The sequence below is a fragment of the Gobio gobio genome, assembly GCF_949357685.1.
Source record: "Gobio gobio genome assembly, chromosome: 17".
Taxonomy (NCBI): Eukaryota; Metazoa; Chordata; class Actinopteri; order Cypriniformes; family Gobionidae; genus Gobio; species Gobio gobio.
This window is the reverse complement of record NC_137110.1, coordinates 7,726,154-7,836,497: the sequence shown is the minus strand read 5'-3', so window position 1 is coordinate 7,836,497 and position 110,344 is coordinate 7,726,154. Positions and strand designations below refer to the sequence as shown.

Below are 110,344 nucleotides of genomic sequence, written 5' to 3'. Positions count from 1 at the left end.
TGATGGTGGGCAACAGCAAAATGATGATTACTGCAGTAATATGCAATGTCAAATTCTATTGTTCTTCCCCACAGAGCTGCAATGCCCTCTAGTGGCCTGACCAGAGACTATCAACTTTCCCCATTAAATCAAAATCAACCCTAATTTTGAGAATACATTGGCGTTATTGTGAACAGTTCCTCTGTGCATATAAGAAAATAGATGTGCATTTGTGTAACCTTTTATCAGAATGTAATAACTTGCTCCACCTCTGAAACATCTTTTCTTTGATAGGCCAAGCCAATTGTTTTTCAACCTTTTTCTGTTTTCAATCCCATCAATTCCCAATGGATAAAATCAAGTCCTGGGTTAAAAAAATTTTTTTCTCTCGTTGAGTTTCCTGATAACTTGGAATTGGGTGTTTCTTGAACCATTGTTCTTTTTTAGTATGTACCTTGATTTTTCTTTACCGAAATATCTTATACTTAATCTCAAGCATACGTCACAACAGCCCTGTTATCTTAGGTAACCAAGTACACTAACTTTTGATAAAGCTTTACTTTATCAAAGCAGTCATCATTTAATCTAAAAAGGATAAAAATCATTTTTACACAAATATTTCAGTGGTGTATTATATTATTCGTTGTTTAGTTCAGTGCATTTTAATGTAATAACATCCTTATGATGGATTTTCACGTTTTAAGATTTGTCTGGGTTTGGGACAAGAGTAAAACCTATAAAAAGGATAAACATAACTGATTAAAGTTAGAAAGTAAAAAAAAAAATAAAAAAAATAGAAATGCATCTTTGCTGAATAAAAGCATAACTTTCTTTGAAAAAAATCTTACTCCAAACTTTTGAATGGTAGCGTATATAAAAAAAAATGTGTGCAATAATATATTTTATTTCATTTATTTGTTTATTGTGCAGAATCTGACAGCTTGTGTTTCCAATTTTCATTCCCAGGTCCTATCAGCAGTATCCTGGTCAATAAGTATGGAAGTCGGTCTGTTATGATTTTTGGAGGCTGTCTCTCGGGAATAGGGCTCATCGCTGCCTCTTTCTGCAATACTATCGTGGGCTTGTACTTCTGTGTCGGTGTTTTGGGAGGTATATTTAAGATCAAATATTTTGTTTTTTTTAAATGGTCAAACTTTATATTAAGAGTTTTTCATTAAACTACTATGTAATTACATAAAAAATAAGTAAAATGTACTTATTGTATTGCAAAAGACTTTTGCTGCTATATTGAGGTGGGATACGGGAAAGGTTAGGGACAGATTTGGTGGTATGGTTAGGTAGATGTAATTACATGCAGGTATTTTTAAAGTAAAACATCTATGTACAGAATAAGTGTACTGTATCTAATTATTCATTTAAATGTAGGACTAGCATAGTATTCAAAGACACCTAATATAAAAAATGGGACCTTTTAAACATAAATCGCTGCTCTTATCCCATGCAATTTGTAGTAATGGCACTCCTGTTGATGGTACACGCTTGTGACACATTTTAATATCACCCAGGGGACCGTTTTTCTTCTCTAACTGTTTGTCATGATGTTTTCCAGGTCTGGGACTGGCATTCAATCTCAACCCAGCTCTTACAATGATCGGGAAATATTTCTACATGAGACGCCCGATAGCTAATGGTATCGCTATGGCTGGTAGCCCAGTCTTCTTGTCTACTCTGGCTCCTTTAAACACTTGGTTGTATGACCAGTTCGGCTGGAGAGGGAGCTTCTTGATTCTGGGCGGACTTCTGCTCAATTGTTGTGTAGCTGGATCACTGATGAGGCCCATTGGGCCAAAGCCCCAACCCGTTGTTAAAGCTGCTAACAGTAACAACAGAGCTAAAGAGCAAAAGACTGTGATAGAGATCATCAATGGTTTTATCGATCTGACACTCTTCAAGCATCGTGGCTTCTTGCTTTACCTTCTGGGTAATGTGATTGTTTTCTTCGGCCTCTTCACTCCTCTTGTGTACCTCAGTAATTACGCCAAGAGTAAAGAAATTCCCAAGGAGAAGGCCGCTTTTCTGCTCTCTATCCTGGCCTTTGTCGATATGGTGGCACGACCTTCAATGGGAATAGTCGCCAACATGAAATGGGTGAGACCAAGAGTGCAATACTTCTTCGCCGCAGCTATTCTCCTGAACGGTGTGTGCCACCTGCTTGCCCCTCTGTCTACAGACTACTTAGGGTTTGTGATTTACGCCATCTTCTTTGGGTTTGCCTACGGCTGGCTGAGCTCTGTGCTGTTTGAGACTCTCATGGATCTCGTGGGGGCTCAACGTTTCTCCAGTGCTGTAGGACTGGTGACGATTGTGGAATGTGGGCCAGTGTTACTGGGGCCTCCTTTACTTGGTGAGTATGGAGTGTGTTTATGACCTCATATTAATTGAGAGACTACGTGGCGTATTTGTACTCATACAAATTAATTTGTCACACAGCAGAAGCATTTAAAGTGCCCCATTATGCTTTTTCGGATAATGCCTTTCATGTAGTGTGTAATATAGCCGTTTGTGAATGTAAAAGGTCTGCAAAGTTTTAAAAGATCAAAGTGCATGACAAATGGAGTTATTGTCTGCCACAAGAAAGAGCTGTCTGAAACGAATCAGCAGTTATTCCAGCCATACTTCATGCTCGAATCTATGTAGGTTTGTACCACATTTGCATAATGCCTGCCTATGATCTTCATTGGCTGCCCGCGAATAATGACGCCATCGTTTCTTTTCATATCACTGTGTATAAAGTGCTGAGGAAGCCTCCTGGGCTGAAAGTCACATATGGTAATGGACGTTTCGTTTCTCACATCTGACCAGAGCAGAGTAGGCTCTCGGAAAGGTGGGGTTTAGAGAGACCGAATCCTTGATTGAACCATTTCACTGTGAGGTGATAATGTAATGTAGAATATTACGAGAGAACTCATTTTTACCGTGAATGCATGTACAACCTAAAATTTAACTGTCACCCCCTTCATATCATTTGAAACCTTAAAAACCCAAGATTCAGCCTGTGAAAACCATTTTGAAATCTGACTTTGTGTTACCATGGAAATGGTACTTTAAAATCTGTTAGCGGCCTCCTCCCCCTTAGTGGGTCAAGTGTCATATTATAAAATGTATTATACTTTATTATCAAAACTTTTTATAATCTTGACAAAATAATATCGTCTGAAAGGTCTGAGTCTCAAGATTCCATATTCCATATTTATTTTGTGATATAAGTAATATTGAAAAAGAAATGTATAAATTTGTGACAGGAAAATGCTTTAAAAAAATTCAATGGTGGCTGTTTTTAGTATAGCGCCGAAATAAAATCTCACAGGAACCTCAATTTTTATATATCAATTTCAAATTTGGAACATAACTTATTTAGAAATATGGCTTAATTGTATAATAATTTCAGAGTAAAACAGTACATTTTCTTTACACTAAACTTAAAGTTCTATAACTTTTTCATACTTTGAATTCACTTCAGCAATAATCTGCGGATTGTCTTCTTTAAAAAGAGACCAAATTCATTAATTTAAGTCCAGATAGTGCATTTTAATGTCTATTTTCAAAAAGAGGGGGTGACAGTTAAGGAGTTAAAATCGCATAATTGGGGCACTTTAAAATGAACCAGTGAAGGCAGAAGGTACTTAAAATGTTTTTGTTTATTTATTTTTTACTAAGAAATTACCAGTCACATGACCTAAGAAATACATTTTCCCTTATGCCTTCAGATAAATGTTCATTTAAACAAACTCAAAAAGTATTACCTAAATTTGAATCACTTTTATCACATTTTGTTAATAATGGGTTGATGGATCACTGACTTTTTTATATGACAATTGTCTACTCTCACAGGGAAGTTCAATGACATCTACCATGACTACAAGTATACTTACATGGCCTGTGGAGTTCTCCTGGTGGTTGGCAGTTTGTTTCTGTTCACCGGAATGGGCATTAACTACAGGCTCCTGCATAGAGAGACAAAAGAGGAATCCAAAAGAGCCAAACTGAAGGAGGAACCTGGCAAAGAGGTTGTAGAGGCATTGAAAGTACCCAATAACAATACTGCAGAGAATGCTGTGTGACACTGGCTGATTCACGTTATTCTACATGATCCTTCATGGCTCGACATTAACGCTTGTCCGGGACAAATGGATTTTTTGAAGGGACAAGTGAAAGAATTGTACTTGCCCGACCAGACAAGTAGCCTGATTAAAACTCCAATAACAAAAAATAACTAGGGAATCACCAAAATGCGAGAGTGATTCTGCATTCATTTAGTGTAAGTGGCGATCGATAGTGGATAATAATGTATAATGAACTGACGGTAACAAGGTTGCGCTGTTGACGCTTGCACAGTCTCTCGAGGAGAAATCAAAACAAATGAGTGCCTCTCACGCAAAGAAACTCAGTTAACACACTGCGGTAAAAATTCGAGTTTTTATATTTATATACATACATATGATGCAGTTAAGCAAGAGTTCTATTTTCCTGAATACCATCACGATTGAAAATGTGTCACTGATTTCATATGACAGTTCCATAAACAATTAATTAACATTTAGTTAATTACATTTTAGATGCAATATAGACTGTTTTTGTTCTAATTAAGCAGCAAAAATAGTTCCAAACAAAGATCACAGCAGAACCATAACGCATCTCACAGCAACAGTGTGTTACTGAAGGCAGCGGCTATTTGCACCGTGTAAATGGCAACTAGATTCTATTTACACTCAGTGAAAATAAAAAAAAATTCTTAGCGATAGATGATATTTACACATAGTATGTGTAACTATGTGCAAATGGCAGTAGATGCTATTTACTAAGTGAAAAAGGTGATATATTCAATTTACACCATGTAAAAGTAGTACTTTGCAATATGTGTAAATAGTAATTAGATGCTATTTATATTTATTTTGACAGATACTTGCTATTTGCACCTCAGTATTGTTGTACATTAACATGATGCAATAATAAAAGAGTGTAAATTATTATATTTATTAAAATTATTAAATGGATGCCGCCTTAATGGGACAATGAGAGCCCTCCCTACACCTTTCCCTAACCCTACCCAAAAAATGCTTTTATTATTATTAAACATTTCGTTAGGCACTTTATTTCCATTTTTAGAACATTTTCTTATTTTTATTGAAAGTAAATGCCTTTTCGATGTGATATGTGATAGGAAAAGAGAGAAGAGCGAGCTCTGCAAAAGGCCGATTCGAACCCGGGTTGATCGCTTCAAAACCTAGATCTTGAAGCCTTATGCTTTACTGGCTACGCCACTGAAAGCGTTGAAATACACCTGTTTTTTGTTTTTTTTAATCTTGTTTTTCCCAAACAGGCATTGTTAGGCAGAGCTTGTGCGAATAGCACTTACCATCAAGGCACGCTATTTGCTCTTGGTGTAAAAAGACACTCCGGTTACGGCATGCTTCAGCATTTTGAATGAATCGGTTGAATCAAAGATTCAATGACCTATTCGTGAATGACTGCCTCATTCCTGAATGAATCAGCCATTTCAACGAGTTGACTCAATGACTCACTCATTAAGACGGTCACCTGCCGCCACCTACTGGCAGTTTAGTAAACATTCTTTCCAACATTTATTATTTGTTTATTCAAAAAATATTTAAAACAATGTCATAACATTATTTAATGCAGTTTTAATTTTTCAGTGTTAATTATCTAATTTGATTGGTAACAGCCCTATAGTTTCTTATTCTAATTTAAGGATATAATATGAAAGCTGAAGCATAGCCTATATTTAATAAGATTAGGGGGAAAATGGCCTTTATAAAAGGTAAAAAATATCACAAATATGCACATTTTAATATGTCAAAGCTGATTGAACACTGGTGAGAATTTTGCTTCAGAATAAATTATATTTACAACACAATTTATTTTATTTTATTTTTTTTCCCAGACAAGCACATTTTTTTACAAGACAAGACAGATTTACTTGTCTGAAGGACAAGCACGTGAACAGGCTTAATGTCGAGCCCTGTCCTTACATTTATACGCTCTCCACATTGAGGATCTAGTTACTGACATGCAAATTATATTTTTGATTTTATTTAGCTTTAGTTTTTGCTGAACACGTTACTGTTGGACAAGAATTGTCTATTCTACGTCTATTTTGGGGCGTTTTATGTACGTAGTGAGTGAAAGATTAAATCAGTGATGAATATATAAGGAATTAATAAAACAAAAACAAATGTTGCCTTCTAACAAAAAAGACAGAGTAATAAAAAGCGGTAGACATGCAAATAGTGTCTGTTGTTATATGCACAAATTAATATATAACTTGAATTAATGGAATGTATAACTTGGTAAATATTTTCAGTTCATGCATTTTGTCAGTATCCATGCATACTCGCCAATGTCTGTTATTTTATGTATTATTATGCATGTGTATGCGTATGTGCATAGCCTAGCAATGTAGTAATAAAGATTGTTTACTTGTTTAAATCCAACCACTATTTGTGTATAGCCTTAAGGTAAATTGTTCTTGAAATGTAAAATAATTTACTATCAGAGACTGTTTAAATGTATATCATTTGTGTTTGCAAAACTGTTAAATAAAAATGATTTTCATTTAAATGAGAAGTTTCGTGCTTCATATCACCTTTCAAATGCTGGGTGTTAACCCTTGTGTTTTTTATTTTTTTACTTATTTTGCAACATGTTTATCTGACCTATAGTCAAAGCCCATTTGATATCAGTAAAGCTTTAACTCTTTGATGTAGGCTACCTTTCATAAATATGACAGGAGGTATCCACAATAAAATGTCCCGTTGTGCTTTTGGAAATAATTGTAACTTTAATTAAAATACAATTAAAGAAGAAATAAACAACTGGCAGGAGTTTATCTCTACACCTATCAGAAAATGTGAGAATTCAATACGTTTGGTCATGTTACGTTAGGTCTCTGAGGCGCATGCGCCAAGATTAATGTACTTTTAAAGCATGCTATTGTTTTATAATTAGTAATATTTTGAAATGTACGACTAATATGGGGCAAACGCGTTCATTACAGTTAATGCTACTGTTGCTGAATTGAATCAGCGCGTGCCTGGCGCGCAAACCATTCAAAATCTGCATCACGCGATCAAACAATTGACGTCAGGTAAAAACCGTTGGTTAGCGGAGTCGTAACGATCATAAAAACAGTTCAGAAGGAGCTCGTATGAATTGTTTGAAGGTAAAATGTTTTAAAATTAAGTTTAATTATGTAAACATAGTTTATAAGATTGGAATATTAATGAAAATCGGATCATTTGTGAGGATTAATATACCGTTTAACCGTCTGAACTTTTTCGACTTGCTTTCTCAGCTAGCAAGTATCTCAAAAGGGAAAAGCCCTGAACAATAAAACTACTCGGTATACAGTTCTGTGGATTTTTGAAGTGATATTTCGTTTAACTCCACAGCATGCAAAAACCATTCAATTTCAAACTGTTGGTGCCCCCAAGAGCTCATTTGAATCAAGTGTCTGCAGTGAAGCCTCAGGAAACAAGCTTGTTTGAAGAAAACACTGTTTTTTCTCCTTCGGATCAGGTTGGCAAACTTGTAAATTCTCTGTTTGTGCTATAAAGCTGCTATTTGACCCCTGGCTGCTAAAACTGCTTTGTGAACATATTATTGTAGAATGATACATAACGTTATGTATCGTGTGTAGAGTTGTAACAAGTATTCAGATATGGAGACGAGCCTGCCATTTCCATCCAAAATGGTGCTTCCTACGAAGAGTTCAAGACCAGGTAAACATCTATAGAGTCTAAAATGTATAGGTTTTGCCAGTCTTAAAAGCAGCATGATCATTAAACCTAATACTTTGTCATTAAAGAGGGTATGAAGAAGGCTGCAGTCATGCCAATGGAAAAGGAGGAGGTTAGATTCAATTTAATTTTGTATTGTAGTTTATTGCTTAAACAACCCATTATTCGTTTATTTGTATAATGGTTTAAGGTCCATGTTAGGATTCAGTACAATGCATAATGAAAATAAATCTAAGCAGTTTAATTACTATGGTGCTTTTTCATTATAGACATCATTAAGATCCAGTCAGCTGTACTCCAGATTGCTCGATGAAGCTGAGAAAATTAAAATGTGGAAGTTCAGAATGGATTCTGATATTTCACAAAAAGACAGGAAACTTCAGGAGAACAGAAAAACCATTGAGACGCAACGCAAAGCCATTCAAGAGCTTCAGGTAACGTTAAGTAATTTGTGGGTAGTACATTTGTTTTACTTTTTATTTTAATTTAATTTTTTGTCTGCTTTACTAAAGACAGAATTATAAATTATGTCTGTTGCAGTTTGCAAATGAAACTCTGAGCATGAAATTGGAGGATCAACTCAATGAGAATGAAGACCTTAGAAATAAGTATGTTCATCATGGGCAATATTTATATAACCACATACAGTATTATATATTATATCCTATTTAGTGCTGTCAAATCGATTAATCACATCTAACAAATGTTTTTGTTTACATAATGTGTATGTATATATTTATATATATTATTTGTGTGTGTGCATGTCCGTGTGTATATATACATATACACACATATGTATAAATACGTGTGTGTATACAGTATATATATATATATATATATATATATATATATATATATACACACACACACATATATTATGTAAACAAAAACTTTTCTTTTAGATGTGATTAATTGCAATTAATCAATTTGATAGCACATATTATATTATTATATTTTTATTATGCAGAAGTAATGCAACCAGAAATTTGTGTAACATACTAAAGGACACATTTGAGAGATCTGCTGAGAAAATGAATCTGTGTAAGTGTGAGAGCATGTTAAAAGATTTATGTCATATAACATAACATAATGTATCAATTCATTGCCAGATAACAATAATGTGTTTTTCATTTTTCCTGAAATAGTTGAGGCTGAACGGGAAGAAACTCATGATCTGTTTATACAGAACAGTGAGAATATTCAGGTAAATATATAATGAGTGTATTTTGGGGATGCACCGATATGCAAATTTTGTCCGATACCAATAAACGATAATTCTTTATATTTGAAAGCCTATAACTGATATATGGGCCGATTAATCTAAATTCAAATTTTTATATAATTTCTAAGAGCCTGATTACAAAAACAAAAGTCTCACCATTAAAATCCATGTCCCAAACACACAATAATAAAAAATAAAAAAAAATTATAATTGTATGTAGCCGATATGACAGACTTGTGCTGCACATGTTGCACTGAACTGTATTTTCTAGGGGTGTGACGAGACGCTTATCTCACGAGACGAGACATGAGATTGGGTTCACAAGAATGAGACGAGATTTCGAGATCTCGTCACACCCCTAGTATTTTCCTTTTTGAAGTAATTCCAATCATATTTTAAGCAATTCAAAACCATCATGGTGAACAGTGCGCCTCTGAAGTGTCTCAGAAGGAAATAATACAGTATTTATCTGGCCTATAACTTTATAAAAGAACATATCGGCCGATACCGTGTATTTACTTTTTTATTTAGTGTGAAGCGTGTGAAATTGGTCCACTAGATTGGTACAGTCCTTTTCATTACACTGTAACTTGTTCATTTGCAGAGGATGGTGGCAGCATTTGAAAGTCTTAGGAAGCAGGCAGAGGCAGATCAGCAGGAAATGTTGACATGTGATCATTTCTTTTTTAATTTATCTAATTATTTTAAAAATCTAATTAAGTAAGCATGTACTGTATTGGGCACAACCAAATGAAACATTTTAACATTGTTTTGTTAACATATCCTTCAGTAAGAGAATGCCTTACACAGTCTGAGGATCTTAAAGTGAAGTTCAAGAGTGAATGCCATGTGAAGGAGAAGGAGGTTAGTTGATTTTTGAATGATCTTGCATACATACAGTAGCACTCACCTGTTTTCGTGTTCATGTTGTGACTAAAATCCATATGTATTTTGTGTTCCTTGCTTTGACTTGTTGAGGTTACCACGCTTCAAGAAAAACTCCAAGAAAAAGAAAACAACCTCAAAGATGTTTCAGTAAAACTCCAAGAGGCAAGGCAAAGCTGCAGTCTGCTAGAGGCGTCTGCAAGTAAGAATGCAAAATTACTTCAGAGTGTTACACAGGACCGGGAAGCGCTTGAGGAAAAACTCAGGGTGATGGAGAAACTCAAATGGGAGATCGAGGTTTGTCCTTAAACAAGGTCTTACTCTTAAAACAATTGTTTTGGACTTGTAAGGGTAGTACATAAAGGTTAAAAGAATTCATGTTATTGTTTTGCGGTGTATTGTATTGTATCGCTTTCCCAAGGAAAATCTGAGAGCCTTAACTTACAAACTGGAGCAAAGCAAGGAGAACCATGAGAAGGTTCTTCAAAAGAAGGAAACTGAACTTGAGGAACTAAACAACATCAAAGAGCAACAGTCAAACCAACTTGCAGAGATGCAGCTGACAGTGGATTCTTTGCAGTCCTCACTAACATCTGAGATGCAGAGGTACATTTTAGTATATCAGTACAAAACCTAGCATAATGTTTTGTAAACCCAGCTTAAGCTGATAGCACAGATGATAATGATTAGCAATATTAAACCAAGAACTTTGATAATTAATATGAATCCATTATTGAATGATTCCTTTGTTTCCACAGGGTACAAGACCTCGAGACAAACATGACCTCAGTGATGAATAAACTCAGTGACAAAAGTGCAGAATTGGGTACGTTAAGTCTGTCAATGTTAATTAATAATGGCACAGTTGCATGCTTTGTAACATTCTAAGATCATTGGTTGTGTTATCTTCATGCAGAAGTTATCAAGGGGCAGAAAGAGGACCATTGCAAGCAAATACAGATACTCAGAGATGAGCTGGTATATATTTCCCCCCTCTGTTTAAGAATTTATATTCTGATTTATGCACTAAATCATAAATTCTGTTGCAGAATGAGAAGTCAAACTCACTCTGCTCTATAAAGGAGGAATTAAAGACAAGTGAGGTTCAGATGCAGCAGCTTATTGCTTCACTTGAAGAGAAACAAAGTGAGGCAAATAATTTGAAGGTGAGGAGAAAGTCATTAAGCATTCATCGGAATAGAAAAATGCATCCTCTATCATTCCAACGCTACATGTGCTTCATCATATCTAACATTCACCCCTCTTAGGATTCAGTGGAGAGTGTCACCGCAGAAAATAAAAACATGATAGAGGCTCTGACAAAAGCTAGACATGATAATGAAGCGCTGCACGAAGAAGATGTTTTAAAAGAGGTCAAGACATTCTTCTGTTTTTGTGGCATATTATGTTTCAGTTTTTCACTATATTACACATCATATATGTTTGTGTTGAGTAACATAATGGAACATGGACAAATATCTTGGATACTTGTATTGAATATGTGCATCTTTCATCAAGGCTAAATTGAAAGAGATGGAGGAACAATTGTCAGGAGCATTGGAGAGCTGTTGTAAATCATCTAAAGAGGTAGAAAGATTGGAGAGGGACATAAAGGAACAGAAGTAAGAGCAACCACAACCTGTCTGGTTTTACACCATTAATCTTTGAATCTCAAATTGAACCTGTAATTTATTGCTTACTGTTTCACATACTATACAGATAATCTTGGTATGGGTAGTAATGTAAGGGGGGTATATATCTTTGAATTCTTTTAGCATCAAAATGTTTTGCAAATGGATTTGTGCTGCGACTAATTGTTTGTTGAGACAGGGATGTACACAAAATTAGAGAAATGTACTAAAGAAAATTAGTTAAAAACGTAATGTTCATTTAAATCTCATTAAATGTAACATTTTGGCCATTTTTTCTATTGTATCATTGAGATGTGTTCAATATTTGATTAAACTTACTGAAGTTGTTTTCCCTTGAAGGAAGAATTACAAGGAGCTCTTGTTGAAGTTTAATGACCTGCAGATGCAGAAAGACATCATTCAACAGCAGGTTGATAGTGGTGCTTTAGAGAAGAAAGTCCTTCAGTCTCATCTAATGGTTTGTAAATTAAATCAAGCCTCTAAATGTTGCAAATTGACAAAAATGACCTCAGATGCTGCATGTGATGGTTTATGTTTTTTATAGGAAAGCAATGCACATGCGGAACGGGAGAAGACAGAGCTAGATAGACTTGAGAAAGAGAAGCAACAGCTTCAGTAAGACTAGAGGAGACTTTTGTCTTGCAACATTGCAAATTTGGTTTCATTTATAGTTTTATTTTGTCTTACATGTACAAATTAATATTCCAGGGAACAGGTGGATATTTTATCTGCAAAAATTGCTGGACAGGATGAAGAAAGAAAGAATGCTCAGGAGCAGTTGAGAGAGAGTGTGCGTTCACATTATTATACTGTTTATTCCTTTAGTTTGTTGAGGTATGCAATCTCATGTATCTAACAATAGTTCATATTTAATCACCCCAACAGGGCAAAGGTGCAAAGAGAGAACTTCTGATAAAAGAAAAGAAAATCAAAGCATTAGAGTCAAAGGTAAAGAAAAAAATCTGATTGTGTTGTAAATATACAGTATTGTGCACTTTACTCAAACGATTTTAAACAGAAAATGTTCATAAAAACCAAAACAAAAGCTCACAAGGAATGTTTAAAAGAGGTTTTACTGTTATTTAGCTAAATTATAATGTAATAAGAAGATTGTTAAAGTCAACATGAAAAGGTATTCGCAACCCATTTTGCTAAAAGGGTATTCAGGATTTTATTCAGCAGGTATAAAAAATAAGACGCTGGTGAAATTAATTTCATTCGTGACAAGTTTTCTTTAGAGGTTTTAGATTGCATACATCGCTTTTTCATACATTCGAATTATTAGGTAAAACAGTGGTCATGTTAAAGTGTTTGACATATTTCTCTTAGATGAGTAAACTGAAGGAAGATTCGGATAATTTAAAGAAGCATCACATAGAGGAGCTTCAGAAAATACGCTCTGACCTTGAAGACAAATCAACAGAAGAGGCACAACTCAACCTTGAGGTGATTTTTTCTCATTAAATGCAATAACTGGAAAGAAAAACAAGACTTAATGCAAATAATTGATCAGTTTTTCTTTTTTGTGTGTGTTTTTTAGGTGCAAAAACTGAAGCAAACAGCCATGGAGGCACTGCAGACTAAAGATGACACAGAAATGAAATGCCAGCAGAAGATATCAGACATGGTTGCTTTGATGGAGAGGCACAAGGTCATTATCATTCTTAATATTTTTCAGTGGTAATTCTACAATATTTTCTATAGTTTTTAAGCACTTTTTTTATTCATTTTAATGTTTTTCTTTTCTTGGCAGCATGAGTATGACAAAATGGTAGAAGAAAAAGATGCAGAGCTGAGTGAAAAACGGATGAAAGAAGCTGAAGTCAATGCAAGCAAAGCTTCACTGGTAATTAATTATTTGACTTTTGTATTGCTTAACTTGAAATCTGTTGTTTGCACTGAATATCATACTCAGCATAACAGAGTTGTCATTAGATGCCTGAGATGCTGATGCAAAAGTCCTAGGTCTTAAAGATTTTTGTTTGTAGAGTTACCATTGTGTTTGAGACTTTAGTATAGTATGTAAAATCTCTTAAAACCAAATAACCATTCAATTTAGGAACTGGAGCTGTCCCACTTGCAAGTGGAAAATGATGAGCTGAAACAACAACTTGAAAAGCTCAAAGGAGAAAAGGCGGCCTTCAGGACACCAGTTTCATCTCTTGATAAAGACACACTTTACCAGGTATTGTACCTGTTCAGTTGAGAGATACCATAAGTATACATGGCAATTTAAAGTGAACAGTGCAATACGAAAATCTTGTTTCAGATGACTGAAATCAAACCAAAGAAGGGAAGAAACAAGATCTCTAGAACTCAAAGAACTGGCAACACTAAGAAGTCTCTGTATGAGGAAGAAAATTACACTCCGCTAAGAAATGCATCTTGCACTCCTGCTGTAGGTTTTTTCCATTATCTTTGTGCATTTTGTACATTCATTCTTCACATCTATCAACTAACTATATATATTTTTTCATTATTATTATTGATGAAAGGGAGAAGTGAATGAAGCCCTTTATACCCCGTTATGGAGCCTGAGCAAAAAAACTGTAACATCACCTCAAATAAAGGTATGGGGGCAAACTAAACTGTTTTCACTAGTTTTTACTCATCTTCTTGAGCATTTATATCAGCCAGTTTATTTATTTACTCATTTCGCTTCAGTCATTCAGAATCCGCACACCACCCTCACCTGAGATTAAGGGGTCTTGGAAGAAAAACATTTTCTCCATGAAGCTGGACCCAAAGTCAGACAACTCCGACAGCAATGACATATTGGTAAATCATATCTACTGTCACTCTATTAGCATACCATTAGTATTGTGGTATAAACAGACTCTTTTCAGTGCTCTGCTTACTTATTTTGTGTTCAACTCGTGTAAATCCTTAGGCTTGTGGTTTGTTACTCTTTCTTGATCCTTATTTAATCTGGTGTGCAGAGTTTCTCCCCAAGACCTGTTAAATCAAAGAAACCTATGCAGCCAAAAGACCCAGACGCAGAGAGTTTGGACATGTTAACGAAGGTAAAAAAAATAACAGTTTTGTCAAAATTTGTCTGCTTTGTGTTCTTATGTTGACTGTCATCATGTGCAAATGGTGTGCAGGGTCCGAGTTCTTTCATGTGCAAGTCTCCAGGAACAGCGCTGAAACTGGCTGCAATGAAGAGAATGCGAGATGCTGGATGGACCACTGTTAGCAGTTCAGATAAGAAGAAGAAAAAAGCAACAGAAAAAATCTTTGCTTGAATTTATCCTCCTTCTTTTTTATTACAAAGTGCACATGATAGTCCTAAGACAAAAGCTTTTGATTGTTTAACATTTCTAATGGTGATTGAATAAGCAGAAATATTTATATTATTTATTCTAAGCTCTTAAGACACAATTTCACGTCATATGTTCAGTTAATATACAGTACCTTACAATGTTTATCAAAAGATCTAGTTCCTGGTACAGTTGTTGGTTGCAGTTACAAACCTTTGTATTTACATTTGTATTTGTGTTTTTCAGTAATGTTCAGTAATTTAACTAGTTCAAAGTTCAAAAATATTATTTAGCTGTTAAAAAAACAGCCTTTTTTCATAGGAGCTTCAAGTAAAAGTAATATTTTCAGCTCAAAAAGTTTTTTTTTTTTAAATAAAAAGACATTTGTTGCTGAGATCTTAAGGCTCTTGGTCATGTGCATGGAATGTCTGAAAGGTGGAGATCTCATTGTCAAATGCTCTGTCTTGATCCTCTCCCAGGAACTCCAAGCGGAACTGAGTAGGTCTGGAAGCAAATCCAGGTACATCTGTCTGATATTCTTCCTCGTTCTGCACCGTCATGGTGGGGTTGTAAATCTGAGGGCCGTCATAGAGTCCTCCTGAAATGACCAGCGTGTCTTCTGACACTGGAAACGGCTCACCTGTGAAAGAAATTTACAGCCAATACTTAAATACTATTCATCATTTTTAATCTTTATGATATTACTATAAATTTTATACTAGATCAGATGTGCTTGACTTGATAGCATGGCGTTAGAATTTGCCTTCCCAGACTATAACCCGTTTCTATGGTGTCATCAGCTGTGAGTAGTTGTTTGGATTTTTTTATTTATTATTATTATGAGGAAAAATAAATAAATCAACTCTACCTTGGTAAACACCACTAGTAAGATCATAAACAGAACAGATTCTCCTAACCTGTATCTTCATTCTGGAGACGGCGATGAGTATATTGGATGCTTCTCTCTTTGCTTCTGCCGTACTTGTACACGAAGTTCACCAGAATTACCAGAACTATCACACCAAGCAGAATGCTGAATAAAATGGTCATAGATTTCTCTGAATGATTCAGGCCACCATCTGCTTTAAAATAGAGGTAGGAATAGTTAAGCAGGATAAACACATTTCATTATTTGGTTTATATTATTAATGCTAGGATATGTTCAAACCTACCTTTCGATTCATTGGAAAAAGTTGTGTTGATTTGAGTTACAGTGGTAGAAGGAATCGCTGTTGGTTTGGTCAGTGGTTTAGTGCTTGGTGTAGCGGTTTCATTATTGCTATGAGTGCTGTTGTCTGTAGAAGTGACAGCTGTTGAATTGATGTTGATTGTTGAGGATGGGGCTGATTGGGTAGTCTGAGTGTTTACTGTCGAGTTTGGCTGCTCTGCCGATCCTGTGACTGTCACATTGATTTGGGTGGGTCCTGTAGTACTATTGAAGCCAATAGTAGTCGCCTGGGTTGTCAAGTTTTGAGCTGTGCTGCTGTCATTGAATGGACTGCTGGATGAATTTGAAGCATTGTTCTCTGTGAGGTTTCCTGTTGCATTCAGAGGTGGAGCTTTTGATGGTGAGTCACTGATCTGTGCATTGGTTATATTATTTACAACCAATGAAAACAATATTAGTTGGCCACATGCCAAAAGCCGAAGAGCTAACACACCCATAACTGTTGCAACTGCCTTTTCCTTAAAAAATTAAACAAACAAAAAAACAGCATAAGTCAGTCTTGGTCAAAAGATAAAGGCATACACTTTCATACAGCGCATGACCTATTTCAGTGTGTTTTGTCTGTATGTGTTGATGGCATGTGGTTTCCTGTTAGGCTTTCCTTGCATGTATTTCTGGTAAGATGGTATCATGACTTCCTTAGAATTTGTTATTGCTATAATCAGTTGATTATAGTCACTTGATTCAAACAAATACATTTTTCTTTTATTGTCCTAGACATGTGAATTATGTAGATTAAAAAAATTAAATGCATAGTGTTTATGTTTAGAACACAAAGAAATTTAGGAAAAGACGAGTCGTATCTAAAATGGCACTGAAATGAAACTGAAGGCAACAAAGAGCCACATGTTTTTTACAAAGGCTAAACAAACAATCATGAGGGACCCGTTTTATTAATGTCATCCGTCATACTTTCCTCAAATCATTTAACATTCTCAGACAATTTTGTTGAATTTACATTATGTTCATTATTATGAAAACAGCTGTATGTTCTGGATCTTAAGGAGTAGAGTTAGTTCTCTTTCGTTCACCCTCTTGTTTGCGTAATTGTTGTAGTTTATATATATGAAAAGTATTAATATATGACAACAAGAGCAGAACTTACCTGTTAGCTGAAACAAACCCTGGTTGTGAAACCAGGAAGTACCTCGCAGCCGTTAGCACTCCCCCACCTGCTGCAGGCTCAATGCTTTTTCCACTCCCTAAAGAAAACAGCTCCGCTCCACGTCAAACAAACAGGTAGAGTGGGCCGGCCTTGAATGACTGACTTCCTTTAACAGAGGAGGCGAGTGTTTGGCCCTTTTAACCCTTGTGTGTACTTCACTCTGAAGGGCTTGTTTGATTGGGTTTTTTCCTCTTCCTTTGTGTGTGTGAATGTTACGCAGTGAGTTTGACATGTAATCATTTGTCAAATTTTATTTAAAAAATAAAACTCAGATTTAAGATTAAACCTTTTATTAAATATAGCTGTGTAAATTATTCAAAACTTGATCATGAAAATGAATGTTTATATAGTCTGAGAACTGCCCATATAGAGTATAAAGTAGCCTACTGGCACTATTGCTATTGCTGCTTCTCTTATGGGCAGGTTTAAAAGAACTGAATTTCTCATCATCACTTAGCAATTTCAACATACAAAAATACAGTCATAATTTACTATTTACAACATATCCACATTTCACATCTAAAACTTTGTGATCTTCTCCTTGTGGTCTTTCTCTTTCAGTGCAATTTCATTGTCGTAGAAAACTGGACTGTCCAGACCCTGGATGTGGTTTGGCTCTTTCTCAATTAAGTCTGACACCTAAAAAGAAAAACAATGCAGTTGATAAATGTCTTTTACAAAGCAGTTTTACTCAATCTGAAGCAATGAAACAATCAGAATGATGCATGTAAGAGTGAATCTCATGGCTTACAAGCGAGAAATATTTTACAGCTAAGCATCTAGAAAATATATATATTTACTACAGACATTTCTAAAACTTTTGGTAACACTTTAGTTTAGGGTCCAATCCTCACTATTAGCCTAAGTTAACTAGCATGCATATTACTAGGGTATTGGCTGTTTACTAGTGCTTATGAAGCACATATTAATACATTATCATGTATGCCCATATTCAGCATCCTACCCCATACCTAACTTACCTTACTAATTATTAATAAACAGTAAATTAGGAGTTTATTGAGGCAAAAGTCTTAGTTAATAGTGAGAATTGGACCCTAATCTAAAGTGTGACCAAACGTTTTATATAAATATATATTTTTGCAATGCTACAATATTTTAACAATTATATATATATATATGGTTTAACTGAATCATCGAAGGTCAGCAGCAAGACTGAAGATTAAATGCATTCAAATATTAGTTTTATTTAACATTTAATTATTGGATGTTTGCATAGTATTCTGATTTTGCATTTGGCTGATTTTATTCATTTTGAGGAATACTAAATATTTTGATAACACTTTACAATAAGGTTGTAGTAGTTAATGCATTAGTTAACATGAACCAACCATGAACAACACCTCTGTTCAGCATTAGTTAATCTTTGTTAATGTTAGTTCATATAAATCCAGCTGTTCATGGTTTGTTCATGTTAGTTCACAGTGCATTAACTAATGTTAACAAGATTTATATAATGCATTAGTAAATGTTGAAATTAACATTAACAAAGATAAATAAATGCTTTATAAGTGCAGCTCTTTATTGGTTATTGTTAACTAATGAACCTTATTGTAAAGTGTTATCAATATTTTTTGTGCGAGTGATTAAATGCATCCTCACATTTATTCTAAAACTAAAATAACACCCGCCCACAACATTTGAATTCTGACTAGATTCTGAGGGATCGTTGTATGACGTTGTAGGGATAATAACCCTCACGATTACATACACTTATGATTTTTCTCAACATTGAGACAAATGAGCTGTCCGTCAATAAATTGAAAAAAAAAAAAAAAATTCCATTTACAATGCATAAAAAAGTGTCCATTGCAAACTGCCTTCATTTTAACATAATTAATAGTTGTATATATAAATGATGATCTTTAATCCTGCTCTATATTTGTGTAGCGTGTTTGTCACACTGCTAATGAAAGGTCTCACCTCTGAGTCTGACTTTCTGCATCCAAAGCAAATGAGATCTGACTTTCCGATAAAGAGCTCGGGTCGAGCTTTCTTCTGCTTACAGCCACCTAAAGTTAAAACAATCTGAGTTTAGGTTCAATCTTTGAGCGTTTGCCTCACCAACAAGAACATGAGAAAGAGTCACCTTACCTGTGACTGCACTAACTATTAGTCCTGTGATCATGGTCACCAGTATTCCTACAGGGCAGAAGTACAGGTAGGACAGAGAATACCAGCTGTCTGCCAAAGCTGGTCTTGGCCTGGAGGACAGCAGGAGACCGTTACAGCGGTATATATTCCAGAAATGGATATATATATTTTTTTATATTAAGCAATAAATACTTTTATTCATCAAGAATGCATTAAATTGATCAATAGTAATAGTAAAGATGTTAATAAAGTTACAATATATTTCAAATAAGTGCTGTTTTTTATTTCTATTCATCTAAGAATCTTGAAAATGATAAGGGTTTCCACAAAAAGTAATAAGAATTAAATAAGATCAGCTTATTAGAATGATTTCTGATGGATCATGTGACACTGAAGACTGGAGTAATGATGCTGAAAATTCAGCTTTACCATCACAGGAATAAATTACATTCTAAAATTAATGGTTTTACTGTATTTTTGATCAAATTAATGCAGCCTTGGTGAGCATAAGAGACTCCTTTCAACAACATTAAACAATCTAAACGTATTGGTTGTATGTATGTGTATATATGTCACTAACTGTGCAGTTGTGGTTTGTAGGACTGTGCTGAATGGTATCATAGTGGTGGTTTCATTCACGTCCTGTGCAATGCATTCTTGCACACTCAGAGGAAGGCGGAGCGTCTTCTCGGGTAAAGGAGGATACAACTGAGCTCCAATTCCCACCCATAACGTTATAACCAGGCCGGAAATCAAACCACTTAAACCTCCCTGTAGGAATACACAGATCATTTGTACAAAATGTTGTGTAGTGTTAAAAATGCAATTGGTACTTTCTGTTTATATGATAGTGGTCGGTGTGATGTAGCATGCTGTAAAAAGCAAATACTTTTGGTTATTAATGTAGATTTATCACATCAGTGGAAAAAGTGCACCTTTTTGGTTATTTGTTTAAAAATGGACAAGTTCTTACAGTGGAGTTCACACAGCGGAAGAACATGCCGAGCAAATAAAGGCCCAAGAGAGGTCCACTGATCATACCAAATATGGACAGAGCCGCCTGTGGAGGAAGGGATTCACAGCATGTCATTACAGGCTGTTGTCAGCAGAGGGTGCTTTTGATTCAGTGAAGAAATCTCATTATCGCAGTATTACATTCAAATTTGCTTTGTGCATAGAAGAGATTTACCTGCAGTATATTGCCCATCAAGGAGGCGACACCAGCCATTCCAATGCATACAGCGCCATAGAATACACCTGGAGATGAGCAGCACAGGGTTACACGTCACTCCATCATCCCCTCTTCTTGTCAACAGCTGTTGCACTGAAAAACTCACTCATGCCCATGTTGATCCAGGACAGCTGTTTCTCTGTCAGCCAGGGCCATGCTGGCTTCATGAAGTCCGCCACTGTGACGGCCACCAGAGCGTTGATACTCGATGACACCGTACTGGTGAAACACAACACATAACTAATGGTGTCTGATGTGTGACCTGATCTCAATGAAAATCACATCAAGTGTTCTATCAAGCCTTAAAAATCTGAGGATCCCATGCTTTTCTTCAGCTGGAGTCCTAATGACATCATTTTATTATTTAGTGTTTTAAGTACACCCTGATATTTCAAGTTATGTTTTATGCTTTAAATAAATATAATAATAAAAATATTGAAAAGTTTTATAGAGAAAACTCATTAAAAGAGGTCAGTAATTAAATATAATTATTGACAATGTCTATAATTTAAAAAGTTATAATTTCTAGAACATTTATAATGTATTTAAATGTATATCAACAATTACATATTTAGTATAGTTTTATATAGAAAACTATAATTAAAAGAATTAAGTATATCTAAATTGGTAATTGAAAATAATCATTACTATATATATAGTATAATTTTTAAAAAAAACTAACTGAATATAGTATGAAAATTAATAATTAAAGAAATCAAAAATACTAAATTATAATTCATTAAAATATTTTATATATTAATGAATTATAATTATTTTCTAATTATCCTAGAAATATAATATATATATATATAATGTTTTTTATGGTGAATAAAAATTCAATTATGACTTAATACATTGTGTGCTTTATTATACACGACAGATAGTTTTATATAGAAAACTAAATTAGTGATTGAAAAAATATATATAAATTAATTTGAGTTATTTATAATTATCCTAGTAATATATATATACACACATACTGTGATATATATATGTATATTTTGTGTCTGTGGGCATGTTTTTGTGAAATATCAGGACACAAATGTGTATAATGACATGGGTAAGACATAGGTATTAGAAAAAGAGGGTGAAATATGAAGACGTTACCCATGTCCTCGCTTTTAAAAATGCTTATAAATCATACATTATGAGTTTTTTTCACAGAAAGTAAACTGTGCAGGTTCCTGTGATGGGTAGGTTTAGGGGCAGGGGCAGTGTAAGGGGATAGAAAATACAGTTTGTACGGTATAAAAACCATTACGCCTATGGAATGTCCCCACATTTTACAACCCCCACCCCCCTGTGTGTGAATACAAATTTAATTGATGATTTAAGTAATACTTTGTGTGCTTTATTAGACAGTTACATTTGTTTGGCTGTTCCCCCCTAACAATGACCTTGTTTCAGGTCAGAAAACCTTTCCTAAAATGATCAGGATGGACTGATCTGACACACATTTAATTGTTGTTCACCTTAATGTTCCACTGTAAGCTGCAGCCACAAACAAGCCAGGCAGTCCTGGGAAATCTGCTAGTATGTCCATCACCAGATAAGGAAGGAGCTGGAAAACATTTCATTTGGTCAGATTAATTGTAAGCATTGTGAGTAAAGATCAAGAGGTCACTGCTAGGACTTGTATTACCTGGTCTGGAGCTCCTACGTCTTTATTGGTGAAAGGATCGCAGTCTTTATAGATGGAGTACATGGTGAGACCAGAGAACATGGCCAAACTCACTGTGACCCATAATCCCACCATATTTAAATACAGAGATCTGTGTGGGCAAATATTGACAGGACACCCGTGTTCACACTGAACATATGCAGTATTAGCTGTAGGAGCATGAGTGAAGTCTGATGTCTTGAGTGAATACTCACAGCTTGGCATGAGTTATTGTCCGACAGGAAATGTAGCGTTGCACCTGTGATTGGTTGATTGAGTACATGGATGCCCACATCAGACTGCCGCCAACAACGATTGTCCAAAAACTATGACGCCTCAAAGGATCAGGATCAAAACTGAGGAAACATTTGAGAGGAAAGTCTGTCTGTCTGTCTTTATTTACACTATACTTTCTAACTATACACTATGGATTTTTTTTTTTTTTTGTATTTTTTCATGTTATTATATTGTATAGAGCATAAGAAACTAAATAAAAAAAAATAAAAAAATTATATTTTATTCATATGTTATGCTATGCCCCCATAAGTGGACACCAGCACTCGGTTGTTTAAAAAATAAAAATGACATGTATTGGCAAAAACAATGGGAGGTTTTTTTTTCATTCACCAATACATTTTTAGGTTTCAAGATTTTTTTAACCAAACTTTGTTTAAAGATGATTCTCAACTATGTTATGAAAGATATAACGGAATTAATTGATATACCATTTCACTTTATGTAATATGTGGGTAAAATGGCCATACATGGGTTTTCCCATTCAATGCAATGTATCTATACACTGTACCTAATTTGCATATTAATGTGTAAAGTGTAATAATGGGAGTAATAGTTGGCAACATTTTCATAATAATATCTAATATTTTATAGGAATATTGATATGTAATTTATTTCCCTATTCACTTGTTGTCTCCCAAAAATGCCTGATAAACAAGATTTAAGGCCTGGTGTCCTCTACAGTGGATCAGTGCCCTGTTTTGTAACAGAAAGTCATATTTTGATTAGAAACGCCATAACATTTAAGTTGTAACAAACAATTGGAAAATAGGTCAGATTTAAAATATTATTATACAGTATTTCCATAAGAGTGCTAAATTTCATAATTCAGTCATTTTTAAAGACCAAGGAGAAGTTGTTGTCCTGATGAAACCTCAAAACAAATGGTCGATATATCGGACCGATATTTGCTTTTTTTACGTGTATCGGCATTGGCCGATACAAGGCAGCTGCGTTCGCCGATATTTTTTTCCCGGCATTATTTACAGACAGGCATCCACACAGGCAGCTCTGTGCCCCTGGAGATACTGCAGTTCATGTGCAGACCACTGACTTGGTTGAAATATTGCCATACACTTTGAAAGTGGAAAACGTGTTGCTCTATATGTGCTTGCAACTATAGCTAAGCAAGTTTGTGCCTCCAAATGGAAAACGCAAATGCTGAATGCTTTATCCCGCTAAAGCCTTATTTGATCGGTGAGTGATGAGACTGACTGTTGCGCTTATGACAGGTCGCATGTATTTCTGAGAGAGAACGAGCAGAGAGAGCCCCTCCTCCGGCCGCGCGCGCGCACACTCTCACTCTCACCGTCTTCAAACTGTCTTGCTCTCCCTCCCTCGCGCATATTAATCAAAATCAATTGAGAATTGACACAATGGAAAAAGTTTCACGTGGAGCATTGGTAGATTTTTTTCCTGAATTACCGCTGGTGTTGCTCTACAAGAGATTAAGGGCCCATCCACACGGAGACGCGTATCACTGTATACGTATAAATGTTTTATTGTATTGGCGTTTCGTCCACACGGATCCAGCGCTTTGGGAGACTGAAACCGCTATTTTTTGAAACCGGGTCCTAAAGTGTATAAATCTGAAAACGACACCCTTGCGGTTTCGTGTATACGGCCAATCCGTATATTTTGTGAAACGGTGATGTCATCACACCAAGTCCTGCGCGGGGAAGACTAGAGGAGATACAACTACGGGCACTGGGCATGTGCACATCAATACTGCGTTGTTTAATTACTGTATTAGCATTATTGTAAGGGTAGGTTTAGGGTTGGGGTAGGTGCATGCGTTAATAAAACACATCTGGTAAGTAGCAAATGTATTTATTGTTAACACTTCTTCTCCGTTTTTAGTGTATTTCTGTGGCAGAATTACAGCGCCACATACTGGCCTGGCATGTATACTACATTGTTTTGAGCCGTTTTCATGCTCTTGTGTGTACGCAGATATTTCTTGAAACGAGGAAAAAAAAAGATCGGATAGGGAAAGTTCTGGCTTCGTGTGGACGGGGCCTAAGTTAAGTGCACCTAAGCATTAAATGACTAGGTTGTAAATAGTTTTAAAATTAGGTATAGTACAGTCAGTGTGCACTTTATTATGCTGCTTGCTTGTTGCTACTGTGTGCAATAGTGCCATTATTTTATTTATGCTTAAATATTTATTTTCACCACTGAATTCTTTTTTTCCTTGTTCTACCTCACTTGTTTTACTATTTGTTAAATATAGTTTTTTTTAGTTCAATAAATGTTCCTTTTTTTTAAATTGAGACTTGTAAAAATTGTTATCATCATGATCATTGTGTCATTTTTATGATGTATATTGAGGAAGCAAAAGCAGTATCAACTCAAGAAAATCGGGAGCCTGTAAAGGCTGATGAAAAAAAAACGGTAGCGGCATCGGCACTAAAAAATCCATATAGGTCGATCCTAATGGTGTCAGATAAATTCACTCAAATATAATGCCCTTGTACATGGACAATGGTGAATATAACATGAAATGTTCCTTGTTTTTTCTATAATGGCAAAGCAGATTTTGTTTTAGCAGCCCTACAGTGTCATATGCTGATTTGGTGATCAAGAAACATTTCTTATTATTATCAGTATTAAAAACAGTTGTGCTGCTTAATATTTTTGTGGAAACCGTGATACATTAAATTTTTTGATGAGATGAATAGATTTTTTTTAACTTTTGTAACGTTATAAATGTCTTTACTGTCACTTTTGACCTATTTAATGCATCCTTGAACCTGAACAAAACTATACATATATTAGTAGTGTATGTATGTGAGCTAGTTTTCTAAACCAGATTTCTTTACCTGAATGTTTCCAAACGTCCTCCATAGTAGCTGTCATTCCAGATCTTCCCGAGTCCCCCCTGCAGGACAGCCCCACGAGCGATGACCGCCACAAACCCACCCAACATGATGATCATCTGGAACACATCTGTCCATATCACTGCCTTCAGCCCGCCCTGTTAACAAAAGCAAATTCGCATAGAATTTCATAAGCAATGCATCAGGATGCCCGTTTGTGCACACCATCGTTTAGATGAGCACCTGAAGACCAAGTGCAACACATAAAAATCACAGGGGCATTTCCTCCGAGGAGGCTCCAAAAAACTGAATTAAATAAAATGAACGAATATTACAAAATGGCATTAAACCGTGTAAAAGTCACTCGTTTTTATGTAGTAACAGTGTCCAACAGCGACACCTGCAGGTGAAGTTACAGCGTGACAGAGAGTCTCGTGAGAGGAGGCACCGTCTCAAGCCAAGCGCGCTATGATTGGATGTGATTGGTTCGTGCGATAAACCCCGCCTATTGTTCTCGTGCGCGTTCCCGTCGCACTGAATGATGGATGACTTTGAAGAAGTAAGTAAACAACTCAGCCATTTCACCGCTTTATGTTACATCAAAAGCAAACCTGAAATGACTGTGGGGGTTTTTATCGATTAGCTTGGGGAAATTAAATTAAATCTTCGTGTCTGTGACCAGTGTGTACAAGATTGATGACTGCTGAAAATTAGTTGACTATTAAAAAAACGATTAAAAATAAAATCTGAACGTTAGTTTACACATAATGTACATTGTTTAAATCGTTACTGCCTTTAGTTATTTTGGAATAAACGTAAAAATGCGTAAAAACACTAACTTGATTACATTTATTCTTGGTTTTAATAAATAGAAATGTACACAGCTATAGCAAAATACAAAATAGAATTGTATTGGGTCTCTCTTTTTTATTTAATGTTTATTTAACCAGGAAAATTAAGTGTAAAGGACACTGATATACAGTATATTTGATATAGCCTACAATAGGCCTATAAAAAAATGTGTTGGTGATTTACACTATTTTTTATTTTTTTTTATTTTTTTTAAGCTGGTTTTCACAACAATCAATGCAATATAAGAATCATTTATGATTCTCCAAATAATCTTCCGGTGGACAATTCTAAAAATAACAATTTTTCATCTTCTTACTGCGAAGAACATTTAGTAATCTAAAGAGCACTTTCACTGCAAATAACCTTTTGTGCATTGAAAACGATGTTCTTCTTAGAACCATGTACGGAAGTTCATGCAAAACTAGCAAATGAGTTAGGGGTGTATGGGTTGCAATCGCAAACAGTTTGTGAACTTGTGATTAAACTGAAGGATGTTACTGACCAGGGTGCAGTAGATGATGCAGACGGCCCCTGTTGCCACTAGCACTCCCCACAGATCCAGACCTGTGACTGCAACACAAGAGCTTATTTATAGACATTAATGTGTTTGTTTGTGGCCCTGTTTACACCTGCGTTTTGGTCGATTGGATCACAAGTAGATGACGCTAAATACAGGTGTAAACAGGGTCTAAAATGTTTTGTGCTTGCACTTTTGACCACTTCGCCCCTGTTTACACCTGGTATTAAGATGCGTTCTGGTCGATCGGATCACAAGTAGACGAGAGAGGCACATACCCATTTACACCTGGTGTTTAAATCCATCTCCTTTGTCCACTTTCAACCACTTCTGTCCTGATTTCTTTAAGAAGTGTGTGTGTGGGGGGGGGGGGGGGGGGTAAATTAATGTTTTATCTCACACCTTTCAATCTGGACAAACAACAATGGACAAAATAAGCTTGCACAATAATGAACGTGCCCAGAGACGATGGAAAATGACGGAGAGCACCTTTAGTTTCTGCTCTGACAGCAACAAGACCTCGCCGAACGCTTTGAGTGTGTGTTAGAAATCAGTAATGGTGAAAGAACATTGTGCTTGATACGTTTTTCATCTTCAAACCAAGCAGCAACCTCCCCCAGTTTCTCTTGAAGCCAATACGGAAGTGACTTAAACTGCAATTCATGGACTGGCCACTAGGGACAGGCTCCAGAAGGAGCAGAATCTCATTGAGCCCCATGTTAAAATGCCCAACTTTACAGCAGAAAAAAACATGTTTACAGCCTGGTATAAATTGTGGTTTTGGTCTATACGGCTAATTTTGCCCTTCATGACAACTGTGAAGGGGGTGAATTTTTTTTAAACTCATTCGTTTACATTTTATAAAGCCTTAAAGTTCTGCATAATTCACCCTTCACTGCAAGTTTGATTGACAGGCGATCTGACCAATCGCATCGCCGAATCTGCCGTTTTTGTCCAACAAAGCAGTCAGGAGAGTTAGTAGATTAACGTCGGTGGACTTGAACTTGGAGAAACAGTGTGTACTGACGTCTTTCCGCGGTTGAAACAACATTTATTTTAGTGTTCATTCATGTTTGTTTCATGCTTATCAATGAACTAGAAGGAAGAGATAATCGGTTCATGCGCAGCATTAACTGAGGAGGCGCTACAGCCATCACGACACATTAAAGAGCCACAAAACGGTATTAATTGTTTAAATTTCTTTTTTTTTAAATTACAATTTCAAAGTTGAGACTTTGTTTCATATCAAAAGTAACTTGCTCTGTTACTCGGCGTGTTGTCAGTGTCCTCTTTGCTCCGCGATGTATTTTCTCTATGTGAGAACATGTGTGTGGTGTGAGAGCGCCATGGCTTGTCGGACATAGCAACAGTAACTAAAGGGGGTGGGTCTTTGTGAACGGTCAATTAAGGGCATGGCCACTTTGAGTGACAGGTGGATAGCCATTTATCTGCTGTCTGTTGAGTCATCGCGTCACCTCAGCTCCACCCACGTCCCGCCTCTTTGCCCATTTTCTGTTATCCAGGAGTGACACGCTGCTAAGATGGCCACAGCCAGCTCAACCCTACTTTACACTTCAAAACTACTCTTCAGAATCCTATGGGTGACGCTACATCCATATTTTTTTACAGTCTATGCTTCAAATCAAACTTGGGTCTTCAGCCGACAAAGTTTAAATCCCATCTGGCTAGTGCACTTCCCGTAATGTGTATGCATTAGGTCAGTAGGCGGAGAGTAGCCAGTCTTTTGTGGCAGTTCAAACGCATTCGACCACATGAGTGTTTACACTACGAAAGCAATCCGGTCGAATACGTTTTTAACTACTTCTGGAAGTGGCCGCAAGTAGATAAGCTCAAAAGGTTTTAGACCCCGTTAAGGGATAGTTCACCCAAAAACGAAATTTTTATGTTTATCTGCTTACCCCCAGGGCATCCAAGATGTAGGAGGTGTCTTTGTTTCTTCAGGAGAACACAAATGAAGATTTTTAACTCCAACCGTTGCAGTGTGATAGTCGTATAATCCATGTCAATTGGGATATTTTACAGTAGGAGAGCAATGAGAGTAAAAACACATAGACATACGAATCCTTATTAAACCATGCGGCTCGTGGCGACACATTGATGTCTTAAGACAAGAAACTATCGGTTTCTGAGAGAAACCGAACAGTATTTATGTTATTTTTTTACCACTTATCAGACGAATGTCATCTAGTATTCCCAGCGCCATAACTTCCGGCAAATAAAGTTAAAATACTGGCGCGATCAAATATATAAATACATAGATGCCTCATTCGACAGATCCGCGCAGGCACTAATGAGGAATCTATGTATATATCTATGATCGGGCCGGTATTTTGACCTTATTCGCCGGAAGTGATGGCGCGGGGACGGCTGATGCAGAGCCATAGAAAAAAAATTAAAAAATGTTTGAATATGGATATTTTTCTAACATCAACGCATCGATTCGCTTCAGAAGGCCTTTATTAACACCCCCGAGCTGCGTGGAGCACGTTATTTGACGGACAGATGCATTTTTTATGGACTTCAAAAACAGAGCAACTATTACTGCTATTATAATGCTTGGATTAGCCAGAACATTTTTTATTTAACTCAGATTTTATTCGTCTGAAATAAGAATGTCATATACAGCTCGGATGACTTTAGGGTGAGTAAACCATGGGCTAATTTTAATTTTTGGGTGAACTAACCCTTTAACACCTGAATTTAGCGTCATCCACTTCTGATCCGATTGACCAAAATGCAAACCAGGTGTAAACGGGGCCATAGTGTAGACACTCATTTATCGAATGCATTCAAACAGCCAGAAAAGTCGCCTACTCTCTGCCTACTGACCTAATGCATAGTGTGCTAACAAGACGAGATATAAACTGTCGGCTGGAGACCCAAGTTTGGTTTGAAGATGAAAAACGCACCAAGCACAATGTTCTCTCACCATTCCTGATTTCTAACACACACTCACAGTGTTCGGCATGGCCTTGCTTGCACTCTGTATGTTTTTCCATCGTCTCCGGTCATTCATACGTAAATTGTGCAAGCTTAATTTGTCCATTTGATTGAAAGATCTGAAAAGCCCACACATTTACCTGCAAACATAGACCCGTCACCCTCCCCTCGAAGAAATGAAGTGGACAAAAGAGACGGATTAAAACACCAGGTGTGAACGAGACTGTCTCTCCTCCGTCTACTTGTGATCAGATCGACCAGAACGCATCTTAATTTCAGGTGTATGGGTGTTTCATCAATTGGGGACACTTTTGACTATCAATGTGAATGATAGTTGGTAATGTATTGCTTTATTGAGGACAAATATTTTTGGTTATTACATTTATTTTTAATTTTACATAAAAGCTAAATAACAATTTCTGTAAGCATTTCTTTCTCTAAAAGCGTCCGGTGATAGAAACATTTCTCTAATTGAAGATTCACCCTTATGCATTTACATGCCAGCATTATTTGATTTAATCTACATGTGTACATTTCTTCTTGCAGGCTTTGTTAAATGCTTTTTGACATTAATAAATGAAAGATGTTTTTTACTTACTCTGATTAAGTGCAAGTGCTGGGGCGTAGATAACCATGCCTGTGTATAAAGCCTATGAGAGATAACACCACCCATTAGATGATTGAACAAAAATCTATTCAGTTTATTCAACACTTATGACGTGGAAAAGGCATGTACACAACAGACAGTGTTTTTCCAAAGCGTCACACGATGGCACAACCGCTCATTAGGCCCATGTTTGGTTATGTATAAAGTCATGCAAGAAGCTAAAATACAACTTACAGTTTGAGCAATATACATGCTGGTTCCAATCACTCGTATGAGCTTGTTGAAACGCATTTCCAAGTACTGCAAAAACAAGTGACCAATTCAATTAATTATTAGCAAACGAAATCACAAATTTACATTCTATCATTTACATCATTACACAAAACTCAGATTGTACGATGAACGATTACAGACCGTTTTTCTCCGATTAACATCATTGTTGTTTTAAAGGTTAAGAATTGTGCGCTGATAAGTCGCATCGTCTGAACCCTTTAGTTAAGTTAGTCGAAATACACTCGTCTAACTAAAAATGTATGCATTTTGACTTATTTTACATTTTTGTATTCATTTCAACTAGTCTTTTTCACATGAACAGTGACCAAGAATAGCTTTTGCACTTTGGATTATACAATAAACCACTTGTCACTATGAAAATATAAAATCCAATACAATGTCAGAGGTGATAAATCTGTCAATAAACTATCCTGACATTCCTTTTAATCCTCCCATCCTCTCGTCCTCATTTCATTTCCATCTATTGATTCTTTATCAAGCGCAGGCCATTTCCAGTTCTCTGTCCTCATGCAAACCCATTGTTCCCAGTGTCGCCCTCTTACCTCGTATGTGCTGGTGATGCCCAGGCGGTAAAACAGAGGCACGAAGATTTCAGCGCTGATGATGGACATGATGGCATAAGAGAAGACAAAGAGCCAGAACGGTGTGCCGTACATGTACGCCTCTGCAGGGGTCCCAATAACAGTGATACCTGACATGAAACTAGCCGTCAGGGACAAAGCCACAGGCACTGCGGTCATCTGACGGCCACCCAGTAGAAACTCTTCACTGCTGGCCTCCTTGCGTCCACGGATGGCTTGGAACAAGCCGATGCCCGCAGCGAAGAGGATCAAGCCGGCAAACACCACATAGTCCCAGACTGAGAACGTCGCAACTGGACCACCGCCCGGCATGATTTGGAAAGTGCTCTTTGAGAGACCCTAAAAAGATATATACCCGGTGTCCCGCCGGTCAGACGTGATGTTCTGCTGGAAATTCCTCCGAAGCGTTTGCCAACAGGAGGACGAAACCAAGTAGCTCCGGTCAGTGCCGATAACTGATAAGAATTCAAGTCTTCTGTAATCTTGGACCAGCAACAAAAAAAACTTGAGTTAATGATCCCTCAAGGCCAGAAGATATATCAAGTTACATTGTAAAAGGAAGTGAATGTTTTTTCTTTTATCCCTAATCTTGCCGGAACACTTAGTCACTTTAAGTTGCTAAATGAATTTTAGGATGTCTTGTGCTGATTTCATCCTCGGTTTGCTAACCCCCTGATAATGTACAAGGTAAACCGAAAGATGACCTAGGCTCTTTTAAGATCATTTTTTAACTAGATCAGAGGACCTTCCAGAATATGACTAACATACCACTTCATTGTGTGCCAATAGCAGGTCATGTCAAAGGTCCTGGTTCCTGGTACTCCTGGTTTACTTGAAATAAGACTTTTGTTTTTAGCTTAAAAAGTTTCCCATATCGTGTTGAATCATTATCTACCGACGGTTCCAGGTACATCAGAAATAGTGAGCGGTTTCTAATCAGCTGCGGCGTGACAAATACATTACATGCGATAAGATGAAGCAATTATTAACAGCATATGAAATGTTTATACAAGCAAGCAAAAGAGCTGTAAAATCATAGATAGACATTCAATGCACAGGTGTACCGTGAACGTGAACCTTATAGCTCACGCCACTAAAACAACACAAGTAATGGCGCTGTGACGGTCGAGGAAGTTAATCTGTGACACTGTCAAAACATCTTGACGTTGTGATGCGGTTACAGGTTCTCCAATCTGCAAAAGCGCTTTTTAATGGCATTCTTTCTCCTCTTTGAGCGCTGGAGATGCGTATCGCTCAGGTGGAAAGAATCGCACTTGCATTTACTTTTCCTTTTTCATTACTTTGAACTTTGCACAAACGATAAGGCCTGACAGGTTTATATGATGAGAGCTTGGTAAATTGACTGAACTGACAGCGTGTATCTTTATTAAAGATCTGCTAAGGCGAAATGACTAAATGAAGCTCATTTGTTGCCATGTTTTGTTATACTGCGGCTTGATTTGTGTACATTACCCACATAGGATATATTTCAACACTGAGTATCTTAGAAACACCAAAAAAGTATTAAATTAATCCTGTAATTATTGTGGAAAAGAAGGGAAATTATATATGTGTTTTTATACCAAAGCTATCATGCAGTGGCAACGTTGATACTGGATCAGACCCAGAAAGCTACTGTAGGAAAGGAAAATCCCAAATTATTTTCTCAATTATTTCTCCTATTCTGCAAAAGTAGCTGTGGATTATCATCATAGGCTCTAATAATCATAAATGTGTTCATTAGGGTAATTGACATTTCAACATGTATCTTGAGCAACAAAGTTGCAAACAAAGGTCAGAGATTTTAATATTAAGTATTATAGCTTAAAAGCTCTGGGACCATTTTTTGGGATTTCCGCCTGGATTTGGCCTACCCAAATTGATAAGCTTCCCATACCCACTCACAGTGGTCTCTAAATACACAATTCTGGTGTCAGTGTACAGGAAACCCCTTGAAGTTAAATAAACCACTGCTAAAAGTGATACATACACATGTAAGTATGTTGTCTGAGCTGTAACGCTTTTTGCTTTTTTGGTTATAAATTCAGTTTTGAAAGTGTGTAACTCAGGCCCTGACAGTTTGGGCTGTTTCCACTAGATTCCAGAAGATACTGGAAAAAATAATTTTGTCTTTATCATTTTGATGCAAGATTTATTCAAATGGTTCTGAAGGGAGGACCCCCAACCCCATACCAATATACAATGGTATAAATGCAATATCCCAGTAAAAAAAAATTCAGTGTTTGCTGACATATACTGGAAACAGCCAAAACTGTCTGTAGGGGGCTAGAACAAACAGGGCCTGAGATATACACTTTCGCCTATTTTGTTTGTCTATTTTTATTTGATATGTTTATTATATCACACACAACATATACTATAATATTTATCACTTTCAGAAGTGTTTTAAGTAATTTCAGGGTTTTCTGTAAAATGACAGGGTATTGCATTTATACCACTGTAAATGGGTATGGGGGGCGATTATTACATACATTTGTACATGTCATTTTTTTAATTGTATAATAAGGTCATATTCCTCCATTTAGATTAATTTGAATAAATCTATTCTATCTAGACAAAAAATCTTTTTTCCAGTATTTTCTGGAATCTAGTGAAAACTAGTGGATCAATTCTTCCAAGACCAAAATTAACTTTAATAATTAAAAACAAATAGTTTAAACAAAATGTATATTTTGTGTCTATTAATTAGTTGTTTTTTTTTACTTGTTTTATTTATTTTTTGACTTTTTTATTTTTAAATGTTTATTTCACAAGTCATTTGAGGAGAAACATCTGACTCTTAAAGGATTAGTTCACTTTAAAATGAAAATGACCCCATGGTTTACTCACCCTCAAGCCACCCTAGGTGTATAAGTGACTTTCTGATGAACACAATCAGAGTTATTAATAAATATCCTGGCGCTTCCAAGCTTTATAATGGCAGTGACGGCGTCCACAAGTTTGAAGCTCAAAAAAGTGCATCCATCCATCCATCATAAACATACTCCACACAGCTCCGGGGGTTAATAAAAGCCTTATGAAGCAAACCTATGGGTTTTATATGAAAAAAAAATCCATATTTAAAACTTTATAAAGTAAATATAGCTTTCGCCAGACCGCCTTCGGTATTCATCTTACGAATAAATGGTAACGCCTTTCTCAGTTCAAAACTTACGCTACGTCTGACGTCATACATCACATCAGTTAAACTTTTTTCATAAGTTTGGAAGCTAGATATTTTACATTTATAACGTGTTAAATATGGATATTTTTCTTACACATCACTACAAGGAGATAGTTTTGAACACTGTATGGCTGGTTATGTACTTGCTCAAAAATGGATTTGGGTTTTTAAAAAGTTACAGACTGCAGCTTTAGGTTGATATTAAAATGCAACAGACCTGAGGACATGAAAATCAGAAACCTCTCCTCTAGTTAGAAAAAATAAATGAGATGCAGTGTGAATATTTAGAGGCCCTTAGAGCCCTGGTTAGAAAAGAGTCATTTTTATGCATGCTGCACAGTTGATGATGGAGATGATAGAGACAGATGGAGATCAGCTTCTGTCTGTATAAGAGCCGCAGTCTTTCAACACAAGCAGGCTTAACCAGATCCTCCAGGTAAGTAGTCCTTTTACTATTTTTAAAATGTACTATAATGCTGCTGAGGAAAGCTCAGAAAGACACATGAAAAGATAATTATTATCAGTATGTATTTTTGCGTTATCGTCCAAAAAGGGACTGTCTTGGCTGACTCTTTTTCATCATATATGAAAAAAATAAAAAAAATGTGTTGCTAAACCCTGCTGATCCAGACCAGTGTGCATGGAATGCTGTCTTTTTTTCTATGTAAACATGCTAGACCAGGGGTTCTCAACTCTGGCCACTTTCATGCAGTGTTTACCTTAACACACCTGAACATCTAATCAAAATCTTCAAAAAGCTACAGGCAGATGAGTTTAATCAACGTTGAAGCTAAGCGATGATCTCGGAGCCCTGGTTTGGGAGTTCTCGCAGCTCGTTCTCGACACATCGTCTGAGCAGAACTTTTTTCTTGTGGGTGTCCGAGAACTATTGTGTGATTGATCAGAATTTTAAAGTGAGCGGGGTTAATGCGGAGAAACGGGGATGTTCGGCACCTGCTTTTCTCGTGAAATATGGAATGTCCTGGCCAGAACGAACTTTGTTCTTGCCACCTCGAGAAAACGAACAAATGTCTTTGTTCTTGCAGAGTAGCCTATGTTCCAAGCTTGTTCACAATAAGAGTTAGGCTAATCTACTGTGCCCTTCAAGCCCTTCAAGTTCTGAGCACATGAATGACCGAGCACAGTGGAAATTTACGGGTGATACATGAGTTGCCAAGTTGTGATGTTGGAAGGAGCATGTTGATTTGAAAGATAGATAATATGTATAATCTATATATAGAGATCAGTGGGCGGAAAGCATGTGTAGCAAATGATCTTAATCGCTCGACTTTTACAGTTTGCTTTACATTTAGTTGTGATACCATGTAAAAATAAGTGATAGAGAAGAATGTTTCCATCCTTTTAAATTCAGTTGTGGTTATTTGGGTTTATTGTTCACAGAATATTTCAACATGTTTCGCATGTGCACTTGAAGGCAGCATAACAAAACAACCTGGAAAGCTTGCACAATTTGCCACTGTGTGATTTACACAGTGGCAAATTGTGCAAGCACCACTTTCTCAATGACATTTCTCAATAAACGTCAAGTCTGACTTGTAAATCATGTTGCCTATATGTCTATATTTGTGTTTTGAGTACATTTTCCCACTATATTCACTGTGGTTCTCCATATCCCACTAACAGACATCCTGATACACTGCCAGATAATGTCTCCTCTGTATGTGGTGGTCATGCTGGGACTTTTGATGAAGATAGCAGCGCCTATGTGTGCCCCCACTGAGTACACCATTTACATCGAGAGACAGGAGTGCAATTACTGTGTGGCTGTCAACACCACCATCTGCATGGGCTTCTGTTTCTCCAGGGTAAGCAGACACAGTTTATGTGGGGAAAAGTCGGGAGGTGTTGTAGAGAACTGGATCCAAGGAGAGACGTTCCAGCATGCAGTGTGATGAGCTGATTTTAACAAAAGATTATATTTGTCACCGTTTACTCTCACCCATGTCAAACATGTGACTTCTGTTCTTCTGTGGAACACAAACGAGACTTTTCCATTTCATTTAATTTCATTTTGTCTTCCAGAACAACAAAGATCATACCCTCTTAAAAGCAAATGTTTATGGTTCACGAAGAAACTTTAACCTCTATGGAACCAGGTTCTTTATAGTAAAAAGGGTTCAGGGCGTGTTTTCGTTTAAAAATGACTGAGAAATTTGCATTTAAAATACAATAATAATATTCAACCAAAAAAATTAATTTTAGTATTATCATATGTTATCCCCTTTAGCCAATAAAAATAAAATCTATGTTCCATTTGCTTGACATTTTTGGCAACAAGGAAGTGAAGGAGACAGGAGCTAGGGCCCTGTCCCAAATGGCACCCTAAACCCTCGCGGTCTTCCTCTGAGTCCGCACTTTCACAACGTAATGTCGCTTTGACTGCCTGGAAGAAGTCCGCGACTCGGCAGAAGTGCGCATCGAGGGCACATATCGACCTCAAAGGGGGCGCCCTTCTGAGACCTAAAATTACAAATGGGACACCCTGCGGTCTCGTGAACTTAACGGACACGCGCACGCAGCAGCCATTGTAAGTCCACAAGACCTACAGTGCACATGAAGTGTGCCATTTGGGACAGGGCCTATGTCCCAATTCATGCATCCACACGACGAAGGTGTTCCCAATTCAAGTCTGAACCCTGCAAAGGTCGCATTCCAAGGCCGATTGCATCACCGCCGCGCCGACGAAGGCTGTCCCAATTCAAGTCTTGACCCTACACAGGCCGCATTCCAAGGCCGATTGTGTCACCGAAGGCTGTCCCAATTCAAGTCTGGACCCTGCAAAGACCGCATTCCAAGGCCGATTGCGTCACCGCAGCATGTCGAAGGCTGTCCCAATTCAAGGGTGTTTCTCAAACGGAAGGCTGCATATCTTGGCTGCCACGTCATTAAAACGTCGCTAAAGGCCATCTAAATTTGAAGGATCCTCGGAAGGTAGCCTTTGTTTCACGTCCTTTATTCCTTTATTGAAAAATGCACCCTCCTTTTCTGTCGGGCAATGGAGGATACAACTGATGGATCCTTCGCGGCCTACCCTACCCCAGAATTCATTGTGAGCCGGTGACGATAAACTGGTCTATCGACTGGTCTGCATTCCCGCGGTACCCGATCCGATCTCTTGCGGTGCAGGATTAAATTTCCCAGTGAAAGACGGTAACGGTCGGTGTAACTCTGGTGTACTTTAGACTGGAGCGGCCGAGACAACATGTAGTGAACAAAACTTTCTGTACTGGTGCATTCACACAATTCCCAGTTCCCTGAGCAACCTGGCAATATAATGTTTCATTTAACAATTTTAACTTGCACACATTTTATTTCTGCATTTTCCTTAAATAGAAATTAGAGGTTTGCGCGAGACTGTTTTTTCCATCTCTCTCTCGCTATAGGTTCTATTCCGCACCCTCCCGCTTAAAATTCACTCCGTGTTCACCCGCTATCCATTTAGATTGTCTTCCCGACCCGACCGATCCCGCTAAATTTAGATTTAATTTCCAGAATCTCACATTTAAATTTCCCCTACATGAAGAGAGAGAGACTGGGATAACAAATATAAAATGTTGGCTATACAATATGTTTTATTTATTTAAAATAGGCTAAATGGTGGTTCTCAAACATGTCCTGGGGACCCTCCACCAGTGCACATTTTGTATGTCTCCCTCATCTAACTCATCAGCTCATTAGCAGAGCCTGCAAGACTTGAACTGGGTGTGTCTGATGAGGGAGACATGCAAAATGTGCACTGGTGCTAAATCAAATAGATAATGGATTTCCCTGATTGGAAATGCTTTCACGGATATTGTATCCATTTTTCGTTAATTGTTAATAATTTTCATGTTGTTATTTTTGTATGTTCAGTTAAGTGTGCTGCCTGCCTAGGTGAAAAATACGTACTATTAAATGCATTTAAAACGTACTTGAGTAATACTATAATGCATTTTTAATACATTTAATAATACGTCTTTTTCACCTGGGTGTCTTGGCCAGGACCTTCTTGTAAAAGAGATTCATTTTATTTTCATGTAAATTACAACGTGTAGGCTAAATGAAAATAAATTTTTCTTTTTACAACTATTTACAAAACAACTTCATTTTAACATCAGAAACAACAAAAATTTAAAATAACAGTTAAAACATTTCATTGAGCTGAGCGGGAGATGCTGCATGCTGGACCGGGATGGGCTGCAAAATACAGACCCTGGTAAGGTCTGCTATTGGGACATCATCTGGGATGGCTGCATATTTCCACAGTCCACTGCGCTGTCTAACAGGTTTGCAGGGCTGACTCATTCGACGGCTGCCATGTCATAAAGTACAAGGCTTTGACGCATGTCCAAAATTCAATAAAAACTAAAAATCATAAAAAGCTCATTTAAAAAAATCTAATTTTCTGCCTCCGTTTGATAAATTTTTCAGTAGTCACACAGCTGCTAGGTGCTATTTAACAACACTCGGTTCAGTGCTGCTGTGGGTTATATAGTCCGTGGGTTTAAGTTGTCTTTAGTTTATCAATATTTCTCCCGCACTCCCCCGCGTTTGGCTGCGTTTTGGGCTGTGATTCCACTACTTTTGATTAGCAATTGGACAGATTTTGTTGTGCAGACCTGGCAACCCTGTCCCTCAGTTCGGCCTTCGTTGCCTTCAAATTGGGACACAGCTACAGCTACAATTCAGAGGCTGCATCCTTTCAAGGCAAGTCAGATTTGCAGTCTAATATGATCAGAAGTTAGACAGTAGTTCGGACCAAGTGTTGTTAAATGAGGATTTGTCTTGTCGCCTAGCAACTGTAACAGCTGCCGTTGATGAGTGGCAGTATTGGACGAGTTACATTAAACCGTCGAAAACAAAACAGGTTTCACAAAATGTCTATGGAAACTGTGTAGGAGACTGACACAGTTTGAATAAAGTCTTTATTTTAATTTGTTTTTGCGCACAAAAATGTTCTTCTCACTTCATAAAATTAAGGTTGAAGCACTGGAGTCACATGGACTACTTTAACAACGTCTTTACTACCTTTCTGGGCCTTGAAAGTGTTAAAGAGCACCTATCATGGCATTTAAAATGTTCCAAATATTGTTTTAGAAGTCCCCAACAACAGTTTTGCATGCATGCAAAGACAAAAAAGACTTTAGTTTTCTTATAATATGCATTTATTTTTACCTGTTTTGACAGCGGTTCTCAAATGATTCCTTTAGTGATTCACTTTTCAAAACTCCGCCTTTACGGGACGCTAATCTGCGGTGATTGGTCCGATGACCCAGTCAGTTGTGATTGGTATAGTCTGTGCAGATATTTTCGGAAACGGAACGCCCATCAAAGTCTTATAGTGACAGTAATTTGTTAATATGTGCCAGGAGTTATGAATATGAAAACCGCGTTGGTACCGTTTGATTGTAATATGAGCCTCAGCTGATCTCATTCATAAAAAAACTCCTCTATTCTCCTCACGAAGACTCGCGACAAATCAACATCCCTCAGGGCTTTTAGTTCAAAAGTGTGCAGATGAGGAGACATATTGATAGATTCTCATATGTCTGTGTCAAATTTCTAAACAGAGGAGTATTTTTTATTCAATACTTCCTCAAAATGCGCAGATGTCTCTTATGTGTTGTTTTCAATTCATACTGGCAGCCGGAGGGCGCTCTGTGCACATGTAGTCCATATATGGCACAGACAGACGCAGAAGATACCATGTGCCATAATAGAAGTCCAAAAGCTTCCTGAGATCGCGAAACATGCAAATAGAGACATTTGACGACTAATAAACACTCAATCGCGACGATGTATGGTTTGTCTTCAAGCCACTTAGTCTTCAAATGCTCATCCTTGGGCAGATGAAAAAAGTTTGCTTTTGAGTCGCACTTCAGAACACAGCGTCTCGTCGCCATGATGTTTTCTAGTTTTCACTGGCGTCTTGGAGCGCAAAAAGTGGGCGTATCGTATTCAAATAACTTGACAAGTTGACGTCATCTAGTCAGAGAAAAAGCTTCGGTCTTCTAACGATTCTTAAAAATGACTCAGAGTCGACTCTTACTTTTGAAAGAAAATAACTTTATATACGGTGCACTGTCATATTTCAAACTTTGCAGGATGTTTTTGTTCACTTAGATCTATGTTACACACTACATGAAAGGTAAATTTCAAAATTCCATGATAGGTGCTCTTTAATTAAATTGCTGTCTATGGAGAGGTCAGAAAGCTCTCGGATTTCATCAAAAATATCTTCATTTGTCTTCCGAAAATTAACAAAGGTCTTACGGGTTGGGAACGACATGAGGGTGAGGAATTAATGACAGAATTGTCCTTTTTGGGCGAACTATCGCGAATAATGCGAATAATGGACGTAGCGTCTGTGACGTCACCTATAGGATTCTGTAGAGCAGTTTTGAAGCGTAAAGTAGGGACGAGCTGTCACGCATTGCGCGTCATTCTCGGATAACAGAAAACGGGCACAAAGGCGGGACGTGGGTGGAGCAGAGGTGACGCAATGACTAACAGACAGCAGATAAATGGCTATCCACCTGTCACTCAAAGTGGCCACGCCCTTAATTATGCAAAACTTAAAGGGGCTATATGCGTTTTTCTGAAATTTAAACTCGTGACTGACACCTGTGGCCAAAAAACAGAACTGCTCTTCCTTTCTGCTCGCTCTCGCAGCGCGCGCTCGTATGTGGCCACTTGTCAGGGGTTTCACTTTTTTAGTCTTCTGTGGAGTTATTGTTGGTGTCCGAGTTGTCCTGGGTCTCTTCTGTGTATTCACTAAATCCATTGCACTGCTTGCAAGTGTAGGCTACTTGCTGACTAGCGGTGGTGGCAGAGTGATCTGAAACATTTAACATGAACGTGCTTGACGTCACATCCGCAGACAGCACGGGAAAAATCCGACCCGACAGAAAATAGGAAAAATAGGATACAGGCTTATAGGTGCACCCACTGTTAGCGGACAAGGTGTCAGTATGCTCATCAGGAGATGTTTGAGTCATAAATGGTAAAATAAAAAGGCTATTGTTACGTTTATTTTGGGGAAAAAGTTGCATATAGCCCCTTTAAGGCTTTATATAATGTAAACGAATGAGTTATAAAAAAAACTCACCCCCCTCACAGTTGTCATGAAGAGCAAAATTAGATTTATAGACCAAAACCACAATTTGTCCCAGACTGTAAACATGTTTTTTCTGCTGTAAAGTTGGGCATTTTAACATGGAGCTCAATGAGATTCTGCTCCCTTCTGGAGCCTGTCCCTAGTGGCCAGTCGATGAATTGCAGTTTAAATTACTTCTGTATTGGCTTCAAGAGAAACTGGGGGAGGATGTTTTTTATTTATTGTAATTTGGCTATTTTTCTCTCAAAAAAAAATCATGTTGTCACTGGTACACAATGACAGGATCCATCTGTTGTATCCTTCATTTCAATGGAAACCAAGGACGCGTTTGGAGACTGCATTTGAAGGAGCCTTCAAATTCATACAGCCTTCATCGCACCTCTGTAACGCAATCACCCTTGGCACATGTTGGATCACATGCTGTCAAGGCTCCATTGTGAGTTCATTTTGAACAAGGAATTACGTTAAATTAAGAAAAAATATATAATTGTACATACACATTTTTTGGTCATTTTTAATGCACATTTTGTCAAATCAATAACATTAAAAAAATCTGTGCGTTACAGGGCCATAACCAGGCTTTGAGGGTGACAAGCACTATTGTTCATTACTGGCAGACAGTAGCCTTTTGCCTGTTTTAGGTTGATGTTAGTAAGTTTTATAAAAGGCAGAGAGGAAAAGCTGTACCTTTTCCAGAAAGTATTGATGACAGTGACAGCAGTGCATCAGAAAATAAGGTCATAGAAAGTAATAAGTTGAAGATAGAGTAGGACAGAAGCAATGAGGGTGATAGTAGAGATGAAGAATATAATCCATAGATTGTTGTGTGAAGTCAGCCATTTGGCATTATCAGGCATTATCCTATGCCAGTTTGGAAGATGTGAGCCATACTACAACCAGAGGTCAGGAAAGATGCCGCTGCCCATTGGCCTCACTATGACAAGCAAATGCTCCAAAAATGAGGACTAAAAAGGTCAAAATACAGTTACGTGTGGAAAGTGTGAGCTACACTGAAATAGAAGAGTCTTGTTGATTTTTCACTTGTGCTACAGTTGGTTTGGAATTCCAAAAAAGAAACAATGTTAAAGTTTTTTTATGAGAAAAAATACTTAAGAAATAAACTGGGATATTCTGGATCATAACCTCAAATGTTTTCTGAAATGATTTAGTGGCAATTTGGCTAAATATGCATCACTACATTCGTCCTATAGGACAGTAATGTGAAGGAGTTGGTGGGACCTCGTTTCCTGGTTCAGAGGGTCTGCACCTATCAGGAAGTCGAGTACCGGACGGCCATCTTGCCTGGCTGTCCTTCATATGCAGATCCTCACTTCACCTATCCAGTAGCTCTTAGTTGCCACTGCAGCTCCTGTAACACCCACAGTGATGAATGTGCCAACAAAAACAGCAACGCTGCGAGGAAATGCTCCAAACCTGTCCGTCATCTGTATCCCGACTACGAGGAGAACAGCTACATCCGGCCATACTGGGAACAGTATGAGTAATGTTTGATATTTTCTGAAATTAAATTAAAACAAAGTGTTTATGTTGTAGCAGTTGACTGGCGACAGTTGTTTGTTATAATCATTGAGTAAACCTTATGTCACAAAGTTACCTGACTCCTTACGTTTGCTGTATTTTATATCAAGCATCTGACATCTTTAAAAAAAGGTGTGGGTTTTAATGAGGTTCAAATACTTATGCTTTTACGGATAATAGACATACTGTGAACTTTAATGATGCTAGTGTTTGATTGGCAGTGTCTCTATATATATATAAAAAAAAGCCTTCCATAAAAATGAGTTTTTATCATTATTGTTATAGTTTATGGTTTAACAATGGGTGTTTATGAACTTATTCATACTCTATAGTGGTTTCCGTTTGGTTGTAAATACAACGGCTAGTCATGCAATGGATTAAAGAATAATTTGTGTCACAGAACTCTCATGGCGATTTGCATCTATTTTATATGTTTTGGCAAATTCAATTCAATTCGCATTTATTTGTATAGCGCTTTTCACAATGCATATCGTTTCAAAGCAGCTTCACAGAAAATGCATGCGTCTACATTACAATTGATTTGTTATCAGAGGTGACTGATGTGTCCAAGTTATGGATTTCAGAAACATATGCAAATCACACAGTTTGCTAACAATGTATTAATATTCATTTAAAGGATTAGTTCACCCCAAAATGAAAATTTCCTGATAATTTACTCACCCCCATCTCATCCAAGATGTTCATGTCATTCTTTCTAAAGTCGAAAATAAATGAATGTATTAATGTATTACATAATATAATGGTTTTTCAATTGCAACCAAAATGCTGAAGGTCCAATGCAGTTTCAAAGGGCTTTGAAGTGCTTCAAATGGTACTGCGCGATCCCAGCTGAGGAATAGTCTTATCTAGCGAAACTATCGGTGACTTTAAAAATAAAAATAAAAATGAATATTCTTTTTAACCTAAATTGTCATTCTTGCGCAGCTCTGGGACATGCTAAGAATGATGTAATCACATAGGAAAGGTCACGCTAGACATAGGCAGAAATCCCGCCCCGTGTTTACAAAGCGCTCGTGTAAAGACTAATACAAACGCCCTTTACCAAAAACACTCAATTTTCAACTTCAAAATGGTCCGATATTGTTGTTTTACCTTTTTTTTTGCTAAAGGGCATTTGTATTAAGGTTAATTTATACTTCTGCGTCGAGTGTACGCTGTAGCTATGACGTAGGCTGTGTGATGCGCGCGTACCCTACGACGTACCCTGACGCGCACCTCTCCAAAAATGTAACAACGCGTCAATTCTACGCGGACCGCGAGCGCTGTGATTGGTCTGCCAGAATAGCTACTGCCAGAACCCTCCTTCAGGTCAATAAATAAATTTAAAAATCTGCGATAGGAGTGTGTGTGTCCAGAAATGGGATGGTAGTTTCATCCTTACATCAGCTATAACACAATATTTTGTAGTGCAGAGATTGTTTATGTTAGTTAATAAAAACATAGATCCGCCGTGTATAGTTTATTTATTTTCTCATTAAAACCAAAGATGTTAATCAGTGATTGTATATCAAGAACCGGGACACATCACAATTGGTGCATTTCGTTTTCTGATTTCAACGGAACGAATAAAGTCTCCGCAATAGCAATCGATTGAAGCGCTAGTCTGTGTGCACGAGCCCTCTGCATGATTTCAAAAACACATTCCAGCACCAGATCGCCTCTTATGTAACTCTACTAATCAACTAGAGTTGCTTAATTTGTATTAGATACAACAACTCAAGCTGCAAGAAAAGCCGCCATCACTGCAGCTGATACTTCGGGTGCGTCTCAATCAGCTCCCTAGTTCAATAGTCAGGGCACTGTTCAGGGAGTCAGCCCATTGACTTATGTCCTGATCAGTGCCCTGACTATTGAACTAGGGAGCTGATTGAGACCATAGACTGTAAAAAAATATGGACGTAGTGTCCGTGACGTCACCCATAGGATTCTGATGAGCAGTTTTGAAGCGTAAAGTATGGTCGAGCTGGCCGTTGCCATCTTGGCAGCGCGTCATCCCGCGTCACTCCCGGATAACAGAAAATGGGCAAAAAGGCGGGACGTGGGCGGAGCTGAAGTGAGGCAGTGACTAACAGACAGCAGATAAATGGCTATCCACCTGTCACTCGAAGTGGCCACGCCCTTAATTATGCAGAACTTTAATGCTTTATATACTGTAAACGAATGACTTTCACCCCCCTCACAGCTGTCATGAAGGGCAAAATTAGCCGTATACACCAAAACCACAATTTGTACCAGGCTGTAAACATGTTTTAATCTGCAGTAAAGTTTGGCATTTTAACATGGAGCTCAATGAGATTCTGCTCCTTCTGGAGCCTGTCCCTAGTGGCCAGTCGATGAATTGCAGTTTAAGTCACTTCCGTATTGGCTTCAAGAGAAACTGCGGGAGGTTGCCGCTTGATTGAGACGCATGCAATGACAATGTAAACAAGCCGCATCTTATTCGGCTTTTGCCTTGATACTGTGGGTTACCATCAACATGCCCGTGGACACTGCCTCCTAGCGGTATGCATGTGTAATTGCACATTGATGCGGACAACAACGCAAAAGTATAAATGAAAACCAAAGCGTAACTTGCGGCGTAGAGGATACAGTGTAGGTCCGACGCAGAAGTATAAATCAGCATGATAAATCTTCACATGAGTGCTTTGTAAACACGGGGGCGGGACTTCTGCCTACGCTTTCCTACGTCATCCTTAGCACCTCGCAGAGCTGCGCAAGATGAACAATTTAGGTTAAAAAGTATATTCATTCATACATATACTTATACATATACATATACATTCATACATATACATTCATATTCATTTATTTTTTTAAATGACTGATCGTTTCGCTAGATAAGACCCTATTCCTCGGCTGGGATCACGCAGTACCATTTGAAGCATTTTGGGTGAACTAATCCTTTAAGGCAGAAACAATGAGCTCATTGAAGTAAAGAATACATGTTAACAAATGTTTAGGATATATAGAAAAAGAAATTTAGCATTGGTGCCAATGGGCTAATTCATATGAATTTCTACAATCTCTCTTGTACGTTTTCGTACAATCTACTAAGGTTTAGGGTGGAACCTTCATGCCTAATTTGTCTAAAAAAGCGTTTCCATACGAATCACATCATACACATTCATACAAAGTTGCTGCCTCATAAAATAGTTGTTTTCCTATCAGATCAAGTAGGCCAGAACTGCAAAACTATGACTAAATGATGGTAGACAGGTTCCCCAAACATATCCCGTCTGCCATTGGTCATCTAACAGGAAGTCCCGCCTTAAACACACGGCATTGGCTGAACCGATGTTGCTTTGCTGAGAGAACCGTTTGAATACTAATTCTGAGATTGTGGTAAAACATTGTTTTGCTGTTCACTACAAGATCTGCTTTGTATTGAATCACCATACAGTGTCATTGACTTTTAATTGTCTCAGAAGTAGCCATCAATGGGATGTGTTTGTGTGTAGTAAATGAGCAATCATTGCTGCATAATGCGTATTTAGAGAGGCAAACAGCTGCGGGTTATTTATATTACGAACTCAGAACCCAAGTTTGCATTCATAGTCCTTTTGTTTCTGTCTTTATAGGTCATATTGTATTTTATGGGTATTGTAACCACCCCTATGTCTTTCTTTTATGGTTGTCACGCAATAGTATACATTTCTTTTTTGTACGTGTCAGAAAGGGTTACAGGGGAGGGTGGGGAGAGGATTGCCTAGAGGTGGATCAAGAACTGACACCATGGTTACATGCTTGGGGTTCATAACAGTACAGCAAATGAAATACGTCATGTCCAGTCACGCCTTTCAGTCTGTGTCTCATCAACCAGAATAAACATAAAGGTGCTACATGTCCTATAATTATGATAAAACATATGTTCCTTTTGTTCCTGTCCAAATATGTTACATTTAATGTGTAAGGGTTACAAGATAGCATAATGTAACGTTGTTATTTCATTATTCCTCCTTGGTAATTTTCCTTTAATGTTCATTCACATGTAGAGATGGACATTCCATGTGATCCCCTTTATTATTCGAGGATTCCTGTCGGCTTGGTCACAATCTGGCCAATCAAATTAGAATGGCGCAGAGGCTTTCTTGACAATAGCGCATGAGTCTGTGTTGTGATAATCCAATGCCCTGATATAATAATACATCAAACAATAAACCTGGTGGAATCTGGCTGCTCAGCAGTCTTTTACAGGGTCGTGGGACTAGAATACCTTGCCCATGTGTCCGGTGGAATTTTTCTGCTACATTCCTCCCGCTAAAACTGGCTGGACTTGAAACATAAACCAAAGGTTGAGAAACCAAAGGCAGATTTTCTGTGTGGTCGTTGTTGCTGCAGTCAATAGCGCGTTCAAAACTGAGTGTATAAGATCCATTCCAGTCAGGTCTTTGATGTTGACCTAAATAACTTTAAGAGTCTCAACAAGTCACTCAGGTCTCAACAAGATCTGAAAAAAAAGATTCTGAGCAGCTTGACAGAAGAATGTTTGCTTTTTTGTATATCAGTATCTAAATTAGATCCGGCAATGCTTCTTGATCTGCTTAGGTTTATGATGCTTTTGGGAAATGCATCCCTGATAAATAACTGGAAGCTATGAGTCAATGAGCTATAAAGCTGACTGATAACCACCAGCTGCAAGCCTGATCATTTTAATATAATACCTGTAAGTTCATTGTCTGTTATTTTAAGCATATCGGACAACTGTTTGCTTAATTTAGAACTGGATTTAAGCCTCAACCAGAGAAACAAAGATTAACATGCACATCACTGATCTTTCTGGAGTTTCACTTAATCTCACTGAGGAGAAGTGGTTGGCAGTGTTACACATCTCTTAATCACAGGCTATTTACTACAAACACGAGAGCTTCTAGAAGCTTGTTTTCATGTTGGCCTTCACACAATGTTTTCCATTTCAACACAAGTATTCTAATGTTGATCAGGGCAATCAAGAGAACTTGATCTGTGAAAGTGTCTGTGAAAGGGTCATTTTAGTAGTTTCAGTGATAAAACAATAGAACACTTTTATACTCTGGAAAACAAAGGCTACAATGATTTGTTTATGTTTTGGTTAACTGTTATGATATGTTTACGTTTTTATGGTTATTCATGATAGATAGATAGATGAACTAAAACGCCCGTAACTTTCCATATGGCCGCTGTAATTTGACACCGTGTTCACATGCACCCCCTCGGCCTTGACTCATAGGAGGAGGTCCTTAGAACTGAATGTGGCTATGCAAATATACCGAGGCATGATTGGACAAGTAGGACATTTACACCCGGCCAAAATGGCCCGCCTCCTCTTTTAAAACTGAAAGGAATTTTCCATTCAAACATTCATTCAAATTTCTTCGTCGTGGAAGGTTCTGGTACTGAAACTCATTAAACTATTTGAACGATTTCTGAGGTGAGTGTTTATTTTGGAAAAAGCGTAAACCAGCTTTACGGTCTAGTAGTAAAGTAGAAGTGAAAATATAATGTAGTAGAAATAGAAATGTTATGCAGCGAGCGAGCTCTCGGCCCAAACGTTTAACGTTACCAGTAATATTTACGTAACGTTAAGTCTATTGACTCACTATCTTAATATCTTCAGGGGTGGAGGTGTGTTCTCTTAAGTGTTTTACTTATTTAAACCGGTTTTACTTTGCAACTAACCAGCAGTTTAACTTACACCGTTAGCTGAAGCCGGGTAACGTTAATACATTTCCGCTTTTCTCGAAATGTCCTTAACCGCCTTGCAGTTTTGAATTTCCGCTTTTTCATTCATTCATTGCATTAACGTTAGAAACTTAATTGTCTTGTTACCACTGTATTTGTCTTTATCTTGCAACAGCCACAAAAATACATTGAGTTAGAGAATATTAATTATTAAAATATTAAGAATAGAGAACCGCATTTGTTGTGAATCGCAGACGAAATAACACGCAGAGACTTCGGTTTGTTAGCAAGCCTGAAGCGATGTCCGTGTGTTAGAGGAATGTCACTGAAACATGCCAGGTCTTGAGTGGTAATCTTGTTAAATGCCTGTGAAGGTTCGGCTCTTTTGGGTCGACTCTTTTCGAACCAGTTCGCAAAACTAGTTTGAATGAGTGGTTCGCGAATCCTTCGTGTATCGAGTCAACAACATGTGCCCTTTAAAAACTTTATTAAACGTAATAAACTGCACGTATATGGCTTTATTTGAACGTTTTTAGAGCATTTATTCCGCGAGGTGTTGGGACAACGCGATGACGTCAGGACGTAAAAGATTTGCCCGCCTTTTGAAACAAACCGTTCGAAAGAACCGATTCGCGGAAATGAGTCGGACTTCCCATCACCGACTACCGCCATCTCTTCTTAATTATTTTTTTTGTATTGGTTTTAAAGAGATACAAATACAGGCAGGGGTACATAGAATAAACAGGCTACGACATAAGTACAATAATAAAATAAAACGGTGACAAACGTAAAAGTGAAATAAAAATATGAAAATGTTTACAAGTAGAAAGACATTTTACAGCTTTTTTATTTTTTACACATACCATTGTGTTTACTCAGCAGAGCATTGATCCAATTTCACGCCACAAAGACAAACCCCTGCCCTGACTGAACACATGCGCACAGGCGTACTAATATATGCGCGCGCAGTGCACTTGCACATTAGCCGGAAGTGAGTCAGTGAGTCATTTGACCTTTATGGTCAGTGTTTTGATTCGTGGATTAAAGCGTCATGAGGTGCGTAGCAAGAGATTGATGATCGTGAGGTGCAAGTTATCTGTCCGGTTATAGAGTACGCGTAGACGGGCTTATATCAGTCAGTTAACGGTCATCTCTGTGTCTTTACTTCCAGGTGTCAGCGCTCGTGGTCTGTTACTTCCTTCACTGATCACTACAAGAAGCTCTCATCAAACTCTCAATCTTCACACGTCGCTGAAATTTCATAATGTCTCAACAGATCAGGTACTATTACTTTTTTTTTTAATGATAATTATTTTGTTGAATGTCTATTTGATGCAAGTAAATTGACAGACGCCACCTTGAATTTACTTATTTAGTAATTTTAATTCAAAATAATGGTTTTCTATTTGACTATGCTTTGATATATAATTTATTTATGTGATGCAAAGCTGAATTTTCATCATTACTCCAGTCTTCCGTCATTCTAATATGCTGATTTATTATCAATGTTGGAAACCTTTGTGCTTCTTAATATGCTAAAACCTGTTATACTTTTTTTCTTTTCTTGTAAGGATATGATTCTTTGAATAAAAAGTTAAAGAATAGTATTTATTTCAAATGGAAATCTTTTGTATCAATATATACTACCATTTAAAAAAATTGGGGTCAGTAATTCTATTTTTGTGTGAAAGAAATTGATAATAGTTTCAGCAAGGATAAAGACAAAAGCCCCCTTGAATGGTCTTATTTTATAGTATACTATATTATATTTTAGGAATTTAGCATTTTAGTTGTATATTTTATATTTGTGTGTGATGTTTATTTTTTTTTAACTTGGACATGCTTTCATTCTTTTTCTGTTGTTTATCTAGCCTTCCCGCCAAGCTGATTAATGGTGGCATTGCTGGCATTGTTGGGGTCACTTGCGTGTTTCCCATCGATTTGGCTAAGACCAGACTTCAGAACCAGAGGCCAGGCCAGCAAGTCTACAAGAGCATGTAAGGGCCCGCACACATTCTGTATCTTTACATTTCTATTTCAATTCACAAACACAATATAAGTGGTATTCTAAGACACCCCTGAATGTCATGGTTGTGCGTCAGCCCTCACTTTGATTTGGTAAGCTGCCTTGCATGGGTAGCTAATCCTAGTGGAATGTGTGATGCATGGTCTGGCGTTAGTTCCCGCCTGACATGATGGTCCAGCCGCTATGGTCACTGCAAAGCCTTTTAAGGATTAAGGCCAGACCATGTCCCATGCATGATGTAAACGCACACATAGTGTACCGAAAGCACATGGCTTTTGTTGTTAATAAAGGTTAATTTGTGGAAACTGGTCCATTTTAACACCTCTTTATTTGTCTTTCAGGATTGACTGCCTTATCAAAACGGTACGATCTGAGGGATACTTTGGCATGTATAGAGGTAAGATTCACTCATTTATTTATTCACAAGTGCCTTATAATATTTAGCATGCTTTTTTAGATCATTATAGTTTCTTATATGGCATGATGGGTACACCTGACTAGACTTGAGGAATCCAGTCCATATGACTTTAGAGAATTAACTAGAATAGGTAGACTTTTTTTGTGCTGTTTGTAGCACTTATAGCAATATTTAAACATTTCCCCAACGTCTAAAGTATTGACTTTTAGGTCAACCCTTTGAGTGTTGTTTTTTTTTTTTTAACTATGTTCAGAGTATACTTGGGTGGGTAAAATGGACGCACCATCTACCTAGAGCATTACATATCTTTTATTTTAACCCCCTGATGCATGGTGTCCACTATAGTGGCATTTTAACCTTTCAGGGTCTGATGTTATGTCCAAAACACAATGGTGTGATTTTTATATTGACCCTTAGCCATAATTCTACATGACTGTCCTTATTCATGACCACATATACTAAACACAGCTCTCAGAAGTGGTCAAGTACATCTGCAATGTTTACCTGTTTTAATTTTAAAATGCAGATTTTATTTTACATTCAAGAAAATTGTATATTTATGATTCAATTCTGTTTAAAAATGCTGTGTTTTTAATATTGACTGCATCAGAGGGTTCATTTTTAAATGAAGCAAATCAAACATGTTTTAATTTATGCTTGGTAGATTGGTTGTTTGGCTTCAGTTATTCAATTGAGCAATATAAGAATCCTATATAAGAAGAGTGTTATCTGTAGAGTTTGGAGGAGATTGGAGTCGGTGTTTTGTGCCGCGTCTCCATGTCTGTGAGGAATGCTGTTGTTTGCATCTGTGTTTTTCATGTTACAGACATGGGTCCCCGCTGGGATAGTGAAGGCTAGCCGATAAGGCGCAGCCACGCTGGAGGCAAATCATTTATCATGGTTCTTACCCACTCTGCTCTATTACAATTAGGCACCAATTTTTTTTATTATTTTATTTATTTATAGATAATTGTTGAATCATTTTGATGTTTACTTCTCCCCCCCCCCCCACCCACTTTCTTCACTGTCCTTGCTCTCGTCTCATTCAGTACTAACCCATCTTGCCATGTTCTGTTAACATCTAGAATGTTTTGTTTGATATCATCATCACTTGCGCTCATCATCTGCTCTCTTTTTAAGATCAGCCTGGTCATACGAACAACTGTTTCTTTTAAACGCAGTGGTATCTTAAAATAATATAGTCCTAGTTTAGGGGTGGGCAGTATGAACAAATTCTCACATTACTGTAAATGTGTATATATCTCTTATTTTTGCCTGAATTCAAGTAATTTTTTTTATATATTAAATGATCAAATACAGGCATGATTATGTAGTGAATTAAATACTTTACAATTGAATGTTACTTAATCTTTTCTTTTATATGAATTGTTTAATATTTAAACTTGATAGAAAACAAAGTTCACACATTCACAAGTCTGGCATCAGTGTAAAACTGATTCTTTACTTTATTTAATGCTTCAAAACAAAAGACTCAAAACAGCTGTACATTATGAATGTAATTGTTTGCGCAATATTTGAAGCTGTTGTAAAATAGCCGTGACGGCGCATCATTTGATTTTTACTTTATTAATGCTACAGTTTGCACATTTAACTTGAAAAAACCCCCACACATTTAAAAACCACACATCAACAAGGTTCATTCATTGTTTGTTTGCAGATGTAACGCTGCATACACAGCATGGCAAAATCTCACATTTCTACGGTTGCACGATATATACACACCGTCATACTGCACAACCCTAATGTCAGTCTCTTTCTGAAATGTGCCTGCCTTCTTGTCTCACTATATTGAATCTTCTATTCTATATTTCTATCCTCCCTGTTTGTTTATATAGTTATTATTAATTTTTTTTTTTTTCATTTTGTTCACATTATGTAAAATCCCCCTCCATCATCTCACAGTTTTCTCATAAGCTTTGTTTATATTCTTAGTCTGTTAGTGGCATTTAAAAAAAAAATCTTATCTGCTTTAATAATACTTGATAAGGTCATGTTGTAAACTTATATCTGATTTGATGGTGGTGGGGAATGTGTTTGCTCATCTGTGATCAGGTGTGGTGTGGCTTTCCTCAACCCTCTGTTTGTCTGTCTTTTAGGTGCTGCAGTTAATCTTACACTGGTCACTCCTGAGAAGGCCATCAAACTGGCAGCCAATGATTTCTTCCGGCACCACCTCTCTAAAGATGGGTATGTTTGCTACAGCTGCACTTGGTGCTTATTCAACATAGTATTTATTAGGTAAAAAGTAGGGGTGTAACGATTCGTTTTAACAACGATTCGATTCGTATCACGATTTGAGGTTGTCGATACGATTCAAGGACGATTTTGGTTCATTTAGAACGATACGATCCGAAACGATTCAGTGACCTGAAATCGATTCAGTAACTTTTTAGCCAAAAATTGTGTGACTGAAATAAATATCTGGATACTGGTCAGTGCAGGTGAAGTTTCCTAGATTCCAGTTGTTTCTTGTAAGGGAATCAGGTATCAATTAATTATGGATATAAACAAACAAGTAAACAACAATTAATGGCAAATGCATTCAAATTTTATTTGAATAAAGTGCAACCAACAGTTTAGGTTGAATTAACAGGAAGTTAACCTTTTCTGCTCTCATTTTCAATATTCAATACATATTCAATAAAAGCACAGTAAGTGCAACCAACATTTCAACAGTAGGTTAACCTGCTACTTCTGCTTTTGTTATCCAACATAATAATATTACAATATTAATATCAAAAATAAAGTGCAACTAACTTCTCTTCAGGTTTAATTAATAGTAGGTGTACCTGTTACTTTTGCTGTTGTTTTTCAACATTAAAATAATACAAATACAATATTAATATCAAAAATAAAGTGCAACCAACATTTCTTCAGTTTGAATAAACTGGCTGAACCTGCTACTACTCTCAGTTTAATAAACAAACAATATTTAACAAAAGATAAAATGTAACCAACTACTCTTCAATGACTACATATTTCTTTTTCAAAAATATCAACATGATCTGACCGCAGAACTCTTCTCTGTGTGTTCACTATATCACCAGCAGTACTAAAACTCGCGCTGCTGGCACACTGGTCCCAGGAATGCACAGGTAACATTTAGCAAGGGTTGAAAGTACAGGTAACACGTTACTAACTTAGCTCTTTCTCCTGGTGACTTGATAATTTCTCGCTCGTTGGCTTCTCCTCTGCCATCCGCCATGCTGTTTTGTTTTCTTAGCGCTGCTGCTGGTGCGTGCGTGGCGATGATGTCACAGATAGGCAGACTGAATCGAGTAACGTTTAACGCCTTTATCATTAAAAGTGCTAAGAAAAAACATCCATTTAAAGTCTGACGTGCTTAAATCCAATGCGTTATTTCCTATGATCGATACAATCGATTGATTACCTTTTAAAACGATGTTAGATCGATATATGTCGTCCGGAAGGCCAACTTGCCGAGCACAGATCGATGTAGTTAGATCGTAGGAAAATAAATCGATACATCGATGTAGTAGATGAATCGTTACACCCCTAGTAAAAAGGATAACATCTGTGTTCTATAATTTCCTTGTTTGTTACAGGAGAGGGCTGTCTGTATATAAAGAGATGTTGGCTGGATGTGCTGCTGGCATGTGCCAGGTTATCGTCACTACTCCAATGGAGATGCTGAAAATTCAAATGCAGGATGCTGGGAGACTAGGTAAGATTTTTTTTTTTTGGTGCTTATTGAAGCAGTGAAATCTAGTAGGGCTACTTGATTATGGCAAAAATCATCATCACGATTATTTTGGTAAATATTGAAATCACAAATATTTAACACGGCTATTGGCGTGCGACATAATCAAAGTCTTATTTCATGAGGAGTCATTTAAAATATCAGTGAAATTTCACAATTATCAGTACTTCCGCTAAAACTAGGATAACTAATGTAAGAAAAAGGTCCTCAAAATAATTACACAAGACCAGTAAACAATAAGAACAAAGAAACTAATTGCAAACAAAATGGAGAACAGAACAAATGCGTTTTAAAGGGTTAGTTCACCCAAAAATGAGGGTGAGTATTTAATGACAGAACTTTCATTTTTGGGTGAACTAGCCCTTTAAGTTTTTCCGGAGGAAGTGCCAAAAGTGGTATTCAAAAAAGTAATAGCCTACAACAAAACATTTTGAATAATCAAATTTAAAATAATACTGTATACAACACTACATAGTCTTACTGTACATGAAATATAGATTTGCTTATCCGTGCTTGGCTCCGAGTTGGAGCGCACACACAGAAAGCCGCCTGGGGAACTGAGTTATTAAAAGAGCATTAAGCTGCAAAAGAGACAGTTTAATATCAAACATGTCCCGCAGTTTAGCAACAGTACACTGCATTTTACAACACTCACTTATTTGGCTGTTAAGTTGGACTTTTAGGGAGGAACGAAAACAGTTTTCCCCCCGATTATCTTATCATAATCGCTGGAATATGAAATTGAAAATCAATTGATTAATTGCGCAACCCTAAATTCTAGCATGTGCAGTACTTGCTTATTAGTTGCATCAATTTCTTGTCCATATATTTTGCTGTGATAATGCTGAAGTTTTTGCAATAATGACCAACATTATCCCTTTATATACTCCATATGCAAATACTTTAGCATTGTATTACTCACTCAGAACCATTTTTCCGATCATCTTCACAGCTGCACAGCAGAGAAAACCAGGCATTATCCCTCCCAATAGACTGGCGACCCCAAACACGGTGCTGAGTCGCTCCTACAACGTGGTACCCAACGCCTCACCCAGGGCCACATCCGCCACCCAGATCGCAAGAGAGTTACTGCACACGCAAGGCATTCAGGGGCTCTACAAAGGCCTTGGAGCAACTCTCCTGAGGTAATACATTGTAAAATCTTTACTGTGACGGTGCTAAATGCAAACATTCACAATGAGACCATTAATGCAACTTTTTTTTCTTCTCTTATTTAGAGACGTACCTTTCTCGATCGTTTACTTCCCTCTCTTTGCAAATTTGAATAAGTTGGGTAAGCCCTCGCCTGAAGATGCCGCACCATTTTATTGGTCATTCATCTCTGGATGTGGTGCTGGCTCCATAGCTGCTGTTGCTGTTAACCCATGTGATGGTAAGGTGTTTTGTCCTCTCAAGACCCATCTTGTTAGTGCACATGTAAAAGGAAATGCACATGCTCATCTTTGCCTTGTTTTGTTGTAATAGTGGTTAAGACCAGGCTGCAGTCTCTGAACAAAGGAGCCAATGAGGAAACCTACAGTGGCATAATTGACTGTTTCAGGTGATGCATCAGTCCTATAACTTGTTTTAAACGTTACAATTTAACTGCTTTGTAATTCTGGAATGTGAGTGTATCATCTACTGTGTGTGTGACCTTTGATTTGTTTCTTTGTTCCTACAGCAAGATCCTGAAGCGAGAAGGGCCATCTGCTTTCCTGAAGGGTGCGGCCTGCAGGGCTCTAGTCATCGCACCGCTCTTCGGCATTGTCCAGGTCATGTACTTCGTCGGCGTCGGAGAGTTTATCATGAGCCAGTCCCCACTAAAGCTAATCTCTGACTGAACAGACCCCAGTACCTCTGAGTCGACCAAGACTGTGGCAGCTACACAACCAACTGTACATTTACAAGAACAGATAAACATTAATCCAGATGGTAAAGTTGTCGAGAGAACGATAACTTCTACTCTGGTTACGTTCCTGTGAGTTTATCCAGCCTTACCGCACTTCCTCTATGGTTTACAGGCTTATTTGATGGGCTGTAGCCAGCATTTTGCACTTGTTGGTAAGGATCTGTCTGGAGGAGAGCGCTTAACATGCTTACATTTTCTTGAAGCATATGCGAGTTTCCCCTCAATGAGGGAGACTGGTGTCGCTGTAATGACACTAAAGATTTCTTGACTTTTCTTTCCTCCTCATTTATCCACTTTGTACAATTCTTTTTGTATTAATACTTGGTTTGTCTCAACTCAATTCATTTCTGTTCCTGTCACTGTTTTCAGTGTCTAACAATTAGGTTATGTAATGCTTTTGAAGCCTTCAGACCAGTAACCCTAAATTGTTAATAGTTTTAGGGAATGCTTTTTATTCCATCGGATGCACATGTCCTCCGTCTTGCTCAATTTTGGTTTTTGAATCGATTTTTGGGGAAAGTATGTGAGGTGCAGTCTAAAATTCAGCATTATCTTGATGATTACCTAAAACAGACCAACATTTGATGCATATCGTATTTATGCAATTGTTTTGCAATTTTGTAGACATGCATTTGTTTCCTTCCTTTACATGGACCATCACCTGTTACAACTGTAGCTTCCTGAGATTTCTGATCCCAAAGTGTAGGTCATTATTTTCAGGTTGTGTGTTTGCCCTAAATGAACACAATGGACAAACTGCTCAACGTTTGAGGGACCCAGTCTTGAACACAAGGCTGTATATTTAAGTGCTATGGCATACAGTATTAACACCTACAGACAATGACACTTCAATGCAACACATTCATTTCTGTTCAATGGAAATGGTTTTATTCAACATTGCAAAAATAAAAAAGCAAATGTTTACTTGTGAGCTGTGTTTTAATGTTGTTCAGGGTTTTGTGCCCTGTGACCATATTTTCTCATTTCAAAGCCATTTACATGCAACACAATGCTATAAAAGAGTAAAAAAAAAAACTACTACAAACTACATTTACAATGGGGCTTTGTCAGTTATAAAGGCACATCGATCAATAAAACTAGTGGGTCATATTCTTGAACAGAAGACACAAAGAAGCAATGGTTGAAGAGTTTAGATATGATTTTGATTTGGCTGCTTTTGTGCAATTTTTACAGTAATTGTAAATGACATTTGTTGATCTCCCTAAAAGCTGGTGTTTGAACATTACAGATTCAAAATCAGCCACGTGAAGAAGGTAAGATGTGCATTAACCACTTAAACAAGTGACACTTCTTAAAGTCAACATGAATCAAAACCATTATGAAGAGCGGAACATGGAGTCAGAAGGCTTCCTCTCAGCAGTAACACCATTTTTACTGATATACATATTTGCTATTATTGCTGTAATGTTTACTACATTACAATTAATCAACATTAATATTGGCAAGATTTGAAAAAAGGTAGGCGCCTAATTAGGTATTTACTGGTTAACATTTAACCAATGGCCTACAAAACGGTAGCAAACTCAAAAGGCTCTAGAAAAAGAGCAATCATTACATTCTTTGGAATATCATGCGCTCGTGAATGTTTGAAACAAAATTTGATTTAGTAATGTTCCTGGTTCTGAGTTCACGCTTGACTTTAAGGTCTTTACTCACACTGATCCACTCCTTGGCTTCATTCAGTATCTATATGGAGGTGGCAAAATTACAATAACCAAATATTCATAACCAGCAAAACACATGACCCATTATCTATTAGCACAGAAAACCTGGTCTACTTCACACAATAAATAACATTAAAAATAACACGGAAATAAGTTGATCAGTAAGAGGCATCAGAGAGCTTATTTACATCAGTAAGTAAATGCCCAATTCACTGTGAGAGTCTGGACCGAAGTGCAAGTTTGAAAAAGAGAGAGATGTACACTTATGCACCCCTTGTGATGATTCAGTAATAAATAACTGTAGACAAAATTAAGGTTAAAAGTAAAGGTTAATGGGGTTACAGTAGCAGTCCATGCAGTGGAGGTCATCTTCAAACAAAAGCAAGGAACAGAAAAGACAGAAACGATCAGAGACACAATGCTGTTCACAAAACAGTACCACAAGACCCACGCTGCCTCATGGGAGTTCCTCCACCCTGCTCCCAAGCCTGAATGTGATGGTCCGATGAGGTCAAAGAAGGTGGGCTTCGAAACAGTCCAGCTGGACGAGAGGGGAACTGAGCGGTGCCTAAATAACTTCTCTGCTGTTTCGAATGGCACAGCAAAGAACCATGCTGAAGATCATGCCAATGATCTGTTAAAACAGTGTTATACATGATAAATACAGGCGACATTTGGGCCCGGTTTCACAGACAGGGCTTAGATGAAGTCAGGATTAGGCCTTAGTTCAATCAGGACATTTAAGTAGCTTTTATAAATGTGCCTTAGAAAAAAACATTGCCATTGTTTCGTCTCAAGATACACAGCAGTAGTGACATATTTTAAGATATTTCTGTGCAAGTTGCTTTCAGTTAAAACAGCTCAAACATGCATTTTAGTCTGGGACTATAGGCTTAAGCCTGGTCTGTGACACCGGAGGTTGAACACTTAAGCCACACTTAAATGTAAGAAGGTCAATGCCTTACATAATGTCAAAACAAGTGTCGTTTTCTATACTATAAAGCACATCTTAAATGCATCAAACGCAAAATTAAGCGATAGCTCTATATATAAAGTTGCATATATAAGTGTCCAACTTTATCTGCACACATACAGTATACTTGTGTAGGGTGATATACACTATATAACAGGGGTGTGACGAGACACTATCTCACGAGACGAGACACGAGATTGTGTTCACGAGAATGAGACAAGACTTGCACAGTATTTTTAAGAGATCCTCAATGATGAAATACATGACTAGAAAAATAGTCTGCAGGTGCATTTGATGTTTTAATGTTTTAACTCATCCTGTATTGAATGTCATTTTAGTTCTACTTTCTGAGTATAATTTTGCCGTCATATGCAATAAAAGACAACAATACTGTGAAAAGGTTTGCACAAACTCTTTTCCATTTTTGATTGTCTCTTCAGACCTTAGAACTGCACAAGATTTATGAGCTTCTACAACTTTTGACCTCCTAACTGAACTCCTTCCCACAAATTGATCACAGGTCAAGTGCAAACTATATTCAAACTGCAAATAGAGACCAATTTTTTCTTCAAGCATGAAACAGAGCTAAGAGATGGTTACAACTACACAGATAGCTTTCATATTGAGAGAGATGCGCATGCCTCAGGGAGCCGCTTTCAAACAGCTTGTAAAGTAACAAATTACAAATACTCTTGTTGCTGTAATTGAGTAGTTTTTCTCAGGAATTGTACTTTATTAAGTAGTTTAAAAACAGTGTACTTTTACTTTTACTTGAGTACATTTTAAGTGCTGTATCGGTACTTTTACTGCGCTATTTTCCCTAAACCTGCAGTCGCTACATTATGTTTATTTTTGTCCTGTCAACGTGATTGGCCAAGGCGAATAATAAGTCATGTCTCCCATGACGGGAGTCACACAACCATAGTGTTAGGGAGCCGTGACCAGCCTAGAGTGAGAGGCACGTGCGCTTTATGAAAGGGGGTTGTTGCTGGTTACTGTATGATGAATTAAATCGTGAAATTGCTCCGTGAGCCAACATACATCCTCATCTCAGCGTAGTTTATCAACTGAGCGAGGAGAGAACGCATCCAAAGTTAAGTGTTTCTTAAAGGGGCGGTACACTTCATTACAAATCATATATAAAACTCCAAAAATATACATACCACTACCAGCATAATTAAATCAAAAGACAATCCAATGAAAATCTAAAAATATATTCAAAATAAGAGAATCAGAGTTTTTAATAATAAAGAAAAGATTTTGAGTGAAAATTATAATGTAGATTTTACACTCATTACAAGTGCATATTTTAATGTAATGTGTTCTCATGGCGATTTAAAATTGTAGTCCATGTATATAGCAAATAACTTTCATAAAACATCAGATTCATATTTAAATCAGGTTTATGTTTTTAAATACAAGCAAAAATAATCAGTGGTGAAAATTGTGAGTTACTCGACTCTGATTTCTGAAGTGTATTCTTTTAACAGAGAAAACATCCATTGAAATTAAAGCAGTACAATGAATGTGTCTTGAAAAGAAATAACTGCTTTTTTAACATAAAATTGTTAATGTACAACGCTTTGCAACCTTTTTTAATGAACCGCAAGAAAACCTCTACAGACAGGTTGTCATAAATGTTACCAGATTATTGGTTGCCTTCTCAAATATTACATGGCTGTATTTTTAGTGCTAGAAGTCAAAAATAAAACTCAGAGAAATATTGAAATACTGTTGATGATCTCATGTTTTTTTGTTCTTACTGAGAATCATAAAAGAGTAAGCTACATTTTGAATTTGCAGGGTATAAGGTGGAATAACATTCATAGCATAATACCACTACTCACTACTCTTGAGTACTTTTAAACGGGCTACTTCTTACTCCTACTTTGAGTAGTATTAAGGACAGGTACTTTTACTCTACTTGCACTACATTTTTTGACAAGTAACAGTACTTTTACTTGAGTATGCTTTTTCAGTACTCTTTCCACCACTGGCAGTAACACATTGAAATCGCGCTCGGGTTTACTTTACTTTTTTGGTGCTGAACGCGCATTTTAAAATAGACATTTGTCTGATGCTTCTGTTGCGTAACGAATCCTCCGCCACGGTCCTGTCGGTCTTCTCGTGATCAGTGCTGCGAACTATGTCCGGCTCGAACAGCTCGTGTTGGATGAGCTGATGGAATTGAAGCGACCGTTATCCACCTGAATTAAATTGTTTTTATTTTTCTGTAAAAAGCAAAACTACAGTGGAGGCGTAATGTAAACGTAGCGGTGACATATTCTATCCTAACTTCACCCTCACACTCCGTCATGATAATATGACGTGATACAGCTTTTCACCTCGACGAGAAATCTCCTCACATTAATCTCGCGGCACGAGATCTCGTCACACCCCTACTATATAGCATATCTTCAATAGCTCGATGGCTTGTATCTATATTATTTCCTAGCTCTAAGTGCTAAATGCAACTATAAGGCCCATTTTCACAAACAGAGCCTCTGCTTTTAGTGTATTCTTTTTTTATCAACACTTAAATGTTGGCACGTTTCATAAAAGCAATATTTCGAGCAAAAAGTTGAGAAAATCAAGCTTTTATCAAAGATTCAGAACGACGATCAAAACACAGATGGAGTAGATCGAGAACACGAAAACACGGACCGGCAGAAATTTCCGTCAATGGCGGGGAAAGAGTTAACATATTATAAATATTCACATCATGTTTATTTGTAATGACAAGTTGAAACATTGTGAAAAGTGCAAGACAAATAAATTTGACTTGACTTTAAGCATAACATTTCACAAAAAGAAGTCTGTTAGTGTCATATTCTTACCATTACTCCAGCAATGCCAATCCCAACGTATCCAATTATGAAGAGTTTTTCATTGAAGAATTCTTCGATAGCTTTGACACAATCCTTGAAAACCTTTAAAAGGAAAATTAGATGAGTGTGGAAAACTAATGTAGTGCATAAAACAATAAATACACAAGTTTGAGCTCTTATAAAACGAATAGCTCAAGCTCTGAAATCTGATTGGACGAGCCACCAAAGCTGTTGTAAAATAGCAGAGATATGCAAACCCTTTAACTGACAATTAATGATTAATTATTTATTGCTTATGAGTGTTTTATATCACATCTTTGTAGCATGAAAACACCCCTAAACTATGCTGCAAAAGACCTAAACTTGCTAGAGAGCGTGGAGTTGAGAAAAATTACTTTAAAGATTTTTTTCCCCAGCCAAATGAATTATAGGACACTGGAAATCTGGCAATTAGATGTTTCAGTGCAAATTATCTACATAAAAAAAAACTTGAGCTCAAACTTGACTTTTGACCCCTCTTTTGAAGTTACTATACTCTGCCTTTGTATTGTCTGCAAAAAGTGATGAAGGCAGAAACTTACACATTATCAAATTTGGTTGCTGATCACCATTTACAAAATCATTATAGTAACACCTGTATAAAATCTAGTGATCGTGGCATTTCTTTTGGATGATTTACAATTGCCTTGATGTCTGCGTTTCAAAGCCATCTCAACCATCCTTAAACGCTATTAGTAAAAACAACCACTCAACTATTTGCTTTACCTACACTTTTATTCAGGTATTGTGTGTGTCAGAAGTGCTTCCGTGACAGATGTATGACACAGGCTCTACTGTAATTTAAACGTAGCAAACTTAATGGGCAGAAAACCGTAACTCCAGGCAGACACAGTAACTTCTAAACAACGGGTAAACAATAGCAGAGTATCCCAACTCAATTTGAGCGTTCTAAAACAAAGGCCAAGAACAGCATGCAGTGAAAGAAAGAGTATACAGTGTTCTGTCTTGGTTTCTCCTGGGCTTTTGGAAGTTACTGTTAAGACAACCCATTATTTTCTTGATAAAACAACGGAACTGACTCAAGATACTTTTCCACATGATAAATGAGGTCTTGAATGTCCCAAAAAATATCAATAACTAATTTTCGACCAACAATGAAGTTACTGAGCACTGACTACTTCATGGTTGTGTTTAAATCAAATAGAAACAGAACATACTGAGTGATCTGACTGCAATCTGAATACCACATTGTTTGTAGGTTCATTTTTGCATGCAGTCAGTAAAAATGATACATCCCAACGTTATGTTGATTATTTAATGTCTACTCTAATGTTTAAAAAACACCAGCATCCCAATGCGACAGTGTTTATTGCATTTCGTCAGCGCTATGAGTAGCAAATCATTCATGATGTAGGATAAAAGAGCCACAGTGGCTTCACCGATTGCAGCAACTTGCTTTTTTTGCAGATATTTTGCACCATTTTCTCAGGAAGTGATGATTTTGTTCTCTTAAACACGTGGCATGGAAACTGATTTATTTGCACATTTTTTATGCAATATTCCAATTTTGTGTACAACTGAAATGTACAACTTTGGATGGAAACATAGCTATTGATAACAATAAGAAGAGTTTCTTGAGCAGCAAATCAGCATATTAGAATAATTTCTGAAGGATCATGCGACACTGAAGACTGGAATATTCAGCTTTGCCAACACAGGAAAAAAATTACATTTTAAAATATATTTAAATAGAAAACAATAAATTTTTCACATTGCAATACTATTTCACAAAATAACTGTTTTATTAGACTAGGTAAAACCTGCCTGATCTGTCTGCGATTTGATTTCACCCTGCAGCTCAGTCTGGAAACCTGTACATTTATTTCTACTGCTTCTGTTACACTTTTTCGGGAACCAATCACAGACCGGCTTATCCACCTGCCGCACTATTGGAGGGTTTGACACAATGACTCATAGTGACGGATAGAGAAGCGATGGGTCGTTGCCCGTTTATCACGCCTCTTGTGCAGTAGAAAATACAGAGCAGACTCCCCAGACCAATGTTCAATCTTAAAAGGAGCTTGGTCTGGTGATAGCCTGACAACTGTTTTTACAGCATTTTTTTTTATCAAATGTAGCCTTGGTGAGCAGAAGGGGCTTCTTTAAACTCTTTCCCTGCCAGCATTTTTGATCATTTTCACAAAAATGTCAGGGCCCCCAGAATATTTTGTTACATGAATATCTGCACATGCAATATATCAAAAGAAAGAACAGAGCCTCTGCTTTTAAACCAAAAACCTGTTTTATTCTAGCTTCATGCTTTCTTTTTCTATCAACACTTGAATGTGGGTAAGCTTATAAAAAAAAAAAACATTTTGAGCAAAAAGCTAAGAATTTTTTTTTTTTTTCAAAGACTAGATCCAGATCGGATTCAGAAAGATGATCAAAACACAGATGGAGTAGATGGAGTCCATCAACACTTCAAAGCTTCAGTTTCACTCAGTAACATTAGGCAGTTTTGATTTATATGCTGTTTGATTACATATCGCTTGATTCTGCTTCTTCTTCTTCTCCTCATGTGTTTTGATCAGGAGATTCAGTACTCTTTCAGAAGCACGATAGCGCATCCTATCGTATAACAGTGAAAACACGGAAAGCTGGAAATTTCCATCAATGGTGGGGAAAGAGTTAAAAACAGTAAAATATTTCTCACACACACACACACACACACACACACACACACACACACACACACACACACACACACACACACACACACACACACACACACACACACACACACACACACACACACACACACACACACACACACACACACACACACACACACGCTATCCTTCTGGGGACTCACCATAGGCGTAATGGTTTTTATACCGTACAAACCGTATTTTCTATCCCCTTACACTGCCCCTGCCCCTAAACCTAACCCTCACAGGAGACATTCTGCATTTTTACATTTTCATAAAAACTCATTCTGAATGATTTATAAGCTTTTGTGCCCGTGGAGACCTCAATTTAGGTCCCCACGGTGACACGAGTCCCCATGAGTCTGTCTACAGTCAGGTTGAAGTCCCCACCAGGCTAGAAAAACATGTACACACACACACACACACACACACAAGGGGCTGCAGCTGATTTTATAGGCTACATCCACTGTAAACACTGTTAACAGGCTGTCTGCGGTATCTCTTTTCTAATGTGCTTTGCTGATTGGGATCAACTGACAGTATGAACTTGACAACTGAAGCACAATGTGACATCATGTTTCTCAGCCGATCAATGTGCCTTCGTGTCTGCTATAAATAAAATACTGGCGCCTTTGTGCCCCCGTGGGCTTATCGGATCAAGTGACTCATGGGACATCTTGCCGCTGTCTGCTTCATTTCTCTCTCTAAGCCCCTCTTACCTTCTCACTCCACTGGTCTGCGCCCCTCCCTCCCTTTACACCGTACAGAGCAACATGGCTGCCACCTAAGGGCCTGTGTCAGAACTGCTCATCATTTGAGTACCAAATGTGTCCTTCCTGCGAGTCTAAGAGTGTTATTTATGCCAACAAGCTTGGTGACACACACAATAACATAAAAGGATGATAAGCTTGTTTAAAGTAAAATAAAGAGAAAAACTAAGAAAAGCTTAGGGAGAGTAAATAAAGTTGTGAACCAGGTGTGAACTTTTGACACGTTTTTCCCAGCAATCCGTGTTTTCACTGTTATAAGATACACGGTTACACAACTTCTGAAAGAGTACAGCATCTCTGGATCCAAAACAAGTGAAGATGATCTGTGTTAAAAGGTTAGTTCACCCAAAAATGAATTCTGTCATTAGTTCCTCACCCTCATGTCGTTCTAAACCCGCAAGACTTTCATTCATCTTCCGAGCACAAGTGAAGCTCTGTTTGATGAAATCTGAGAGCTCTCTGTCCCTCCATTGACAGCTACGTAACTGACACTTTGAAACTTCGAAAAGTTCATAAAGAGATTGTAAAACGAATCCATATGATTTGAGCGGTTTAGTCCAAATTTTCTGAAGAGACTCGATCTCTTAATATGATGAACAGATTACATTTTTCATTTGGAACAACATCAGGCTGAGTAATTAATAGGGGATTTCGCAACGGAGGTACCTTCTCATAGTTAATGGCAGAAGTATCTGCTTTTTTGGTGTGTTCGCACCCCAGGAACTGGGAACGATTTAGTCCCTGCCTTTTGGGGGGACTAAATTAGTTCCTACTTCAGTGTAGGGTCTAACCCAGCACAATAGGAACTACCAGTGACGTCAGTGTACATTGATTGGTTGAAAACATGCGAAACACCAGCTACACATAGTATAGCCTATATATTTACTCCACAAACTAACTCTATGAACATGGAAAACAGTTATAGATAGACCTCGCAATCTTTACGCTAAAGAGAAAATCCAACGCAACTTTGAGGGGACCCTATATAACAAGTGTTTCCAAACTCGGTCCTGGAGGGCCACTGTCCTGCAGAGTTTAGCCCCAAATAAACACACCTGAACCAGCTAAACAGTGTCTTACTAGGGCCTAACAAGACACTGTTTAGCTGGTTCAGGTGTGTTTAATTGGGGTTGGAACTAAACTCTGCAGGACAGTGGCCCTCCAGTACTGAGTTTGGAGACCCCTGGTAGTAGTTCCTAGAACTACCCAGTGCAAAAGGGGCTAATGACAATTTTCATTTTTGGGTGAACTATCCCTTTAACTAAAAGGCATGGATAGAAGACTGCTTACACACAAGTAAGCTAACGTGATCATCAAACATTCAACAGCATATAAATTAAAACTGCCTAAAGGCCTGAACACACCGGGACGAATATCGCGCACGCTTATCGCCAGCGTTTTTCGGCGCGTCTTGAGTTTTCACACCCGAGCGATTTTCACTGGCGATGCGCCGAGTGAACGTGCACATTCAGTAGATGCGCTCCCGGTACACACGGTGGTGCTGCGGTAGGGATGAAACGGTATGGAAATTTAACATCACGATTATAGTGACCCAAATTATCACGGTTATCAATATTATCACGGTTTTGTTCAAACGAGATGAAAGTGTTCAAAAAGAACAGATGCACACACTTAAAACATTTCAACAAGTTTTATATTTGAAATTCAACAAACAACAAATAACTAAAGCAGCTCTATGCACTTTTTTAAGATAGATTCTGTGGGATTTCCTTCCTTAATGGCCGTCGTCAATAGCAACGCATAATGCATAAATAATAATAATTTGTCGTAAATATAATCTCTAATATTATCTCTGTAAATATATTCTCAAGCAATATTCGCATCAGTGTTCAGCAATGATGCATTTAAATCTAGCATGTTTTGTGTTAGAGCCCAAACAGTATCCTAGTGAAATAATGCATATCCATATTTCCATATGATTTGACAGTTTATTTTATTAAATATCAAAATGTGTGCATCATACCTGACACCTAAATGATCACTTTACAGTCAGTTTTATGACTGTTATTCTCTTCAAATGCTATTGAAGTTTGAAACGTGTATAACGTTACCAATGTTGTCTGTAACTTTAGAGACGGTCCCTAAATTCGCCAGCGTTATGCCAGTCATATCAGATGCGATGATGTGGTTCTGCTGTGTTCGTTTGAAACTATTTTCGCTGCTGAAATAGAACAAAAACAGTCGATCACTGTATGATGAGTGAATCTCCTGCATACGTTTATCTCTGCTTTGAGTGCAGATTTCAGCGAGTGAGTGCGGCGCGCCGCGCGCTCTGAACGCCTCTGATTATGAGACACTGCATTCATAAAGTCAATAGAAACACGTGTGAGTGGTTATAATGCGCAACGCGATTATAACAGATGGCTTTTGAGAAGACTATAATAAGTTCAACAGCCAGAGTGACTAGTGTGCAGCCGAAATAACGTTAACGTTACCCGCAATTGGCGGTTGTTAATGTCGAGCCCTGAATATTATCCCTTAAATGTCACCCTAGTCTTGTCTGAATTTGTTCGTTAGCTTCACGTTATTATTTCCCAGATGTAGTTTTGGTATTGAGGTCAAAGTCCACTTGCCTTGCGTTCGTAGTTTTGAAGTGTTCCCCCTATTACAGTGACTTTCTTCTGGCATGTTCTGCAGACGGGGTGACCATCTTAGATTAAGTTTCCCTCAGGACTTAAAGCCAAAATATGACAACACCTCAGATTTGGTCCTTTTAGAGGCTGAACAATCTCCCAGTGCTGTCACTGCCTTCTTCCATTTCTTCTCAATCAAAAACAGCGGTGCGCTGCGTCAGACTGACGCTGACTGGACATGATTTACCGCGAGTTTTCTCAATCGTGATAATCACACGCGGTTTTAATGATAATTAAATTTTCTACGATATTACTAACCGTCACTAAATTTTATCGTGGTTTATCGTGAAACCGGTAATCGTTTCATCCCTATGCTGCGGCACTTTACGCTTCAGACACTCGCTTGTCACACAGAAGAAGAAGAAGAAGAAGAAGAGAGACAGTATTTACATGCTTGCCAAAACCATAGACATATTATGTCTATGGCCAAAACCATTCACACACTTTTTGCTAACTGGCAGGCAGCATTATCAGCTCATCTTCTTCTTTGTCTACTTACTACTTCTTCGTCGTATCAATGTGTGCTCGGCAAGACCGTTTTGTGCTTGAGAGCCACCAAGTGGTGTTTTACTCAGGGCTCCGAACCGGTTCAAGGAACAAAAACGAAAACCGGAAACAAACCAAATTTTAAGAGGAACAAAAACGAAAACGAAATCAAAATCAATTTGAATCGTTCTGAACAGAAACGTTAATTTGAAATGACCATTAACCAGTTAATAACGTTATTTTATCGTTCTCTTTAATATTTTAATACAGTGACCAATCATGAATTGAGTAGTACGGCATGTGACGTTGACGGATCAAGCGTGAGTGAAATGCCCGCGCACCACCAGTCATCTATGAATCTACCGTCAGTATAGAGCCCGCTTTTTCATGCCTCAAGTACATTTCTTTCCCAGCTGAGGTCTACTATGAATGTGCAGGTATTGGAGGACATTCTTTTCGAATGTTTAAATAAACAGTACGGACTTTAAGCTCAAAAAGACTGATTTAGGCTAGTTTATGGATTCCGTTTAAGCCTATCCAAGTAGGCTATAGCATCTATCAAACATTTTTCCTATAGTCTTTCAGATTGCCAATACAGGACAGGTCAATGTTTTCTATATAGACGGTTGATGCTTCGTATTAAATGGTATGTTATATTGCATTAAATGATCAAGCTTTATTAGCTGACTGAATTTGATTGTGATGCAAGGACGTGTTGAGCAGTGTTTGCTTTGAAATTAGCAGTTGACGGTGCATTAATGGTTATCCAGTTTATTTATTCTTTATTCATGCAATTTTTAAAACAAGTCGTGTTGAAAAAAAGATATGTAACGTTACAAAGAATGTTATCACTCTTCTGAAAAGAATTAGGCATAAGAGGCCACTTTTGATTGTCTAACGCTCCATTAAAACAGGTCCGCTGTTTATGCTTTGTAATTAATGCATGTATTTCTGTTGTGGTTTTAAAAATGTTATGACATAAATATTCAAGTTTAATTACCATGCGTTATATTATTATTGATTGAAAATAAGTCTATTTATACATATTTGTTTAAAGTATAGGCTAAATTAAAATAACGTTATTAACCGGTATGTTTTCAAATCAAGCCGTTTTCGGAACAGTAATGTTTATTGAGGAACGCAAAAACGGAAACGCTATAATATCGATTCTGCTCGGAGTGAACCGATTGATATTTTTTTCCGTTTTTAAGCCCTGGTTTTACTGTCACTTCAGCAGCTCCAGGCACGTGAACAAAAGCGCTGATCTCATTGGTCGACCATTTTTTAATGCGCCGTGTCAAAACAAAAAAATGAACCCGAGGCGTTTTTTCAAAAATGGCGCTTTTACGCCTGCCGTTTTGTGCGTCGGTGTGCACACTCACATTGGTGCCCATTGTTTAGTCACGAGGCGTTAAACGTCAGCGATAAACGCACGCGAAAATCGTACCGGTGTGAACAGGCCTTAACTTTACCAAATGAAATGTCGAGCCCAAAACACGAAAACGCAATTTTCTCAGCTTTTTGTTCTAAAGGCATTTTTTTTATACCTACATTCAAGTTTTGAAAATAATAATAAATGAAGCTAGAATAAAAATGTTTTTTTGTTCTTTCTTTAGATATATCAACTTTTTAGTCATACAACAAAATATCCTGTGAGCCATGGAGGTTTTGTGAATATGATAATAAAAATTATGCTGCTGGCTGGCAACTTTTGTAGAAAATACTGGCAGAGAAAAAGTTAAAGCAATGCAGAGACACACAACACATTCTCAGCGAATCAGAACACATCTGATACTTAATAAACATGTGGAGTGGAATTTTGGAACAATGTGATTTAACTGTGGGCGGGGCTTCCACTGAAATTAAAAAACTATCCAAAATGTCCCGTTGCAGATGAAGTGGCAGACGTGAAATATTGAGCCCTCTATCACGTGCAGTAAAATTTTTTAACATACCATGTCAGGACTGCCTCCAGTACACAGTTCATTAGGGCGAAAGGATTCAGTCCCACAGCACTCCAGCTGTGAAATAAGAACAGACATTACAGTCACACAGACACTATGGCCACAGATCATTCACTAACAGTGTGTTTATAAATCAAATGCTTGACTGACCACTTTGTGATACATGGAGGCAGTAGAAGTCCCGTTTTCATTTCGCATAGCAGACTCGTAGTAGTTCTGTACATCTTTAATGATCTAGAAACACAGCTGATCATTAGAGGACAGTTCATTTCATATTAATACTCAATAAAATGATTGACACTATGCATGAAATACTGTACCTGTTCCTTATGCAAAAGGCCAAAGACTCCGGCAGCGACCTCTGCACCAAAGATCAGCAGAAGGCAAGCAAAAAACTAGCCAGGACAAAAGAGACTTCACTTTAGTTTTTCAATACTAACTGCAATTCAACAGGATATCATCTAACCCAAATTAAATCACAGAAGAATCATTTAAAGTCAATATAAAGTCAACATGAAATTGTACTTACGATACATTTTAAATTATGCAAACATTTGACTTGATTTAACCTGTGCACTGGGTCATGCATAATGAGACCAGAAACATGCATTAAGAAAGTAAAAAAGGTCCATTTTTATTTCATGTTGACTTTAAAAAGTGCTCAAGGCAGTGTTGGGTATAACTCATTACTGTAATTCTTTGAAAAAGTAAAGGGATTACTCTTAATAGTATTGTAATTGAATTACATGCACTTATTATGTAATTGCATTAAATACTATATAGACTATAGAACAATTATATACAAAATAACATCAATATTTAACATCTAATAATAAAATGTATGTTTTTAATGTAACCTTTTAAATATACGAGTCAAGAACAATTCAGTTCAAGAACAATTTATGCAATTTTATATGATTTATTTGACAGAATTAAAGAGCAGTTTCATGCTTATCCTTGTATTGTTCAATGTGGGATTTAAAAAAAAAATAGTAATAAGTAATGCAATACTTTTTAAAGAGTAATTAGTATAGTAATCTAATTACACGGTTGAAGATATAATTAGTAGCTAGTAATTCATTCATTTTTTTCGAGTAAGCTAAAAGGCCAGCAGATGGGGATTGTGAAACAGTGTCTCAGTGCATTGCTTCATTTATTGTTGTGTAGTTCTTCACTAGAGGTCTTCACGGGTCCACTTTGATCTGAAAACCCGAGGACTGACCCTAAACCTGAGCCGGTTCGAGTCCAAGCTTTGACCAGTCTGGTCAAGCCTCTGGTCTTGGGAACTTTTAAATAAATGTGCTTTCACAGATAGAACCTGAGAAGACCCAAACTCTTTCAAAATATGCCAACTTATTCGTTTTAGGCATTCAACAATATTTTATTATTTAAAACATAATCATTCTACATTATTCCAGGCTTATATGGTACAACGGGGCTAAAGGGTAAATTTCCCTCTAAGCCACTAGATGGCACAAAAACTTGCCTCAGCACTTTCCAAAACATCCACTTTTCAAGATGCAAATGGAAATTTGTCTGATCTTTGACTCCATTACAGGCAGCAGTGCAAAGTTGATAACAGAAGAACATGCCAATGTATGGTATTTGGGGTAAAAGGGACCGCTGCTGTTAATTAACATAATTAACAATAATTAACATGATAAACAGCTGGCTGACTTTTCCATTTGTTGACATGACATGGTTAGATTCAGATGGTAAATATCATATATTAAGTTGGGTGTCCACCTTAGAGATAAATCACCTTTATAATGAAACCATCATATTCATCATATCATAAAATATCATATTTATTGTTACTGTAAAGCTATATTACATTATTATGGGATCTCCTTCAATGCTTTCTTAAAATAATGTTGTTTTTGTATTTTTAAAATTAATTTTTTTATTTTAAAATATTTTAATGACAAAAATTTATTATTTTATTTATTAAAGTACACAGAAAATAGTTAAAACTTTGCTAAAAACACCATTATTAATTATTAATTAAAACATTATTTTAGCTGAAGTATTTATATGAATACTGTGTTTGGGGTAAAAGGCTCCCCTCGCCACCTCATACATTTATAAGATTTATAAACAGAATAAACTACTTTTATGATTTATTTTCACACAAAATCTGCTGTTCCATCAATGCTCAATAAAAACTTTTTCTGCAATCATACACTATGTGGGTAGTGAAAAGCACATTTTTCTTAAGGTGTGCCTTTAGCCCTGTTGTACCCTATGTGTAGATAACCAAACCCTCCTGAATATTGTGTTCTGCAATAGCCGAGGCATTCGAGAGAAGGATTAATATTAACATTTCCTTGTCATTTGTGGTGATGCTCGCTCAGAAACATTTACTGTCGCAGACATCAATTACAGAAAACCATCTATATGCAGTACTAAATCAAATTAACAAAATGTTACAAATTATTTGTGAAAATCCACGGAAAACGTATTTTCACACATTTTAGACATACTCAAAGAAGCTATTATTTGGCAACATGGCTTAAAGCTACACTATGTAACTTTTCCGTCCACTAGAGGTCGCCTGTTCAAAACAAAGGCGTAGTTTGATGACGCCACGTTTGAGCGCAGAATCTCAGGACATGTGGTCTTCACCTCACAGCCGGTGGAAAACAGTCAGGATAGGACTCGGGCAGAAATCATGTTCATGGATGCGATTATTAACATTACTGTAGTCTGAAGCAGAGCAGGACCGAGTGTTGTGGAGCTGAGCAAGGCCGCAGGAGCGATTGAAGAGCGGGACTGTTATTATGGCATAGTCGCTGGCGGGACTTTTATTATGACACGGTTGCCGGCGGCACTTCCTCTTCTCCAGTGCTGAGTGTGAGGTAACGCAGCTCTGTTTATCGTATTAGATATATCTGAGTGTGTTGAAAAGGAAGTTATAACGTTCGCTCAGCGGCTGCTATGACACTTGTTCACAATGCAGTGAGAGTAAAGCGTTTCACTGAATAAAACCGGAGACCGAGGGTGACGCAGATATGACGCAATCGACAGGCGACTCCCTCACACGCATAGCTCACACGTCCCGGTTCCTTGGTTAAAATAGCAATTTTCTCACGATTTACAAATAGTTGAAAACATTTGGGATATTCTAAGTACTCAACTAAACAAAATATATAACACTGGCCTAGTGGTTTCTGGATGTTTTACTGCAAAAATCCTACATAGTTCACCTTTAACAACAGCTAATATAATTGTTTGTAAACTACAAATAAGCTAGGACGATGGCATATTTTTAAATCTACACCTGTCATGGTGGTTTTTATTCGTGGTCTGTGTCATACCGGGCTGAAAAAGTCTCCACTGGACTGCAGGCATGTGCAGACATTGCAGGCTCTTTTACATTCGAGTAGAGTCGGGTTTGAAAACAATTGCCACCGGGTCAGACTCTGGTCTTATTTTATCGGATCTGTCTAGGGTCGGGTTTTTCTTATTTAAAAGTGAATTTATGCTCGTCGGGTTTGGGTAAAGAAATGATTGGGGTCGGGTACAGATCTCAGGACCCGAGAAGACCTCTAGCTCTTACCCACCGATCCCAGAAGACACTGTGACTCCCTCACGGCCCCAAAGCAACCGAAGAACCCCACCAACATCATGACACCTCCTGCTCCGATCAAGATGTACACCGCTGCGGGGAGAACAGAGTACAGTGTCACGCGCAAAGTTAGCTCATTTTCAGTTGAACTTGAAATCTAGAATATCCCAGCATGCAGTTCATTATATCACCAGATGATGGCAGAACATGAATAGGTAATACAATCCTTTATTAATTTTCAAAGTGCTCATATACTGTAAATACAGTGGTTTTTAACCAGATCAAATAATTGAAAATGATGTGGACCCTGGTACTTTTAGATGACTGAGAGTGAAAGCAACTGATTCTAATTTTATAAAGGTTCTGTGGGCATTTCCTGACAGATGGTCAAAATCAAAATCTTACACGTTAGGTACTTTCCCACTCATTGTAAGCAACAATCCCACAAAAAAACCCCACAATTCTTGTGTTTTGCGTCTTCTATGCAGGAAAGTGAGAAGTGTGATATGCTCCTCCTCACGTATCTCCAACAACCAGAGTGTCAAAGGCCTCGGCTCAACAGAAACAAACAGTCTTTGTGTGCACAACACATACAGACACCACAAGCTCAACCGTTGCCCTGAGGCCCTAATCGTATTTACCGGCATGATTTCGTTTCTCAAAACAGTCAAGCGCAAACCTTGCCCTGCAGCCGTTTTCATTGGTCATCTCGATCACACAGTCAACTGTGAAGAAAGGTTCAGATTTATGGATTCGGTTCAGTGTTCAGAAACATCATGGGCGGATTTGACTAAGATCGGGCCGTTTGCATTTAACTGGTTTGTCCACTTGATGCTCTAAGAAAAGATGCATTATGCATCAATGCTATACGTTTAGGGAACAAAATCTAAGATCTGGAATGTGAACAAAACAGCCTGTTTTTAGAACAATATTGCTGTTGTTGCCATTATATTTATGCATGAAAATAAAATTGTTTTAGGATATAAATAATATAATATAAACAGAGCAGATGTTATAATTTTTGTATGCTTTCTGATTAAATGATCAGTAGGAGTTATAAAACAATGTACATTATAAATATTGTATTATTAATAATAAATAATAATCTAACCAACAGATTACTTGACTGCAAAACAACTAATAATATATTTATTATTATTAATTATACTTGTGTAAACTTTTCACAAAAAAGTTTAGAATATATAACAACAATATTTCACAATATAATAATAGTAATAATTGAAAATAACAATATAGTATTGCTAGATTGCAAAACAACTTTGCACAAGTATAACATAATAAAATAAGAATATTATTATTAATTATTACATCACATTTGTGCAAAGTTGCTAACAATATAAGTTTAATAATTATAATCATAATATTACGACATTATTATGAATATTTTCTTTTTATAATCTAACCAATTGATTATTGGACTTCAAAACAGCATACTTTATTATTATTATTATTATTATTATTAATTAAACTTATGTAAACTTTTCATCAAAACATTTATAATATATTACAATAATATTTCACAATATAATAATAATAGTAATAATTGAAAATGGCTATATTATATTATTATTAGATTGCAAAACAACTTTGCACAAATATAACATAGTAAAATAATAATAATTATTATTATTAATGTATTACATTACACTTGTGAAAAGTTGCTAAAACATTTATAATCTTAAATTTATAATTAATAATAAGTATAATAATTATAATTATTATTATTATGCCATTATAGTTGTGTTATTGTATGTGTGTGTGTGTGTGTGTGTATTATTTGCAATCAAAATGGTTACACGTTTCATACATAAAATGGTTCATATTTTCATAAATAAACTGATAAACCAGCAGCTAAAACACCCTAGCAAAGCACAACAGTGGCAGCAGGTTTTGCACTCTAATTTTCTTCAGAAAATGTGAAACTGTAGTTAAAGACATAACATTTCAGGTCTATTTTGGACATTCATGATTACGGGATCTTCATGATCTTGTTGTGATTCTCCTCTTCTTGCCAATTATCTCACCATAGCAACAATTCAGCCACCCCAGACGCAGGGCGCCGACACGTCTGCTGTGCCACACTCACTTGAGACTGCCGTTGCTAGGATGGCGCAGTCTCCCTCGCGAACAACTGCTTTCCCTTGCCACTTTAGACAAGCTAGAGCCATACTAATTAATGGAAGAAGATAAACTACAGCAAAACTGGAGGGCCTGGGGAAGCTAAACGCAGCTAAATATGCTACAATCCCTGTTGTCTAATGCCAGTCTGTGAATTAAGAGCCAAACCTTCAAACATGTTTCCACTCTTAAACACACTCTTTACATTTCAGATATGACTCCACTGACATTTCCATCCTCGAAGGAGTCAAGAAGGCTTGCCAGAAAGCTTTGGCTAGGTAAAGGAAGACAAGTATCTCAACCCACAATAATTAATCCCCAAGGGAGAAAATAATGTTGTTTTCCGAGGACAGCACAAAGGAGATTTGACATGAGTCCTCTGTGAGTTCAGCAAGCTAAAAACACCAAGCCCCCACTACTCTGGACTTCCTAATTGCCAAATGGATGGAAAACATGCTGGCATTTCATATAAACAGCCCTCCTGCTTCCCTTATACTATAAACACTAAACGGGCAGAGAGCTCTCTCTTCAACATGCCAGGACTTCAGGTGGTCATTAGAGCACGGAAAATGGCCAATTGTTGTTTACCAATGATGCAAAAACATGAACAGAAAAAAAGATGAGCAAATGGAAAGCCTTGAGTCTTCTGCAAAGATGTTTACTGGAAGATCACATGCTGCGTCAGCTGGAATTATAAAATGGATTGTTACAGGATGCTAAAATGCTAAATAAAGCAAAAGCTATGATGCAAAAAAAGCTTACTGAAGATAACTAAACTGATAAAGAAAGAGCAAAGAAAACAAACTACAATAGAACAAAGACACAACCTACCCGAAAAACTTCAAGCACTAGAAATACTACATAAAATGTATAAACTAATCAAATGTATAAAAAAAACTATGCATAATCTTAACTGTGTAAATTAAATATACATTTATTCTTATTAAAGGTACAAAAGTGATTCAGTCAAGAGTCAGATTAGCTGGTACATTTGGATGCTGTCACTAAGTCTGACTGCACAGATCCATTAACTGTTAGTGTTCACTCAAGACATAAATGACTGTTTACGTGCAAATACATGGTCACTTTGACACATACTGTAGGTATGTGTATTTAACCGTTCAAGCCTAATTAGGCGGCGAAAAGCACTCAGTTCAGTTCTTACACACTCTATTAGCAGCGGCTTCATGTCACGCATCTCTCAGACAGCGCTGGCAGTGAGCACATTTACTTAAATGAGTTGTGTTTCTCTGCTAATTGTGTTTCAATGGTTTAAAAATCACCTGTTTATAACCTGCAATGCTTAAAAACGCATGCAAACGATAAGCTTTCGTGACCAAGCAGCACAGCAATGTCACATGAGTGTACATCCAACACGCTCATGGTACAAAACCCATAAAACTATTAACCTTAGATAGAGTTATATAAAAACTTAGAACTTCTGGCACTTATTTGTTTTTCACTTATTTGTTTTTCACTTTTTCACATTTGATTTCATTCTCTCTTTACATTATTAATACAATTATAATAAAACAAAAAGTAATACATATGTGCATAAATTAATTTTTAAAAATGTGACATGATTTTCACATACAGTATGAAGTAAATTTCACAGAACCATTTCACCAGTAACTCTTAACTTAGACAGTTTTAATATATAAATATATGAAAAAGCTTTTTTTCTGTAATTAATCGCGATTAATCTCAAGTTTTTAATATTTTACGTTTTTAATATTTTGATATTGTAATAATTTCAGTTATTCTCCAAATTAATGTAGAAACAATTTTAAAGACTTAAAAGACTTATATTTTAAATATTTGTTGTAATGGCATCTTTTTATGAATGAAGGCCAGTATCACTGACACTGATGTCTCTATGAAACATTAATGACGTTACATTACAGTATAACTGAAAGCTCCCAATTTCAACATTTATTAGGCTTTAAAAAAACTACTTTTAATTTAAGTGACCTTAAAACAATCTTTACATAAACCCATTATAATAAATGTTATTTTTACCTGTGGCCTTCCCTGTTAGACATATACAGAAATGTAATAGTTATCAAACACCTTTCTTAACTGCATAAATAATAAATGAAATAAAGATTATTCATCATTAAAGCAACAATTTTCTCTGTTCCCGTTGTTCTTTGATGAACATTAATGACATCATCATCAGTGCTCCTGTCACTTTAAGAATGGCCGCTGACGAACATGACGCGGATCTCACGCGCTGTCCCGCACATCTCATTTCCTCACAACTCTTTAAGTTCATTTAAGACGTTATTTAACAAATTTAAGACTCCTAATATGAGAATACTCAAAATTCTCTGTGTTGTTGTTATTGTTTGTTCAAGAGCAAAAGAGAACTCGATGTGAGCAGGAGACTGATGTGATTCTGTCACACACACACACACACACACACACACACACACACACACACACACACGACATTGACATACAGCGCGTTCTATTGTGTCTTGTCGCGCTTGTAAGGAGCGTGATCATGTAACGCTGGGCAAAAATGGATATAAAAACGGACGCTGCGTTATTTGCGTTAAATATTTTGAATGCGTTAAGCTGAAAAAATTAATCGCCCGCGTTAACGCGTTAATTTGCCCAGCCCTAATATATAAATATATATATATATATATATATATATATATATATATATATATATATATATATAAGTGAACATTTTGAAGAAGGCAATCCGGCAGAGGCAGTGTGATTTTTTTTGGCCAATGTTCTGCTGGGAAACCTTGGGTCCTGCCATCCATGTGGATGTTACTTTGAAATGTACCGCCTACCTAAGCATTGCAGACCATGTACACCCTTTCATGGAAACGGTATTCCCTGGTGGCTGTGGCTCTTTCAGCAGATAATGCGCCGCCACAAAGCAAAAATGGTTCAGGAATGTTTTGAGGAGCACAACGAGTTTGAGGTGTTGACTTGGCCTCCAAATTCCCCAGATCTCAATCCAATCGAGCATCTGTGGGATGTGCTGAACAAACAAGTCTTATCCATGGAGGCCCCACCTCACAACTTATAGGACTTAAAGGATCTGCTGCTAACATCTTGGTGCCAGATACCACAGCACACCTTCAGGGGTCAAGTGGAGTCCATGCCTCGACGGGTCAGGGCTGTTTTGACTGCAAAATTGGGACCAACACAATATTAGGATGTCATAATGTTATGCCTGATCGGTGTATATATAACTATGTATTTTTGCTTAATTCTTCATCTTGCTTCCTGTTTTTGTCTCACGCATCTGCTACATTAGCTTCATAGCACATAGTTGTTTGCCAAGTGATATTCATCTGTTACTGGGTAGAAACTGTTTGTTCCAAGAATGAGCATATTGCCAGGAAATCCTTGTTATTTTATGATGCATCTCTCACTTCTTCTTTTTCGTATACACTCTGTCGCCGAGACATCATTGAAACATTTCTGCCTTAGGTTATACTAACTAGTGCTGATCAGACTCAGTGTCAGGATATCTCAGTATATATGATGTCAATTATTGTAATTTGTTCAATAATCATTGAGGTTAGCACTTGCAAAGTAGTTGTTTGTCCATTATGAGAGCTTAAATGTAGTCAAAGACCGCAGTTAGCAGTCCAATATAGAACATCTCATTGCTGCCACAGGTGGAAAAACAGCAGGAAGCAGAGTTATCAATAGGGGTGCACCGATCCGACTTTTTCAGTCCCGATACCGATACCGATGCCTGGGCTTTGTGTATCTGTCGATACCCGATACCGATCCGATACTATTGTTGAATTAATAATAAACTGTATATCTTCCACCTTATACCTTCCTTGAAGAGACTAAGGCACCAGACTTTACTAACTAAAAATAACTAAGACAAAATAACAGATGTATGTAAAGTGCTGAATTCTTATTTATTTAAAAAACAATTGTGCATTCAAATCTAAAATAGAATGTAATCAAACTTCTTTAAATAAATAAAATGTAGCAGTGGAAACAAAAAACAGTGTATTGGTCAAACATACAATAGTAATCTGACAGTTACCAAACATTTTTTACACTACAGATAATTGTTTTGGTAAATAATCATATCAATATTAAAAAGTAGCATTCCAAATTAACAAATAGTCTTAATTTTCTGCCATATGCAATTTAATAAAAATGATCAGCTAGCTAATAACAACTTTGTTCTGGTTTCACCTCACTCCAGTCTAAATGATTGTAGGCTATGGCCTATTTATTTTACTACACATTGTCAACAGAAATAAGCTGAAATAGGCTACTGTTGATAATTAAAAATAATTCTTACTACCCACTCTTGCTTAATTGGGTAAGCACACTTGTGTTCTCATTTCAGATGCGTTCTGAGTAAATTAATAAACTGATTCATGAGTTCAGTGTTGGACAGATCAGTTGTTCTAATCTAACCAGTCGTTAAAATGATTCGGTTCAAAGGAGTCATTAGGTCGCGAATCGGACATTAGCAGACGCGTTGTGTGCGAATCCCGTCTGTTAGAACATCGCGAAAGATGTCAACACACAGAAAACACTTCATAACTGAATATGATTTGTCTCCCGTTTATTGAAAGTATGCTTTATGTCAGCTGGTCAGAGAAGAGTGAACATTTTTGAGCGCAATGCACACCCAGCGGTAATTCAAGGACACAATTGTCCGAATGTGTCACGTGCAACATGGTTTCGGTCTTCCGACCTTTAGATTTGGAATTGGATTAATATGTGAAATATGAGAGAGCTAACGCTGATTATTTTGAAGACCCAGAGAGCGCGCGCGGGGGAGGAGCTCTCTGGTCGGTCTCTCTCAGTCACAAGCGCAGCATCTATTCCACATACAATAACTCGTCAAATTAGGCTTTGGCGGCCATCAAAAAATGTTCAATGCAGGAAAGACCCTGACTTTGCAGTAATACCACCTCCCCTCGAAACATTTAAGTTACTTTGCAGACATTGCAAACAGCCGACGAACTAGTTGGCGTGGCAAGCGTGAAATATCTCCTCCACACCGACTCTCTGGCTCGCTCCATGTTGCTTCTAGCATGCGACACACACGTGAAGCTGACGAATGACGTAGGTTCTGCTGCGACGGAAAAAAAACACCTGGATCGGCTTGTGGATCTGTTCATTTTTCCGATCCCCGATCCAGCTATTTTGTCAGTATCGCGGCCGATATCCGATCCTAATATCGGATCGGTGCACCCCTAGTTATCAATGAGCAAATAAATGCCCTCAAACACTGTGACACCTATCAACATCCTAACCACTCTAAATAAAGGAATTACTGCACCACTCCTCTACAAGACCAATGAGGAATATGGAGAGACAAGCAATTCAGACCAACAGCAGCTCACCAAGCGGCAGCTCTGGGGACTAAACTAGAGCTAAAGCGGAAATTACGTTTTTATAATTCACCGACACCAGTTACACGCCTTACCCTATGAGAAATTAGGTTTAGCTAGTAGCAAGAGCTATCAGTGTCCCTGCTCATTCATCACAGCTAAAACCAATATCAGATACGCCATTACAGAGGCCATTAGGGCTCCATGACGCAGATGGGAAATTTCAGGCTGAAATTGCCGTTGGAGCCCAGTGCTTTGTAAATAGGTATTGGTGTTGTGCTTATTGATGAAACTCTGAGGTATGGGTTTCTTTATGACAGTTTCTGTACTTTGTGATTGATAATATAGATTATGGTAGAATTAATGCTGCCTTCACAACACATGCTGTCAGAATTATCGTAAATATGAGTTTCTTTCCTAGTTAAAAATTGGACATGAACACCCTCATGTCCAAAGTTTTTTTCGTATTTACGTATTTTTTTTCAGTCGTATTTACCACTGGGAAGTAGGGCTGTAGCGATACACTAATCTCACCATACGATACGATATTCAGCTCACAATACGATATATATCACGATATTCAGCCAACGATACAATTCGATATATTGTTCGATACACTTACATCATTTTCTGAAAGATTTAAAGGGGACAGAGTGATTTTGGTGACATCTTTTGAGTGTTTCATTTACTTGGATTGAATTAACTGAACTGAAAACTAAAAATATCAATTACACAATATATGTCTCTGACTGGACGGAGAGTCTACAGCTTGCGAATGCTGGACAAAATGAATCAAAGATGTGTTGAGAAAATTAGTTCCATTTCTTGAAACAGTGCAAACTGTAGCTTACAAGCCTTTGAAAAGTAAATAAAGTGCAGTATTGCAATTAACAATGGAGTTTTAAAAACTGCAGCAAGTGGCCTGTTCTGAACAGTTTCTTTGACAGCTTTTTTAGCTTGACAATGACACTTTTGACAGCATTTCACGTTTGTGTCACACAGCTTGCAAACCAACCGCAATGCTTTTGTCTAAGTCAAGGGTCTCCAACCTTTTTTCATTTGAGAGCTACTTTTAAAAAATGAAAGTCACAGAGAGCTACTCATGTTATATAATACTTAAAACTCTTAAATAATGCATCATAATTCTCATATTAACAACTATCCAAACTGTTTTACACCTGAAAGAGTATAGTAGTAGTTCCAGTAGTCGGTACAATACCACTATTTTTTTTTTTAAATCAATGTTTATTATTTATGATGATAATCATAAGTAAATAATACATAAACATGTAAAGGCTGTATGCTGTTTAAAAGTAAACATTGTTTATAAATGAAAGATCAAGTGAAAAATAAGCAACCATTAAAAGTAGGGTGCCACATGATCATAACAACACATACTTTTTATACCATGATCTAATGGCATACTGTACATACAGCACAGCATGTCCAACTACAAGAAGCATTTCATGACCATTCACTGTGTCTGATCTATATAGCACACACATTTTTTTTAATCTTGTGAGATCTAATCTGATTGGCTGGCTTTATACAACAAGAGTCAGGGTGCAAAGTCTGACTTTAACATGTTTACAAAGTATTTCGTACTGGGATAAAAGTTTATGTGTATGAACATTGATGTCTAGCGATCAAAATAGAGCAAATCATCTTTTACAAGTGCAGTCATCGCTTATTAAACCGGGACTGTTTAAAAAGTGTTTGTCATTGAATCATTCATTCAAGAGATTCATTCACAAACGCTGATTCATCCAATAATGAAACAAGTCTTTATGAATGAGACATGACTCCTTCATTCAAATTATTTTCTTAATTATTTCCTTCAAATTAATGTATTTTTTAAATAGACTGTCACTGAAGCCATGAGCATTTTGTCAGAACCTCTAGTCAATTGTGATTTTGTTTAGTTGTCTAATGTTTTTTCTTCAGAATCGTGGGAGAATCGTGATCTCAATTTTAAACAAAAAATGTGGACTCTCAATTTATCCAGAAACGTGCAGCTCTATATAAACCCAAAATGGAACAGAAAAAGAAAGGAAACTGTTGTAGGTCATTTTATACATAGGTCACATGGCCACTTTTAACAGTTTCCTCTCCTAAAAAACCCTAAGTCTGCTTTCATGACACTATATTTTGGGTTAGGTTTATGAAACCTGATATGTAAACATTTGCTGTGGGCTTCAAAGTTTGTTTTTTTTTGCAACTCACCAATGAAGAAGTTTTCAGGGGCATCATCTTCGGCTAAGAGATTGGCCGTGTCTGGGTCAAACCTCAACCATAATCCCACAGCCAGCACCAGTGAGCCCGACATCTGGAAACAAGAGTGAAACAAATCAGGAACATGTACGGAAAAAATTCACTTCACGCTGTTTCTGTGACCTTTTCTGGTCCTTACTTCATGTCTTTGATTTCAAATTCTGCACTAGGGGTGCACCGATCCGACTTTTTCAGTCCCGATACCGATACCGATGCCTGGGCTTTGTGTATCTGTCGATACCCGATACCGATCCGATATATTGTTGAATTAATAATAAACTGTATATCTTCCACCTTATACCTTCCTTGAAGAGACTAAAGGCACCAGACTTTACTAACTAAACATAACTAAGACAAAATAACAGATGTATGTAAGGTGTTGAATTCTTATTTATTTAAAAAACAATTGTGCATTCAAATCTAAAATAGAATGTAATCTAACTTCTTTAAATAAATAAAATGTAGCAGTGGAAACAAAAAACAGTGTATTGGTCAAACATACAATAGTAATCTGACAGTTACCAAACATTTTTTACACTACAGATAATTGTTTTGGTATATAATCATATCAATATTAAAAAGTAGCATTACAAATTAACAAATAGTCTAATTTTCTACTATATGCAATTTAATAAAAATTTTCAGCTAGCTAATAACAACTTTGTTCTGGTTTCACCTCACTCCAGATTAAATGATTGTAGGCTAGGCCTATTTATTTTACTACACATTGTCAACAGAAATAAGATGAAATACTGTTGATAATTAAAAATAATTCTTACTACCCACTCTTGCTAAAATGGGTAAGCACTTGTGTTCTCATTTCAGTTGCGTTCTGAGTAAATTAATAAACTGAGTTCATGAGTTCAGTGTTGGACAGATCAGTTGTTCTGGCCAGTCGTTAAAATGATTCGGTTCAAAGGAGTCATTAGGTCACGAATCGGACATTAGCAGACGCGTTGTGTGCGAATCCCGTCTGTTAGAACATCGCGAAAGATGTCAACACACAGAAAACACTTCATAACTGGATATAATTTGTCTCCCGCTTATTGAAAGTATGCTTTATGTCAGCTGGTCAGAGAAGAGTCAATGTTTTTTGAGCGCAATTCACACCCAGTGATAATTCAAGGACAAAATTGTCCGAATGTGTCACGTGCAACATGGTTTCGGTCTTCCGAGCTTTTGATTTGGATTAACATGTGAAATATGAGAGCGAACACTGATTATTTTGAAGACCCAGAGAGCGCGCGCGGGGGAGGAGCTCTCAGATCGGTCTCTGTCACTCAGTCACAAGCGCAGCATCTGTTCTACATCACTCGTAAATCACAATAACTCATCAAATTAGGCTTTGGCCGTCAAAAAAATGTCAATGCAGGAAAGACCCTTACTTTGCAGTAATACCCTCGAAACAGCGACGAACTAGTTGGCGTGGCAAGCGTGAAATATCTCCTCCACACAGCCGAATCTCTGGCTCGCTCCCTTCTAGCATGCGACACACGTGAAGCTGACGAATGACGTAGGTTCTGCTGCGACGGAAAAAAACACCTGGATCGGCTTGTGGATCTGTTAATTTTTCCGATCCCCGATCCAGCTATTTTGTCAGTATCGCGGCCGATATCCGATCCTAATATCGGATCGGTGCACCCCTATTCTGCACTGGTCTATTTAGTTACAAACACATGAATGCAGGGTTTGACTTTGAGAACAGGATACTTTGTATTTTGCCCATCAACATAACTGGAAGGATAACCTTGACTAAAATAGAGCATTGATTGTAATTCTGTAAGATAAAGTGCTTTATTGTGATACTGGAAACAACCTTTTGTTGATCTGTAAGGTCACCAGAGAAAGTCTGTTGTCTCCTTGTTATCAAGTCAAAGTGAAACCTACTAGACATTCAGATTTGCAAACTTTAGTAGTGTTGTAGAAGAGACCACCTACACTTAGACCAAGACCAGTTTGTGGTAGGAGTAAGACTAGACTAGACCAAGGCAAACCGAGAGCGAGTCAAGAGCAAGAAAGACCCGACTAGCACTCCTCAAATTCATCTGAAATATCCACATTTACTGCCTGAGAAATGTCTTATTTTGAATCAATAATTACGTTAGAATAATACAACACTATACAGAGCGGTTACAATCAGATGAAATCACTAACAACAAAATGTATCTATTCACTGCAGAGGTGGCACAGAAGTTGCATCTGAATTGAATTTGAAGATTTTGCTTATTAAACACATTTATATAAAATCAATGTCACATTTGCAATTATGCTGATATTTGTGAAAACAGCCCTCTTGCTTGACGATATAAATAAGTTACAACACATATTATAAAGAAGAAAACTGGGGTTGGTAATTTTATCCGTTTGTCACATGAACCAGGTTTCCTCTCCTAATAACCAGTATGGGGAAGTCCCAGAGCCAGTGGGGAAATGAATTAAATATAAGAGAAATATAAATTACTCTGAAATATTTTTACCAGATGAGAAGTCAATCTTTTTATTCCTTTTATAACTGTAATATCTTTGTATCTCTCGGTTGTAATTCCCTTTTCTGTGTAAAGCACTTTGAATTACCATAGTGTCTGAAATGTGCTATATAAATAAACTTGCCTTGCCTAAAGACCTTATACAAGTATTTTTCTGAAATTATATATTGAATTTTATAATAATTTTGGTGACGTCTTTGACACAATCCCTTGTTGATTTCTGACCCGGCACAACAGAAACAAAATAAATGAAATTAGAAATAAGTTATTGATTGCATTTGAAGCAGGAAGTTTTGCATCCAATCACATTAATGCGACGAAAATACTTTTTGAGCGGAAAAACAACAAAAATAACGACTTTATCACACTATTATTGTTGTGCAATTTGAGCCTCTGACGAGAGTTCGCGGCAGTGCCACGACGCATGCGAGAGAACTGAGATTACGGCGTTCTTCTTCTACTACTACTTGACTGGCTGCTCACTCTTTCGGAGTAGGGTTAATCTCAGTTCTCGCGCATGCGTCGTGACACTCCCGCGAACTCTCGTCAGAGGCTCAAATTGAACAACAATAATAGTGTGATAAAGTCGTTATTTTTGTTGTTTTTCCGCTCAAAAAGTATTTTCGTCGCATGATAGACTTAATACAGAGCCACTGTAGTCATTTGGACTCCTTAAATGACGTTTTTACTTACTATTCTGGGCCATCAAGTTTCAGTCCCTCTGAAAGCCTATGGAGGAGTGAGACAGCTCTCAGATTTCATCAAAAATATACTAAATTATGTTCCGAAGATGAACGAATGTCTTACATGGTTGGAACAACATGAGGGTGAGTAATTACTGACAGAATTTTAATTTTTGGGTGAACTAACCCTTTAAGACCAAGACTGATCTTTACAAAACTAAATTTTAGATTTACCCTTTCCAGCAAGTCAACTGTTAATATTTGTTCAGTTAAATCAGCCTCAATCTGCTATTTTTAAATTGTGAAATACTAAGCCATAATTATGACAAAAAATCAAGTTGATATTTAAAGTCAAATTATTAGATACATTTTATCTCATCATTTTGATCGCTAATACCAACTGATTTCCAGTTTTTATGACTTTTTTTTTTCTTGTGGTGGAAACGGGCTTCCATTGAAATGACTGCATGATCTTCGTGGACCAGATGATTAGTGCAAAGGCAACTCAGAAAAGCACATTTTAACATCATGAATGTTATTTGTGTGCAATTCCATTTTTAAGTGTAACTTGAGTATGTAAATAGTTTTTAAGGCCACTGTGGTCTACTTTGGTGCCCATCTCTATGATCAACAGGCAGGCTGTGCCAGTCTGACAGGCTTGTCCTGCTGGCGTCCACCATCCCCCGGTGCCATCCCCTGCCCCCTCATACCCACCCTATGCAACACCAGGACATAAAACTGCACAGGACAACGACCCACTTCTTTTTTTGCCTGCCCTCTCAAAGACAAAGGCCTTGCTGTCCAGCGCAGTGAAACCACTCTACAGATAATGACTGACGCCACTGTGCCCTACATTACATCTTACACTAACCGCTTAAGCCAATCTAATGTGACCATTAGCGCAGTAACAAAATCACAGTGTGATGTGGTCTTTGAATGGTCCCTATTACTTTTGTGTGGTTTTGAGCAACAGTAACCAAGACTAAAGAACGAAGAGAGGCTTTAAAAGAACTTCATTTAAACCCTTCATTAAAATAAAGCCGAAATCAAAACCTTAACCTTAAAAATCTTAAATGAAAATTAGAAATGTGGCATTTTCAATTAACTGAAATAAAATCAGTTTTTGTTGAAGTACTAAAATTACTAAAGCTAAATTAAAGCTAAATAGAAAAACGTTTAAAAACATATTAAAACAACAACTGCACATAACAAAATTATTAAAACTGAAACTAAAGTTAAAATAACTATATAAATACTACTCATATAACACTAATCTAATTATACAATCTTTTGGCTTATGCTTTAAACATTTTATATTTGTATTTAAAAAGTTAAAGTATTAATAAGTAGTATTAACAGATAATAATTTAGGCGAATTTTTATTTTTTATTATTATTTTTATTTTATTTTATCTCATTCCATTTCCAACCCTGTATCACAAAACTAGCAAAACCTAGGTCATATGCATGACCAGATAAAATATTAACCTTCTAAGTCGCTTTGGATAAAAGTATCTGGAAAATGCAAATCATATTTCTTAACCACAAAAAAACTAAAGTATTGAGTGTTTGAGGCGGAGCTTAATTTTTCCATTCAACAAAACAGGTTGCATTATTTATACTAAAAGGATAAAAAAGCATCATAAACGTATAAAATACTGACTACTAATAATAACCTTTCCTTTATGATTTTCTTAGATTAACTTGCGGCCTAACTGGTGACGTGTTACATGAAAACCAATGGCATTTATGTCAGTGACGTGACGTGAAGGCACATTTTTTTATTTGAACATAAACACAAATTAGGAGGTGAAGATTATGAGCGAATAACGGCCTTTTCTCACAAAAAGCTATCGTCTGACTTCAGAAGACTTGGAATATAATTAGGGCTGCAACTAACGAGTATTTCGATTTTTTTTTACTGACAAACACACTATTCCACATCCTGCCCAATGCTGTCCTTCAAGCAAACGTGTCAGCTCTGAACACATACATGGTGAATATACCTTAAAAAATTAACCATGGTTTTACAACGAAAATAAAAAATAAATAAAAAAATATTAAATAAATAAATAAAACAGGGTTATTGTAGTTATTCCATGGTAACCACAAATTAACACAAATTTGCTTCAATCTATTGTTAAACTATGGTATTTGTGTGGTTATAGAAATGGTAATCAATACGCCAAAAAACAACAACATGGTTTATAAAAAAAGCATGGTTTTACTATCTAACAGAACTAGACATGTGCCGGTAAACGGTAATACAATATACCGCAATAATGAATATGCACAATATAGTTATCGTGGGCACTTCAAAATACCGTGAATAATTATTTATTACGAATTATTCAGATTTTTAGAATGAATTTTAAGAATACTTTACCCATCAACCGTTTAAAATGAACAACACGTCAAAGAGGAACGCGCACTGATGTAAATAGACCAAGAGGAACGTGCAATGATATAAATAGACCGTGCATGAGCCGAGCACATGGCGGAATGAGGAGACGCGCTGAAGTGCACATTCATTCTTTGACAGCAGAGGGCGCTGACGGAACAGCAGAAATGCAGTCGTTTCCCCAGTAATCACATAACCTAATACATAATACTTAAAGACTTAAGGCTTTTCATTTGCATTTTATATTTTAATCTGGACTAAATTACATGCCCTAGATATTGTTTGAATATGTTCTGACTGTTGTTCAATCACACACTTTACAAGGCTCCAGTATTTAACATTAGTTCCTTCATTAACAAGCTGACAATGAAAAATACTTCTAAAGCATGTATTAATCTATGTTAAATGTACATTTCAGCATACCTATTGTTCTTTATAATTCTTTTGCACTTTAATCTGTTTTAAATATTTCTTTACTTTATACATTTTTGTGTATTGCTTTATTGTATTTAAATGTTTGGTTCTTTTGTTATAAGAAAGTGATTTAACCTGTTGTAGTATGACAACACTTTTTTTGCAACTTATTTCAATATCGTGATAATACCGTATACCGTGATAAAAGCTTCAGCAATTAATCGCAACATGAAAATTTGATACCGGCACATGCCTAAACAGAACCATGGTTAATTTTCGTTAGCCACAACTTTCCCGAACTCCGACCTTTCCCATGATCGCTATGGCAACGTAGAACAAGCCGGTATCGAACTTCCGGTTTACGTTAGTCTGTAGATACTGCTATCAGCGATACGCTTGGTAGGGTTCAGGAGTAGATTTTAACAACAACGCCTCTGGCAAAATTAAAGTGTTCTCCGAATGCTAAAGAGGAGCCTCGTCTAGCCTCTGAAGGAAGTGACTTGGAAGGACCAGTCCTGCAGAGGAAGGATCCTTGACATTGAGAAACACCTACTGTTATCGCTGTGTGCTAAACCAGAACTGAGATACCGTCAACAGGAAGTATCGAGTGTCATGGCGACGCCCAATAAGACTTGCAGGAAAGTTGTGGATACATTATGTGCAAAAAAAGTCACCAAGCAAAAGGACAGTTTAAATCCAATTATTAAAGAAAAAAAAAAAACACAAACTCAGTGTTACCAGATAAGAGGAATGTTCTGCATGCAGGAACACACACACATTTGCTATGGACAAAGTAACCTGTGTTAGCCTACTGTCATTTCTTTATCCGGTAGAAACGTCTTACATAAATATTTAATTACCTGCTGTTATTTATCCCTTTACAGTTACTCCTCTCATAAAATACGTGAATTACACGATGACTTTTAAAACTAAATTTAGCATCCAACCGCAGCTATTTCAGCAAAATAGGGCTCGGGCGCTGCGTTGCATTCTGGGACGTGGTGGCCATGTTGATGGCCTCGCGAATGTAAACATACAGCAAATCGAACGAGGAGAAACAGAGTTGGGAGAAAGAAAAACTATGTTAAAATCCCGAAAAGGATGTGGAATTTACCGGGATACGTTAAATAGGGAAGCCAGGGACCGGTATATGGACAAAATTGGAACTATTAACGGTTTGGATTCATATGAAATTTGCAGTTCACAAATGGATGGGTTCACGAGCTGCAGATCATGAAGCCTATGTAACGTTAACCTTTTACCTTGAAGCATTCTGCACCGTTCTGTGTTCTCAGGATGCACTACTTGCAAATAAACACTGAAAAATATCTGATAGTGTGACACTTCATGCTTTTGCACATTATACGGTTATTGCGATTGTGTGACACTTCTTGCTTTTGCACATTATACGGTTATTGCGATTGTGTGACACTTCTTGCTTTTGCACCTTATACTGATTTAAGTATATTTATTGAGAAGATTGTGGGTATGGATGCAACAGACACTTATGGCTGTATTTAATGCACATTTATTTCAGCACAACACTAGAGCTCATGTTTGTCAGAGCACAACATACAGACACAATCTTATAGAGGAATGTCATGTCATGTTTTTGCGCTGAATATTAATGGTCTCCCACTCAACTGTGTTCTGTCTGTTTGATGCGCATGCGCGCTCCCACCGGTTGTGATTTTAATATGCAAATGACACATTTCTGAGCGTGACTTAAAGAGAATGACACATTTAATATTTTAAAAATGATTTTATTTACAACACGGAAACGCCTGGAACTCAAGGAAGTGTTGTGACGAATGACACAAAAATAAAAGACTGACAGTAGGGGTGTAACGGTACACAAAACTGATGGTTCGGTACGTACCTCGGTTTTGAAATTATGGTTCGGTACGAGTTCGGTACAGCAGTTTTACAAAATTACTTTTTGTTTATTTTTTATATTTAACAGTGGTTTACTGAAGAAGAAAAAAAGTGTCTGTCCTTGAATTAATTAAATTATATATAAAAGTTTATTGAAGATATTTCTGTAAATTATATAGGGAGCCCTCCCTTACTTGCACATTAATATTAAAGGTTAACAACAGAGCCCAAACTATTAGCCTAAATTCAGTTGCTTTTTTTTTTAGGTATAATAATCAACACTCAAATAACACATTGTATGCAAACATGTAAACTTCACATAAGGCAGTTTTTGCAATAACTTTTTTTTCTCCAATTCGTTGTTGAAATATAATCATTTATACACAGTGTCTGTCATTTTTATGACAGTTTTATTTAACATGCATGAAATAATCAAGACATCCCTAACAGGTTAAGTAGAATATAATGAATATATAGGCTAAGATAGAGCATATATTTAGTGAAAGAGTTGATTTCTCTAGTGAATAAAATTCTGTGGACACTGAAGGACTGCCTGAGGTAAATGTGATGCTAACGTTACATGACATTGTTTAGTTTACAGCAGTTAAATTGACGTCTTTCCACCGTTGAAACACTGATTTAGCGATTACACCACATATATACATGACAGTAAGTTGTAATGTATCCTCAGCATACCTTCAGATGGTCATTCATGTTTATTCTTTAGTAAGAGATGATCGATCTCCTTCACAGATGACGTCGCGCGGCCGCTTGAACTATGATCAGTGATCAGTCACACCACGTAGAGCGTCAAAACGGCATTTATCGTTTGAATTTCATGATAAAATGGACTGAATACTTAATATGTTCGTGTGGGAACTCGGATTGAAGTGTGTTCCGCGCTTAAAACAAGCAGACTGTGAACTGTTAAAGGTCCCCTTCTTCGCGATTCCATTGTTCAAACTTTAGTTAGTGTGTACTGTTGCTGTTAGAGCATAAATAATACCTGTAAAATTATAAAGCTCAAAGTTCAATGCCAAGCGAGATATTTTATTTAACAGAAGTTCCCTTTCAAAGCCTACAGCGAACGGCTGGCTTGGACTACATCCTGGTACTTCCTTCTTTAATTACGTCAGTAGAGCAGTGGAACAGACTAACCTCCGCCCACAAAGAAACGCGAAAAAGGGGGCGCGGTCTTGTTGCTGTCCCACGTGGAGAAGCGGACGGTCGCGTGGAGAAAAGGAACTGTTGCGTTGAGTGTGTTTATCGCCATGTCATCGAGACGCTGTTATTTTCATCCAGGAGTCAAATCACCTTTGTTTGGCTTTCCCAGGGACGCTGTAGAGATTATTGAACGCATACATCTCTCCGTTAAGAGGCGTGACCTTTCCAACGTGCGCTAAGCTGCTGTCGAATCACAACACAGGAACCGCTTTCACGTGCGCTAAGCTGTGGTCGAATCACAGCACAGGAACCGCTTGCACAATCAGAACTCGTTACGTGTTTCTGAAGGAGGGACTTTATAGAACAAGGAAATCACCAGCCGTTTTTAGGACAGTGGAAACAGCGGTATACAGATAAGTAAATAGTGTGAAAAATACTGTGTTTTTTTACACGCGAAACATGAACACGTGTTATATTGCACACTGTAAACACAATCAAAGCTTCAAAAAAACACGAAGAACGGGACCTTTTTGCACTCGGAAACCGTTCGGTAACGTTACAGGCGTGCACCAGTTCTACGCAATTCACGTAAATGACCCAATTGACCAAGAAAACGGTGATTGTCGCCGAAAAGCGACAAGTTTGCAGGTGTGATGTTTTGGGCACTTGGATCATGTACCTTTACTGCAGCAGCTCACACTGTTTACACTCCAATATTTTTAGATGCAGTTTGTCCATAGAAATGCGTTATTCAGTGCTGTCATTTGGCGTGACTGGTGGAAGTTGTCGGCAGACCCGACTAATTGATAATGTGAATCGATTAGTTGCTGCAGCCCTAAATATAATGCACTAATCGCATGGGGTCAGAAAAACGTGGGTGTGTCTCATTTATGGGTAATATCCAAGCGGCAACCTCCCGCAGTTTCTCTTGAAGCCAATACGGAAGTGCCTCAAACTGCAATTCATCGACTGGCCGCTAGGGACAGGATCCAGAAGGGAGCAGAATCTCATTGAGCCCCATGTTAAAATGGTCAACTTTAGAGCAGAATAAAACATGTTTACAGCCTGGTACAAATTGTGCTTTTGGTCTATACGGCTCATTTTGCCCTTCATGACAACTGTGAGGGGGGTGAATTTTTTTATAGCTCATTCGTTTACATTATATAAAGCCTTAAAGTTCTGCATAATTAAGGGCGTGGCCACTTCGAGTGACTGGTGGATAGCCATTTATCTGCTGTCTGTTAGTCATCGCGTCACTTAAGCTCCGCCCACGTCCCGCCTTTTTGCCCATTTTCTGTTATCCGGGAGTGACGCGCGATGACGCGCTGCCAAGATGGCTCGTCCCTACTTTGCGCTTCAGAACGGCTCATCAGAATCCTATGGGTGACGTCACGGACACTACGTCCATATTTTTTTACAGTCTATGGTAATATCTATCCCTTTAAGTAGGAGAAGCATGCAAGAAAAACCAAGGATACAATTCATTTATACGGTGATACATTTATGAGCTTATAGCACAAGGCTGGATTGTACTTTTATCGAATGATAAAACGAAGTGGAAAAAGCAACCGAGTCCATAAAATGATAAAACACTAACCTTAGTTACACCTCATGGGACATGCTGTAAATGTATTATCTGAGGACACTCAGTCTATAATTACTTATCTCTCCGCTTTGCATGTGACAAAAATGTGGCCTTGTCTTTGAAGAAATGACAACAGCATTATATATATAAAAAGTTGTTTCGGTTTGAATGCACCCTTGAGAATGAAATGCAGCCCAGTGAATAAAGGAGTGTTGAATGCAGCACAAGTGGGTGGCACACTTTAAAAAACTTTGCATAGTAACCCGATCTTTGAGAACTAGCTTTGAAGGTTTGCCCATTCAGCATGTGAAACTTGCATCTTAAAAACTGTTTGCACAGCAAGAGGAATTTCAGACAAAGCCACTTATGATGGATTATGTATGTTATTTTCTTCTTACGTACTTTAAGTATCAAGGTAAAAAGGACACTGTTAATAAAAGTATCACATTCATATGGAATGATAATTAATAAACTTACATACGAGTCATTCTATAAATTAGGGTACATTTCACATCAGCAAAAAAAGTATTTCTTAATAAAACAACTATTGGTTCCAGTTTATATATTTTATCAGTGTAACTTGTCTGCTACAGTTGCCAAGCGTAATCACTAAACACCATTTGGATATTACAAATAAAAAGTTGTTTCCCTGGTGAGTTTGCCAACTACGTTATGGACAAACTGTATGCCGCTACATACACACACTTATTACGTGCTACACTTTAAGTGACTCAAATATTCAATGTTTCTTTGGTCTATTCTGCCATATGTGTGATTATTTTAAGACTTCTGAGAATTTTATTTTTTGCAGATATTTCTGTAAAATTCTCAGCACAATCACTAAGGACAAGAACATTTACCTTAAAGATCCTTTTGATAGTTTACCTTGAAAGACAATCAGAAGCAGCATATTTAAATGTAAAAAAAGAAAAAACAACATAGTAACATGGTTGACTGGACACATTTTTACAATGACACGTCATTTATATGTAAATATCTCGTTTTCAATTGCAAATAAACAATATATAGGCCTAGTTAATTTAGTACAGTTAGTGAAATATCCATTCATCCTTCCTCATCTTGATTCACCATCATGCATGTACACATTTCACATAAACACTCAGTCTCCTCTGAGACATATAGGGTTAAATTATGATAAAAAACAAATCCATGACAAATAACCCATCATCAGAGGACACAGTCACACCATAGAGCCATAACAACTATTTCATTCAAGAGTTGGGTAACTTAGTTGACAATTTTACCATTTTCACTTATAATTATTTTCTTGATCAGGTTAACCTAAAATCTGAATATTTATTTGAATTAAAATCATAAAATATTACAAACCGTAACAATGTACCAAACAGAGTTGACGGGCAATTAGTATACTCCTTGACAAAAGGTCATTCGGGATAAAATAAAAGATTTAGAGGATATTTACCATAATGTCTTCAAAATATCTGTCATAGAAGAAAATTACATCACATGATGCTGATCATATGATTTTGCGATAAACCTTTTTTTTTGGGGGTGGGTTCATAACATACAGTATAGCTGACAGAATTAGTAAAACATTTTCTTATTTGAAAGAAAATTACATTTAAACTATCTATTTTCATAGGGTATTTAGATTTATTAAAATTCAATTTCTTTTTTTCTTCATTATTTTAAACTCAAGACCCACTCACTTCAAAGTGCGGAAAATGCAAAAACTGAATTAAGGGGCAAAATGAAAAACAGGGTTCACAAAATGTGTGTGAGATTATAGTATGCATTCTCTTAATGGATAAAATATGATATTTCTGAAGAGTTGTTAGTAAAAATATAATCATCTTCAATGGACATGAAATGTACCCTAAATTATAGAATGACACAAATTCAGCTTTACACACATATATATATATATATATATACATATACACACACACACACACACGTACATATATATATATATATATATATATATATATATATATATATATATATATATATATATATACTGGGCCTGTTCTCTAGAAGTGTGGTTTTTGTATGTTGGTTTCAAACTCCTAGTTAAAACTGTCCTAAACTAGAATAAAATCTAAGTTTCAAATGCAAATGCAAAACCAACAACAACAACAACAACAAAAAACACAAATGATTCAATCCAGAGTCAACTAATAATGTTTTTACTATTTGCATTTTGTTTAAAAGCCAATAAATAATACATGAATTAACTAATATCCTACATAAATATTATATTTAATTATAATAAATATGAATGAAATAAATACAGATATATTGTGTTAAATGGCTTTTTCCAAAAATAAGGTACTCTTTTAAAATCAGTGTCAATAAACAACAAGTTCCCATTGTGACAACCTGCTGTCACAAATCCACACTATAAAACACATTCACTGGAGAAGAAGGAGTGCAACTTGCCCAAATTCATCCCTATAATAGACCATGGATAGTATAAACATAAAAAAAACATATAGCTTAGCTTTCCTTTAAAACAGAGGCACATGGTGGCTTTAGCTACTCCGTCTATCTTGCAGACAGCATTTTAGGGCATCAGAGGCGCTTAGTGCACATAAATTGATGCTCAAAATGTCTGCACGTGTCTGTGAGGCTCATAAGTGTTGTTCAGATAGTGTTGGCTCACTCGGTATTGAGACAGAGCCGACATCTGTCACATGCTTGTAGTTTACAAAAACATCGTCATCCTAAACGAGTCGCTGGAGTCCAAAGAAACCTGCACCATGCGAAATAAACACAGAAAATCATCCCACAGATGTTGAGCAACTCCAAGAAACCCAGGCGTACATTCGCGTTCGTGCATTTCATCATTATAGATCAAAGCATGCGCGCGTGACATCATCATCACGCAGATATCATCAGTACTTCGCACTTACCCAGAATATGAAGTTGAAGACGAACAGCAGGTATTTGACACATTTCATGCCGCCCTGTACTTTGCTCATCCTGCCTGCCGTTTCGTTTCGCGCGCTCGCCGTTTCGACCAAAATGTTTGCGCAAATGTGCGGGCCTGTGTCGGAGATGTAGGTCAGTAAAATTATTCGAGCAGAATCCACTCGCGGACCGTCAACACCAACGCTCTCGTGTGCACTTCGCCACTGAGAGAGCGCGCGCGCGCGGATCAGCACCGCCCATTGGTCCAGCAGGACATGTGGGGCGAGGGCAATGTTTCTTTCCCGCGTTTTCCTCAGACCTGAATGTTGTATAGATAGATAGATAGATAGATAGATAGATAGATAGATAGATAGATAGATAGATAGATAGATAGATAGATAGATAGATAGATAGATAGATAGATAGATAGATAGATAGATAGATAGATAGATAGATAGATAGATAGATAGATAGATAGATAGATAGATAGATAGATAGATAGATAGATAGATGGATCGGTGGGTGGATGAATGATGGATAGATGATGGGTGGGTGGATGAATGGATGGACGGACGGATGGATGGACGAGTGGACGGATAGATATATAGATAGATGGATGGATAGATAGATAGATAGATAGATAGATAGATAGATAGATAGATAGATAGATAGATAGATAGATAGATGGATAGATGGATGGATCGGTGGGTGGATGAATGGATGGACGGACGGATGGATGGACGAGTGGATGGATAGATATATAGATAGATAGATAGATAGATGGATCGGTGGGTGGATGAATGGATGGATGGACGGACGGATGGATGGACGAGTGGACGGATAGATATATATATAGATAGATGGATAGATAGATTAGATAGATAGATAGATAGATAGATAGATAGATAGATAGATAGATAGATAGATAGATAGATAGATAGATAGATAGATAGATAGATAGATAGATAGATAGATAGATAGATAGATAGATAGATAGATAGATGGATGGATCGGTGGGTGGATGAATGGATGGATGGACGGACGGATGGATGGACGAGTGGACGGATAGATATATAGATAGATAGATGGATGGATGGACAGATAGATAGATAGATAGATAGATAGATAGATAGATAGATAGATAGATAGATAGATAGATAGATAGATAGATAGATAGATAGATAGATAGATAGATAGATAGATAGATAGATAGATAGATAGGTGGGTGGATGAATGGATGGACGGACGGATGGATGGACGAGTGGACGGATAGATAGATAGATAGATAGATAGATAGATAGATAGATAGATAGATAGATAGATAGATAGATAGATAGATAGATAGATAGATAGATAGATAGATAGATAGATAGATAGATAGATAGATAGATAGATAGGTGGGTGGATGAATGGATGGACGGACGGATGGATGGACGAGTGGACGGATAGATATATGGATAGATAGATGGATGGATGGATGGATGGATGGATGGATGGATGGATGGATGGATGGATGGATGGATGGATAGATAGATAGATAGATAGATAGATAGATAGATAGATAGATAGATAGATAGATAGATAGATAGATAGATAGATAGATAGATAGATAGATAGATAGATAGATAGATAGATAGATAGATATACACTCTCTCTCTCTCTCTCTCTCTCTCTCTCTCTCTCTCACACACACACACACACACACAAAATCCAGTGATCTGCAGTTTTGAATGGCTTTAGGCTATGTTTGGACCTACGGTGTAATTCCCAACGCCTTCATGATGTGGTCAGACACTCAGGGTTTTCATTATTGAGTCTCTTCATAAGGTTTGTCTCACTACACACCACATCAGTCACAATCACTGTCATCTCATCGGTGAGAGGAGGCCATTGTCTGCTGTCTGAGGTCAAACTCAGGACACGCTGAGATCATCTTCAGATAATCTTTCTCACATTTTCATTAGAGACTGTCAAATTTATTGTTTGTGTATTTATAGGCATACACAGCAATGTTAAAAAAAATCAGGCTTTATGTATAAATGATATACTTACTCACATTTAGTTTTGTATAGGGTCTTTGACCTTCCCTGTTTGGGTATCAACTAACGCTTTAATACAATGATGCCAAAACACAAGCTCAATCAACAAAGAGCAGATCAACCTTGTTGCATTTTTATGATGAGCTTGGGTTTATACAACATTATTAAGCTTGAGCTAACCCTATAGGCTTTGACTGTTATCTGAGTTCATCATACAGCTATAGCAAAATATGAGATATATATTCATAATCATAATATATGTGAAGCATTGAGTTATGGTCTGAGGACAAATGGTTTAATGTGTGATAATTTTAATGCCCTAATTTAATAAAATAATATGAAAATAGAATGTGTTAAATTTGTATTAAGGGCACTTTTTTGGTCATCTCTGATTGATTTCAAAGTGGAAATGTTGCTATTTTCAAAGATTCATAATTGTTATCTCCGGTTTAGTCAGGACATGGTTTCCCATGAATCAAGCACAACCTTAAATGATCGAGCAAACAGCATATTGAGCTGCAATACAATCATGGCATTGGGATATTTTGTGTATGATCAATAAATAAAGTTACATTCATTTAAACAACACATAAATCTGTTCTGTAAGTGCAGTGCTCCCTCTTGTGATGAAATGTGTATAGTACAGACATGTGTACTTTCAGTATTGGACAACAATAGAAAGTAACTGAAAGTAAAATTGAGTGAAATAACATTTAAAATAGAATTGCGGCATAAACTTCTCACTATTACAGCAAACAGTCATCACCCGGGAAAGCGTAGAGTAGCGAGTGAACCACTAGAGGGCGACAGTAGTTTGTTTTTGAATCGCTCCGTCCAGCAGCGCACCGTATCACTTTAGTTTACAGTCATATCTCGATTAAGACTTTCAGACGTTTATGTGAATGTAATCAGGGAATCATTAACCTTCCTGAAGACGATAAATCCTACATTGTAGTAGGCTACGCATGCTGAGGGGTGGCCGTAGCCTTGTTTGAAATCTCCGGTGTGTTAGTCTACCATCCACAGTTCATTAATCTCATTAATATTCTTTGTGAATTAAACAAAAGGGATTCTCTTGGATTTGTCACAGCAGACTCTCCATAGGGAGCTGTCCTACAAACAATCAGAGACGTACAGGCTTGTTTGTTCCATTTACATGAGCGTGAGGGAAATTCTCGCATTCTTCATCCAAGTACACAACTGTCGAAATAGCCGACGACCACAAAACATCATCTAATGAGAGCAAATGAGTGTGTGAAAGTGATTTTGTTTGAAAAGACGACCCCTTTAGCACTGCTTGACCCGCACTATATCGCTAAACAAACACGTGCTGATGAAGGACTCGCTTGTGGGTGATGTGATATATAAACCGTACAATCCTGTTGAATATTCCAGACGAACTTTGACGCCTGACCTTAAGCCCGTGGCTTTCAGGCTTCCAGACATGACCTCATCATTTGGCCATGCACCTGACCTTTGGCATGTGGTCTCCTTCTGTTTACACAATCAAACCTGAGGTGGGTATCCCATCTGTTTTTTTTTTAAGACTTCCACATGCTGCTTAAACAAATGTATTCAAAGTCTGATTGGAGTGACACACCTGTTTGTGGTTGTTAGAATTGCTTTTTAACGATTTTCCCTCTCAAGGCCAGTTGCATCATGTGGAAGCCTCTGGAAGGAGAACAACATTTCCATGTGTGAGCACATCTGTTGAGACTTGAGGTCGGCCCCACCAACGCGTTCAACAACTACTCAAAAGCGTCTGACAAAATGTGCCCTAACCGTTTAGTTTTTCTGCCACATGGCTGAAGGTCATGTCTGAGTCACAGGTTTTTTTAGTTTTTTTTTTCACCAAAACCAGAAAAAACCTCAGCTAACTCCTGAAAGCTTAAACTGAGGCCGTTCCGGAAAGTTCAATGTTTTTTTTGGGGTGGGGACGACTTCAAGCACAATGGAAAATATGTAAGGGAATATGCTAGATTAGGCTCTGTCAACGGCCACAGAAAATATCCTAAATGTTCAAAAATAATGTAAAATATTTATAGTACAATGGAAGTCTAATGGGTCAACATTTAAGAAACAAAAAGATGAAGGTCATTTATGTTTGTGTTTGATCTGTAAAATAGTCAAAATCCACCAATTTGAGGTGGAACTACTTTTGTTTTTAACCCAGCATTCTTTAGAGTGTATCCTGGCTCTTTCATGCTTTATAATGGGAGTGAATGGTGGATTTTAGAAGCCGAAAAAAGAGCATCCCTCCATCATAAAAGTAATCCATACGGCTCCAGGGGGTTAATTAATAAAACGTTATAAACTATAATCTCTGGTTTCCGGTAACGGTCGTACGCGAGGCTAGTGCGCTAGTTCTCGTACGCTACCTCTGACCCAACACATGACATAGGATGTAGAGTAAGCTTAGGTAAGAGAGTAGGCAGCTCCTGCAGTTCAAACAAATATGGCTGGGCAACAAACTCCCAAAAATTCTAATTTTAATTTGTGAACTGTGTTTTGTTTTGCTTTATCGTCTGTGCTTCCACATTTATCAATACGTCGGATCAGAGATCACTCTTTCGCCAGAACTAGAATCATGTATGGACGTTAGTGGAAGCCAGTGATTATAGTTTTCAATATGGATATTTTTCTTACAAAAATACATCACTTCACTTCAGAAGGCCTTTATTAACCCCCTGGAGCCGTATGGATTACTTTAATTTTGGATGGGTGCACTTTTTTTGGGCTTCAAAATCTAAGTTACCATTCACTCCCATTATAAAGCCTTGGAAGAGCCAGGATTAATATAACTCCATTTGTGTTTGGCTGAAAGAAGAAAGTCATATACACCTAGAATAGTTTGAGGGTGAGTAAAATATGGGATGATTTTCATATTTTTGGGCGAACTAACCTTTTAACTTTTTAAGCTGGTTGATAAGCAATTCGATCAAACCAGTGTCACGCTAACGTGTACTGTTTGAGTGTTATGATTATACTACCAACATAATTGTGCAGGATGTTCGCTAGATAATAAATTACATTTGTGTTTTTCACTAAACCCTATCATATGCCCTCAGAACACTTTAAATTATGGCATGAGTCGTACACTGTAAAATCTCATTAGTTCAAAAAAATTTAAAAGCATGCAAACCAATTACTTTGAAAAAAACAAGTAAAGTGAATAGGAATACCATGACAAATGCTTAGTTATAGTAGTTCACTTACACAAGAGTTCTAGTAACTAAAAAAGAACTGAGTACTTGATAATTAGCTTTAGATTTGCTCTTGATTTAGTATCGCTACCATTGGTGTGTTTTGTATGCTCAATGTTGAAGTCTGTGTCTCAAGCATGATCACAAACAGTAGTCACAAACAGAGGGATTATATCAACACAAAAGTTACACTCTGTGTTTTAGGGCATAAGAGTTAGCAATAGAACTGTTAAAGATCATTATTTGACATAAAGGGAAGTAATAAGTAGATTTTACGATTTAGTTAGAAGTGGAGGACTGAGAGCTAAGCTAAGGCTAAAGCTAAGGCTAACCCCACATCGGCTCTCTTTACCCAGTATTTTCCTTGCCAATGTACGGTCGCTAGTGAACAAAATGGAGGAGATTCGACTCAGCATCACACACAGCAAGAAACTTTTGAACTGTAACGTCCTAATCTTCACGGAAACCTGGCTAAACGGCGGAATACCGGACACCACTATTGAGCTAGCGGGATGCCACACGCTCCGGGCGGATAGAACATTAGATGGCTCCGGTAAGACCAGAGGTGGTGGATTGTGCATTTACATTAACAAAGCCTGGTGCACAAACTCTGCTATTGTTGGAAGTCATTGTTCAGCTAACCTCGAGTTTCTCATGGTTAAATGTCGACCGTTTTATCTACCGCGGGAGTTCACTTCCACCATTATAACTGCAGCCTATATTCCCCCGGATGCTGATGCCAAGCTTGCTATGAAAGAACTTCATGCAGCCATCAGTAAACAACAGACTGATCACCTGGAAGCTGCTTTTATTGTTGCAGGTGACTTTAATCATTCAAACTTAAAGTCAGTGCTACCCAAGTTTCACCAGCATGTTTCCTGCCACACCAGAGGAAACAAAACCTTAGACCATGTTTACACAAACATGGCTGGTGCTTACGTTGCGACACCCCTCCCCCACTTGGGACAGTCAGATCACCTTTCTTTGTTCCTCATCCCCAAATATGCACCCCTCATCAACCGTGTGAAGCCATCAGTGAAGACCATCAAGGTGTGGCCTGCGGGGGTTGATTCCACACTCCAGGAAAGGTTTCTACACACAGACTGGAGTGTGTCTGCTTCTCAAGCCACCAGTGGTGCTCACACAGACATTGACTTCTACACCTCCTCTGTATTGGATCATATCAATACCACCATTGACAGTGTTACAACCCAGAAACAGATCACCACATACCCAAATCAGAAGCCATGGATGAACAGGGAAGTGCGACTCCTGCTGAAGTCACGCAATACTGCCTTCAGATCAGGAGATGCACAAGCCTACAGTACGTCCAGGGCAAACCTGAAGAGGGGGATCAAAAAGGCCAAACACTGCTACAAGCTAAAGATAGAGGGACACTTTTCCAACTCTGACCCTCGACGCATGTGGCAGGGCATTCAGGCCATCAGTGACTACAAACCTACCCACTCCACCCCCGCAGCCACTGATGTCACCTTCCTGAACGAGCTAAATTACTTTTATGCTCGCTTTGAAAGAGACAACAGAGAAACTGCCACCAAGCTCAAACCCTCAGCTGACCCACCAATCACACTCTCCTCCACAGATGTCTGCAAGTCACTGAGCCGGATCAGCGCGCACAAGGCTGTTGGACCAGACAACATCCCTGGTTGTGTTCTCAGGGCATGTGCGGAGCAGCTCGCTGGGGTTTTTACAGACATTTTCAACCTGTCTCTTGCCCAAGCAGCTGTACCGACATGCTTTAAACGCACTTCCATTGTGCCAGTGCCAAAACACTCTAACCCGAGGTGCCCTAATGACTACCGCCCTGTAGCACTCACACCCATCGTCATGAAGTGCTTTGAGCGGCTGGTCCTGGAACACCTAAAAGACTCTCTACCATCCACATTGGACTCACACCAGTTTGCCTACCGCAGCAATAGGAGCACAGAGGATGCAGTTTCCATGGCACTGCACTCTGTGCTCACTCACCTGGACAATAAAAACACTTACGCACGCATGCTGTTTGTTGACTTCAGCTCAGCATTCAACACTGTCATCCCAACCAAGTTAATAGCCAAACTTGGAGACCTGGGCATCAACACTTCAATGTGTAATTGGATTTTGGACTTCCTAACTGACAGACCCCAGAATGTTCGTTCAGGATTCACCTGCTCCACATCCATCACTCTTAACACTGGTGTACCACAGGGCTGTGTGCTAAGCCCGTTTCTCTACTCCCTCTTCACCGCCGACTTCAAGCCTGTGTATGGATCTAATTCTATTGTCAAGTTTGCGGATGACACAACGGTGATTGGACTCATCAGCAACAACGATGAGACTGCCTATAGGGAGGAGATCCAGCACCTGGCCACATGGTGCACCGAAAATAACCTGCTCCTCAACACCACCAAAACGAAGGAGCTCATCGTGGACTTCAGGAAGGAGTCAAGAGGCACACACGACACCATCCACATCAATGGAATGGCTGTTGAACGTGTCTCCAGTTTCAAGTTCCTGGGGATCCACATCTCGGCGGACATGTCGTGGACGACCAACACCTCCAGCCTGGTCAAGAAGGCTCACCAGCGCCTCTTCTTCCTGAGGACACTGAGGAAGAATCAGCTCTCCTCGGCTATCCTGGTGAACTTCTATCGCTGCGCAATAGAAAGCATCCTGACCAACTGTGTGGCAGTGTGGTATGGGAGCTGCTCTGTTGCGGAGCGCAAGGCACTGCAGCGGGTGGTGAAAACTGCCCAGCGCATCACAGGGACTCCGCTGCCTGCCATCGAGCACATCCAGAGGAAACGCTGCCTGCATCGAGCTCGCAGCATCCTCAAGGACTCCTCTCACCCAGCCCACAGACTGTTTTCTCTCTTGCCCTCCGGCAGGCGTTTCAGGATCCACCGGACCAGGACCAGCAGACTAAAGAACAGTTTTTTCCCCAGAGCTGTCTCTTTACTGAACTCAAACCCCCGTTGATCCACTCCCCTCATATACTGATAACTCTCCTACCTCACATCCGCCTTCACTTTGTTATTTGCACTACCGACTGTTTATTACAGTAACAACTGTTTACTTATGCATCTTGCACTGCCATATCTTAACTGGATTATGCTCATTTGCACTGCCGACTGTTATTTACAGTACCTACTGTTTACATTTGCATTTTGCACCGTACTTCTAACCGTAATATGCAATCACTTTCCACTGCACTTTTACACTTTTTTTCGGATAGCTTCTGTCCATAATTTATTGCACTACCTTAATCCACTGCCATATTCCTTATTTTAGCCTAACATATCATTGTATACCTCTCTCTGTAAAATTCTGTTTATAGTAATAGCCATCTGTATGTTATATTACATATCCACCTGTAAATTCTGTTTATAGTAATAACCATCTGTATATTATTCACTGTACATATTTACCTGTAAATTCTGTTTATAGTAATAACCATCTCTCTATTTATAGATATATTTACAGGGAGTGCAGAATTATTAGGCACGTTGATTTTCTGATCACATTTTTTTTCCAGGCACATTTGACCAATTCCAAACCACAGTAATCCTAATAACTACTATTGATGTAGTATTTAATAATGTATAAGTGATATATAATTGTTCATGAAGGCTGGAAATGAAAATCACCTTTTATTCAGGTGTGCAGAATTATTAGGCATGTTTTCTTTTACAGATAAATTGATCCAAAAAAGAGATTTAACTCAGACTGAAAAGTCAAAAAGTATTAAATGCCCATGAGAAGGATGCAATACTAATGCAATACTAGACATTGCAGTTAAGGCATGACCATTGGACAGTGAAATGCTCGTTGGGTCAGCAGGATCTGACAAAAACAGGTGGTGAAGAAAAGACACCTGTTAACTGCAAAAGAATTAAGAATTAAGGTGAAGAATTAAGGGTGAAACCATCAGGAACCCTTTAGTCTCCAGCGCCACCATTTTCCAGAGCTGCAACCTACCTGGAGTCTCCAGAAGTGCAAGGTGTCAGGATCTCAGAGACTTCAGTTAGGTAAAGAATCCTAAAAAATGACCCCCACTAGATAAGAATCACAAGCTGAAGTGTTGTAAAATACATGAAGAAGGTTTTTTTATAGGCTTTATGGACAGATAGGTTGAGAGTGACTATTGAAGGACCAGCACCACATCCTCTAGTACCACTGTTTGAAGAATTCATCTTCCAGAATCTGGCAGTACGTTTTGGGAGTTCATTTTTAGTCCATCTCTGCAAAACGGACTTCAGGATGGACTAAAATGAACTCCCAAAACGTACTGCCAGATTCTGGAAGATGAATTCTTCAAACAGTGGTACTGGAGGATGTGGTGCTGGTCCTTCAAGAGTCACTCTCAACCTATCTGTCCATAAAGCCTATAAAAAAAACCTTCTTCATGTATTTTACAACACTTCAGCTTGTGATTCTTATCTAGTGGGGGTCATTTTTTAGGATTCTTTACCTAACTGAAGTCTCTGAGATCCTGACACCTTGCACTTCTGGAGACTCCAGGTAGGTTGCAGCTTTGGAAAATGGTGGCGCTGGAGACTAAAGGGTTCCTGATGGTTTCACCCTTAATTCTTCACCTTAATTCTTAATTCTTTTGCAGTTAACAGGTGTCTTTTCTTCACCACCTGTTTTTGTCAGATCCTGCTGACCCAACGAGCATTTCACTGTCCAATGGTCACGCCTTAACTGCAATGTCTAGTATTGCATTAGTATTGCATCCTTCTCATGGGCATTTAATACTTTTTGACTTTTCAGTCTCTTTTTTGGTTCAATTTATCTGTAAAAGAAAACATGCCTAATAATTCTGCACACCTGAATATAAGGTGTTTTTCATTTCCAGCCTTCATGAACAATTATATATCACTTATACAATATTAAATACTAAATTAATAGTAGTTATTAGGATTACTGTGGTTTGGAATTGGTCAAATGTGCCTGGAAAAAAAATATGATCAGAAAATCAACGTGCCTAATAATTCTGCACTCCCTGTATATATACTCAGTACATATCCATGTCCTGCACTTATGCAAATGTTGTATATCCTGCACTTGCTGCTATTGCACTTCTGGTTAGACCTAAACTGCATTTCGTTGCCTTGTACTTGTACTTGTGTAATGACAATAAAGTTGAATCTAATCTAATCTAAAGTGAGGTCACCTTTTAAAAGCAACCCATTTATTACTTCCCTTCCTTTGAAACCAAATAACTGATTTATTGTTGCCTCGCTGCATCATTAGAAAGAGAATTACAATGATATAAATGAAGTTCAAAGTGCCCAATCAAAGGGAACACTGAACATCAAACAAAAACATCAATTATGTGACGTTCTCTCAAATTTTTCAGTTGTATTGACAATTCAACATTTAAGATGACTTGTAGTGAATTAGTGAAAGATAACTGCAGAAGTGGAGGAAATTAGTGAAAAGCCTATTAAGAATTGCCCCCCCCCCCCCCCCTTTTTTGTTGAAAGCTGATGGCTGACAAAGGCCTCCATTGGCATTCAGTACATTTACACTCACAAGACCCATAAAAGGCACTTAAAATGTTGTTACAAAGTCCATCTCACCACAGTGACTCTACAATAATTTAACGAAGCGACGACAATAGTTTTTGTGCGCAAAAAAAAAATCTAAATAACGACTTTATTCAACCTCTTCTTGTCTTCCGTGTGTGCCTCCGTGACGCATGCGCGAGAATATGACGTAGCGCCGGCGTTCGGGAATCCATGAAATGCACACTTTAGCCCCATTTTGAGAACTACGCCGAGACCTAAAGCACGATCAATGTAGAATCCAACAGCTTAGACGCGCGTCTTCCTCTGCTTGTAAACAAATTGCTTCTGGGTCATGTGTCCGAACGCCGGATCTGCGTCATATTCTCGCGCATGCGTCGTGGAGGCATACACGGAAATCGAGAACAAGTTGGATAAAGGTGTTATTTTTATTCTTTTTTTGCGCACAAAAACTATTGTCGTCGCATCGTAAAATTATTGTAGAGTCACTGTGGTGAGATGGACTTTGTAACGACGTTTTAAGTGCCTTTTCTGGGTCTTGGGATTATAAATGTACTGAATGCCAATGGAGGCCTATCTGAAGCCTTTCTCAGCCATCAGCTTTCAACAAAAATATCTTCATTTGTGTTCAGTAGATGAACGGAGGTCTTACGGGTGTCGAACGACATGAGGGTGAGTAATTAATGACAGAATTTTCATTTTTGGGTGAACTAACCCGTTAACTTTGGTTTTCTCATAGACAGTAAAAGAAATGGACACAGCGACCCCATAGACTTCCACGGAGAAAAGTGAAGTCAATTAGAAGCACTCACTTCCTGATGGCTGAGCTTGACGACGTAGATGTGACGTGAGCAACCTGTCTGACAGTTGTAAGCCTTCTAGTAGTTGTGCAAAGTGAAATCTGAAGCACAGAATCTTGCAGAAACGGAGAGCGTGAGCAGGGGCAACTTTTGGTAAGTATTCTGATTGATTGTTTTGTCATTTTGCATAGTATTTATTTTAATACATTTCCTCATAGACAGTAAAAGATTGCCTGCAAGCTTCTCCTCCTGTCTATACGGTAATTTCTCTACTGTGCGCCGGTTGTCGCGTGGTTATGACTCAATTGTTAGCCTATTTTTACAAAAACGCCTTCTACGGGGCGATAGTGTAACATACAAGGTAATGGAGCCTTTTATACATTGTCGTGTTTCTTTAGAAATAAACAATGGACAAATGGAGTCTTTAAATGCCTCAGATGTAAAGTTATGTGCTGTCAAAGTGACGCCAAAATGAATGGGAGTCAATGGAACGCTAACAGCAGAGGTGGACAGTACATTTACTTGAGTACTGTACTTTAGTACACTTTTTGAATATCTGTACTTTACTTGAGTATTATTTTTTCTGGAAACGTATTACTTTAACTTCACTACATTTGAAAGACAAATATTGTACTTTTTACTCCACTACATTTCTATCAAGGTCCTCAAAGTCGAAAGTCGTTTCTGTAGCAGCTTTGCAAGTCAGTGGATGATATTTTTTCTTCTTTAAAAGGTTTTTGTTTTGTTTTTTGCAGACAGCCTAGCAGTAATCACTCTTGTAGGGTCATGTGAAGTTTCCCAACATTTTTTGAACACTGATCAGTTTATAGCAAAATGGAAGAAGACGGTTCCTCGGCACAGTGTGTGCACACATTTCCATACTTAAGTGTGTTTCAGTTTTCTCAAAAGATTAAAGATTAGTTTAGTTGGCATACACTTGATGCATGTCTCATAAAATGTTCAAAAATGTAAAAGTCTGGGAGAAAGAGAAGAGTAAACAGTTGGGAGAATATCGGATGTGTATCAGAGTATAGGGTCCATGCATTCAGTTTTAAAGTGACAGCAGCTTTGTAAAGAGCTTTGTAACTTTTATACAAGTATTGAAATGAGTTTAAGTAAGTCGTTTGCTAGCATGTTGGATGGAGCATCACTGACTGGCTTAAACCA

The 110,344-nt window shown here is 37.5% G+C and overlaps 7 protein-coding genes across 10 annotated transcripts in view; 4 read left to right on the top strand and 3 right to left on the bottom strand.

Annotated features, from left to right (window-relative positions):
* The window catches only part of slc16a1a (solute carrier family 16 member 1a), a 19,029-nt gene extending 12,453 nt beyond the window's left edge, over window positions 1-6,576 (top strand). The window contains exons 3-5 of the mRNA XM_079840255.1: window positions 946-1,089; window positions 1,550-2,344; window positions 3,832-6,576. Coding sequence (XP_079696381.1) covers window positions 946-1,089; window positions 1,550-2,344; window positions 3,832-4,061 — 1,169 coding nt within the window. The 3' untranslated portion in view covers window positions 4,062-6,576. The remainder of the gene's footprint in view (window positions 1-945; window positions 1,090-1,549; window positions 2,345-3,831) is intronic.
* An 834-nt stretch (window positions 6,577-7,410) lies between these two features.
* sycp1 (synaptonemal complex protein 1) lies at window positions 7,411-15,171 on the top strand (the record flags this gene model as incomplete). Its single annotated transcript, XM_079841315.1, has 29 exons — window positions 7,411-7,536; window positions 7,658-7,739; window positions 7,826-7,869; window positions 8,027-8,191; window positions 8,298-8,365; window positions 8,725-8,798; window positions 8,903-8,961; window positions 9,584-9,650; window positions 9,770-9,843; window positions 9,958-10,161; window positions 10,286-10,470; window positions 10,623-10,690; window positions 10,781-10,842; window positions 10,914-11,030; window positions 11,133-11,237; window positions 11,383-11,486; window positions 11,856-11,973; window positions 12,061-12,131; window positions 12,225-12,306; window positions 12,402-12,464; window positions 12,846-12,962; window positions 13,057-13,167; window positions 13,270-13,362; window positions 13,576-13,701; window positions 13,786-13,914; window positions 14,012-14,086; window positions 14,181-14,294; window positions 14,456-14,539; window positions 14,621-15,171. The coding sequence occupies 29 exons, from the start codon at window positions 7,411-7,413 to the stop codon at window positions 14,759-14,761; spliced, it is 2,928 nt and encodes a 975-aa protein (XP_079697441.1). The 3' UTR covers window positions 14,762-15,171.
* Window positions 13,265-17,403, bottom strand: LOC307140632 (uncharacterized protein). Of its 2 annotated transcripts, none has more exons than XM_079840252.1 (4): window positions 17,110-17,403; window positions 15,949-16,462; window positions 15,694-15,855; window positions 13,265-15,416 (listed from the first exon to the last, which is right to left on the bottom strand). In XM_079840252.1, the coding sequence occupies exons 2-4, from the start codon at window positions 16,439-16,441 to the stop codon at window positions 15,175-15,177; spliced, it is 897 nt and encodes a 298-aa protein (XP_079696378.1). In that variant the 5' UTR covers window positions 16,442-16,462; window positions 17,110-17,403; the 3' UTR covers window positions 13,265-15,174. The 2 variants fall into 2 exon arrangements, with proteins under 2 accessions (XP_079696378.1, XP_079696377.1); XM_079840251.1 differs by having other exon boundaries at window positions 15,694-15,858; window positions 17,110-17,250.
* A 285-nt stretch (window positions 17,404-17,688) lies between these two features.
* slc5a8l (solute carrier family 5 member 8, like) lies at window positions 17,689-31,409 on the bottom strand (the record flags this gene model as incomplete). Its single annotated transcript, XM_079840250.1, has 15 exons — window positions 17,689-17,808; window positions 19,090-19,199; window positions 19,282-19,391; window positions 19,862-20,052; window positions 20,255-20,341; window positions 20,471-20,538; window positions 20,619-20,731; window positions 21,985-22,073; window positions 22,155-22,284; window positions 22,388-22,528; window positions 25,289-25,443; window positions 26,640-26,707; window positions 30,214-30,265; window positions 30,457-30,522; window positions 31,059-31,409. 15 exons carry the CDS (start codon window positions 31,407-31,409, stop codon window positions 17,689-17,691), a joined length of 1,851 nt encoding a protein of 616 aa, XP_079696376.1.
* Window positions 31,410-34,665: 3,256 nt separating this feature from the next.
* tshba (thyroid stimulating hormone subunit beta a) lies at window positions 34,666-42,903 on the top strand (the record flags this gene model as incomplete). Its single annotated transcript, XM_079840752.1, has 3 exons — window positions 34,666-34,721; window positions 35,926-36,107; window positions 42,610-42,903. The coding sequence occupies exons 2-3, from the start codon at window positions 35,949-35,951 to the stop codon at window positions 42,901-42,903; spliced, it is 453 nt and encodes a 150-aa protein (XP_079696878.1). The 5' UTR covers window positions 34,666-34,721; window positions 35,926-35,948.
* Window positions 42,904-48,258: 5,355 nt separating this feature from the next.
* On the top strand, window positions 48,259-57,640 carry slc25a55a (solute carrier family 25 member 55a). 3 transcript variants are annotated; one of them, XM_079839964.1, is made up of 10 exons: window positions 48,259-48,365; window positions 49,788-49,897; window positions 50,488-50,613; window positions 50,984-51,039; window positions 53,178-53,268; window positions 54,648-54,766; window positions 55,755-55,947; window positions 56,041-56,195; window positions 56,288-56,363; window positions 56,484-57,640. In XM_079839964.1, the coding sequence occupies exons 2-10, from the start codon at window positions 49,881-49,883 to the stop codon at window positions 56,641-56,643; spliced, it is 993 nt and encodes a 330-aa protein (XP_079696090.1). In that variant the 5' UTR covers window positions 48,259-48,365; window positions 49,788-49,880; the 3' UTR covers window positions 56,644-57,640. The 3 variants fall into 3 exon arrangements, with proteins under 3 accessions (XP_079696090.1, XP_079696091.1, XP_079696089.1); XM_079839965.1 differs by lacking the exon at window positions 48,259-48,365 and adding an exon at window positions 49,600-49,672; XM_079839963.1 differs by lacking the exon at window positions 48,259-48,365 and having other exon boundaries at window positions 49,675-49,897.
* On the bottom strand, window positions 57,475-97,919 carry tspan2a (tetraspanin 2a). Its single transcript, XM_079839966.1, has 8 exons — window positions 97,607-97,919; window positions 84,055-84,157; window positions 74,343-74,440; window positions 71,100-71,174; window positions 70,930-71,013; window positions 70,771-70,836; window positions 62,207-62,299; window positions 57,475-59,030 (listed from the first exon to the last, which is right to left on the bottom strand). The coding sequence occupies exons 1-8, from the start codon at window positions 97,673-97,675 to the stop codon at window positions 58,965-58,967; spliced, it is 654 nt and encodes a 217-aa protein (XP_079696092.1). The 5' UTR covers window positions 97,676-97,919; the 3' UTR covers window positions 57,475-58,964.
* Window positions 97,920-110,344: the final 12,425 nt, after the last annotated feature.

Coding starts and splice junctions, on each gene's coding strand:
- LOC307140632 (XM_079840251.1), bottom strand. CDS start 16,441: ATGGGTGTGTTAGCTCTTCGGCTTTTGGCATGTGGCCAACTAATATTG. Junction 15,859..15,948: donor TTTTTCCAATGAATCGAAAG/GTAGGTTTGAAC, acceptor TCTATTTTAAAG/CAGATGGTGGCCTGAATCAT. Junction 15,417..15,693: donor TCTCCAGAATGAAGATACAG/GTTAGGAGAATC, acceptor TTTCTTTCACAG/GTGAGCCGTTTCCAGTGTCA.
- slc25a55a (XM_079839964.1), top strand. Junction 54,767..55,754: donor GCAGGATGCTGGGAGACTAG/GTAAGATTTTTT, acceptor TCATCTTCACAG/CTGCACAGCAGAGAAAACCA. Junction 56,364..56,483: donor GGCATAATTGACTGTTTCAG/GTGATGCATCAG, acceptor TTGTTCCTACAG/CAAGATCCTGAAGCGAGAAG.
- tspan2a (XM_079839966.1), bottom strand. CDS start 97,675: ATGAGCAAAGTACAGGGCGGCATGAAATGTGTCAAATACCTGCTGTTC. Junction 84,158..97,606: donor TCTTCAACTTCATATTCTGG/GTAAGTGCGAAG, acceptor TCTTGTTTCCAG/ATGTCGGGCTCACTGGTGCT. Junction 70,837..70,929: donor CCTCCATGTATCACAAAGTG/GTCAGTCAAGCA, acceptor CTTATTTCACAG/CTGGAGTGCTGTGGGACTGA.